Genomic DNA, 144,179 nt, shown 5'->3' with positions numbered 1-144,179 from the left:
TAACTTCAGTGGTTTCACTGAGTATACAACGCAGCAATCCAGCCCAAACATAATAAATGAAAACTGGGGCTTTTCAATGTGCACTCACAAATGACGTTTCAATCGCTTAAGCGAATGTGTCACAACAAAGTCGCGGAATTTCTTTGCAGAGATTGTGGTGATCTATGCATACTATGCCGCTCTGGTTTACCTGGAAGCAGTGAAAGTTGGCGATGCCGACAGAAGGCATCTATGTCAGATCAATGACATCACCAACGTCATTGTCGAAGAAATGCAACAAGCGCTTCATTCAGTTACTCCATGCGAAAGCCACCCTTAACCCTATGCCCACGTTCATGGACAGAGTCCGGGATACATCAAAGCCATACTTCTCGTCAGCCCTCGTAGGCCGCCCTCATAACATCACAAGGCCGCACTAGGTTCAAGGTGATGCCAACCAAAATAGGCTTCGTGAGCATTTTAAACAGGCTAGGGTAACGTCGTTGGCTGGTATACCTAGAGCTCTACGTTTTCTAGTGCTACAGTTTCACCCGATTTATGTGCCTTGAGCAGATTTCTGAAAAATTAGGTTAAACTCGATTTATACCAGAAACTGTGGCTCTTCAGTGCACAAGACCCGCCGTGGTGGTTCAGTGGTTAGAGCGCTCGGCTACTGATCCGGAGTTCCCGGGTTCGAACCCGACCACGGCGGCTGCATTTTTATGGAGGCTAAACGCTAAGGCGCCCGTGTGCTGTGCGATGTCAGTGCAGGTTAAAGATCCCCAGTTAGTCGCAATTATTCCGGAGCCCTTCACTACGGCACCTGATTCTTCCTTTCTTCTTTCAATCCCTCCTTAATTCCTTTTCTTACGGCGCGGTTCCAGTGTCCAACGATATACGGGACAGATACTGCGCCATTTGCTTTCCCTAAAAACCAATTAATTTTATTATTATCATTTTAATATTTATTGCACAAAGCTTAATGAACAATTATGAAAACAGTGCAGTCTTTTGCTTATCTTTGAGTGGTAGTTTCATTTTTTGTCGGTTTAGCAACTTTTTTAGTGATTTTTTTCCGTGATGGGGTGTATTCCGAAGGTAACTTCGAGAAGTATCCTTGAGAAGGGTCCGTCGCGGTGGCTCAGTGGTTATGGCGCTCGGCTGCTGACCCGAAAGACGCGGTTTTGATCCTGGCCGCGGCGGTCGAATTTCGATAGAGGTTAAATTCTAGCGGCCTATGTACTGTGCGATGTCAGTGCACGATTCCTAGGTGGTCACAAAAACACAAAAACACAAAAATAAAAACAACTTCCCATGTACTACATCAGTTTTTCGAACACTCCCCTCGGCAATGACGTCATCCTGCTATATTACTGAATGTTTTTTTTTCTTTTTTGCACGAATATACACATCAAATAAATATCGTGGTTGCCATGCCCCTTGGCAGACAACCGTGTTTAATGGACTTTCATTACAAGTTGGCCAATCAGACTGAATACATCATCTGCGTAGTCCTGCTGCTTCAGGACTTCTAATTTATACATATGTTCAGCAAAAAATCACATGCCGATCGTGCATCCAAGTCACAATGTCTAAAAGCCATTCTACTCCTGCAAATGCGGTGAAGGCCCAACAACATAATCTGGTCCTACTGTGCAACATCACTTTCAGTGGTCGGGTACCGAATTCCGCGCGGTGTCATTCCTGACAGCGCATGTTTATAGTGGCACCTGCTCTGTGATGATGAAATATTTTGAGCAATCTGCGATGTCCTGCACCACGGTTCTGCGCAAGGAAGTACAAACGAGCGCAATGAAACATTTGAATTCAAGCGCAAAATCTCTGATTTGAAAGCGTTCAGTGCGTATTAGGTCTTTTTCTGTGTGTTTTTCGAAACCTAACGAAGATCAGAGCATTTTTGTATTCCACAAAAGCTGGCGCCAGCAATGAAAAATACCTTTTGTGAGAAGCAGCCCCGCACAAACTTGATAACGGAACTTCGTACGGTGGAATAATCCGATTTGTACCCGATACAAAGCTCCTAATTGAAGACCTGATTTTCATCCCCCCCCCCCCCTCAAATTCTGAAAAACATAAAGGACGATACCAAAGGAGCCTACGTATATCTAGAAGATATATGTGATGGAGGCGAACTGCTAGACGTCCGTGCACAGTGCGACGTCGGTGCATGTTAAAGAACCCCAGGTGGTCAGAATTATCCGAGGCCCTCCACTAAAGTACCTCTCTTTGCCTTAGTTGCTTTGGGACAGTAAACACCAAAAAATCATTTCACTCCTGGCATTATGGGTTGTCAGCCGATCTCGGTACTGGTGTTCTCACCCATTGCACTCCTTCTTCCAGGGAGCGGCGACGTTGTTCGAAGAGTGGATAAAGAAGTACGGGAATGTCGTTGGGTATGCAATTATTTCCTTTTGTTAAATAAGTGTAGAAAGCGATCGCCATCGTCCATGCTACACAGAGCGCGAACAGAGCTGAAATGCACAACTGAATTAGGGTCACAACGACAGGAATACCTAGAACTAATGGTAAGCAAAAAATTCAGGGCGACACTTGATAAAGCTCCGCCTTTAAGCCTATGGTGTGATATCATTAACGGGTCACGGCACAGCTCCGTTTGGCTAGCAAGACACGAGAACTTTTTCCATATTATGTAAAAGACTGCGCGACATGCATATAAAGCCCTGCTTGACTTAGCCGTACAAAACTGCCTGCGTCGCGTAGGGGTAGAGAGTCCTACCTGCAACCCAAGAGTCAGGGCTTAGATTTCCGACTAATTACCCCAATTTCATTGCATGTTAAAATTTTCTTACATACCTACGTGTCCTAACGATGTTACCGCCATGCGGCAACACTCCAATCACCAGTTTTATAAAGTCTTAATCAGCTCTCAAATCCGCCGCTTCACGCGGGACGTAGCCGGCTTTCTGACCAATTGAAATTTTTCGCTCACAGCTGCAACGAACTTCGTCAGACATTCTGCAGGACGGGAGACTTAAAATTGGTTTGAAAACGTGCTGAGGACCGAAGTCTGTAAACCACGTTCTCCGTACAAAAAGACTATAGCTCTTTCATTAGCCGCCGGCGGGAGATCGCACTTCTCATCCTGTTCCGGTTCCTTCACCTGTTCCTAATCTTTTCATCATTTGTCCCCCCACTGTACGACTCTATTATTAACGTGATACCTGTAAGGGTGAAGTTAAGCGGATACTTTTGCTTACTCATTGTCCCCGCTGTGTGCGGAAAAGCTGAAGAGCTCTAAGAGTCGTGACGCCGCATGTTGTACTATGGAATCAAAAGTGAATAAACTTTCACCCATTAGGACATTTAAGTATATTAAAAATAGATTGAGCTGAAAAGAAAATTCAGGTAATTAGTCGAAAATTGAATCTCTGACCATCGTATCGCGAGGCCGACACGCTACCTATAGGCAACGGAGGAAGTTTCGTAAGGCTTGCTTAAAGCGGGGCTTCGAATTTCATTTAATTTCATTTTCATACCCAAACAGCCTCAATAAGGGGTGTTATCAAGGAGTTGCAAAGGGTGGCGTAATGGGTGTTAAACGTATGTGGTGCTGTGTCATCTTTTACGTAATATGGGCTCAGTGTGAGTGTCTGCGTGACCAACAGGAGCGGCTGTCGGGACCTATAAAAGCGCTGATCAAACCATCCGTAGTATGAAATGAGACGGCAAGAACAGCAGATTGTGTGTATTCTACATTAGATTAACCAACTGTTTGGGAGGTCACAATCGCAACGAGCTTCGCAGACATCGGTATGAAAATCAGTTTTTTTTCTTCGCTTCCCTGAAGTTTTGCAACGGCAAATATTAGCACCAGCACTGCGAGTAAACATAACCAAAAATGTGTAACTTTGTGTCATTATATTATAGCTTATATATCGTGTAAAGTACACCCACACATCATACACACCTTGTATAGAAAAGATGATCCACGAGAGCCTGGTAGCACACAGTGTGATGAGATTGGTGCAACTTTGTCACAGAAAGGAGTCACGGGTTTGTAATTTCCGCCGCGGTGGCTGAGTGGTTGTGGCGCTGGGCTGCTGGCACGAAAGAAGCGGGTTCGATCCCGGCCGCGGGGGTCGAATTTCGATGGAGGCGAAATTCTAGAGGCCCGTGTACTGTGCGATGTCAGTTCACGTTAAAGAACTCTAGGTGGTCGAAATTTCCAGAGCCCTTCACTACGGCGTGCCTCATAGACTGAGTTGCTTTGGGACGTAAAACCCCCATAGATAGATAGAAAAATATGCACATGGAAACGTTACTTTGCCTTTCATCGTCGCCATACAGTAGCTGCATCTTCGAGTCGACCGTGTTCGTTCCTCTACGCCTCTGCATTTCTGCAACGGCGTTTATTGCAGCATGCCGCACTTGAAAAATTACGACTCGCTCCAAACGGAGCGCAGTGGTCGAAACGAGCAAAGTCAGTGCAGCAATCTCTTTCACCCCTCACTTCCTGAGGCACCGCGAAATATTACCTAGCGGGAAAACTGGTGCTGCCGTCTATGCGAACTTCTTAACAAGCACTTCGTCCACCGTGGGTTGGTCGAGAAGACGAGGTGTCATACTTGGCTTCAGTAGTGTTAGCCCTAAAGCATAACGAGTGCATAAATAGAAATTTTCGCACAATGTAGCTAAGAAATGTTGTTTTACAGTCAAAATGTTCTTTAAGTAAATCTGTTTACTGTAAATTTGAGTAAACGAGCAGAAAAGCAAATAGATGTAAACGAGAACAACCGTCGCGGTGGCTCAGTGGTTAGAGCGTGCCGCTACTGAGCCGGAGTACCCTGGTTCGAACCCGACCCCGGCGGCCCCGATTCGATGGCGGCTGCCGTGTGCTGCGCGATGTCAGTGCGAGTTAATGATCCACAGATGGTCAAAATTAATTTAGAGCCCTCCAGTACGACAGATCTTTCTCTCTTTTTTCACTACCGCCTTCGTTCTTTTCCTTACGGCGCGGTTCGGGTGTCCACCGACATGAAACAATTACAGCGCCATTTCCTTTCTGTCAGAAATCGATTTTAAAATGAGCACGAAATTGCTTATCGTAGGAGAAGGCTTTCTCTTCATGTCGCTAATTTGAGCTAACATTTCTAACGCTAATTATAGCTAACTAGTGCTAACATGTCGCTAATAAGAGCCAATCGCAAATCAACCAGAGCTTGCGCTTAACATCCAGAACAGCTCACAAACCCGCTCTTCACTGAAACGACATGTGGGTACACATATGAGGCGGTAAAGGCCGATTGGCAACGACGTTCTTTGATTTTGCTTTCTATGTACACTTTGCTTCAAGCGAGCGTGTAATTTGCACGCATAAAAGCGGCTAAGGTACCTGTTAACACGAGCATAACTGTTTTAAAATTAACGATCTTATCGTTGTAAGAAAATCAGCTAGTGAAACTATACATGGGGTGCACGGCTTCCGTCGCATTTAGAGTCTTGTGGCGTGCGTTGCTAGGCTTTTAACTTACAAAATTTCTAAAATAAGTAATGTGAGTGTGCAATGATAGACTAGTTTTCAGCACCTCCTTAGGAGTTATTGCTTCATCATGATGCCAAATTTAGCCAAACCCTCTTTCTAGTATTCCTGTGCTTCAACATAACATATCGTACTGCTCCGCGCAAAAGACCGTACACTTTCATTTCCAACGAAAAAAAGCAGAGAAAACTCTGTGGACCAGTCGATGCGTCGTTGTTCAGCTAAAGTAAGTGGACTTCACTTAACCTGTGTCAAGCTGAATTTATTGCATCAATGGTTCAAAAACTTTAGGGATAGTTCAGAAAAACTTCAAGAGACGAAGAAAAGCCTATTTATTTTCGTCGTGCACACTGGGAATGCAGTCCAATACAGTACTGGTGAAGTTATATAGCGAAATTTGACCTTTCAGTACTGTTCACCGATACAAAATCTCTTTACAAATGATGCTTTATACCTTTCTCCGGCATCGATCACGGTAGCGTCGAAATTTCCTGAAAAAAAATGGTACAACCGGCGTCGGAAGATTACTGGCCACACAAATAGCAATAACGTAAATACATTGGCAGCCACTATTATGTTCTCTGAAATGAATTAATACCTGCAGCATACGGTTTCGGGCCTGAACTTCCCAAAGCCTGGTTATTTTCAGGCTATGTACCCAGGCTTCAAGGAAATAGTGTTTTTTTGGCGAAAACGTGAGTCACGAAAACTTTTGACGTTGGCTATGCATATTCAGCCAAGGGACTGTGCCTCACCAGAGCAGAGTATTACCTACGTATCAAAACGATGTTTCCGTGCGCTGAGCTTCGTATTCTATGCAGGTTCTACAATGGAGCCGTGCCTTTTTTGCTGATTAATGACCTGGAGCTCCTGCATAAAGTGCAGATTCAAGAATTCCACAATTTTGCGGAACGAGGGGTGAGAACCTGCAATGCTTCGCTATCTTATGTGCTTTAAATACTCCCCGGAGGGCCAGAAAATCAAACGCAACTGGCTGGCTTTCACTTGCCTTACTGAGTCCTAGCGACTCAGAATGGTCCTAATCTACGAACTCAAGCTCCGCTTTAAGTGTATGACGTGACAGCGTTAAAGGATTAGCGCCCATTCTCTACTTTACAGTCGAAGGTCTCTGAGACTCCTGGCCCCATTCCTGGCGCTGGAGCGCAGCGGTTAAGCGATGCGCTCGCTATTGCCCTGCGATAGTAGGTGCGGCCACCGGTGGGGCTTTTGTGACTCAGGCTGCTTTTCTCCAGCAATCTCTCGCTATGCATGAATATTTTAACTGCCAACTCCACAGGTGGCGGTTTGCTCACAATCCGGTGGCTAGGTCGCGATGTCGCCACAACGCCAATAAAACATGGCCGTCTGCCACGGTTGCTCCTCCTGCGATTTTTCGCTCGGAACGCAGACGATGACGCCACAAGATTTTCTGCAGAACGGGAGACTTTACGCTTTCGCGTTAAAATTGGATGTCGAAGAGAGCTGTGGACGTAATGGCGTAGCCAAGTTAGTGTACTGAGACTATTTCAATGAAACATATTTTTCTATACATCGCGCATCGTCCGAGGGACAAAAAAGCCTGCAGCGCCAAACATAAATTAAATCAGCTGCTGCAAAAGTGGAGGCATAAACATGTACTAGACATTCACAGACAGCTTCTTCTGCACTTGCTTCGTCGAAGCCAAGAAGTGATGGACGGAAAAGGTTTGAGCGTAAAGTACTGGCGAATTTGGTCATTGTCAAATGGCAAGCTCACATAATAGCTGATACTTTCAGGCCGCGCAAAAAGCCATTCTTCAGTAAATTTGCTCTGAGAACAAACTGCCGCTTGATATGATCACTAACTGCTTGCTATTGTGTAAAAACTGGAAACAAACTGTCGCTAAATATGATGATAAACATTGGATCCTACCCTTTAAGACTCACATATTGATGTCCCACCAACCTCGTGCGGAAATTTTAGTGCGGTAGAAAAAGTTAAGCACGTTTTTTTTTCACTACTTCACATGCGTTGCTCAAGAGACATTGTGCCCATATAATGAACTCACATGCGTATATCGTTTGAATGTGAGCAGGGCGTCAGTAACCTCGAGGAGATGTGAATAGGTCTTGTTTACAGCTCACTGTCGCGAGTGCATGCTACTTTTTTTAACGCGACAGCGTTAAAGGCCCCGTTGTCCAGAAAATCCGGCGTCGGCGTTGTGTGCAAAAAATCACGACCATGACTGTCATAGGTGGTGCCCAGAGAGCAACCCAGGAGGCAGGTGGGCCACCTAGTACGCGCGACCTTTCAGCGTCATCACAATCTGGACGCCACATCTTGAGTAAACTGCGCACTTTAGCACGTTGTAGTTAAATTAATGGTTGTTCGCTCGGGAAGACCAACCTGGGCCGCACAAGGCCCACCGCAGAGAGCACATGCCATCACACGGCAGTTGCGCATCGCTTGAAACAGCAGCACCAATGCGCCAGGAGGGGTATGAGGACTCCCAGCGATGTATTACTGTAGAGTAAAGAATGACCTTCTGCATATATACCCAAGCAGCACAGGTCATCGGCCCAATATTGCAACAGGATGGTTCCATCCTGGTCCTTTGTAGGGCCAGCTTTGCCAATACAGTACCAATGGTGGGCCAATTGCTTCTGCTGCTTGGGTAGGAATTACCCCAATACGCCGTTGTGTTTTGCCTTTAAAGTATAGCTTATGTGTCCCCTCCGATGTTTTTAGATTCCAGTAGCAGCTCTGGCGAACACTGCCGGCGCATGTCACTAAAGCCTGACGGCCTAAAGGGCGTGGCGCATGCGGCGTTGGCGAGTGAAGGAAAACAAACATACGATAGCCACGCGATAAAGTGATTTTACCTAATCAAAGTAATGTCTGGTTTCAAAAAAGCTAGCAATGACCCGCTGTACAAGCGATATTCCAAGTCTCTGCGCAATCACAACATCTAGTAGACGACGCTTATACCGATAGATCAAACTTCGGCTCAGTGCCGCGTTGGCACGAACAGTGGCGGGCTGGCAAAACCCATGGAGAAGCCCGAGGCATTTAGATCCTGATGCGCGTCTGTAAATAATTCAATGACCTACTTGATGATGGTAACGGGACGCCGGGTGCCGGAACACCTATTACCTTTTTGTAATATTCTAACAACCTTTGTCCATGAGATCTGGATGCTGCATTTTAAACGCATGATTATCTTGGTAATAAATGGGTCCATTTCAGTCCTTTGAGGAACGAAAGGGATGTTTTCAGATCATGCAAATCTCGCCTTTAATCTGTACAAACTTTCTTTAATGAAATTGCCTGACATAACTATTGAAGGGAAACACCTGGGATGTTCAAATGGTGTTTATGAAGTATTTCACGTAAGTGCTACAGGCATCAAAGCTAATTCCTGGCCAACGGCGAAGCCGCAAAAGATTTATAATCATAGATAATGCGCACAAGCTATGCGTTCGAAATGTGTTTCATTAAAGAGGCGCCGCAGCGATGAAACGCCCTGCCGCTTCGCCGGCATCTTCGCCACCAAGAAATTACCAGTTTGGGTCACTATCCAACTTCTTCCAGAACATCATCGAGGTCCAGGCAATGCCCGACATTCCCAAGAAACTGATTGTCAACGCTCCTGTGAACCGATGGCGCGAAATGCGGGCCGTGCAGAGTCCGGCCTTCACGATCAAGAAATTATCGCAGGTGAGCTGTCATTGTTTCTCACCACCTTCGGCGTTTAGGAACTGTGTCATTTCCTTGTCTAAATTCAGATTTAGCTTGGCCAAGATGCCCTCCAGGTGTTGAATCGAGAACGAAGAGCTTCGCAGTGGTAAATTGGAAATCAACTCATTTCAAATAGAAAGAGAAAATGAAAATTGGTTTTTGGGGAAAGGAAATGTCGCAGTATCTGTCTCATATATAGTTGGACACCTGAACCACGCCGTAAGGAAAGGGGTAAAGGAGGGAATGAAAGAATAAAGGAAGAGAGAGGTGCCGTAGCGGAGGGCTCCGGAATAATTTCGACCACCTGGGGATCTTTAACGTGCACTGATATCGCACAGCACACGGGCGCCTTAGCGTTTCGCGTCCTTCGAAACGCAGCCGCCGCGGTCGGGTTTGAACTCGGGAACTCCGGATCAATAACCGAGCGCCCTAACCACTGTGCCAGCGCGGCGGATCATAGAAAGTGGCCAAAAATAAGTTTTATGAATGGATCATTATACGCTGCCATCATTCCTTTTTAGGGTTGTATATGATACTGGTGCGCCGAGATCTTCTTGGTCCTAAGCACGGCTTAAAATTTATTATGTTCTCGTATACAATGCGAAGATCACCTTAGAATAGCGCTTTTGAAATATATGAAGTTATGGTTTGATTTGGTTTAAAGTGTTTAACGTCCCAAAGCGAGTCAGGCTATTAGGGACGCAGCAGTGGAGGGCTGTGGAAATTTCGACCACCTGGGGTTCTTTAACTTGCACCGACATCGCAGAGTACACGGGCCTCCTACATTTCGCCTCCATCGAAATGCGACTGCCGCTGGCAGGATCGAACCCGCGTCTTTCAGGCCAGCAACCGTAAAACATGAACCCTGAGCAGCCACTTGCAGAAAAGTTAAGGGTCTTTACGTTTAATAGCGGGTTGGAAAGTAACAAATTTTCGCACACCGTTTCTTTAATTGTTCTCTTATGAGGCGATTTGAGATGCTAAATGCGTAAATCAGGCAATGTGCAAATGACCTTGTATTGTTCGTCGTCATAGACAAAACAACAATGCGGAATGGACTTCCTAATTTCTGCGCCCACAAATGTGGACATGAATCCTTAAGCCCGAAATCCCTAAGTGCCGTTTTCTTTTCCTGGTCTGCCTAGTTTGGGATCAAATTCTGCACCAAATGCCATTGCTAAAAGTGGACGTTCAAAATGCTGAATCCGAAATATTAAACTTGAATTATTTGAACATTGAACAGTTGTTAGTTCAGATCGCCAATGAAGATGCCTCTCACGCTGTCTTTTCCAGTGATCAAACGAATGAACATTCCAGCGAATTGCGATATCAGGGCTATCGCTGGCATGATTTATAAATAAATAATCGTCACGAGCATTGATGAAGCTGGTATATATGGAAGCCCTCAAACCATTGTCGAATGCGACCCGCTCACAGGAGTGTCGACCAGCGAGCTTTTGCTCTGCCTTTACACAATTTGCGCATGAACAACAAAATGATCACATCGGGTCACCTCGCCTTTCATTTTATGTTTACAACAATTGGTTAGAATGTCTCTCAAGCACCAAGAGCAATGGGTGAAGAAAGTTCATCAGGTTTGCTTGCCTTTCAGAATGATATTGGTAACGGAGTAGTAGTCCAGAAAAAACACCTCTTAAGAAGTGCAGCTCACCGACCAATTAAAGCCCGCAGAAGTTCCGAAAGCAGCCTCAAAAACTGAGCTGCGGCCACTGCGTTTTTATGGAGGAAAAACGCTAAGGCGCCCGTGGGCTGTGCGATGTCAGCGCACGTTAAAGATCCCCAGGTGGTCGAAATTATTCCCGAGCCCTCCGCTACGGCGCCTATTACTTCCTTTCTTCTTTCACTCCCTCCTTTATCCTTTTCCTTACGGTGCGGTTCAGGTGTCCAACGATGTATGAGACAGATACTGCGCCATTTCCTTTCCCCAAACGAAACCAAACTAACCACAAATCAATGCTCTATGCTGCGTGCTAACAATAGAACCCACATGGCAAGCTGCCAAAAGCACAACGGTAGAGACGCTGCACATCATTAAACTGTGTCTCTTGAAGGAAGCGCGGAGCTCCTGTCTATCCTCCTAAATAACAGTGTTTATCTGTGTCGCAAGTGTCATCCTAAACTACAGATGTGTAAAGCGTACACTGTCATCAATAAAACTTTATCGACGTGTATCGATGCGTTATAAAAGGCGAAACATGTCGCACGTGTTTTTTGTACACACAGATGCTTAGAGAGAATTTGCAACAAAAATACGCGGAAATGGGCAACATTTTCCGCGTTTTTTCTTCTTTTACATTTAGAATCTAATAGTCCTGATCATGATTTATGCAAATAATTTTTCTTCTCTTGACAAGTTCAACTGTGGCTCCAAGGAGCTATTTAAAGCCTGAATGGATTTTGCATATCTTAGTTCTTTTTATAAGACACGGTTATGGTGAAGAGCGCCAAGCATGCGGCCTGAAGCAAGGAATTAGAGGCGCGTTGGTGCGGTTTTTTTTTTCACGTTTTACTCGCGGCGCCATCTATTTCTTCATACCTGCTGAGAATATTGCCGGCTAGATATGTACGTGCCGGTCATCTCGCGATGCTGATCTTCGTTATTATGGACAAGTGCACCGACACGATGGTAAAGGTCCTTGAGCAAAACGCGGAGTCCGGTGAGCCCGTGGAGGTGACGAAAGCCTTTCGACGCGCGACCATGGACACCATGTTCAAGGCGGGGTACGGCGTCGACCTCGATGTACAGAACAGCCCACCAGGTGGGCCCTTGGACCAAATGGGTGACGGTGCAGGAGAGCTGTTGCGAAGAGTACCTCTTCAAGGAATCACTTTTTTGTCCAGTGAGTGTTGAGAGCTTAACACCTTTTCTGCATTCTGGCCGCGTCAGCAATTGCGCAAGATGTGGTTTACAATTACTTTGTCTAGGGTGATATCTTCAGTGACAGTTCAGAAGCAAACTGGACTTACTTTACCATCAAGGTGGCATAGTGAGCATGGTATACAGGGCATTCCATCTGACTTTACCAAGGGTGTAGAAATATGCCGAGATAATCTAAGACGATGCGGACAAATGCATGTCGCTGGCTATTGTACGGAGAGTCACACTATATCTTGAGCTTACTTTACTGTATAATTATTCGAGATAAAATAATCAACTTCTCAAGCAACGAAGTTAGGCGAAAAATACCAATCAGAAAGCTGTACAACTCTCTGCAAAACGTTCTGTTCGGCAGTTTCTAACTTTTCGTCTACAACATATTAGTTTTTTTTCCTTCATTGGAGATACCCGGCGAAATGCAAAATATACCGCATGCCATTCCAGCCTGGGCGTCACGATTGCAGTGCTTTTCGAGGTTCCGCGTATAAACGAACAGACCACTGAGCCGGATGTGCTCTGCTTAAAACGGGACAGGGCAGCGACGCGGGCGCTGTCTGTGCGATTTAAACCAGCGGTACGCTTCTCTCCCTGCGGTTCACGACAGCGACAAGCAGACGCTGCCCTTGTAGCTTCCGCTGGCGTAAATCCACAACCAGCACCTGCGTTGCTGCCCTGTCAACTTTTAAGTGGCAGCGCAGCCCGCTAAATCATGTGTTCGTTGGTACGAGGAACGTTTAACAACACTGCATTCGTGGCGCGTAAGCAGGCGTGTGACGTGATATTTCTTTGTATTTCGCGGGCATCTGCAGTTAGCGGAAACAAAATAATATATAATAAATGGAAGGTAACAAACTGTTCAGTCGGATATTTTGCAGACCGTTGTACAACTGCATGACTGGAATTTTTTGCCTAACTTGGTTGCTTGCGAACTTCGTCAGTTAATCTCTACTAACTGTGCAATTAGGTAGCATACAAAAAATAGTGTCACTTTCTCACTGCAATATCCAGCTACATTCATTTGGTCGCGCCGTCTTAGAGCGCCTCAGCATACTTTAAACTCTGGCTGAATTTATTTGGGACACTCTGTATAGAAACAATACATGAGATTTTTATCTCTTTACGTGCACTCTTCATAGCGTGCTACTGAAGACAATCGCCTCAGGGGACACTTTGCAGCGTTCGAGAATATGATAACTGTGGGAAGGGCTTTTGTTTTATTGTGCTTACACTAATGCACACACCCTAGAAAGACACACGCCATCGCATTTGCGCGCCGACTGCTCAAGTAGAGTGTTAGTAGTCGCACTGAGTGCCTATGTAGTAAGAGTGCTTATTTAGGGGTCGCGTCAATATCTTGTACTCCCGACGAAACAGTTTTTTCTGTCAGTCTTGAGAACTGCTTACGTATTCTGAGAAATCCGAGCATTCGCATTTTTATACAAATCCCATCTCCAACCCGCAGAGTTTCTCTGCTGTTAACATGCTCCCGCGCTGCGTAACGCGGTATGTGCAAAATATAAAAGCCAGCAATTTCTTCCTAGCAAGGCTTTTTCAGCTAGGGTTGCACACACGAGAACAAAATTCTTACACTGATACGAAATCATTTCATTCCAAAAGCGTAGCCTAAATCAAGCGGTGAACAGTCCTGGTGATCCTCCGGAAATACTTCTATTGCCCGCGTGTACGCCACGACCGCAGATAAATCCAAAATTATTCGATATCAGTATGAGAACGCTAGCATATTGGCAATGAAATCGCGTTTTTTTTAACATTTTGTCAATGCGACGGCTACATCCATCGTCATGATGAGAGAAAGAGAGAAATTCTGGTATGAGAAGCAGTGAGTTTAGCCGAAATGTAAAATTCGCTGACATGCCACGCTGTTTTGACAAAAAATTGAGGACAAGAAAGTAAAAAAAATACAAAGGCAGAAAAAATGGCGGACAATTTGGCGTGGTTACGCTGAATGCGACTTAAGTGCGCAAGGACATCATTTTCATTCTGGTTTCGGTTCGGGGCATCGTTTGGAAGTTCAAGGAGGCTTCAGAAAAAGATAGGCGAAATCTGACTTAAGCTCCGCCTTAAGAATACGATGCGATAGAGTTAGTGGGCTAAAGTCCATATATGCGGGATTGGTCATTCTCTACTTGACAGTCATAGATCGCTGGGAGTCATTATAACTCTTCGGGCACAGTGGTTAACGAGCAGTCATTGCCCTGAAATCGCACGAGCTGCCACAGGAAGGGGCTGCCTAGATCCAGGTTGCCCTTCCAGAAAAACCTCAATGTCATGGGCAGGAACTTCATCTACAAAAAATTATTACATAATAGCTTATTTGAGCTATATTTTTAATATCTGGGTGTCTAAGGACCACGAAACCATGTGCTAACATAGTGGTTAGCACATTGGAGACTTTAGCTTTGGCGCACTAAAAAAATGCCAACAAAAACGGGCTGAAGTGCAACAACGAGTTCTGCTAGAAGTACAGTCTCCTGGAGAAGAGTGTCATACAATGCGACTGACAAAGTTTTTTTCATGAACAGTGCATGTTTGTGAGATGCAAGGAGATATTAGAGTTTGCTGAAGTGGCCAAAGTTATCTGAACAGACAAAGAAAAAGCTTATTTGCACGTCTCTGCTGCGCAAGGCACTGTAAGGGGCTTAATACACGGTCCATTGCTAGAGTGCTAGAAACACTTAGGTGAACGACTCCATACGATGCTCATAGTGCGCACGCTCCTCAGCATATACTGCGGATTTCAACATAATTTCCGACACTGATTCGATTGAGCCGCAGCTGTGGTAATGCGTGCTGTTCATTTGTCTTTAACGGCAGCACCAGCCATTTTTAAGCGCGGCACTTAGAAGAAGCCCATGGTTAAGTTTAAAGACGCCGAAGAACACATGGTGCATAGTTCCAATACACTGTGTAGCGCAGCAAAAGACGAGGACACAAGAGACGAGAGACGAACACCACGAGCGCTCTCTCGTCTCTTGTGTCCTCGTCTTTTGCTGCGCTACACAGTGTATTGGAACTATGTACCAACAAGCCCAAAAAGCCACGCTACTGAACACATGGTGGTCGTCTATTTTGATATGTAGGTGAAGTAAGCGAAGAGATGGGTAATTATGTAAGAGTGAGCTCCGCAGAAATTTTTTTTTTATTCATAGGCTTATCTTTTAGCCAGGGGAGACACATCTGACTTCGTAAAGAAAACTTTCGTAGTTCCGATGGTGAAGTCCTCTGCAGGCCAATTCATCTGATTTCTCGTGGGCCACAGTGCTTAAGTGACCTTGTATTCATAGAAATACTATACGATAGCCTGCTGCAGTAACTAAGTGATGCAAGCATCCAATGACAAGAGAAAGTGGCTTGAGACTGGTTTTTTCTAACAGGTTGGTCAGGGTGTGCAGCTGCTTTAGGTTCCGGGAAAATCAACCATCGGCCAGCGGTTTGACGCGCGATGAATAGGACAGCTTCTTTAACGCCGTGTAGGTCTGCTTTCGTGTAGGATGTGTTCCGCTGATGGCGATAAGAAAGCATATAGGCACAATAGGATGTCTCGTGAGAAGTTTAGCGTTCTGTTATGATGTGGGTATTTTGAGAATATTTCTCGACTATGTCAGAGCACCTTGCTCTTCTTATTGACACCTGGTATAAACTTTTATATCAACAGAAACGAAAGTGCCCAAGGAGGAAAGGCCAGAGCGAGTCATTTTTGTGGGGGATTAATACTAGAGAGGTGCAGGAGTTGCACCTCTAGGCGGTAGCCAAAGTTACGGTGGGTTATAGGCACGGTGTAGAAAGTGGTTCCTCCCTTGGAGTGCATGCCTGAAACGCGTACGCATAGTTTCTTTGGAGGCTCACCACCACCAACAGAAGCTTCAACATACGTACTAATCCTTGAACACTATCTACTCCACCGAAGCGCAATTCTCTCCCCGCCTCCCACCACCACACACAGATCCCTCAAGAGAGTGGACGCCATAGCCTGGCGCCGGCTTGGGACACATAGTTTCCCAATCCTCTACTGCAAACGCCTCTTCTTCCCCAGCAAATATCCTGAATGCTCCAGAACATGCAACTGCCTTAAACCCAAATTCTCCCACTCCCTATGAGATTGAGAGACCGCCAATCCTCGACCAAACTTTCTCCTCTTGGGAGGCTGCTCTGTCCATCTGAGACTCGCAAGACCAATACCGCCTGATCGAGTGGGTGCGGAGCGCAGGATTAAGGCAGCCAACGGAGTCCTGCACGAATGACACCAACCGAAGATCAGGGCAATCAACTACCACTGGTTAAATGAAACGCTTTTCTCCCCTCCTCCTCCTAGGAGGCAATTACACCTTGCTACTGTTCCCGCAGCCGAGAAACTTTTTGGGAGGCCAAGACAGATGCGCAGGCTGTTCTTTCGCGCGGCTTCCAGGGTCTTTTTAGTCTTCAGAGTTACTCTGCGAAGGACCGGCAAACATCTCAGAAGCATTTGCAACCCTATCCTGTTTCCACCATGCGCATGAAAATTTGCGCTTCTGTGGCATTTCTACCATAGCAATTGTTAATCTGAGGTGACCAAAAGATATTTCTGTCCTTCGAAGTACTTAGGAATTGCTGGAACCCTACATAAAGTAGTGTCCGTCCACCAAGGAAAAGCGCATAGCTGGGCATGGTTTCCTTGTGAAATTAATGAGAGCGGGAGACTTAGGAAAACAAAGTACAAGGCAATGTTCAAAACCTACCTATGTACACGTTACTGCATAGTATAGTCTGAACGTGACGCGCTCTAGACACCGATATCATCTGCAGGGATTGTGATGCTTTCTACGGGCGGTAGGTTTCTTAGTTGTATTAAGGTTGTATTGAAAAGCACAGGAGCACGTATGGCAGGCTCTGTCAGATCATAAATGGCAGTTTACCAATATCCCTGAGGAGAAAAGTATACAACACATGTATCTTACCGGTACTCACCTATGGGGCTGATACGAAGAGGATAAAGAAAAGGGTTCAACTTAAGAACAACGCAGCAAGCTATTCAAAAGAAAATGATAGCTGTAGCGTTAAGGTACAGGAAGAGGGCAGAGTGGGTCAGAGAAAAAACACGGGTTAATGACAGCCTAGTCGAAATCCAGAAAACAAATGGGCTTAGGCAAGGCATAAAAAGAGAAGGCAAGATAAACGATGGTCATTGAGGATAACAGAGAGAATACCGAGAGAAGGCAAGTGTAGCGGGTAACGGCAGAATGTCACGTGGGCGCAAGAAATTCAAAAGTTCTCGAGGATAAGGTGCCGCCGCTGACAGAGGACACGATTAATTGGAGGGATATGGGAGGTCTTTGTCCTGCTGTCGACGTTGTCAGGCTGATGATTAACAGGGGAGTGCTAAGCACAGCGCCCTGACGGCTTAGAACAACTTTGAAATATTTGAAATACTGTTAAAAATTAGCTGCGCTTCTTTAAATAATCGTCAACAGATTTGTATAGCTTCTCTCCGAGGTCAAGACGACATGGCCAAAAACAGTCAAAAGCGGCATTCATGTCAACGAAAATGGCTGTCGGGATGAGCCCAGCATGGACGTCCTCTTCAGGTTTAGGTTTCGTCCCAAAGCGACTCAGTCTATGAGGGACGCCGCAGTTAAGGGCTCTGGATAATTGCGACCACCTAGGGTTCTTTCACGTGCACTGACATCGCACAGTACACGGGCCTCTACAATTTCGCCTCCGTCGAAATTCGGCCGCCGCGGACGGGATCAAATCCGCGTCTTTCGGGTCAGCATTATAGCGCCATAACCATTGAACCACCGCGGCGGTAAGGACGTCCTCTTCAAGCGATCGGACCAAGTTAATGACATTATAAATTGCAGACCTGTTTGATGCATGGAAATTCGGCGAAAGTGGCAGCAGTTCAAATATTGTGTCAGGTATCGTGTCGTCACCAGGCGCTTCCTGCGTATGAACCGCGCAGACCTTCGATTCTTCACTCGGCACTGTATTTTTAGAGAAGCGATAAAAGTAAAATTCATTTTACTTCCCCGTGCACATTAATATGGCCAATTGTTGCAGGAAGGCGGAACGAAAAAGAGAATAACCATAACCAGGACAACAAAGAAATATATATATATATATATATATATATATATATATATATATATATATATATATATATATATATATATATATTTATGAAGGGAGCCAACAGTCACCGAAACCAAGGTGCATAGGGGAACGCTATTTTTTTTTAATGTGTTATGCTTATCAGTGGGACAATAATACTTAGATTAATAAATCACTTAAAGAAAATTACTTATAAAGCAGCAGAAAAAACAACCATGCCGCCGGTGGGATCCGAACCCACTACCTCCGAATATCGCGTCCGGTGCTCTTACCAACTGAGCTACGGCGACGGCTGTCCAATCTGCTGCTCTCGTGGGTATTTATGTTTACTGGGTGTTAGCGAGCCTTGAGAGTGTTCACCAGCGCCACCCTCGACCATAGCGGCGGACGTAGCACGTCCTGTAATACCGCGAGCGTGACGTAGAACGTCATCTAACGGCGAGGGCGGAAACTGTGCGAGAGCCCTCTTATTCTACCTATGGCATCAAGACTGCCAGAACCGAGACCCTCTCTAAGCTATTAGCAGACAAGTTAAAGGAAATGAGGGGCCCGTTTGACAAATTTATGAAGGGAGCCAACAGTCACCGAAACCAAGGTGCATAGGGGAACGCTATTTTTTTTTAATGTGTTATGCTTATCAGTGGGACAATAATACTTAGATTAATAAATCACTTAAAGAAAATTACTTATAAAGCAGCAGAAAAAACAACCACGCCGCCGGTGGGATCCGAACCCACGACCTCCGAATATCGCGTCCGGTGCTCTTACCAACTGAGCTACGGCGACGGCTGTCCAATCTGCTGCTCTCGTGGGTATTTATGTTTACTGGGTGTTAGCGAGCCTTGAGAGTGTTCACCAGCGCCACCCTCGACCATAGCGGCGGACGTAGCACGTCCTGTAATACCGCGAGCGTGACGTAGAACGTCATCTAACGGCGAGGGCGGAAACTGTGCGAGAGCCCTCTTATTCTACCTATGGCATCAAGACTGCCAGAACCGAGACCCTCTCTAAGCTATTAGCAGACAAGTTAAAGGAAATGAGGGGCCCGTTTGACAAATTTATGAAGGGAGCCAACAGTCACCGAAACCAAGGTGCATAGGGGAACGCTATTTTTTTTTTAATGTGTTATGCTTATCAGTGGGACAATAATACTTAGATTAATAAATCACTTAAAGAAAATTACTTATAAAGCAGCAGAAAAAACAACCATGCCGCCGGTGGGATCCGAACCCACGACCTCCGAATATCGCGTCCGGTGCTCTTACCAACTGAGCTACGGCGACGGCTGTCCAATCTGCTGCTCTCGTGGGTATTTATGTTTACTGGGTGTTAGCGAGCCTTGAGAGTGTTCACCAGCGCCACCCTCGACCATAGCGGCGGACGTAGCACGTCCTGTAATACCGCGAGCGTGACGTAGAACGTCATCTAACGGCGAGGGCGGAAACTGTGCGAGAGCCCTCTTATTCTACCTATGGCATCAAGACTGCCAGAACCGAGACCCTCTCTAAGCTATTAGCAGACAAGTTAAAGGAAATGAGGGGCCCGTTTGACAAATTTATGAAGGGAGCCAACAGTCACCGAAACCAAGGTGCATAGGGGAACGCTATTTTTTTTTTTTAATGTGTTATGCTTATCAGTGGGACAATAATACTTAGATTAATAAATCACCTAAAGAAAATTACTTATAAAGCAGCAGAAAAAACAACCATGCCGCCGGTGGGATCCGAACCCACGACCTCCGAATATCGCGTCCGGTGCTCTTACCAACTGAGCTACGGCGACGGCTGTCCAATCTGCTGCTCTCGTGGGTATTTATGTTTACTGGGTGTTAGCGAGCCTTGAGAGTGTTCACCAGCGCCACCCTCGACCATAGCGGCGGACGTAGCACGTCCTATAATACCGCGAGCGTGACGTAGAACGTCATCTAACGGCGAGGGTGGAAACTGTGCGAGAGCCCTCTTATTCTACCTATGGCATCAAGACTGCCAGAACCGAGACCCTCTCTAAGCTATTAGCAGACAAGTTAAAGGAAATGAGGGGCCCGTTTGACAAATTTATGAAGGGAGCCAACAGTCACCGAAACCAAGGTGCATAGGGAAACGCTATTTTTTTTTTTAATGTGTTATGCTTATCAGTGGGACAATAATACTTAGATTAATAAATCACTTAAAGAAAATTACTTATAAAGCAGCAGAAAAAACAACCATGCCGCCGGTGGGATCCGAACCCACGACCTCCGAATATCGCGTCCGGTGCTCTTACCAACTGAGCTACGGCGACGGCTGTCCAATCTGCTGCTCTCGTGGGTATTTATGTTTACTGGGTGTTAGCGAGCCTTGAGAGTGTTCACCAGCGCCACCCTCGACCATAGCGGCGGACGTAGCACGTCCTGTAATACCGCGAGCGTGACGTAGAACGTCATCTAACGGCGAGGGCGGAAACTGTGCGAGAGCCCTCTTATTCTACCTATGGCATCAAGACTGCCAGAACCGAGACCCTCTCTAAGCTATTAGCAGACAAGTTAAAGGAAATGAGGGGCCCGTTTGACAAATTTATGAAGGGAGCCAACAGTCACCGAAACCAAGGTGCATAGGGGAACGCTATTTTTTTTTTAATGTGTTATGCTTATCAGTGGGACAATAATACTTAGATTAATAAATCACTTAAAGAAAATTACTTATAAAGCAGCAGAAAAAACAACCATGCCGCCGGTGGGATCCGAACCCACGACCTCCGAATATCGCGTCCGGTGCTCTTACCAACTGAGCTACGGCGACGGCTGTCCAATCTGCTGCTCTCGTGGGTATTTATGTTTACTGGGTGTTAGCGAGCCTTGAGAGTGTTCACCAGCGCCACCCTCGACCATAGCGGCGGACGTAGCACGTCCTGTAATACCGCGAGCGTGACGTAGAACGTCATCTAACGGCGAGGGCGGAAACTGTGCGAGAGCCCTCTTATTCTACCTATGGCATCAAGACTGCCAGAACCGAGACCCTCTCTAAGCTATTAGCAGACAAGTTAAAGGAAATGAGGGGCCCGTTTGACAAATTTATGAAGGGAGCCAACAGTCACCGAAACCAAGGTGCATAGGGGAACGCTATTTTTTTTTTAATGTGTTATGCTTATATGTGGGACAATAATACTTAGATTAATAAATCACTTAAAGAAAATTACTTATAAAGCAGCAGAAAAAACAACCATGCCGCCGGTGGGATCCGAACCCACGACCTCCGAATATCGCGTCCGGTGCTCTTACCAACTGAGCTACGGCGACGGCTGTCCAATCTGCTGCTCTCGTGGGTATTTATGTTTACTGGGTGTTAGCGAGCCTTGAGAGTGTTCACCAGCGCCACCCTCGACCATAGCGGCGGACGTAGCACGTCCTGTAATACCGCGAGCGTGACGTAGAACGTCATCTAACGGCGAGGGCGGAAACTGTGCGAGAGCCCTCTTATTCTACCTATGGCATCAAGACTGCCAGAACCGAGACCCTCTCTAAGCTATTAGCAGACAAGTTAAAGGAAATGAGGGGCCCGTTTGACAAATTTATGAAGGGAGCCAACAGTCACCGAAACCAAGGTGCATAGGGGAACGCTATTTTTTTTTTAATTTGTTATGCTTATCAGTGGGACAATAATACTTAGATTAATAAATCACTTAAAGAAAATTACTTATAAAGCAGCAGAAAAAACAACCATGCCGCCGGTGGGATCCGAACCCACGACCTCCGAATATCGCGTCCGGTGCTCTTACCAACTGAGCTACGGCGACGGCTGTCCAATCTGCTGCTCTCGTGGGTATTTATGTTTACTGGGTGTTAGCGAGCCTTGAGAGTGTTCACCTGCGCCACCCTCGACCATAGCGGCGGACGTAGCACGTCCTGTAATACCGCGAGCGTGACGTAGAACGTCATCTAACGGCGAGGGCGGAAACTGTGCGAGAGCCCTCTTATTCTACCTATGGCATCAAGACTGCCAGAACCGAGACCCTCTCTAAGCTATTAGCAGACAAGTTAAAGGAAATGAGGGGCCCGTTTGACAAATTTATGAAGGGAGCCAACAGTCACCGAAACCAAGGTGCATAGGGGAACGCTATTTTTTTTTTAATGTGTTATGCTTATCAGTGGGACAATAATACTTAGATTAATAAATCACTTAAAGAAAATTACTTATAAAGCAGCAGAAAAAACAACCATGCCGCCGGTGGGATCCGAACCCACGACCTCCGAATATCGCGTCCGGTGCTCTTACCAACTGAGCTACGGCGACGGCTGTCCAATCTGCTGCTCTCGTGGGTATTTATGTTTACTGGGTGTTAGCGAGCCTTGAGAGTGTTCACCAGCGCCACCCTCGACCATAGCGGCGGACGTAGCACGTCCTGTAATACCGCGAGCGTGACGTAGAACGTCATCTAACGGCGAGGGCGGAAACTGTGCGAGAGCCCTCTTATTCTACCTATGGCATCAAGACTGCCAGAACCGAGACCCTCTCTAAGAACCTATGCACCTTGGTTTCGGTGACTGTTGGCTCCCTTCATAAATTTGTCAAACGGGCCCCTCATTTCCTTTAACTTGTCTGCTAATAGCTTAGAGAGGGTCTCGGTTCTGGCAGTCTTGATGCCATAGGTAGAATAAGAGGGCTCTCGCACAGTTTCCGCCCTCGCCGTTAGATGACGTTCTACGTCACGCTCGCGGTATTACAGGACGTGCTACGTCCGCCGCTATGGTCGAGGGTGGCGCTGGTGAACACTCTCAAGGCTCGCTAACACCCAGTAAACATAAATACCCACGAGAGCAGCAGATTGGACAGCCGTCGCCGTAGCTCAGTTGGTAAGAGCACCGGACGCGATATTCGGAGGTCGTGGGTTCGGATCCCACCGGCGGCATGGTTGTTTTTTCTGCTGCTTTATAAGTAATTTTCTTTAAGTGATTTATTAATCTAAGTAATATTGTCCCACTGATAAGCATAACACATTAAAAAAAAAATAGCGTTCCCCTATGCACCTTGGTTTCGGTGACTGTTGGCTCCCTTCATAAATTTGTCAAACGGGCCCCTCATTTCCTTTAACTTGTCTGCTAATAGCTTAGAGAGGGTCTCGGTTCTGGCAGTCTTGATGCCATAGGTAGAATAAGAGGGCTCTCGCACAGTTTCCGCCCTCGCCGTTAGATGACGTTCTACGTCACGCTCGCGGTATTACAGGACGTGCTACGTCCGCCGCTATGGTCGAGGGTGGCGCAGGTGAACACTCTCAAGGCTCGCTAACACCCAGTAAACATAAATACCCACGAGAGCAGCAGATTGGACAGCCGTCGCCGTAGCTCAGTTGGTAAGAGCACCGGACGCGATATTCGGAGGTCGTGGGTTCGGATCCCACCGGCGGCATGGTTGTTTTTTCTGCTGCTTTATAAGTAATTTTCTTTAAGTGATTTATTAATCTAAGTATTATTGTCCCACTGATAAGCATAACAAATTAAAAAAAAAATAGCGTTCCCCTATGCACCTTGGTTTCGGTGACTGTTGGCTCCCTTCATAAATTTGTCAAACGGGCCCCTCATTTCCTTTAACTTGTCTGCTAATAGCTTAGAGAGGGTCTCGGTTCTGGCAGTCTTGATGCCATAGGTATAATAAGAGGGCTCTCGCACAGTTTCCGCCCTCGCCGTTAGATGACGTTCTACGTCACGCTCGCGGTATTACAGGACGTGCTACGTCCGCCGCTATGGTCGAGGGTGGCGCTGGTGAACACTCTCAAGGCTCGCTAACACCCAGTAAACATAAATACCCACGAGAGCAGCAGATTGGACAGCCGTCGCCGTAGCTCAGTTGGTAAGAGCACCGGACGCGATATTCGGAGGTCGTGGGTTCGGATCCCACCGGCGGCATGGTTGTTTTTTCTGCTGCTTTATAAGTAATTTTCTTTAAGTGATTTATTAATCTAAGTATTATTGTCCCACTGATAAGCATAACACATTAAAAAAAATAGCGTTCCCCTATGCACCTTGGTTTCGGTGACTGTTGGCTCCCTTCATAAATTTGTCAAACGGGCCCCTCATTTCCTTTAACTTGTCTGCTATATATATATATATATATATATATTGTCAGGACTCGGTAGAACCCCGAGGGGAGCTGAAGGTAAAACGGTTTACTGGTTAACCAGAAAAAGTCCCTGCGCACTTCAGCTTCTTCTTCTTCTTGCCTCGCGCTCGTAAACCAAGTCTTCATCTTTGGCGTCTTCTTGCATGCGGCATTTGCCCCCCTCCTCAGGAAGCATCGTCTCGATGGTAACAAAAGGAAGTAGGAGGTCAAGATCGGTCCCAGTAGTACGGCTTCATATGTACAACATGGACGACGTCGACTTGTTGCTGGCGTCGCTTGGATGTCAATAACCCGTCAGGCACCACCTCATACGCGACGTCGGTTAAACGTCGCAGCACAACATAGGGCCCGAAGTACCGCCGTAATAATTTTTCGGAGAGTCCGCGACGGAGAATAGGTGTCCAGACCCGCACTTTGTCGCCAGGTTCATACATGACGTGTCTGTGGCGAAGATTGTAATAATAGTAATAATAATAATAATAATAATAATAATAATAATAATAATAATAATAATAATAATAATTGGTTTTGGGGAGGAAAGGAAATGGCGCAGTATCTGTCTCATATTCGTTGGACACCTGAACCCCGCCGTAAGAGAAGGGTAAAGGAGGGAGTGAAAGAAGAAAGGAAGAGAGAGGTGCCGTAGTGGAGGGCTCCGGAATAATTTCGACCCCCTGGGGATCTTTAACGTGCACTGACATCGCACAGCACACGGGCGCCTTAGCGTTTTTCCTCCACAAAAACGCAGCCGCCGCGGTCGGGTTCGAACCCGGGAACTTCGGATCATAGACGATTTTAGTGTCGTGCGTCAGCCTTCTGCTGAGTTCTGATGCGCACACGCGCTAGTTGGCGAGCTTCCTCTGCGCGGCGAATTCCTCGGCGTCCTGATCGACAGCGTCGCCGTCGGCATTCGGGAGCAGCATGGCATCTAGCATAGTTGTCACTGGTCGGCCATGAAGAAGGCTGAAAGGCGTCATGCAAGTGGTGTCTTGTTGTGCTGTATTGTAGGCGAACGTGACGTAGAGAAGAATTTCGTCTCAATTCTTGTGATCTACGTCCACGTACATACAGAGCATGCCGGCGATTGTCTTATTGAGGCGTTCCGTCAATCCATAGGTTTGGGGGTGATAGGCCGTCGCTTTACGATGACTGGTACCTCTGAGGCGGAGAACGGTTTCCAAAAGCTCGGCCGTAAAGGCAGTTCTTCGGTCAGTTATAATGAGTGCCGGGGCGCCATGCCTGAGGACAATGTTTTTAACGAAGAACCGAGCTGCTTCGGCGACGGTACCCCTGGGAAGAGCCTTTGTCTCCGCGTAGCGAGTTAGATAATCCGTGGCGACAATTATCCATTTATTCCCGGCAGTAGACGGCGGAAATGGTCCCAGGAGATCCATGCCAATTTGCTTGAAAGGTGTCTTTGGCACTTGAAGAGTGTGGAGTAGACCGGCTGATTTTTCAGAGGGTGATTTACGACGTTGGTAGTCTACGCACGTCCGTACATAGTGCTTCACTGTCGCCGGTAGTTTCGGCCAGTAGTATCCGCCCTGTACTCTGGCGAACGGGCGGGTGTAGCCTAGGTGGCCGGCGGTTGGCTCGTCGTGACACGTTTGCAAGATTTCCGTGCGAAGAGCTGTTGGGACGACGAGTAGATGACTGTTCTCCCCAGGACGGAAGTTCTTCTTGTAAATTACGTCATTGCGAAGCAAGAATGACGAGAGGCTGCGGGCGAAAATCTTAGGCACATCCGTAGTTCGCTTCTCCAAGAAACTAATAAGAGGGAGCAATTCCTGGTCCTCTCTCTGCTGTTGGGCAAGAGTTGCATCATCTATGACTCCTAAAAAAGCAGTGTCTTCATCAGTCATTGTGTAGGGTCCGACTGGTGCTCGCGAAAGGCAGTCAGCATCCGCATGCTTCGTTCCGAATTTGTAAATAACCGTCATGTCGAACTCTTGTAACCGAAGGCTCCAACGTGTGAGTCTCCCTGAAGGGTCCTTTAAGTTCGTCAGCCAACAGAGAGAGTGATGGTCGCTAACGACTTGAAAGGGGCGAGCGTACAAGTAAGGGCGGAATTTCATATCCGCCCAAACAGCTGCAAGGCATTCTTTTTCTGTTGCCGTGTATTTCACTTCAGCTTTAGACAGAGTCCTGCTGGCATAAGCAATCACTTTTTCCACACCATCCTGGCGCTGCACCAATGCAGCACCTAAACCCACATTGCTTGCATCGGTATGAAGCAGGGTAGGGGCGTCGTCATCAAAGTGCGCCAGGACAGGTGGCGTCTGTAGGCGTCTCCGGAGTTCATTAAAAGCTTGGTTCCCTTCTTCACCCCAGCGAAAGACAGCGTTGTCGCGTGTCAGTGAAGTTAATGACCAGGCAACTCGTGCAAAGCCAGCAATAAATCGACGGAAATAGGCGCAAAGCCCCAGGAAGCGCCTAAGCGACTTTTTGTCCGTAGGTGTTGAGAACTTGGCGACTGCAAAGAGCTTTTCGGGGTCAGGCCGGACACCTTCTTGGCTAAAAACGTATCCTAAGAATTGCAGCTCCTCGTAACCTAAGTGGCACTTCTCGGGTTTTGGTGTGAGGCCCGCAGATCGTATGGCCTGAAAAAGAGCTACCAAACGCCGCAGATAGTCCTCGAAGGTTGCCGAAAACACGATCACGTCGTCAAGATACACCAGGCATGTCTTCCACTCGAGTCCTGAGAGCACAGTGTCCATCAGCCTCTGAAATGTTGCTAGTGCCGAGCATAAACCGAATGGAAGAACCTTAAACTCATACAATCCGTCAGGAGTGATGAATGCTGTCTTCTCCCGATCCCTCTCATCTACTTCAAGTTGCCAATATACACTTTTCGAATCCATTGAAGGGAAGTAACATGCATTTCGTAGCCGATCAAGGGAATCATTGATGCGAGGGAGGGGGTACACGTCTTTTTTGGTCACTTGATTGAGCTTGCGGTAGTCAATGCAAAATCGTAAGCTGCCGTCCTTTTTTTAACAAGTACCACGGGGGAAGCCCAGGGACTCTGTGACGGCTGGATAACGTCGTCTCGAAGCATTTCGGCCACCTGACGCTGAATAGCTTCACGCTCTTTCGGAGCCACACGGTAAGGATTTTGTCAAATCGGGCGAATCGCGTCATCGGTGATAATGCGATGTTTGGTCAAAGGTGTTTGGCCGACCCGCGATTCTGAAGCAAAACAGTCTCGAAAGTGATCTATGAGATCCAAAAGACGTTCCCGTCCTGAACACGACAGATTTGGGCTCACATCGACTATGGGTGCGGGCGCCTTGCTCGCTGATCCTTCCAGTTGCAGCACGAAACAGTCTTGGCCACTTGGGACGCTATCGAAGAAGGCTACAGTTGTGCCTTTCGGAATTTGCCGACGCTCGTCGCTGAAGTTTGTCAGCAGCACTTCGGCGTGCCCATTGGCCCAACTGACTAATCCTCGAGCTATATAAACACCTCGGCTGAGTATCAGGGCGACGGCCCGTTCGGCGACGCCATCGCCGGTATGCGCCACGTCGCACTTCACTTCAACAAGAGAGCACGATCGCGGAGGTAATGTCACCCCCTCATTGGCAACTCGTAAGGGCACCAGTGGTACTTGCGCATAACCAAGGTCTCCATGATTTTTGGTGAAGGCAACGACGTTGTTCCGAAAGCTGATCACAGCCCCATGAAGGCGCAGAAAGTCCATGCCCAAGATGAAGTCTTTGCAACAGTCTGAGAGGATAACGAAGCTGCCAACGAACACTGAGTTTCCAATTCCTATGCGGCAGTGTACTTCCCAGTCGGTGCCAGTAGCTGACCCCCAGCACTTCTTATTACTGGCCCAATTCATTCGGTTTTTACGTTGCGCAGCTTGTCAGCCAGTTTTTGACTAATGATTGAAAAATCCGCCCCGGTATCCACCAGAGCGTGTACCTCCAGCCCATCAATGCAAACGGCGAGGTCACCGCTAACAACGTCGTCTGGGTTGCTCGTCTCTCTCGGCATTTCCGGCGGAAGTGCGGTAAGGTCGGCGCTGTTATTTTCGTCGTCGGGGCTGCTTATCTGGTTCGGCATGTTCGGCGCTAATGTAGGCGGCATTTTCGGTGATAGTGCGGCAGCGTCAATGTGAACAGAGGCGTCACAGTCATGAGTTGCGGTTGGCAGTTGCGGTGGTAGTGAGGGCTTTGAAACTTTTCGACTGGTTGCAACCTCCCCTCACGAGGTTGCGGCGGTTAGTTTCCCTGGCGAGGGCTCGGGGTCCGCCGTCCGCTAACGTCAGTATCGCTACGACGCATCGGTGAAGAATAACGCCGTGGTGATGGGGAGCGGCGGCGGAAGCCCGGTGAGTCGGCTTCCCTGCTGAGCGGCGGGTCCTCGAGTTGGGCGCGGCCAGCGTCGAAATGGCGTCGAGCAGAACCAGGCGGAAAGGCCTGCCCCTCTTGGCGGTAGCGGCAGTACCGATACACATGGCCAGGTTGTCCGCAGAAGAAGCAGAGTGGTCGGCTGTCATAAGAGCGCCACAGGTCAGTTCAGCGCTGCTGAGGGCGGCCGGGACGTGCCCACTGAGGCTCCTGGAACAACCGCGTCTGCTGACGGCTCGCTGAGCTCGGTGGGGCGTGGTCTGGCGGCGGACGACGAAGGACTTCCGCATAGCTCGCGCGTTGCGGCTCCGGCTCATAGTAAGGCCCCGTGTTGACGGCCGTGTTGCTGTTGGGTTGGGGCACGTGGTATGGTTCGCAAACGGCTGCCGCGCTGTCAACTGGATGAGACTCGTGGTATGGTGCAGACGGTGACAGAGCATGCCGGAGCTCTTTCCTAACGGCTGCTGCGACGGCCTCTGGTGACTGAAAGCTCGTAGCAGTAGTTCGCTGCAGCTCCTCAAGGACAATTTCTCGAATGAGGTCTCGAAGACTGTTCCCATCGGTTGCAGTGAGTGCCGCCGCAGTTGGTGGAACACAGGTGAAGGGTCGGTCGTACTGGCGGCACCGTTTTGGAGGGCTCGCTCTATAGCTGTAGCGTCCTTGACGAATTCACTGACGGTTTGAGGTTGGTTGCGCATCAAGCCGGCAAACACCTCCTCCTTGACGCCATGCATGAGATGTCGTAGCTTCCTTTGCTCAGCCATATCGGGGTCGGCACGGCGAAAATTCGAGCCGTGTCTTCCGCAAACATAGCTACGCTTTCATTTGGCTTCTGGACGCGCACTTCAAGCAGGCGCAGCGCATTGTCTCGTCGATAAGTAGTGACAAAAGTGTCCACCAGCTGGCGGCGGAAGTCATTCCATGTGGACAAGCTGGCCTCGTGGTTTTCATACCAAGTTCTAGCAGTATCTTGAAGTGCAAAACAAACATTTCAAAGCTTCTGGTCCACGCTACACTAGTTGAACTTGGCCACTTCTTCAAACTGGTCGAGCCAGTCTTCCACATCTTCAAACGCGTTCCCGCGGAAGCACTCCGGCACTTTGATGTTGTGAAGAATCACCGACGTAGGGGTGGGAGGTGCCATGGCCTCGAAGACCCGGCGAACTTTGACGTTTGAGGAGTCGCCCGGTAGATGGTTGTACTCCGAAGAAAGGCCTAGACGTCGGCGGCTAGCGCGATGGACAGGCGTGTCGATGTCTGGGACTCGTTGTGGACTGCCGGAAGGAGTCCTGTGCATACCCCGCACCTCCACCAGTGTCAGGACTCAGTAGAACCCCGAGGAAAGCTGAATGTAAAACGGTTTACTGGTTAACCAGAACAAGTCCCTGCGCACTTCAGCTTGTTCTTCTTGCCTCGCGCTCGCAGGCCAAGTCTTCATCTTTGGCGCCTTCTTGAATGCGACAATATATATATATATATATATATATATATATATATATATATATATATATATATATATATATATATATATATATATATACAAGCAAATTTTTATGTTGCCCTTGCCCGGGTGGGCTTCGCGTTAAAAGAGGTTTTTAGAATATCTTGTCATTTTCATTTCCCTGAGCACTACATTCTTTCTAATCGTAGTGTATACAGCTGTTTCAGATAGACCTGAGCCTTACTGAAAGCTATATGGCCTTTAATTTTTCCAGATTGCTTCCCGGAGCTATGGCTATTCTGGTTACTCCTCACCTGGCTGACGTCGCGTTTAGTGATCCCTTATTTCACACTGACCACTAAGCTCATTCAACCGGTCTTGAATGAAAGGAGATCGAAGGCGCTGGTGAGCGTGTTATATTGGTTATCTTTATCAGCATGTGAAAGAGGCCCATAAGAGCCAACTCCCATACAGCAAGTAAATGGCAAGATGACAACCCACATCCAGGACTTTGTGCCTGCACAGTGCCTCACCAAGTTTTCTTACGACTTGTGTATCAAAGTGACGGCAGTGGCCAACAAGATTGTAACTGCGACTGAAAAGGCATTTTACCCATGCCATTAGCAAACTAGAGTGATTTATGCCCTCAGCGCTTTGGTATATGATTTGAAGCGAATATTTTGGGCGAGCTGGTGATTCGTTGCCAAGAAAGGCTCACAGCGATGAAAGGAAAAACGGCACCATACGTTTCAGTACTAAGGATTCGCGCCAAGTGGCAGTTTTCAACTCATGGAAGAGTCTGCCCTCTCCGAGGCCTCTAGACCCTTGCATTGCATTCATTTTATGCGTTAGGGCCTTCGCTTGACAATTATTATATCGCGTTTTATTAAATATTTTGCAGCACCAGAAAGCTGACGTGCTGCAGCTCCTCTTGAACAAAGAGACCAGAGGTGAACTGTTTATTGAGGGCAAGCATGGTAAGTCAGATTTTGGAATTATTTTATCCCGTGTTCAGTACAGTTGGATATCACCCAAGTCTAGAGTGAAGCTCCGCCCATATTTAGGACCGCCACACATAACTCTTGCGTGGTTGAAATTTATTCCGTTGTAAAAGGTTCTCTTGTTACTTAAGCAAGAAGCTAATCACAAGACGAAAATATAAACTGAGTTAGTTTGATGCCTCACGCTTGTTCCATATAGTCAAGCATTCAAAAGTTCATCTCGTTTTATGGTGCGAGTGATCAGCACAGTAATACGGGACAGCGGGAGCCGCAGCCCGCGGTTGGCAACTGCTGTTTTTTCCTAAGTTGTATCCTACAGTTGGTGCAAGTACAACGAAATACCGATCTTGTGTACCACCTATTACTTCTATTGCCCCTGCGCACAATACACCAAACTCTGTCGTTAGATTTATAATTGTTGTTCCCGCTGTCACTGTTACTATTTGAATCTAAATTATGCGCCCAGATCAAAGACAATAAACAAGGAAAAACACAAGCTGCTAATTGTCACGAAAGTGTGCAAGGCCGGAAGAGGGCAAGGCCGGAACTACCGCACGTTCATACTCACCTCTCCCCCGCTGATGTAGAGCGGGGAATCCTGGCGGGAATTCTTACTGGGTGTGTCAAAGTGACGTGATCCCGTCTTGACCTGTTTTCTTCATTCCTTCTGGCGCATCGGCGTGTATGAGTTGAGAGGGGAGATGTGGAACATCATTGTTAACCCCCGATATGTTGTGAGTGTTTTAAGCTAGCTAAAAAAATTTTGCAGTGCAGTGACGACTGCTGGAATACCGATAGCTGGTGTGCTTTCCCTAGCCTTAATAAACATAGTTTCATGGCCTCTTTACACTCTATATTAATAAGCTTATAATAGTTAAAATCTCTGAGGTACGAGTTTTCCTCGATCATTCGAGGTACACTGCAGAAGGCCCAATGGTTTCAAGGTGCATTCTACTACAAGTCACCTACTAGCCCGCCTCTCTCTATTATAAGAGAACAAATTGGACCAAGCTATTTCTTGGAAATTCTAGCCATCGAGAGAGCAAGTTACTTAAGCTGAGAATTTCTAGACGGCGGAAGTAAACCTGGTGTAAAGTTAGTCGCAGAGGAGTGATCCGAACCATTCGTACGGTAACAGACACCAACGACATTTTTAAACTTCAAAGACTTCAAAGACTATTTCTTCCTTACGAAGAAAAAGGAAGCTGAAGCAAGAAGCCTGTAGCGCCTGACGAGGCCTCAGCTTCCTTGTACAGTTTGCAGTACAGTGCAGAGGTAAAACAAACAATTGAACATCTACAAATCAAACAAACATTCAACGTATTACAGAACAAAGCAAAGAGAAGGAGGCTCCTACATTTCATGAAACGTGATCACGGCGGAACAGCAAACATGACATAAAACCAGGCTTCGCTTGCGCACAGAAAGCAAATAGGTGAAATCCACAAGACTTTTCAATTGTATTAATGCTGTTCAGGCACAAAAAGGGGCTGTATTTATTAAGTAAGCTAAATTGTGTCAGAACGTCGGTGCACAGAAGTTTAATGATTTAACATGTCACTTTGAATTAAGTATCACTTGGTTAGTGCATTAAAATGTTTGAGAGAAACACTAAAATCAAGATCACCAGAAAAATTACTTAGGGTGGTAGGTTCTTGATAGATCATTTCCTGTTTCCTGTAGTTAGTACGATTCTAGGGGCTAGTTTTCTATGTTCTCTGAGGCTATACTGTGATGAGGAATTGTCTGGAATGGTATTATACAGCCGGTTTTTGTAGATGTGTTGGAACAAACGATAAAAATATACCTCATCAGCTTTAAGCAAACTGTTTTAGAGAAAGAGTGGTGCTGTAGCCAAATATTGATGATGACCGTGATACCCTTCGATTGCTCGTAATGCCTTCTTTTGTACAAGTATCAGTTAATTGTAATTGCTTTTAGTCGTAGTGCCCCAGACGAGACAACAATAAGACAATTTGAAATAAAATGTATATTTCGATATATTTCCTGATTTATTTCGACTCGCAGGCAACATATTTGAAAAGGGGAAGCAGTATCCTCACGAAATGACGGTAGTGCTTTTTAATGATGATGATGGGTTTTTATGGCGCAAGGGCGTCTACGGCCAAAGAGCGCCATGGCACAAGGTATTTTTCATTTCGCAAGCATTTCACCCTAAAGAAGCCGAGCTACAGACCAGGGGAAAGCATGTACCCATTGTATCACCGGTGGGTACCCGGCTGCACTGGGTATCGAACCCCGCATCTCCCGCATCCGGGGCGGATGCTCAACCACTAGGCAACCGCTGCGGCGCTTTTTAATGATGTGAGGGGTGCTGGCACCCCTTTTAACATAACGTCTGTACCCATATATACACGGTGTACGTATTTCGGTTGGCAAATATTTTTTTCTTTTACATTCGGATACAGCCATGTCAGTGTAAAGGCCACAATATCGCTGTCAGCATCACCTGAAAAAGAACTTACTTCAGGAAGAAAGCTTCCGATTAAGAAAACCATGGCATCCATGGAAAAGTACCAGATCGCCCACGCAGCGCCTGACTGCTTTTGCTTTTCGCTAACTATATTGTAAACATATCACTATAATTAGCTGCGCTACCGGACACATATGCCTTGTGGTCGATACGTAGTTTGTCAGCTACCTGTCTTACCCTGTTTTTGGCGAGCTCGTATAGTGTTCGCCTTGCTTCCCTGATTGCCAAAGAACATTCCACCTGAATAATATAGTTGGAGCCTCTCAACTTGCATCCATGCAGAAAAAAATCTATATTTCTATTTATAAACGTTATTTTCTCAATGATTCGTCTATACTTTTAAACGATGAGAATCCCGAACCAATGCAAATGTTCGAATGAATTGTTTTGCACTAATGCCTAGCAGTTCAGAGCAGAAGATAATTATTTCCTGCGCCAAAGCAGCCTTTTTTTCTCATCATCCTTGAAGCGAAAAAAGAACTTCATTGACGACGCGACATCATTACATTCCGCTATAACGCCCTCCAGTATAAAAGCGATATCACATGTATCAGATTGGTTACAGCTCGCATCAGCTGACTAAGCGATTCTAGTTTGGACGTCGCACAAATGACTTGTTGCCCTTTCTGCAGCATCTTGTTTGTATTTGACTACCTGAGTTCATTCAAATTTCCTTCCTGGCAAGACTCGAGCCAGCGCCAAATTTCTAGCACAGAGTTATGCCATTCCACTTGTTAATAAGAACAGAAAGTTGGGCTAGTTGGTGTGGATTCATACTTGACAGCGCAAAAAAACGAGGACAAAAGCGAACGAGGAAACACAACACAAGCGCAGACTATCAACTGAACTTTTATTCACTGAAAGGAAGCTTTATAGGCGTGATAAAACACAAAAACAAGAAAAGGAACCGCCACAATCGATGTACAAAGAATCAATGACATTTCATTCCTGCGTGATAAGGAACACCACAGCAACAGGAAAACCAAATTCAATCACATCAGGCCAACTCCCCGTAGTGTCTACTTGCCCCCAAGAAACTTCGCAGAAAAGGAACTTCCTTATCCCGCAGGCTGACCGACGGTGATGCGGCACACGCTTCTCTCTCTTTCTTAATCAAGTAAGCTTCTTTCAGCTCCCGGCATACCCTATCTTTGTGCCTGAACAAGATACTTGTCCTGTCAAGGTGAGGAAAGCAATCTTTGCAATCCCTGCAGTGCAAAGCGAGGTTGGAGGACACAGCACCGTTTAGAGATCTGCGGTGTTCCGCTAGACACTCATTGATACATCGACCAGTCTGGCCGATGTAATTCTTACCACATGAAAGTGGAACGCGATACACAACACATGTGTCGCAATCTGTGAGCCTCTTTCTGTGGGCTATCGTGCAATCATTCACTGCGCGGTTACCACCATGCTCAATCTTTTTGCGCACAGCACTGCACACACCACCGAGTGAAAACAACTTTCGCTGAAAACAACTTTCGCCCCGTACCTCGCCCCCACTTTTCTTAGGCGATGTGAAATGCCGTGCACGTAGGGGATTCCTACCAATTGTTTTTCCGCAACGTTCTCTTTCGCGATAACCGGGGGCCTGCCTGACCTGGCTAAGATCCTTTCATTGACCCTACCCAGAGTATGATCAGGAAAACCTGCTTCCTTTAACCTGCGCGTTTGTCCCAGGAAGCTTGTTCCAACCTTGTGGGAGCAGGATTTTGAGAGAGAAGCTTTTAGGCAAGAAGTAGCAATGCCGGCCTTTACCAATTTTGAATGACCAGAACTGTGATTGAGGAGGGGCTTTTCTGTTCGTGGGTGATACTCCCAGCACACACCACTCGCGTGGCAATCAATCCTCAGGTCTAGGAACTGAATGGAGCCTGACTGTGGCAATTCAAATGTGAACTTCAGACCGTCGCCCCTTTCCTTGAATATCTTGACGACGTCCGGGATAACCCTGGGGGAGATACCCTTTAAGAAAATCAAAAAATCATCCACGTACCGGAAGACTCTCCCTGCAAAATCGGCAAGATCCTCCGCTAGTTTTACGTCCATCCTGCTTAGGAAAATGTCGCTCAAGACAGGTGCGACACGGGATCCAATGCAGACGCCGGACCTCTGGACGTACACTTTTTCGCCCCACCCAACGAAGGTTGAGTCAAGGTAAAACGATATGAGCTCTAGGAAGCTTTCCACCGAAACACCACAATCCGCCACAAACACAGCCTCGTCATTATCCACGGTGATGCAGTCCTTCACATACTTCATGAGCTGATCATAGGGTAAAGAGTAAAATAAATCTTCGACGTCTATGCTGAAGGCAAAATTCCTCTCTCCCTCTACCTGTGACAGAAACTTCACAACACCTGCAGAGTTTTCCACCAAAAATTGGTCGGCCAACGTGAGAGAACCAAGATGACGCTGAAGATACCCAGAAACAGCATGCTGCCAAGTGTTCCGCTCCGAAACAATTGCCCTGAAGGGCACGTCCGGCTTATGTGTCTTGGCTGTGAAAAACAGGTCTAGAACGGTACCTTTGCTATTACTGACCATAGCACCCAGTCGATCGAGGTTCATTCCTTCCAGGAGGACCTTGGCCTGTTTCTTGATGGCAGCAGGCCTCAGAGCCACTTCTTTGAAGTTCTTTTCAATTGCCTCCCCTGCCTTCCTCCTGAAAACTTCTTCCGGCGCTAGGATAAAGAACCCCTCCTTTTCAGAAAGGACGGGCCTTAAGCCCTCAGCCGCCAAATAGGTTACCAGCTCTTTCATTATTCCTGCAGTTCTCGGTTTTCTATTTTAGTCCATTACGATTGCGGAGCACTCGTTGACGCACCTAGATTTATCAGCGTCGGGAACAACCCGAGAGACCGCGCGCGAGAGCGCCAGCAGCTCGAGTGGCGTCATGGCAGGTTCGAAGCAGAATTTAGGACCCAGTTCCAGAGTTCGTCGGTGACGGTCGTCAATCAACCTGTCCCCTAGGACGGTAATCTTCCCCGTAGAAACAGAAGCTTTCTTCCTTGTTGGTAGCCTAGGACGAATAGTGTTCCACAAGAACTCCGTTAGGCTGTCTGCTGTTTTGGACCAATCCTCGTACATCCGGAGCTGCTGCCGCTCATTCACACCAATCCCGCAGTGGACGCGAAGGCAGAGCCTGCAGAAGCGTACTTGTCTCCACCACTCCGACTGTAGAAGACGACAGGAACGTCTTGAGTGGCCATGGGACGGCTGCAGCCACCCGCACACAGCTTGGATGTCAGAGGGGCAGAGCTGTTGCTTTATATGCCAAGATGCTGTCCTTGCTCTACACACGCACACTGCTATGAGAGCCGTCAAAACTAATGGGTTGTGAAGGTTAAAAGATACACAAGAAAAAGAGCCCATTGAACTAGAAATGTAGTTAATAAGAACAGAAAGTTGGGCTAGTTGGTGTGGATTCATAAAGCTTCCTTTCAGTGAATGAAAGTTCAGTTGATAGTCTGCGCTTGTGTTGTGTCTCCTCATTCGCTTTTGTCCTCGTTTTTTTGCGCTGTCAAGTATCATTCCACTTGTGTTGTTTACCCAGGAGCAAGGTCAGCGTTTTACTTGATGCTGCCGACAAGTAGGAGTAAGAAGGACGGGCCATAGGAACATCTTGAGACTGGAAACAAAATCATGAGACATAACACTGCTGGACACGACGCCACAAACAGATAGTAGCCATCTCACTACGGACAAGTCGAGTCATCGAAGTAAATACACAGTCTGGACCAGTAAATGATGCATGCCCAACTCGAAGTCGAGCGCAAATCCACCGGCTGCTTGGTGACTATTACATCTCTATATCCCGGGTGAGCTGATACGTGGATTCTCGTTGTATCACTATGTTGTCAGATGTAATCGTCGGTAGCATACGCACTTGCCGAAACCGTCGGTAAACCAAAAAAAAGGGGGGGGTGCGACAGTGGTGCATTACAGTGAAGCTCACGGAAAGTAGTCCGTCAGCAGGTGACGCCACAGAGGTAAGTACCCACCCTCCAGAAACATGACGGGTAAGTAGTGCATGCCTGACGCGGCACTCGGTGCGTATAATATCATAACAAAAAAGCATAAATCATTTGCACATTTTTTAGCAGGAAATGAAAGAAGGAATGCTCAATTCAAGTTTGCAAGGTGTTTAAAACTAGTTATCGCATTGGTGATGCAGTAAATCATGACAAAGCCTTGTGTTCGGTTATGTGATATAACACTCTATATATAGAAAACACAGTAGAAGACAAGGGTCGAAAGAACTGGACAGGAAAGCGCTTACTGGCCTGCGCAGTTCTGTCGGCCCTTGCCCTCTCTTGCGCTGTCAAAATCCGCAATATATTTGCTGTAATGCATATTGTTACTTCTAAAACGAATGACACCTTAAACGGCCGCAAACATTATTGACACAGAAATGCAGCGGCTACGAAAATACAGGACCTGTCATTTATTAAGTTTTGCGAGTTATCCATGTATACGCAACGTGCCTCACCAAAAAAAAGAGAAAAAAATATGCAATCGAAATTTGCTCCAAGGCAGGGGCTCTACAAGCAACGTTTATATTCTGAAGGTAAAAGCCACTGACACAAGCAGCCGCTCGTATAAAGTACACCTCTCCATTAGAACAGCTTTCTCTGTACCTCACACAAATGTCAATTAATAGCTGGCACAGGGGATTGGTCTCGACGCTTCGTGAAGGTTGAGCATATAATGCAAAAAGAAAGGAGTACAAAAGCAGTAAGCAGTCCTCTAGCGCACTCCTTTCTAAAACCGGAAGTGCGCTCAAGGACAGGTTACTTCTTTACTCCAGTGCAGGCGTAATAGTTATTAGAGCGCAGGAAACAAATAGTCTTCAATACCCGAGGGCGGTAGCGCCGATGCGGGGCTCAGCCCCGCACCAAATGGCGTCGGCGCTGGGGCTTCGGCTCGCGGTGGCCTGCCCCCGCATCCACCAGCGCGCAGCCCTTGCCAGCACGTTGGCGTTGCCCGCTTCATGACTGAGTTCGTTGGCGTACCTGTCCCGCGTGGTATAGCCCCTCAGAGAGAGCGACTGCAGAACCTCCTCCGGAAAGTCAGACTCCACGGTGAGGGGACCGCTACGGTGAACAGACGAAAGACCACGTGAGTGGGTTGCCACACTGCTTAAAGTGTGGTCAGTATGCTAGCAGATGGTACAGCACAGGAGGAACTATTGGCAGGAGGGAGGCCTCATCCTATACTGAACGCTTCTAGAGAGAAATGTTCTTTGCATACGCCCAAGATGAAGACGCGAGGGAATAACAGGTCAGCAATAACACTTGTTCCCTAGTCACCTTCATGTGACCTACCTGAGCTACCTAGGCCTCGTGACATTGTGGCGCCATCACAACCAACTGACCGGATTGTAATAGAGAATAAACATTTATTGCATAACAGAAGACCAGAGTGGTTGTGCCTGGAGTCTCCAGTCCAGGATTCCAGTAGCTTCTGCCGACGCTTTGTCGATGGCGACTAGCGCCCCCTGGTCTTCAGTGCCCAGCGCCCCGTTGGGTGCTTTTAAGTGGTTGGTTTTAGCTGTTCATGTCCATATAATTTATGTCAAAGTAGGATAGTCGCCATACTGGGAACACGCATCTGTTTATAATTATCGGTGAATGCGGTGTAGGTAGTGGAGATTGGGGGAAGAAAGTCTTTGGATGCGTCCTATTTGGTAGGAGTCCGTCGATAAAAATTGCTTATGTGTCGGGAGGTATAAACGCCAATTTAAGAGGAGGGTGTCAGGCGGGTGGAAAAATAGGCCAAGAGCGGGTAGACGGTACAGTCGGAGTGCCCTGCTCGGTAAATGGATTCTCGAGATAGGGCGTCAGCTCTAATGTTGCCATCGATACCTGCATGTCCTGGGACCCAGATATGACGTGATCATGTTGGAGATGTCCGTCCAGAACGCTTAAAGCCGTGCTCAGGACACGTCCACTCATGTACCGCTTCACGCGGCTTTGGGGTCTTTAAATATGTGGGAGCCAGGGCGTTGGGTGTCGCTCATATGATTGCCATGCCTTTAGCCATGGCTTCTGCAGCCGCCGGAATCGATGCTGGTGGATCCGGATATAGAAGCTGTCATGAATTTAGCGATGGCTTCTGCTGCCGCCGGATTCGATACTGGTGGATCTAGATATAATGACGCTCTACTTGAGTGATTGACAGCAGCGCAGGCATATCTATGAGACGCGAATACGTAGCTACATCCACCTACATGGCAACGGTGTCTTGGCCATATCGCCTACGGAGGCTGTGAGGACGGGCCTGACGACGGAAGGCCTGGGACTTGTGGTTCATTTAACGGGGTACACGGTCCATGCAAAGGTGGGACAGGATAGAGGGGAGGGGGAGAGATTACAGGTCAGGGCGGTGGCTTGCAGGCTCACAATTCATGAAATGATGGACCTACGCGCTGATATGGTGAGGAGGCGAGTGGTTGGGAATTTCAAACATAATTCTGGATTCCTGAAAACGTGTCCTGAACCCCGAGAGCTCTGGCCAACATGGGGAGGGCTAGATCTGTCTTAAGGAGTGTGGATAAGGATATCGATCCTACGCTTGGCGGTGCGGTTAAAATTGTGGTAGGAGAGGCTATATTCTATTCGACTCATGTTCAGGGCAGAGTGTCATAAAGTGTGGAAAGCTTGTGGCCGAGAGAGGCCTTGCCTATATTTAGTAGCAGTGGTGATAGGTCGGCACCTTATGGAGTGTTCTTGTCAATTGTTGGAAAGCGAGGCGATATGGTAGATCTGATGTCTATTATGGCTATTTGCGCGATTAGGAATATCGAGATATATAGGAACACGCGAGAGCCGAAACATATCTGATTGCGACATTCTAGAATTGCAGATCATGAAATGTTGTCAAGGACACCCATAATATCTTCTCCGCCGGGGCTGTCCCAGTGAGGATACCATGTTGAAGAAGAAGAAGGGCGTCTTCCGATGAGACACGTGGCCGAAAACAGAGCATAAAAGGGGGAGATTCTGATGTTCAATGTAGTTTTGCAGGTGGGTTTACAAATATACATTGAATATATATATATATATATATATATATATATATATATATATATATATATATATATACAGCATGGCCGCGCTTCGCTGGCGGCGGAACGCAAAGTCGCTCGTGTGCTGTGTGGTGTCAGTGCTAGTTAAAAGTCCCCAGGTGGTCGAAATTATTTTGGAGCCCGGCATCCCTTTCTACTCACTCCCACCTTCCTCCCTTCTCTTACAGTGCGGTTCGGGTGTCCGCAGAGATGTGCGCCAATTACTGCGCCATTTCCTTTCCTCAAAAAACCAAACAGCCAAATCCAGGCCGACGAAACCACCGCACCTCTTGTATAGTGCCTAGAGTAGAATTAATATACAAGAATAGAATGCCTGTCAGTATAATCTAGGCGCTATACTTCTAGCAAGCTAACTTTCATTACATGCCGCTTGGAACTAGTCGGGGATTTGCCGTGTCTCGAGGAAGCTGTATAAAGTACAATCCAGACAATTCATTTAAATGATGTAGATGAACTCTTCTAACCATCTTATCAAGATTCGTGCATGAATACTTGCTCACTCCGGGTGCGTGTGGAAGGCTGATCCCACCAGGAAACGTGGTCTACCCAACGCCTGCTGAGGGTCCAGACCGAGCTCCATCATGTTGAGCAGCACCTGCAAGAAGGAATCCGCACGCCTCGCGTCTCGGGTACACGATGACAGGAAGATTTCGGGCCACCTTCTGCTCCATAATATTAAAACAGCGCTGAGCAACAGGGACCAAGAATGAAGGGAACACAAACAACTGCGCTGATCTTACGACTAAAATTTATTTGAAGTAAGCAGGTCAATTTATACGTACACCGGAACTACGCACATGCGCATGGTCAAACACTTAAATGAGCAGCAGTCTCCTAGCCTAAGTGAGCAAGTACAGGGAAGCTGGACACCCGGACTTGGTTACTGTATCAAGTGCTGATAAAGTATTACAAGCTTTGAAGTCCTCTGAGCGCACCTCAGACGTGCGCTCAGAGGCGCAGCAGCTGTAGAAATGGACCAGACCGGATTGTTTACTACTTATTTTAAGAGCATAACCAGGAGTTCAGAACCGCGCCCAGCAGTGCCGTTACGTTTACTGCTATAGACATAACTTCACCAGCGAAAGTATGACAACAGCAGGAACAGAAGAAGATGATTATAACGATATTTGATTTTTTATGGCGCAAGTGCATCTATGGCCAAAGAGTGCTATGGCACAAAGTATTTTCGACTACTCAAGGTGGGGTCAAAGACCCGTTTTCGATGGATTTCACCCCAGATAAGCCGAGCATCAGTTCAGGGGAAAGCTGGTACCCATTGTATCACCGGTGAGTAGCAATCGGCACTGGGGATCTGACCCCGCACCTCCCGCATGTGAGGCGGATGCTTAACCACTTGGCCACCGCTGAGGTTTAAGGAGAAGAATAACACAATAAACGCTGTACTAAAAGCTGATATTTAATGGAAAGACGGCCAACCCAGGCCATCAAAACACGCAAGCATATCAGACCCGCTGAAAAACAACACATATGTGGCGATTCACGGAAAAAAGGATAAATGCTCAAGTTCCGGCAAACAACAAAAGAGAACTATTTTGGCTATCAACCTTGCACGCGCAGACTTCTGCTTAGGAAATTAAATTCCTTGTTCGTGAGTACCAAAGACGGTTCAGTGACTTACGTATCCATGCCTTGCGGCCGAATATGGTAGGCCTCCAGAATTTCCCTCTCTTCCCTGTTTTTTTTCCTCTTCCAATGACTGAAATGCTGTTAAAAGCAGGAACACACTTTTCACAACTCCTGCAGTGATGTGGAAGATTGTTTTGATCAGACATATTTTTAAGGGAATTGTCTCTGATAAGCATATGTGTTTTGATGACCAAGGTTGGCCGTCGGTCGATTAAACCTCAGTTAGCCCTGCGTTGTCCTGTGTTCTTCTCCTGTTCTCGTACTTTCGCTGGTGAAGTATGTGTGATACACACCAACTAGCCCACATGGTTACATTTTTGTAGTGCTATATTGTATCAATGGGAGGCGGAAGATAGCTTCCATATAACTAAGTGCACAGATACCGACATGTGTTTTCTCACGTGATTTATGTTTTTTGCTCATCTTCTGGGCTATCTGAAGGCAAGGAAGGCCCGGGGTCGAATCGAGAATTTATTCACACGCAGTTCAAAGCTTTAACAGCGGGAGTCTAGGGGAACAACCGAGATTCGAAGGCGTTTGAACGAATGAAATCGTGACCAGTCCGCCGTGGTGGCTCAGTGGTTATATGGTACTCGGCTGCTGACACGAAAGGCGCGGTTTTGATCTCGGCCGCGGCGGTCGAACTTCGATGGAGGCAAAATTCTAGAAGCCCTTGTACTGTGGGATGTCAGTTCACGTTAAAGAACCCCAGTCGGTCGAAATTTCCGGAGTTCTCCACTACTGCGTCCCTCATAGCCTGAGTCGCTTCGGGACGGCAAACCCCCAGAAACCAAACCAAAACTTGACCTGTCAGTAATGAGCTGCTGCGACCACTTTTGGCCAGCGGAAACAAATAGAGGAGGGACTCAGCTTTCTACACGTCGACCTTTTCTTTGTCACAACAGCGGAAAGTTGCCAAAATTCACTTTTTCAGGACCCACCCGTGAAATGGAAAGCAACAGGGTCAAGAACAAACCTTTTAGTGGTTCCGTATTCGCATTTGGGTGGCCGAGTTGGCTAGAAATTCTATTTTCGACACGCCAATACATGTGATCGAAAGGCAGGTGTTGCACCTATTTTTTTCCTCGTGATATCAATGCGATATTTTTTATTGTTACAGCACGCTAGACTTGCTGGCAGCCAAGGAAACTAGAAGTGCTTGTCCCAAATTCCTGGTAATGAACCACAATCGCTCCTCGGCGCGATCGAGGGCCGAGGCTCTTTTGTTACAATGTGATGAGACCCCACTTCCTGTGTCCTGAGCAACGTTGAAACCTCTCATCAGCGCCCTCCTCTAAACACTGGCGCAGAGCCGTAAAGGGACTCAGTGCATTGCCAAGCCTACGTTTGTCATCTCAAGACCCCATTCCATACCAGCCACAACGAAGATGCCACCTGTCGTGATTTCATATCTGCGGGAATATCAGTGTGCCTCCGCCGCCGCCTCTTTCATGGCACTCTAGTGCAGCGAAAACGGAACCATCATTCACAACCAGTACGAAACTGCTGCGCCGTCACTTTGTGACCTCGCTCAGTGTTTTTGTCATTCTTACGGTGCTGGAACACATTATGGGCACATTCGCCTCCCGGTTTTTCTCAAATCTGAATCTGCTCACGAGGGCACAGGGGAGGACGAAAGGGCCCTCGCTTGTGAAACTCTTTCGGGGGCAGTTCTGTTCAGTAGCAGTTTCTTGCAGGCTAGTTTGTTCGTTTCAAGCAATGTTGAGTGAGCAAGAAGTGGGAGTTCGGAGTGTTGCATTCGTTTCTTTGACTCTTGCAGATTAAAATTATTGTAGCGAAAGCTACATTGGCCTTGAACTCACAGTTTCGCCATGCTCGCATTCCCACCGTGGTCGCACCGTACCACGTGACCAACCACGTGACTGGTTTCGTGACCAACCGCGTGACGAACCACGTGACAACAACTAACCAGGAAACCCGACTAGCCTGTACTTGCAATCAAGATTAGCCAAGGCTAATCAAGCTATGCCTTAGCTTTCGCTTCGTATATCCTGGCGTAGCCGAGCTATGCCACTGCCCATTTTTTTTTTTGTTCGACTTAGGATTTTAATACCCCCAAACTTGGCCACAATGGAAATGTAACTTTAGGTCAAAAAAAACAGGATTTCTCTGCCGCTTGTCCATTCATGAGAAAAATTGAAACCTTGCCCCTTAGAGGATAAGTGGTTGTTAGTAACATCAAAAGGCTAGCAGATCGCAGCATATCTCCTTAAATGCGACATCATTATGTCTAGTTGTTTGCCTATTTTGCAGAAGCCTCGCGTACACACAGTGCCACCCAGCTTCCATTGTCAAGCCCGGTAACTAGAGTCTGCAAACTAATCTCAGCATTCAGTTCAAAGAGCATGTGAAAAATTTATTCAGAAGCTGAAAATTACAGAAAGTGCAATGCTCAGTCGGAGCACCATCATTTGTCGCGCCGTATTTTGATTCTATTTTCCACATCGTTAAGGAGCTTGCAGGTAGATATAGCATCCTTGTCGTTTTCTCAGCGCCCATCAAACAGTAAATAGTGTGCTCTCTACTCTCGAAAAGAAAGAGGAATCAAGTATGTCTAAGGAGAATAATGCTACAAAGTTCGCCAAATGTGTCTCGGAAGTTGTATCTAAAATACCGATACTATGCGGACAGGTGTAGGTAAGCTAAATTGGCATTTTCATCAGCTAGCAGGCCTTGGAACACCAATGATTCCTTCGCAACGTTACTATCGTTAATCTGCCCCTGCTCTGTTAAATGTGTGATGGCCGTGACTTATTCCGAGGTACAGAAATACTCCGTTTTTCTCGAAAGTAAAGACAAAGACTGTGAGCGAAGTTATCGAAGTCTAATAAGGCTTCAAAACGGGTGACAACTACATCAACTCGCCCTCATTATCACTTACTTTCAAGAAAAGAGCTTGAATTTTGATGTGGTCATGTTCACACTTCCAACCGTTTAAGGCACACGTGTTCATGTGTCTCTTCGCTGATACCTCATCCATATTAACTCTCCGATGCTGTTTGCTTGTTTCGTTGACGCATTTGAAATTCCCCTGATTTTTACAAAATAAAACTAGTTGGAAGTGCGCGCTATTGTCAGCCTTCATATATGTCATTTGTGCCGGTTTCAGGGCGCTCTTTTACCTCCAGCATTAAAAAAAGTTCTCCTCAGTCACATCAGGGTGCCTGATGCGCAACCACGTCTTCTTCTGTCATGCTCGCGCCTTTTGTGCGCTTGAAACACTGTAACCAAATCGCTCAAGTGATGGGCTACACAGCTGGTTCAAGTAAGGGGGTTTCTGGTTAATGCGACCAGCCTCTGCAACCTTGGATGGGGCCATACATCTCACGGTCCTCAATGTCTGGGGATCACGACGGACACGGAATGCATTCTACGCGTTTGTTACGTTACCTTTACATCGTCTTTTTCCCACACGTTCCTCTTTTGTACTAGAATGTTTGGCTTCCTTCGGGCTCGACAGACAACCGGAAATGAAAAGATGGCTGCGCATGTGGTTCACCTCTTCGAACATTGCACACGCGTAAAGGGCGGAGACACCGTAAGAAGGCAGGAAAATGCTGGATGCCCATTGCAGGACGGAAGGATAGAAGAAGCAGACAGGACTGTCAATGAACGTCAACTAAAGGACCGAGACATTTTAAGGAACCAACACAATCGGTGAACCTCAACTGATGGGAGGATACAAAGAAGAAACAGGAAAATCGCTGGACTTGAACCAAATGACGGTGGCATAAAAGAAGAAACGCGAAATCCCTGCATCTGAACAAAAAGATGGAGTTATAGAAGAATCTGATGACAATCGCTGGATGTCAACTTAAAGGGGTCATGACATTGTCTGCCGAAACATCGCTATATTGTATTGCAGCTACTAGCCACGACGTCTTAGAAAGTGGTAGAGATCTACGCACATTTCACCTATAAATTGTAATTTGAAGTTAACGGCTGTTAGCTCTCTTCACTGGCAGCAACAGCCATATTGAAGCAGCCTGAGTGACTTCGTGCGAAAACGCCGCGCACACTGTCGATGTGGAGAAGAGCGCCCGAGTACTTTAGTCCGTCCCTAGCACATTCTCGTGACGTTCCCGAGACCGGGTAGAAGCTGTACAAAAAAGGGAAGGACACAGGTTTTTGTTGCATTTACCCCTCCAGCTTCCCCCCTTCGCCTCACCGCACTCCAAGCCTGAACAAAAAACAAGTGACTCCCGGCAGTTCAGTTGTTCTGTCGTGGGGAAGCACATGACTGTCAGTCTATGTCGTCAGGAACTACGAGCGCACCACTGTTGCCAGACTTCCACACAGTTCAGGACAACTTTTAAAAATTCAATTACAAATACTTGCTGCACCAAATGAGCTCATATTTTCTCATGTTGTTCCTAGATGGACAGCGAATGACATGCAATAAACAGCTTGAGTCTGAAAAAATGGTGTCAAGACAACTTTAAGGGTGCAGCCATAAAATACGACACTGGACATGCGATTTATGGCAACTGAAGGACGAAACGGGAGAATCCCTGCGCGTTAAATATTGCATGGAGGCACGCTAGAAGAAAAACGGAAAATAGTACAACGTCAAATAACATACGAAGACATAAGATGCAGCTTGGACAATCACTTAACGTCTACCCAAAGACGCAGAGTTAGGGGATGCAGAGAGGCAATTTATCTGGGGTTTTAATAAAGGACTGAGGCGTATAATAGAGAGGCCAACCGCTGGATGTGTGCAAAAGGACAGAGACATGTAAGGAGCCAGCACTACCGCTGTACATAAACTGTAGGGAGGAGAAAAATAAAGGAAAACCACTGGACGTCAACCAAATGACGCTGGGATATAGATGGAAACGTGACCATTCCTGGACATGAAGTAAAGGGCGGAGAAATTAAAGAAGCTGGCAGGACAACCACAGGATAGCAACTAATGAGCAGAGCCATAAAAGAATACACAGGAGAATCGCTGGGCATCAACTCAAGTACCGAGGCATATAAGCGCTGAAGACGCAAGGTACAATCGCTGAACGTCTGCTAAAGGCTAGAGAGATAGAAAATGCAGGCAGGAAAAATTGTCTGGATGTGTAACAAAGTACGGAGGCATGGAAGCAAATAAGATCATCACTGGACGTGATATAAAAGGCAGACATTAAAGAAGCAGACAGCACAATCGCAGTCGCTTTTTAAAGGACGAACACATAGGAGGAGCCAGCACAACTGCTGAACGTCAATTACAGCACGTAAGCGTGCATAGAAGAAGCAAATAGGAAAGTCGCACGATGCCAAGTAAAGAACGGAGCAATAATATGCAGCCAAGAGGATCATTTGACGACTACTAAAGCACAGAAGGAGAGAAGAAGCAGACAGTAATGGGTCTTGATATGATCTGTAGTTGTTCCAGCTATTGTTGTTTGCTGTCTCCGTCCTTTACTCCGGTAAAATGTTCCCCAGCGAAAAACCCGCTCCTTTCAACGGGTACATAGTGCTGGCATCCAATAAATTCTTTTTCTTGTCCTTCTGTTTCTCGTCACGTGGTTAGGTGGGCTTCGCCATGTTGTCCCTGCAAAAGGCACTGTCATGGGTCATGGGAAGGCGATGGAGTTATTGGTCTTATGTTTTTATGGGGATGAAAAGAAGGAGAATAGTCTGTGAGTTCTGTCATAACGCACGACTCGCAACCATGCTCTTGTCCTGTTCTAGTGATCAATGACCACCTTCTAGTGACATCTATCGGTTACCTGGGCGAGTATGGCGGGCTGCGGGAGTCCTGCCATGGTGCCGAGCGTGCAGAGCCAGTCGTGCGAGTGGGCGTCAGTCACCATGACAGGCATCACTGTGTGGTATGGTTTCTTGCGAGGACCGACGCAGTTCGGATGCCCCGCTTCTAAGTTGAAACCGGTTCCCCTCGCCTGAAGGAAAATGGTTTGAATGAAGGGTTGTAGGTAAAACATAAACAGGCTGAAACATCTTATGGCTACCGAATATTGATTCGAATTTTTTTTCCGACAGTCAGTATTCTAACGAAAAACGCTTATGTAAATTGCCTACGGGGAAAACTTCCGAAGTTTTTCGTGCAACACGGGAAGTGGTTCGCAATTTCGAAGCCAAAAAGCTATAGGTTCGAACAGCACGCCTATATTCTGCAAAGCCAGATCTATGACTTTCGCTGCTAATAATGCAGTCAACGAAGAACTTCGAAAGCTGGAAAGTCAAGTCATTTCAAGGAATATAACAAGCAAGTGGGCTACGCCCATCGTACCAGTTGCGAAGTGCGGTGGTGGAATCAGGATTTGCGGAGACTACAAAGTAACAATTAATCAAGTGCTCAAGAGCGATTGTCACCTTCAACCCCGTCCTGAGGATTTATAGGCCATGCCAGCCGGTGGTATGGTATTTTGCGTGCTGGACTTACCCTTCTCGCACCAACAAGTTCCTCTCGCTGTAGAATATAAGCCACTGCTCACGATAAATACACATCAAGGCTTGTACGAATTCCAAAGGCTCCCATTTGAAAGTGCCAGCGTATCAGCCTTATCTCAGTCCATGATGTGCGAAGTTCTGGAAGGAATTCGTAACGTCGGGTGCTACACAGACGACGTCATCACCACAGGCAGCAGCACGGAAGACTACTGCAGCACTGGCGCTGAAGTTCTGAGGCGATTTGGCGATCACAGCAAAACGCTAAAAGCGGAAAAAGTGCAAATCTTCTCGTGATTAAGTTGTCTACCAAGGGCACGAGGTTTCAATACAGGGAATTTATTCCACCGCTGAACAGATAAAGGCAGTACGGGATGCCCCAGTGCCTAATAAGATCACAGAACTGAGGGCCTACTTGGGTCTTGTAAACTTCTATGGCAAGTGTTTGCGGAATTTAGCAACTGTAGTCGCACTTCTTTACGAGCTCCTTAAAAAAAGACAGCAAGTGGAAATGGGCACAACAGTTCATGGACGCATTCAAAGCAACTAAAGAAATTATAATGAACACAGAAGAATTAGCCTTCTATGCTGTCACAAAGCCAAATCGGGCTTAATTGCCATTCTTCCATTTACGGCTTGGGAGCTGTCATTTTCCAGGAAATGCCAGCTGGAACTGAGCAGCCCATCGCTTTCGCGTCACGCACTTTAACAAGTAGCTAGCGAGACTAACCTCAAGGCCAAAGAAGAAGCGCTCGCGCTCAAACCCGGTTTGCGACGGTTTGATCGTTACTTATATGGGCGCAAATTCAAGCTATACACCGACCATCAACCGCTTATTGGTCTTCTTGGACGTGAAAAGCTACTTCCATCGTTAGCAGTTGCGCGGATGCAGAGATGGGCGCTGTCGCCCACAGGGTATGAGTACGATCTCAAGTTTCAGAACGGTAAGGAAATGCAAGTTGCTGATTCACTGTGACGACTCCCGCTGTCGACAGCTTCGAGCAAAAATTAGCCAGAGTGTCTGGTTGTTTTTGGCGCAACCTCGCTAACAGCTAAAAGGTTACTCGGAAAACGAAACGAGACTCCCTGCTTACACACGTTTCAAGCTACGTTCTTTTAGGACGGCCAGAGCATTGCCCTGAAGAACTGCAACCGTTTCTTCTACGCAGCTCTAGATGAACGGTTTGCCGAACAAGGATGCTTGACCTGAAGCAATAGGGTGACCATGTCGGAAACCTTGCAAGCACATGTACTATCATTGCTGCACAAAGCACTCCCAGGGATGACTCGACAAAGATGTTGAAAAAGCTTTTCGAATTGTCAATTTTGTCAAAGTACCCGTCCAGCACAGTCGGCATGCCTCTTCAACCCTGGAAGAATCCAATAAAACTTGGGGAAACGATTTACCCGACTAAGCTGCAAAACATGTTGTAAACCTACTAGTTTTGACAGACGCGCACTCCAACTGCATAGGAGCGTACTCTGCGAGGTCTATGACAACCACCAAAACTGGAAAACTTGGGCACACTGCTCGCAGCCTATGGCTTCCCTAAGAAATTGTTACCTACAATGGCCCACAATTACCTTCTGGTGACTTTGGTGGGCTCATGAGGCGCAGGGCTTTCAAACACACAAAGATACCTCCGTATAATGCTGCTTCGGCTGAATCTGCAGAGACTTGTAAGGACGACCAAGAAAATTCTCGTAAAACAAGCTCTGAGCGATGAAAATGCAGGAGTGATGAGTACAAGTGCGCCTTAACAAATTTATTTTCTGCAGTAGAAACACCCCGCACTCGATGAGCTCGCGGACACCTGCTGAAACTATGCTCAAACGTCTGCCCCAAATTACACTGACCCTTCTGAAACAAAGTTTTGGAGGGACAATGGCGGAACGTCTGAGACGAGGCACGGAACAACTTAATGACAAAAGAGGCGCCGCAGATTCTTTCTTTGTAGGTGACAGTCTGCGTGAAGACCACACTAGGTGATCCTTTGTCATGGCAAGAGGGTACTGTCGAACAAGTTGTCAACACAGTCATATACGTGATTAGGATTCAAGGTCGACTGCAGTTCACTCATGTCGATCACCTGCGCCCAAGACAAACTACTGTGTGGACAGAAGTCATCCGTACTGCGACATCGCTAACCTGTCACAGTAATGAAGGGATCGGACTGAAATGATCAGAAGTTCGAAAAGGTCTCTTTCAAGAACGATGTTCTCAAGAAATCTTTTTCAGATTCCCGAAGCGGGGAAGCGAGGTGCAAAGCCAACCTACTCAAAGAACCGATCCAACTCGGGTAACTTCAACAGAGCCACAGGCGTTCGACGACGAGCAGACAACAAAACTCTATCACCAAGAGCGCCACAAGGCTCACCAACAGTTGCAGGCAGAGAGAATCCTAAGCTTAACAGGGCCGGTTACAGACTCACAGCCGATTACGCGCCTAACCCTACAGGCAGCTAGTCATCAGTACCATTACTGCGACGAAGCACCTATGCGCGAAACCCTCCCGAGATAGACACCGCAGAAAACTACAGGCAGAAGCAAAGTAAAAGATAGAGTTACTTTTTTCTGACTGATAAGAAAAGAATGTGATTTCTGATATCTGTTCAAGCGCATGATCAAGACGTAGGGCAGTCTTCATAAGTGCTATATAAGCAGAGGCGTCCGTGAATAATATTCCTGTCACACGGGCACTTTCGATCCTCATTGAGTCAATGCTCATCGAACTCAATGCAGATCGACGGTTGTCACACGGCCACTTTCAAGCGCAATCGAGCTCGATCCTGCTTGACTCGATGCCGATTCCTCAAGAGTGCTTGAGGTTCCAAGCACAATCGAGAACACTCTCGCTCTCATGAACCTATAAAAATAAACACTAGTTAACAAAACCAAACCACAATTGTTGTTGTTGTAATTGATTAAAATGTAATACAGAACAGTTTGCAGGTACTATGCCTGCTTATATGCAAATATTTGAAAATAATCTTCACACCACGCTCCAAGCTTCGCCGTCAGTGTAAACAAAGATGGAGTCCTCCTGCTCGTCGGCGCGGAAACTGTGGAGGGAGCGCGAGACAGCCGCTCTCATCGACTGCTGGCAGGACCGCCTAAATAATTTGCGGTGCCATAAGAGAAACGCCGCAGTCTATGCAGAAATCGCGGAGACGTTGCGGGCCCTTGGGTTGCATCGCACATCAGCAGAGGTGCGCCACAAAAACCTGTCGCAGATACGCAATGTACTGATTTGGCTACGGATTTGGCTGCCGCTGCCCCCTACTGCACAGTGTTGCCGGATATCGCATGTTATGGCTGTCGGCGGAACATTTGGCGCCACCTAACACACATGAGGGAAACTTCTCAATGAGCATTGAAAATGCCCGTGTAGCACCGGCTGTTTCGAGCGTGCTCGAAAATCTCGATGCAGATCGAGCTCAATGAGGATCCAAAGTGCCCGTGTGACAGGGGTATAAGGACCACTTTCGTTTCTTGCCTGGCTGCCTCCGTTCGTGTCTTTCCTCGGCCACGACAGAACAAATAGCATATATTCCGAGTATCAGTCAGGTATTAGAGAAATGCGCAGAACGTAGCTAGCCTCTGGATACAGCCTTCACAAATTACCAGAAAGTATTTGGCACAGTCAAAACCTAAGCACTCATGCAGGTATTAGTGAATCAGGGTGTAGATGTCCCCTATGTAAAATACTGGAAGATATCTATGACATCTGCACCACCACCACAGTCTTGCATAATCGCAGGAATTAAATTTCATTAATTAAGGGTGCCAGGCCGCAAGACATGACTGCTCAAATGCTATTTACCGCTCGTTTACACGAGGTATTCACAGATCTGTATTGGGAATAGCTGGGGATATGAGTGAATGGAGAATACCTTAGTAACCTACGATTTCCTGATGAGCGTCCATTACACTATTGCAAAGCGTGAACAGCGACCTAGTGAGGCAAAGCAGATAAATGGGAGTAAACATTAGCATGCGGAAAACTAAAACATTCTTCAACAGTTTCAGAAGCCATCGGCAATTTACTATAGGTAGTGAAGTGCTGGAAGGGGTAGGTAAATACGTCTACTAGGGCAAGCAGTGACCGCTCATCCAGATCATGAGAGAAAAATAACTAGAAGAAAAAGAATGAGATGGAGCGCATGCGGCAGGTTCTCTCAGATCATGAATGACAGTTTACCAACGTTCCTCAAGAAAATGTGTGTAACAGCTGTATCTTACCGGTTCAACCTGTGGGCAACAAAGCGAAGGCCAAAAAAATGGGCTCATTTTAAATTGAGGACAACACAGCAATCTATGAAAAAAAGATGATCGGTGTAACGTCAAGAGTCCGGAACCGGGTAGAGTCGGTGAAGGAACAAAAGCGGGTTAATGACATCCCAACCCTAATCGAGAAAGAAGTGGGCTTGGGCAGGGCATGTATTGCGAATGCAAGGTAACGACTGCCGTTGAGGATAAAGGGCTGGATTCTAAGCGAATGCAAGCGTAGCATGGGGCGCCCGAAAGTTACGTTGGCGGATGAGATGAGGAATATTGTGGGTTTAAATATTGCAGCTGGCACAGGCGGGGTTAATTGGGCCGACGGTGACGAAGCCTTTGTCCATCAATTGGCGTTGTGAGGCTGATGACGGTGAAATTTAGCCCGTATTTGTTTCCTAACGATTCTGCTATCCCCTTGTCTCGTAACGTTAAGCTTCTAACTTTTTTCACCGCTCGCTGTGATGTCCTCAGTTTACGTTCGAGACTTTTCGTTAACCTCCACATTTTTGCCAGCAGGTTAGTTAGCGTATGATACAAATGTTATATATATTTCCCTTGAGGGATGCTGGGAAGTGCTATTCATGATCGTAGAGTGTCTGCACAATGTAATTCACCCCATCCCTATTTCTCTAGATATTTCACACTAGTGTTACAAACCTACAATCACTACCTGCCCTATGTAGATGTATCCCCCCTGCGCTTCGGTGCCAATCCTCTCAATACATGTCTCGGAATATCGCCTGTAAACATGCGCTGAGTGGTACTTCAGAAATTGTGCCTTCTTGCTCGTTACCCTTCCTTATTAGGTTTTTATTAATTGCTTTATGCTGGACTACGCTGTCCATGCAACCGCTATAGATATCATCCATTACTGTAATTTCCTGATTTCCACTCTTCTGCAGTATTTTTACATTTGGCACTTCTACATCAAAGTTTCATAATACCTACCTCCGAGGTTACGAATTGGTCAAACGTTTCACATAGTCTATGAACTCTATAATTAAGAGTTGTTTATAGTTTGCGCATTTGTCCATCACCTGAATGATAGTAAGTATATGGTATGTTGTCGAGAAACCTTTACGAAAGCAAGCCTGGTATTTTGGTGGACTAAAGTTTAAGGTTGCCGTGATTCTGTTTGCTCTTAGCCTAGCAAATACACTCCAGCCAATGGACAGTAAGCTGATCGGTCCGTAATTTATTAATTGTCTGACGATGCCTTTGTGTGTTTCCTCATTCAGTCAATCATTGACTTCTGCATCGCACATATTATTGCAAGCAAATTTAGTTGATGTTGTTGTTGCTACTGTTCTATTTCACGCATTACACAGTTCTAACTGCACATAGCTTTCTCATGAAGAAAAACAAATTAGGTGAAACGCATTTTTGGAATCTTTCGAGCCCGGACAAGGCATGGGTTCTATATCGTGCCGCTTAGAAGTACCGCGCCTTGCTGACTCATCTCCCTCCTCCTTGATCTCACCTGCACAGCGAATCCATGTTCCTCAACCACGGCACACCCGAAGTAGAGCGAAAGGCTTCCCATTATGGCGCACACGTTACCGCCATCGTCAACTGCAGCCGAAAAAGTGGTGCCCGACAGTCCGTAAGGTAGAGCCATTTCCGGGTAGACCCTTTCCACTCTCCTACAAGTAAAAGGAGGAGATTACAAAAAGCATTTATATAAAAAGCACACACACACACACATATATATGTATATATATATATATATATATATATATATATATATATATATATATATATATATATATATATATATATATATGTATAAATATATACACACACACATATATATATATAGCAAATGCACCGCTACCATAGTCCTGAGTCACTCAGGAGGTGAACTGCAAATCATGGTGAGTTAGACAGGCAGAGCAGAACGGTTGGTCTAAAAATTAACATGCAGAATGCCAAACTAATGTATACAGTGTAGCAAGGAAACAGCAGTTTGCTATTGGAAGCGAGCTGCTGGATGTGGTAAAGGAATGCGTCTACTTAGGGCAGGTAGTTACAGCTGATCTCGATCATGAGAGGAAAAGAACTAGAAGGATAAGAATAGGGTGGAGCCCATATGGCAGATTCTCTCAGATCATGAATGGCAGTTTACCAATATCCCTCAATAGAACAGCTGAAACTTACCGGTAATCACCTATGGGGCAGAAACTTGAAGGCTGACGAAAAGAGGCTTAAGATAACGACAACGCAGCGATCCATTGAAAGAAAAATGATAGGTGTGACGTTAAGAGACCAGAAGCGAGCAGAGTGGGTGAGGCAACAAATGCGGGTTAATGAAATCCTAGTCGAAATCAAGAGGAAGAAATGGGCTTGGACAGGGCATGAACTGCGAAGGCAAGATAACCTCTGCTTCTTAATAGTAACGGAGTGAATTCCAAGAGAATCAAGCATAACGGGGGGGCGGCGGAAGGTTTGGTGGGCGTATGAGATTAAAAAGCGGGCAGGCATAGGGCGGGTGCAGCTGGCGAGGAACAGTGTTAATTGGGTAGTGATGGGAGAGGCCTTTGCATTGCAGTGGGTGTAGTTAGGCTGATGATGATGTATAACGCGATTGTTCGAGCGTTAGCTATGGTATGACAGCAAACAATTTTTCACACGCATTTTCTCTACTTTTTTCTCGCCAAGACAGCGAACCAGAGGTGAATCCGGACTTGCCCAAAACTGCACTGATACTCCCAAGTGAACCTTCGTTTCGGTCCGTAGGATATAAAAGCGTATCAACGCCTCAAATGCGTCGTGACGGATGAAAGAAGGGTGGATGTGACAGAAGAAAGGAAAAAAGAAGAGCCGTAGTGGAGGTCTCGGGAATATTTTCGACTACCTAGGGATGTTTAACTTGCACTGACATCGCAGAGCGCACGGGCGCCTTTTAGGTTTCGCCTCCATCGAAACGCGGCCGCCGCGGTCAGGCTATTGTCCACTTTATAGGCACAATTTCAGGAGAAATATAGGCTAAAGGGAGACTCTGATTTCAGTACCTATAGCAGGGTGTAGTCATTGTGTGGAATTTTGGATTGGGCCAGCGGCGTCTTCATCCAGGCCTACCTGTCCAGTTTCACCAGCTCCCTCAGCTTGCCAGCGCGCTCCTTCGAAAGGAGTTCTTCTACCGAGCCTCCACAGGCGGTGTCAGCCACGTGCCGTAGTCCGTCGGCGACGGCATGGCGGAGTGCCTCGATCAACACGTGCTCGAAGTCACCGGGAACCTGCCGAAGGCCTGAGAAGTACTCGGACTGATTGCTCAGCCGCTTCAACGTCAGTGGCCAGTAGTTAATGCAAATTCGTATGGTCATAGACTTTCTGAAAATTACCTAGGATAAAGAGGCACCACCGCCCATGCGAGTTTCATGAAGAGCGCTTCGTCCCTTCCTGGGACGCCGGGAAGTGAACACTTCATGCTTCACATGGCTAGTAGTGGGCTGAAAACATGGATTCCTTAGCACAGTCATTGCATGCGCCAAGCTGTTGCCCGCTCTGTTCACTTGTTGAATAGAGCGTTCTTCAGTCCTTTAATTCGTTTAACGGAAGTGATTGTTTGGTATTAGGTACGTATGAGAATTAGCAAAGCATTTTTTAGGTCTTCCTCATCGAAAAATCCTAGTACTACGACTGGAGCCACGTTTTTTGCGAAGCACTGTCAAAGCCAAATACAATGTGCCCACTTCCCCGGCGTTCCCTGAGCGATTGAAGTGGTGCGCCACCAGTTTTCTCTCCTTGTAAGCGTATGAAAAACTTATGCACCTGGTACATGGCATTGTTTACGCGTACCAATTGTATGCGTCAAAGCTTAGGACCCGTGAGGAAACTGCGCTTAAGAGGAAGAAAAGGGCACGAATAAATGCGCGGTAACCCGTACACTCGTTGTTAAAGGCTTCAAGCCTAGTGATCGGTTCTAACAATGTTTGAACAAAAAACGCATCGTTTGAGTGAAAGAGACACCGAACGCTAATCAGCACTATGTTCTTTGTTCAACATTATATTTTAGCAACTGGTTCCTCAGTATACTATTGTTAATTTGGTTCTAAACCCTGCTGCATGCGTGAGCGTTAGAGCTCCACTGGTACCCCAAGTCGGTGGCGTCACACGCCAAATGTCAAGGTTGGTTCACAGAAGAGCCAGCTGCTACCTGTAATTGTCGCCACCTGCCCCCTGGGTTTGAGAGGCATTTATTGTAGAACTTGCAGTCGAAAATGAAGGATGTTTCCCCCTCCACTAGTTTCAGACTTCTGACGTCAGTGACGAAAAAGACTCCGCGGTTAGCGGATGAGAAGTGAATAGCAGTGATGCGGACACTAAAATATTCTCACAACAAAAAATGCGTTAGCATAACCGGATTTTCTGAAAACTGGTAGTGGCTGCGATGCCTGTATAGGTCGCCTTCAGAGGTTTTATAGCTGCATAAAAGCTCTGTTTTAAGTGTGGTACTCCTATTTTTTTAATATAATGAGACAGTCAATTGAGATACCCCCACTTCGATATGTGTTCAGCGTCCCCATTCTGTCAGGGAAGAGTGCAAGGGAGAAAAAGAGGACAGTGAATTAAGAAGGAAAAACTTAGGAGTCTTTTTTACCCGGATTCTTAAATAAGAAAATTCCATATCATTTAGGTTGTCTTATATGGTGTCTACAATGAGCGTCGATTGTTCTTGTGAACAATGTCGTGCAAGAATAGTGGAAAAATATTCGAGAAAAGGACCATTCTTACTGGCTAAAGCCTCCGAACTGAGAGTTCGTGTTGCTGAAGCACGACGAATGCAAGCTGTGTGTTCAAACACGCACGCAATGCAGCAAAATTACGACTTTCAAGTTTTGGCTGCGTGAAAGTATATGTAAACGTGGTTTTGCAGGTTCATTTCCGCACCTGTTATATAGGCGCAAGACTTTTGGTCGGCCGGCGTGTGAAAAATTTTAACTGCCTTGGGTCAGCAATGCCTACCATCTGGGTCGCCGCTGCTGTGCGCCTTTTACAGATGTATGTAGTTGATGCACGGGCTTTGGCGACTAGGAGCAACACTTTCACAAGTAGACGCTATCGATAACGTGAAGAATGTGCCGGTAGCTTTCGCTGCACATGAAAGCGTTTATTATTTATTACGGAGCAAGAAATTGTATTTGGATATCAATAACGAACTTGGTGGCAAAACTGGACAGAGGTTCCAAAAAAAAAGTACCCTCCCACAAGCATCTGTAATGCTTTTGTTGAAGTGATAGTTTCATAACCGTATACAGCGTGCGCCTGTATTCTTTCGCATTGTAAGTTTTCGCAAGGAAGCATTTCCCCTTTATCTAGAACACTGTTTGGGCGTCATTAGAGCCAGAAAATTGTTTCAATGCAAGTAGCAACCACGCGCTCAATAATTATTCGCATTAACCACTGCGACTGCAGAAAGCGAAGTGGGAGTTTCAAAAATCCGAAACGTACGTTGTCTCAGCAAAAGTTGCAATAGCAAACCAAAAAGTGATAATAGGCCTGCGAGAAGGCACGGGTAACTAAGAGATGCCTCATTAGCCTCAGCTGCGGCAAGTGGTCTTGCACCCCACCTTGGGTTTCTCTCGTATACGTGGATTGTCTAATTTTTTGCCCACATCGATCATCTGTAGTATTATCATACACCCACTAGGCCCAACAGAAGTGTTATTGGAGCTAACAAACTATGCCATTTTTAAAGGCGCAGGTCACAGTGGGCGCAGAAATTTTTATTATCTGGACATATTCTTTTGCCCATGCGAGCAGTAAGCTTCACCACCAAAATAGTTACCTGAGCAGAAAAGGGCTCAGGAAATGAAATAACATAACGCTGAGGGCATCATCAAGAGTAACAAGAGAATACTAATAATTTCAACATGCTCTGCAGAGAAACGTAATCGGTAGAAAACACTCACTGGGAAGATTGCGACAAAAAGAAAGATATACATATGGACAGCAGAACATTTATATACTATTATATTTATATACAAATATTTATCCAAATGGCACTTGAAAAGATACGTTAAGGTTAGGCTTCTGCGCCTTTTGTGAAGGCGCTCTGCAACTGCCCCAGTGTTCTTGATAAATTCGTCTTCCTACTGTGTCTAGTGCTGAGACAAATCTCGCGTGTGTGGGGGGGAGGGGGAAGTGTCTGGGTACATCTCTTGAATATGCCTTGAACGCACTTAACTGCTACTGTCAGCCGTGACTCGCATCCTGTGGTCTCCGATATGCCAATCCATCGTTCGAGCTACCGCCTATGTCACCTACCACCCCACCTTCACCCATCAGCAGCATCCGCGGCGAAGACCAATACCAGCACCAAAGAACGCGTAAGTTCACCAACATATGCCATTTTGCAGAATCGGTGGGTCCCGAAGTAATTCCATGGAAACATTTTTGAAGGTGCGTAGAGGACTGGTTGGAACATTATAAACGATTTCTAGCTTAAAACCTCGGGGCCGACGCTGCCAAACTGCGTGATTTCAACTTCAGTCTGGAGAACAGCGCAAGCATCTGATTGCGCGAGTTCCAGCGTCCCCTCCTGCACACATACTCTGATCGTCGCAAGCAGCGCGAACGCCCTCTCCAGTCGCGAGTTCAGCTGCCCGACAAAAACTATGTGATGTATGTAGAAGACAGGACCGCTCACCGACACCTTCTTACAGGATCACTGTCACTGACGCACCTTGGAGGTCAAATCCCTCGAGTATGTTGAGTGCCTCGAGCAGCACGGCTCCCTGGGTGGGCAGTGGGGTGGTGTGAACTCTGACATCGCCACGGTACGTGCTGGACACGGTCTCGACTTCGAGGGGCTCTGTCGAAGCAAGGTGTGCGGCCAGGTCTTTGGTGGAAAGAACACCGCCAGCCTGACGCACGGCGTCCACTATGCTCTGCGCTACAGGACCTTCGTACATAACCCGAGGTCCCTCCTGGGCTAGAGCCTGCGAATCAAGGCCATGTATGCATGAAAGGCAAAGCTCTCAAGAAAGTCCCCCCCTTCCTTCTGTACTGGTAATACCAGGATTACTGGCATTCAAATTACCCTAATGTAACGTAAGCACTGCTACTGCCTATATAATTAAAGATACTGGGAATACCACATTTTGGTTCTGTTTTTTTTCATCCATATAATACACAACAGATCAGTAAGCATTGGTCGCCTCGTAGAAATCACTTTATTCTCGTGAATAATTTTGAATTCAGTCGAATTCTGTCATGTTGCTTCGGTTTCGTCCTCAACAACTGAACGGTGCATATATGAGGTCACTAAATTTCAAGAATTAATTTGCGGTTTCAATAATATATAACAAAATTTACAGTACTATTGGTGTAATTTTTCATGCTTACGTGTTCGTGCTGCGCTCCTATTTTGCGCGGCAAAAAATTTACTTCCACATATTGTTTAGTATTAGCGATTGACCTCTTGTCATATTTTTATTTTTTGTTTGGTTAGGCATGGGTTCGAGACTACTAAGTTACGCATCGGTGCCAACATCACTCACCCTGAGAAGATCAGCCAGAGGTCGGTTTGTGATGATCTGTCCGAGGCTTGGGATCTGGCCGCCCTTGTCCAGGAGGCTTAGGCCACCAGGATTCTTCTGGAGGTATTTATGCTGGAAGGTCCAAACTGCTTGCTTGGAATGATCCATGGGGAAGCCGTGCTCGGCGCAGTGGATGGCAGGGTCAAAAATCTCGCTCAGGCTCAGCTGCGTTGGACCGACAAGAAAATTCACAGCACGGTTACATAGTTTAACGAGAGATACAGCGACAGCTTTCTAGCTTTTTATATTTTAAGGTATGTTGAGGTAGTGAATATGAGAGCGGCTTCATATCTGTATAATTTTAGGGCGGCATTTTAGGGTTACCACATATATTCGTTTTTCGACTAGCCCTGATCTACAGTCCGCCGCTATAGGAGGGCGCCGCCGAGATGACCCCCTTCTCCAACGGCTCGTTTTGCATCAGGTGCAGCAGACGAATCATGCTAGATTCTTCCGCTTCCGCCGTATTCTCTCTCCTCTTAGGCGGGTAAAAACGTTCCGTATGTCTCGCCTGGTAACCACCCTCCGGTTACGCATAAGAAAAAACGTTCCGTATGGCTCGCCTGGTAACCACCCTCCGGTTACAGATCCCTACACTCATCATGTCCTCCTCATTCCACTACAGTCCTCCTCATCGTTCCAGGGCTACTCTCCTGCTTGGCTTGTTCCCTTTGCAAACACCCTCAGTTCGCGCCACACTCTCTCTCCACATCTTCCAAATTTAACGGTAACCACCCTTCGATCAAGTTTTTTCTACGTTCTCGCCACACCCTCTCCTTCCATAGTAACAACCCTCCGAACAGTTCTCATGGCAACCGCTATTCTTATACCGCTTCCTATGCTCTCGCCATACCCTCTTCCATCCACATTAAACCTTATCCTTCCTTCTCCAGCCTTCAGGCGATTCCTGGGGCAACCAACCACCGGGTGATCCTTATGCCTTCGCCATACCTTGTTCTTTCTAGGGTAGCAATTCTCCGGTTACGAACTTCTCCGCTCTTGCCATACCGGCCTCCGTTCACGGTAATTGCCCTTCGTGCGGCTCCCATGGTACCACACAGGCAGGTTACGCCGACAGCTACGACATAAAGTTACAACTACTGCGACACAAAACACACCAACGGGCGCTTGACAGCTGTCGCTGTAAGCACAGTCTGCAAACGTTTGCAGTCGCACCGGTCTCCGCCGATAAAAGTCTATCAATACTGAAAAGACCGCGTCCTGTTTCCGCTGGCGTTCTTTGCTGCGTTCTGTCTCACTGTTTAATGTAGCTTTAACCTAAACTCAATGCACGGCGTGGTTTCTTTCGATAGACACAAAGACGGTACTCTATTGGAGTATTATAATCGGCGATCCGGAGAAAGTTTCCATGCTCTACTAGCCGGAACTCGTGTTTCTTTGGAAGTCTACATATAGGATCTATGGTTGCTTTCGTGGAGTGGGGAGCAGGTCACTTCTTGGCGGATTTCCCAACCTTGAACCACGAATCCACACACTCGACTCTTGTTAAAATCGTCGACTCGCACTGCTTCACACTGTGACGGATTATGAACTGCTTTGTGGATTCAAAGCAATGCTCCGAACCATCTACTGGAATCTTAACAGCTCCAGCTCTGTGAAGGCTGTTCTCCGGGGCAAGGTTCTTTGACAATCCCACATACTGCAGAGGTCCACACTGGACGGAGAGGCAAAGAGATACCGTTTGACTAAGAACAAAACAAATATATGACAAATAAGTCATGAGCCGTATTGTGCATGTGGACTGGCGAGTGGGCGCTCTTGAGAAGGCGATGTTTGCGGTCTTCGAGTTCACCAATCTGTGCCTAGAATGGGCGATTACAATATCTATCTATGCGTCGCTAAGATGCAGTATTTGTCGGGACAATAAGTGCACCAGAGGCCAACAACAACTTCAACCTCTGAACCTTGGTCAGGCAATCTGGTTGCGCTTGGCTGTGCGTATACTTAATGAGCATCCAGACGCTAACAAAAATCTCAACCTCTCAACCTTGGTAACGCAATCTGGTTGCGCTTGGTCATGCTTATAGTTTATGAGCATGTGGTCCGGTGCAATCAGAAAAATTTGACGTTTCACGAAAGGCATGCATCGTTCACTTTTTCACTCCCTCCTTACACCTGTGCACTGTGTCGGAATATACTGAGCTGTAAATTGTCCATTTCACTCCTGCTCTGAGGAACAGTAGAACAGTCTGCGTACTCGCTCACGAACAAAATGGGTAGAAGGGTAGCACCACTTCCTCTATATGTGTACTGTACCAAAGTTGCGGTTTTCAGTCGACAGCACCTCTTGAAAAACTCTACCCTCACTGATCCCGTTGCATAAAAGTAAGAAGACTTCTTTCTGAGCACCAGCAACAAATATGCCTCCGAAAATGCAATATGTAAAAGGTATTCATCATTATCAGCTAAGTGGCGTGTACTTCCAGATAAAGGCCTCCCCTAATTACCTGCTTATAAGGCCTGTGCTCTCAATATGTAACATTTACAGATTTTAATTATAGCTGGACGTATTTTCTGAAACAACCTAACGATGCCTGATGAAGAAAACGGCGGCCATCTGACGGACGCGTCAGCTCTGCGAGGCAGCTATGGCCGTTCTGCATGGCAGCACTCGCCAATTCTTCAAACACGTGGCACGTGTAGCGCGACAGTGCCCTCCTTGAGCTCATTCGTCGATAAAAATACAACTAAAAAGATTAAACAAATCGGGGGCAAATGGGAGGGGTGAGGGCACTATGTACTAAGTATTGACACATATATACAGTAAGAGTCGAGGCCGTAATCCGATATCATATCACGGGAAATCGACGGCCTCTCCACCTTTATTTCGATTAGATTACTTTCTCACAGGCAATCAAAAATGCAGTTCAGGAGATCGCGTTTGAGTGAAACGTAGAGGTCGGCCAGTGAGTACCGCTGTGCAGGAAAGCGGTAAGGCTGAAGTTGTGAAGGCGGGAGCACAGTCGGCAACGCATATTTAGGGAAAATGAAAGGCACAGCGGAGCTTGCAGTAGCGTCTGTTGGCTCAATTCTTTTAGGTCAGCAAACTCGGCATGCACAGACCCTTACAGCTTTGACAGTTTGTCGGACAAAGGCCGGTAATACCACCGCAGATCGGGCTTTCCGGCCGCATGCACTCTGCGTCGGTGATAGCGACGCCGCTGTGGCTGAAAGACTGGGAGCTTCAGAGCAGAATGGGCCCTTCAGAAAGAGAAACGTGCACTAGATGCGCGTGGCCCCGAGTGATAGTGCCCTTTGTGCGTTGTGGTCGGGAATGGCGAAGGCTGCTGTCGGGCACCGTACCAAAAGCCGTGGCGAAACAGTCGGTGGACGTAGGCTTCGGCGTCGCTTGCTGCGGGATGCACTGATGGAACGCCTTAGTCGGACATTTGGCGTTTCTTTCCGCATTTGGCAGTTCAGCGTTGTAATGGCCCGGGCAGGCGCAGTGAGGTCCCTTCCTTGTCGTAAGGATTCGGCAGCGCAGCTTTGTTAAAGGAAGCAGGCGCTGGGAAACCAGAATCCGTAGACGCCTCACCGTCGTGCAGGAGAGCCTCAGCAGATAATCACATAGCAGTGGCGCGAGGTTGGGAGACTGATCTGAATCCAGCAACGCCAAGTAAAGAGGCGCATGGCAACGAGTCCGCGACGGTAGTACGAATGGAAAGCATCCTGGCGTAGGAATGCTCACGCGACAGCAGTGGCTTCGCTTGATCCTTCTTGGAATGCTCAAAATGAAGCTACCGTGCGAACGGGACAAGATAATGTCCGATTACCGCCGCCTTGAGGTCGCCATATAGGGTGACCCAAGAGGTGGCAAGGTGAAACGCTGAAAAATATCAACGGAAGATGGTTCCTGGCGAGGGTACAACCGGATGGCTTCGCGGGTGATGCTGTTGATGTAAAAATTGTTAAAGCGCACTTTTCGGTGCAGCTCAGAGAAACCAGTCTTACTGAACGGCATTAGAAGAGGCTTCTCGTGGCTGGATGGGGCCCCGGTGTAACAAGGCCGCGGCCGAGGTAGCAATTAAATGGCTGCGGAGGTGAAGTCGCCATGGTTTCTTACACCGAATGTCCAGGAATTCGGCGGCCACCAGTTGCGGAGAGCTGTCCACATTTTTTTTAAAGAGCCCCACTATGCCTGCTGAAGAAATCGGCAGCCAGCTGACGGACGCGTCAGCTCTGCGAGGCAGCCATGGACGTTGTCGTCGTTGCTTCTTAAGAGACATGGCTCGTACCACGAAAGAGGATTGGTGAGTGTTCTGTGAGGAGGACCATGAAAAGAGGATAAACTTGTGGCAAGCTAATGAATGTGCTTACTATAATAAATCAAATATTGATTCAAGAGAGAGAAAAGTGTAATCTATTGCAGTTTTGCAAATTTTGAAGGCAATTAGCCATGAAATCTGCCGGTAGCTCCTATACATGTAACCATGGAGGTAATCGCAAATATTATGCAACATAAAACTTCTGGCACTGGCACCGAAGGAGAGAAGCGGGACTGATAAAATAAGTCCCAACTTTGCAATTAGAACTCCTAGATGCGTTTTTTTCCGAAGCGCCTACCTCCGACAGGATAGTAAGAAATGCTCCATTGTGTCTACCTCTCCACAAGCCTCGCAAAGGTTTGTGCGACTGAACTTGCATCTACATAAGTAAAAATTCAGGTGGTGAATCCTGCACGGCATAAGAGTCATTGCTAAATCATGCTGCAGTGATTTACATGCACGAACCTTCTATGGGTGCATGAGATGTTGGTAGGCAGCAGTAAAAAGCACGGGATTGTAGCATGCGACTGATATATATTGATAGCGCTGAAAGCAACGCATCACGAAAAGGATCAGATTAGGGATACTACAAGGGTCAAGTGCACTGGAAGCTGATTTCGATAAGAAGTCTGCTGCATAATTTGCAAGAACGTTGCAGTGACCGGGAACCGAAATGAATCACACCTCTTCCAACCATCGAGGAATCAATGACTTAGTGACCGGATCAGAACAGAATTCCGTGCAGACTCCAAAGCCATCGAAACGGAGAGACGGTATGAGAAAGAGGAGGTGTAAGACTTTGGAGGCAATTTTTGAAAAGAGCAAGCCCCAAAGCAATAAAGCAAATACCGGTGTGTAATCCAGGACACGAAACGAAAAGTTCCAAGAGGGAGCCTATGAATAAACTTCAACCGCTTCATTCTGGACAGTTCCAGACGCATCAACCGCGATCACAGAGTGGCGCAACGAATTGTCAGCGTGATCACAAAGGAGGCTCGTTAGTAGCCTGGAAGACAGCTGGGTGCTCAGCATTGGGTGGAAATATAACCAAAATTATGATCCATAATAAACGCTGCGTAACCAATTCGATGTAAAGAACTGAGATCCACACCAATGTTCTAAAAAACGTTTTGTGTAAAAACAACCTGAAGGATAAGGAATTTTGGCCAATGATGAGTGGGAAAGAGAACTGGGTGGGAAACACAAATAGGTGTAGCCATACCAGGAGCACACGGAAATGACTGCATGAAAGTTCTGACAGTTATAAGACGAAAACCGGAGTTAAGCTGAGCATAACAGCCACCAGGTACAGAACTGTGGTGGAAACTTATTGAAGGAGACAGGTAGAAGCACAGAGCGCGCGTTTCGAATAGCAGCAACGAAGGAAGCTTATATTTAGAGCAACCAGAAAAGAGAATACAGCCGAAGTCTAGACCTGGTTAGATATAGACCTTGTAAAGAAGTATAAACGTAACTCGGCGCTTTCCAAATTTCCTATACCTTATTTCTGGTAGCCTACCAAGTGCGCGCTCACCTTTCCAAACTTTGGTCTTGATTTCCGGCCGCCAACCCATGCAAGCGTTGTAAGTAACGCCCAGATACATCAGAGTTTACACTTGTGGCATTTTGTCTAAGCGATAGTGTAACGACAAATGTAAGGGCGCGTTGGATTGAAAAACTTGAGCACTCCTTGTGCACATTTCAAACCAAAGTAATGTTATGCAGCCAAAACTGGAATGCATTGAGGTGATCCTGGAGTAATTGATAGACGGATGAATATCTCTTGCCGAGGAGAAGAATGCTGCGTGATTTGCTTATACATAAGCAGCAACATCAGGCTGACCAGGAATATCACTCACCAATATACTGAAAAGGAGTGGCAATAGCACAGAACCCTGCGGCACACCACTGGTTTGAGCATAGATATCCGAGGTAAAAGAGCCGTCTGTGCAAAAGGATTGCCGATCTTTTAAATACTCATCAATTCCCGCTTTAATGAATGAATGTATGAATGAATGAATGAATGAATGAATGAATGAATGAATGAATGAATGAGCTTTAATTTCAGCTTTTGTTGCGAAAAAAGCTGTTGATGACGACCGCTTCATGAGCTTCGTCACGCATAAAATTAAACAGTCAGTAGTTGAACTTGATGCGTTATACAAAGGAGAACACTAAGTACTGTAGCGAGGAACATAATACATTGTGAAATAAGGCAAGCGAGGAATGGAAAATGTTGAAGTACATTTCCACTGAATCACATGTACAACGTAATCAAGGAATATTTCCCGAAGTGCAGAAAGAGATATTTTGTTTAGGTTCATGTAGACAGCAGTGTTAAAACATTCAGGCACAATATATCTCATCTACATCTAGGCAGTCCAGATTTTGCATTGTCTCTGGTTGTGTACAGTGTTTTTTTGTGGTAGAACAACGGTCGGCGTATTAGTGCGAATTTGTTGAGTACAATCGAATGTTGAACGGACTCGTAAGCCTTTCCAATATCGAGCTTCACTAACTGTGACAGGTCGTGGATCCGAATAGGAAGGCGGATCATTTTTTATAAATTTATATGAGCAGACAATTTTGATCATCTGGGGTGAAAGCCAAAGTGGGCAGAGATCAAAGCACTGATCTCTGAAATACACTTTTATAGGCAGCTACGCACAATTCTTTCTAGTAGGTTTTTCAACATTGGAGTTTCAAGCTATCGGCTGTATGTTATCAATATGGAAACCTTGAAGTTTTCATGAGCAATATTACTTTCGTCGCCTTTCAGGCGTGTGAGAGCTACGTAGCTGTTATGATTCGCTGACCAGATCGAGGAGGTCTTTAATGAACTATTGTGGCAAATTCTATGATTGCATTGAAGAAAGTATAGCTGGAGCTCTGACTTTTCAACCTCAAAATAGTCTCAGCAGGAATAGCGGCAGATAACTATAACTTTGCGCTGTTACTGAAAACATAATGCAGGCCCTTCTGTAGTTCATTCTAAATCAACTTTTGCCTCCTGTGGAGACAGCACCACCGAACCTATTAAATGCAAAGATGAGTAGTTCCTATTTCGCTTCATAAAATGATATAGAGTCTATTGCAGCCAAGAAGCCGTAGCAACAAAGACGGTGCAAGAACGGCAAAAAAAATTCGGTGCAATTAAAACTATCTTTTTCAAAGGCCCATAGAACTAGGATGAATAGTAAGAATAGGAAAACCATCCAAATCATATTAATAAACAACCAAAAATGTCGACACCTAGAGAAACGCTTTTCGAACGGTGTTCAGCTACGTCTGCTGTGTTTGGTGGAGTGGCGAATCCAGAAAATTATCGATCTTTGTTGCCGTCTGATACGGGAGCCACAGAAACAGAAACCAAATTGTAGCAGCCATATAATCCTAAACATCTACTAGTGGATAATTTGCAAAGGCGTAGAGAGCAGCACAACCGGCAGCGAAAAAGGAGGCTTATGCGAAAAGCAGAAATAATCAGCGATCAGCGATTTCGGGAGAAACTTGTTCAAACGGTTCAAACATTTTTTTAATTATGCAGTTGCTCAGCATTGTAAAACCAATTTTCAAAAAGCAGACTTGCATTTTGGCAGTCATCAGGGCTTGTCTGTTTCCCGAAGTCACAGTGATGTCATGTCTTGTCTCACAACTATTGGCGCAGAATACAGCGCTAGGCCAATGAGCCTGCATTCTATAAGCACTTTTCTGATCACGCGTACACGTCGCGAGGGTAAGGTGGCCGCAGCTGGCACAGGACAACTTTAATACGAGGAATACAGGAGATGCCTTTGTCCTAAGTGGAAGCAGATCGGCTGATGAAGATAATCACTCTTCAAACGACGCGATATTTATTCAGTCCAGGCAGGCTTGTGTGCATTGTGTTTAAATATTGTATTACGTTTTGCTGCAAAAAATAGAATAAAACAGCAGACTTCCGAAATTAATGTGCCAAATAAAGTTTGTTTAACGCGGGGATAGTTTTGGGCGTCAGTGTAAGGTCTACAAGCACATACACTAACCACCGGCTATGCTTAGAGTTGCCGCGGACTGCAGTGTTTATGTAGCATGAGGATGACAAGAAACAATGAAAAAATAACCGACCGAAGCATTCCGTAGCAAACTGTACCACAACTGTTTTCCAATATTATTGCATGCCACTTTACAAAGTACGCATAAAAATGCAGTTAGTTTTAAAGTAACATAGTTGGTCCTCTGGTCCTGGTGTCTGTATGTGTGCTGTTCTTTACTGCCATGTTCTAACGGTGTTTAATAGCGCCTAAAGTTTTCCGCACCCACCTTTCCCGACCCGAAGCGTCTTGCGATGTAAAACCAAGCTTTCGGAGCACCTGGCACCGTCGCGTAGAGGCCCACTGCGCGCTTCAGGAGGGGGCCCTCGACGCGGCTATGGCACTGCACCTGCTCCAGGGTCAGGTCAGCTGGGCTCCTGCCACTGGCATGGACAAATCAAGAAAACATGGTCAATTTACACAGCACTTCAAAAGTGTAATGCTGGCGATAGCCTTAAAAGACCTCCCGGGGCAGCATTTTCTAAAATTTCGCTTAGTTTTCGTTTAATTAATTCATCTGCCATTGGCTCCGGCTACCGGTGACGTAGACGGGGCGAAATGGCGTCACGCATGTTGTGGCAGGAACAAAATGTAAATTACGTTCTGGACCTTGCCCTGAAAACACACCACTTCGGGGCGTATTTGTACAAGGTTTCATTCGTTTTCGTTTCTTTTAGTCATCTGCCTTTGTTCCTGGCTACCGATGGTTTAGGCCACGGGAATGACGTCACGCTTTTCATGGCAGGAAAATTATGGAAATTAAGTTTTGGACTTCGCCGTGACAACATACTGCAGTGGGTCCTGGCTACTGGTGACGTAGAGCCTGGAATAGGGAACACTGAGTATAATTTATGGAATTTCAAGTAATAATATGGCTGTCAAATATCGATAGAGGCGACATGCAGAGCACACCCATGTTTCCTGCGAGGTCAGAGTATGTTAAAAATTTCAGGTAGTCGAAGTTAATGCGGAGTCCTCCACGACAACGTCTCTCGTAGCTAACGTGAGACGTCGGGACAATAAACCCTGCACACCTGTAAGAGCTATGACAAGAACAAAGCTCCAAACGCCGCTCAGTGAAAGTCGCTATGCATTCGGCAGGAAGTGACGACAACGTCACTTCAGTGATGTGTTTCACTCAGTGGCCGCTCGGTATGTGTGCCGTCGCCTCGGCTGCTGGCGACCATCAGCTTGCAGAGTGTATTTAGCGACATTTCGCACTAATACCCAGAAACATGCTCGCTACGCAGTTTTTTAATTAACAACCTCACCATTTGTATACTTTTCTGCGCAGCGATTAGAAGTAAAATACATTGCAAAACAGTCGCAACACACTCCAAGAAGGCTCATGGATGGTAAATACGCTCTATCTGAGATAGTTTCTTCAAAGCGCGAAGATAAACGAACATGAGAAACACCCAGGGAAGACACCACATAACGCTGACAAACAACCTTTTTTCCACTAATTTAATCATTACTGCATCCTTCATCACACCTTCGAGCATTGATGCCCTGATCGATGCCCCCACTGATGGCCTAATTGATGCCCTGAAAACTGATTTGGTTTAACTTATGGGGTTTCACGTCCGAAAGCGACTGAGGCTACGAGGGACGCCGTACTGGAGGGCTCCGAATAATTTCGCCCACCTGAGCTTTTTCAACGTGCAATGACATCGCACAGTAGAAGAGTCGCTAGTATTTCGCCACCATCGAAAGGCGACCAACGAGGCCCGGATCGAATCCGCGTCGCTCGGGTGAACAGCCTCTGTCCATAAGCACTGAGCCACCGCGGCGGCATTGACTAACAGATGACCTTTATTACCGCTTAAAGACTGATATATACGCAAAAACGCTTTGTGGGGGTGAACGTGAAGAGAAGGAAACGCGGAATGCTGCTAATTCGCCAGATATTTAGTACGCTAATCCAACGACCCCGACTCATCGATTTCGTCACTGCGTTTCTGGAAACGCGGATTTCTCGGCAGGAGGAACGTCGCAACAGTCATTTTCATTTCAGAAGTGTTCTGGGGCATGGGGTGTGAATTAAGGAAAGAGTTTCTAAGCGCACGAACCAGAGCAAAACTTAGTTAAGGTTGTATTTCGCAGCGGAACCAGCTTTCGTGACTCCTCTTATATATCCTGTTGTTACCGACCCATATCACGAGATGCCTAATTAACGTCGACAAAACGGCAAAAATGCACCATGTTTTTGAAATGCCAGAAAAATTACCGGAATAGGAGAGGTCTCTTTTTTGTTCGTGTATTTAATGCCTCACTGTGTCGCACGATAAGCAGACGATGGCCATTAAAATTATAGTGGTGCCGCGTGCTTATTTTTTGTTCTCCGCTGCTACGAATCCTAGAACAGCGCGCCAGCTCCACAACTGCACATGTGTGAGCAATTTAAAAGGATCTCAATTTTTTTAGGTGCATCAGCTTCTCTACTTCTTTTTTGCGCTGCATATCAGAGGCATTCTTTTTTTAGGTGGTTTATCGAAATATCATCTCTGCTTCCTGTTTTCATGATTCACATGGGAAAGTTGTTGCAACTCTCGAACAGTCTGGATGGCGGCTAGCGAAATTCTGCACCTATCAGGGCTCCCTGTGGGATTCTTCTTTCCAAACTGCTGGTTGATAATTAAAAATCGTTTCTATTTAATTACCATTGCTAAAGCTCTCGAATCTTTTCTTGTCTTTGCCAGTAGCGACTGGGGGGGGGGGGGGGGGGGGGCTTATGACTCCCACTTCGCTCATCTCGAACTCTTTCCGTGCACCGGGTTCCACGGTTGGCAATTTGAGTCTTCACGCAGACGAACCAGGTCTGGTGACGTCGCACCCGTCTACGCTCCGGTACGCCGTCCATTACTTCCCATCGTTTAAAACACACTCCTTGTCGGCCTTGACATCGTGAGTTTGAAGTCTGGCGGGAAAATATTTTTCTTATTAAGACACAAGTTTCTGGGGCATAAGTAAGTCTCTTAATTTCTGTGACACAAACATCGCTAAAATATATGTAGCCATAGAGAACCAAACAAGTGGTTTTTATTAGGAAGGAAAAATAGATGAAGTACTCCTGAGTGTCTCCTCAAAGTCGCAGCGGTCAGGTGCGAGCCTCAGTGCGACGCAGCCGGCCCTCTTAGCTGCAACTGCGAGATGACACTTAACGAAACGCGTCTTGACAAACATTTCGATCCGCTTTGTTCTTCAGTTGGTTGTAACCATTCAGCTATTTCCAGCATTTTGCCTCACGCTGTACATGTTCCGGTATTAATAAAAATTTCTTGGCCAGCTTTTCTGCCACAAGCCGAAGTCTTCTCGATTAAAGAGCTGAGAGCATTCATTTCCCTTTGCTCGCTTGAAACCAACGCTACGCCGCTGGTGACACACGGTTCACATATGCTGTTAAGAAGGACTCATACCTTTCGACCTCTTTCGCGTAACCACCGTCATGAATGTGTCGGTTAAGAAGCATTCGCTTACGGTCTTAATGCACGCGGTGTGATGTCGCTGTACCTGCAGCTGCGTCTCTTTTAAGTTCTATTTCCCGAGCACCGCGTTTATTGGCTGTCAAAGACTTCATACACGTTCATCTCTCTTTTTTTGGTTATGAACGACCTGCGCGCACCAAACCCAGAATTCAGCCACCGAAATGACGTGTTTCTAATGCGGCACCACTCAGGTCGCTTTATATCCTCTCTGAACACGTAGTGAAGACTGATGATCTCCTGCCTCCGGCCAGAGAGAACGTTATCGCTCGTGAGCTGCTGGGTACGGTCACTTCGTGTGGATGTTCAGTCCGCAGCTGACACAGTTAGCGAAGCCCACATTTCTTCGGCATCGCTTTCAATTGTCAGGCCACTGTAGAAAATTGTGAGCTACTGTTATGAACATACTGATGGGAATGGTCTAACCTTCATATGCGTAGGAAAAGCCCGCTTTAAAAGTTCGTCTTGCGCTCGCAGCCAGTAGGTAAGACTGCTATAGAAAAGCAATCGGGTGTGTTTTTGACAAGTATGGTGAGTAAGCTGTATAATTTTAAGATAGTCTTATTGACATATTCATACCAGTGGTCTAACATTATGATACGTAGCGAGAGCATTGCTTTGAAAGCCTGTCCTGCTCTGGCACGTAGTAATTAAGACTAGCATAAAAATCAATGGGGAGCGTCTTTCACAAGAAATGCAGAAAGCTAGAGGCGTCCTAAGGAGAAATTTGCGGGCATCTTTTTCGTTGTAGTGCAATTTTACGATTTGCGAAGGACAAAGTGTTCACAAACAACTTCGCGCTGAAAACAATTCGTTCAGAATTTCTGAGTACGATTCTGCTGTCACCTCGCTAGGATCCGTACGATAAGGCGAACTGAGTTCACCAAGAGCACACGTTCACGCGGAAGCACAAAATCTTAAACTGGGAACGGGTTGCGCTTACAGAAGGCAAATTATTTCCGTGAGCGTAACATTTAGAAGCAAATGAGACCTTGTCTTGTTCCGTAAATACACAAGAAGTTTTTTCTGGTTGCAAAGCACAACACGGGATATTATCGTTCTCTATCAAAGTAAGGTTCTATTTTCCTTTTCGATCTCGGTTTTTTAGCCAACAAAACATTTGCGGCGACTGCCGTTAATAGGAGCCCGGCCTGAGCCGTCGAGTAACTCAAACCGGCTTGTAGTTGCCACGGAAATCGGCAAGCCAGTGTGCAAGCCAAGGGAGAAAAGAGGCTTATGAAAAGGAAGATGGGGCAACAAAAAATAAAAAAGAAGAGGAGAGGGAGACGGGGCGGAAAATGAATGGGTAAAACAGCTCTCGCGAATGGTTCAAGTCGCAGCCTGTAATTTTTTCTCTCTTTTGTCATTGCGGCTGCCTTCGTTCAGGAGAGGTCGTGATTTTCTGCAAACTCAAAATGTACGTAATGAGTTCGCTGTTCATCTTTGATTCGTAAAGGGCTTCAAATGTTTTACAAAAGGAGGTGCTTCTGCATGTAAAGTAGTAACTAAGTAGTAACTGATAACAATTTTACCAGAGCGGTAACGGCGGGGTATGAACGGGGTCTTGTTTCCGCGTACACCATTGTACGTTCTTTGTGATCAGGAAATTAGTGCTAAACCCAGAAGAGCCATCGGCGCCAAATTAAACACGAAGTAGACTACTGTAGTGCCAACAAGAAAATAAAAAAATGATATCCCGTGGAGAGCCCTTCAACGACATTATTAAATGGTGTCCGCACATCTGAAGTGAAGGTGAGTGAGCTCAGATTGAACCATCCCAATTTAAAATCACCCTGATTTTTCATTCGAGTATGAGTTGCCTTCTTTACGTTTCATTTAAAGCTAACAAAGCTTCTCGCGCCTTTTCTTCGCAGTCGATTTACAAAGCGATGACAAAGACGAGCGGCTCTTATCACCCTTTAACCGCCACAGTACTGTTCAGCACTAACCTCCCGTCCACACAGTGCACTTTCTTTGTCCGGCTGTCGTAGTACAGAGCGAAGCAGTCCCCTCCAACTCCTGTGGTGTAGGGCTCCAGCACCTGCATGCAGACCGACATGGCGAGCGCCGCGTCTGCCGCGTTGCCTCCACGACGAAGCACATCTGTGGATTCAAAATTGGGAACAGTCAGGCGAGAAATAGCACCTTATCCTCTCGTTGCTGCCCCGCGTTTGGAATGCACGCATGCCTAATAATCCAGTTGGCATGAACAAACAATACATTGCAAAAGGCGCCAACAGCTTCGTGGGGCAACAAACGGGTCCTTTGAAGCGACTGCTTAAGGCATGAAACTTCCTGCACGTTATTTAGTGGTGCAGCCACCGTGGTAGGACGTCGTTAGGTAAAGATACCGCGTTCAGCTGCTACCGACAGTCAATGCTGCCTAAGTGGTTCTGAACTGCCAAAACATGTAGACCAGGACACGGAGACTTCATAGCGTAGTTCTGGGCATGTGGAAGCGTACATGTAGACCAGGACATGAAGAATTAGAGATGTAGACCTGTGCTTATAGACTCGACAAGTTGGCATTGAGACGTAGACTTGTAAGTGTAGGCGTAGGTACATGTCCGTCTAGACACGTAAACCTTGAGGCATTGACTTGGTCAAATAAAATTGCACTATCCGTGCCACCAGGTCAAATGGGCTACGTAGACCTGCAGATTAAGAAATTAGCCTGTTGTTGACATTAACGGATTCAGCTGATAATTTACACGGCCGTCCTATGTTAGCTTCAACACAGCTCCATGCCGCCGGCGCTCCGGGTAGGTCTCTCGCGGGCAGCTTTGAGTACTATTGTGTAGCGGTGAGTGAGAGCCGAAGCGGGATTTTCCAGCACGTCGTCTACTGCAGCGCGCTGGCACCACCAAATTGCTCTTGATTTGCGATGCAGTGAACATGCCTTCTGCTAAGCTCACGCAAAGCAACCTGAAAGGCGTGTTCACACTTATCTAAGAATCCGGCAAGCGAAGCGGATTCGGTCACTTTTGACGCCGACCAGGGTGGAAACCAGCGCGGCGAGGCCGATAGGTCCGGGACCGACTTTCGCCGCCGGAAAATTTCCGTCGCAACATACATTGCGGCGCCCTTCGAAGCAGGACCCCTCGCCTCGGAACGAATTCGTCGTTGTTGCTGCCTTTTTCAGCTCGTTCACTGGCCGTAAATGGGACAGCTTTCATTCGCTTCGTCTCACCTCACCTATAAGTAAACGTATATGTGATAGATTTGCTTTATTTTTTATTTATTTAGAATGACACTTCTGCCGCTACAAGGCTTAAGAGGAGAGTCGGTTTTGTTGACAGTACTGGTTCCCATCCTGACGAACAGATGGCTCCACTAGACTGGGTTTTCGTTGTTAGTCTGTTTGCATGCGCTTAACTAAAATGGGAATGTGCCTGCGTTTAACGCACGTAAGCGTGCATACGGTTATGGTACACCGACAGCATCGATTTATGCTCTTTTATAACCATATCTGTGTGCGCCGCGAGCGGTGACGTGGTGGCCGGGTAGTGTGTGGAAAAGCGAGAAACAGCAGCGGCGCGGCGGTTCCGCCTCGCCCGGGCGTCAGCTTATGAAAACGCGTCCTAGCTTTTTCCGGCGATCGAAGCAGATTCACTCACAAGATTTTTGGACAAGTATCAACGCGCCTTAAGGCAGGCGTTTCCGGCTGTAATAACATAACACGTGATGAGAAGCCCAATATGGCGTCTCGCTCACAGCTGATAGTTGTGAGTGGTGTACTTGTCATCACCGGAACTGCTCGGTGCAAATGTTATTTGCAACAAGAATAATGAACTACCCTTTCGTCGTCCGACCGTGTTGACATTGCTCTTTTTGCATGGAGCCGAGAAGGAAATGAAATGCCACTGAATATGCTCACGCCTGTTGTCGCGAAACGGCACAGATAGATTCAAGTTTTATTTCCGACAAACGAGGTCCGAGGTGAAGGGAAAAAAGGCAAATGGCTTTTGCAGACGATGCTCCACTACCCCTACATTAAAGGGGTAGCTTCAATTCGAGCCCACATGCCGTTTACACGGCATTTTCTTTATTGCCATGCGAAAGTTCAGACAGTTTGGAGCGAGAGAAAGACTATGGAACAAAATTTTACTCGGCTAGAGACACGCAGCTTGACGGAATATCTGATCGCGTCAATTTCGGAGTCAACTCTTCAGTGAAAATGTGACAACGTGCGACGCTGCATTTATGAAAAAAGATTCCAGCCTCTCAACACTTTACGAAGCTCTGAAGATGTGGTGAGGTTTAAATTGAAGTTTCGATTAAAATATCCAAAGTGCCATTTGCATGCGCAGTTAAAAAAAAATATCGGCCCCTGGAATCAACGAGCACACTAAGGCTGCAGTGTTGGTAAGCATAAGGCTTCTGCCTGTAATAACGGCGAATCTGAATGCCCGCCTTCTTGATGTTTTCCAAAGCTGAATTGAAGAATTTAAAAAAATTGCCAAGATGATTACTATTCTCCTTAACGCGAAACTTGAGTGCAGTTTTGTCAGGCTCTCAGTCATTGTATGCTCACTGTTCTGCTTTTCCGCGTCGTCGACACGCCTGGCGACAGTATTTTTTCGATAGCAACATTAACTCAAGAAGACGGTGCGCAATGCACAGCGCGAGTGTGTGTTGTAGTTTAAAGCTAAGCGTGACTGGCTGCCGCGTTATCCTAGTGCTCTCAGTCTCTGCAGGCTCACTGTTTTGCTTTGCTGGGTCGTCGGCACGTCTAGCGACATTAGTTCGATACCAATATTAGTTGATGTAGACGAAGATGTGCAATACACAGCGCGCGACAATGTGTATTTTCATCCGAGAGCATTATTGGGTGAAGAAGATCAAGATGTGCAATGCACAGAGCGGTAGCGTGCTGCAGTTTAACACGAGGCGTGCACGGCTGCCGCGACATCTAAGTGCCCTCGTGCGGTGGCTAGCGAAGCTGGTGTGTTCGCGGCGCCGCGGGATTGAATACCAGTCGCGGTGAAGTTCATTTTTGTAGCGAGAGCTACACTGGGCTACCAGTCGAGCATTTCGCAGTACACGGGAGAGACCAGTTGTTCGCATGCGCCCTTACCATGGCAACCGAAGAAAAGCAAAGTGCGGCGTGCACTTCGCCGTCGCCGCGGCCGCGCGCCCGTTCCGCCGTAAAAGCCTAGCGTGACGTCACGCGGATGAGCAATTATGGGCATGCGCCGATACCATGGTAACCAGAGAGACCCCACAGCTGCGACGCGTTCTTCGTCGCAGCCTCGCCACACGCTGCTCTATCACCTGAACCCTGCATCGCATGCGCAGGATTCCGTATAAAAGGCGGAGATGTAGTGGGCCTCTGTATCACGTTTGACATGCATGCAGAGAAGTAGAATCAGCTGCTGCTAAACGGCGATATAGAGAAGAGAAGATTAACTGTTCCGATTCTGAGGTTGTCGCCTGGCAGTTGGGTTGAACCAAATAAGAACGCTGGAGTCTGTGTGTACGTGAAACGAGGTATCACCGTCGTCAGACACCTCCCTTCGATCGCGGTGATTAATGGTGAAGCCTGCTGTATTCGGCTTCCGCATAGGGGCGTTATTATCCGAGGAGTCTACGTGGCACCGGAAACATCTGTCAAGCAGGCGATTGATGTGGTTGCCAAGTGTATACCAGCCTACGGCACGGTTTCACAGTTGTGTGTGACTTTGGGTGATTTCGACAGGAAACAGGACTCTTTTATTCAGTGCATGAAAGAAAAGTTTGACTTTAATTTAGCTTCGGAACCTCATGTCCAGACTACACAATGGGGAGCTATTTTAGAGCTTGTACACTAAAAAGGCTCTACCAAATCGAAATAATGTACCGACAAAACTGAGACCGCTTCATGCTACTTCGCAGATCATCGGGCAGTCTTCGTCTCTGTCAAGCATAATGAATAAAAGATGTGTGCACAAAATGTCTCACATTGCTAAGCATATAGTGTCCACAACAAGCTCAGCCAGGGAAACGTACCTCTCGCTATGTATACCTTGGCATAGCCGACATAAGTAACTTCATTTTTTTTATTTATCTAAGGTTTGGCTCGATTACATACACCGACCACAGCGACGGGCCTCAAGTTAACCCACGAACGAGCGCCTGAGACCCGGGCTCTAAAAACACTTCGCGGCGTTGAACTTTGAGCGAACAAAGATGTTCCCCATAACTGACACCCCGTAAAGTGCTCGAATCTATAAAATATCGAAGCTAAGTGGCATCATAAGAGTACACAGCCTCGGCACGCTCCAAAACGAAGTTGTTATCGCAGCTGTCTTTCCCTATGAGGTCGATTTAGGCACTATAAGCCGAAGCCGATACAACCGTGGCAGCAGCATTCGAGCAGATGCACACACTTTCCTGGTACCGCCAACGCTTTCCGTCTGCAACGTAAAAGCGGAGTTCGCTTCATCTCGAGGTGTGCCAGCGACTTGCTGCAGCAGACGCTTCCCGGATCTGCCTACCTTACTTCTCTATACTATCTGGGAGCAAAACAGGCAGTACTAGTGCACTTAATACACCAAGGAGAGGCGCAGGAATGCAGACAAGATTACGTTTCGTATTTGGGCTTGCCTAAGGTTGGGCATAAAACGTGTTTTCGGTCGTAACAATACGACTCTTCGCATAAAACATGGATTCGGTCGTAACAATACGACTCTTCCCATAAAACGAGGATTCGGTCGTAACAATCCGACACTTCGCATAAAACGTGGATTCGGTCGTAACAATCCGACACTTCGCATAAAACGTGGATTCGGTCGTAACAATACCGCTCTTCGCATAAAACGTGTATTCGGTCGTAACAATACGACTCGTCGCATAAAACGTGCCTTCGGTCGTAACAATACGACTCTTCGCATTTAACGTGGATTCAGTCGTAACAATACGACTCTTCCCATAAAACATGGATTCTGTCGTAACAATACGACTCTTCCCATAAAACGTGGATTCGGTTGTAACAATACGACATTTCGCATAAAACGTGGATTCGGTCGTAACAATACGACTCTTCGCATAAATCATGGATTAGGTCGTAACAATACCACTCTTCCCATAAAACGTGGATTCGGTCGTAACAATACGACTCTTCGCATAAAACATGGATTCCGTCGTAAAGATACGGCTATTCTTATAAAGCGTGGATTCGGTCGTAATGATACGACTCTTCGCATAAAACGTGGATTCGGTCGTAACAATTCGACTCTTCTCGCTACAAGCCTCGAAGCATTGCTGTGAAATTGTCCATAACCAGCCTAACGCAATTACATTAAATGTATTGAAGTGAAAAACGCACTACTGAAATAACTTACCCTGCGCAGACAGGAGATCATCGCTGTGCAGCTGCTGATTCCGAGGCAGAAGCCACGGTTTTGGCCCAACACACGCAAAGCCAAGTACGAAACCTCATCTTCCCGGTATTCATGCGGTGGATAAAGTGCTTTTTAAGAAAATCGGATAGACTGTGGGGCCAGCTTTTCCTCTAGGTAGTATTTAGAAACGCTATGCCGCCTAACGCTTTCATCGCGCACGCGCAATACGTCCCCAGGTGCGCACGAAAGGCGCTCCGTGGAGCGCCGGCAATACGGCACCGCGTCCAGGCTGGAATTGAACTATTAAGTACATCCGGAGATGTAGACCTGGAGATGTGGAACTGAACGTGTAGTCCTGCAGATATATGCCCCATACAACGCCTATGACGGCGCCACTGAAAGCCACCTAGCAATAGCTTCCGAAAGTACGCTCGGGGCGGCTGCAGCCACCGTCCTTTCATCGCTGCGGGGATGGCTGACATTTCGGCCGCGATTACTCGTTTTTTCCTGGCTCCCACCGATTGCACACGCTGTATGTACCATGCAGTATGCCACGAGCGCCCTTGTGTAGAAGTAGGCGCTATCATGACGTGGCAGCCACCTGGGATAACGGGATGCATGCATGCGCCAGCTGCTTCCAGGTCGCGCGAACGAGCGTTAGATCGTTTCAACAGGCTATTTGAGTGTTCTTTCATGTATATTTCTATATAATCTTGCCTCCGCACTGAGAGCGCCTTTGACATTCGCATGACGTCGTTTTCCGAACGTATGCGAACTGTTTTACCATGTGCTACGACATCGCGCTACGACCAATCTATTGCATACCCCTACATTAGCATAATTCGCTACGTTATGCTTTTTAAACGCCTAGTTCTTGACAAAAAATCACTATGGCCGCAGTCTTTGGACATACGTGCCCTTGTGCCGATGACAATTAGCGCCGCGTCAAGACTCATTCATTAAGGCTGTGAAGTTCGTTCGGCGAGTTGGCTGTCCATAAATGTAAAAACAGCGCAGAACCTGAACGTTACGAGCCACGTATTTTATTCGTTTACCGTTAGCTATTGCACGCACACAAAAACACACACACACTCGGCTAGAGATAACTGTAGTCTAGACCAAGAAGAAGTGCCTTGAAAAGCTCCACAAAATTATTTGCAGGACTGTTACCACTGGTTAACACGAGATCAAGTGTCAGCCAAGAAGAAGTACCTTGAAAAGCTCCGCAAAAAATTTATAGGACTGTTACCACTGATTAACGCGAGATCAAGTGAAAGCTGTTCAAGTACCTGTATTTTATGATAGTTTGTGCTAGAGAATATGAGAGTGACCTCATATCTGGATAGCTGTAGGGCGAAAATTGAAAACTGGCTTTTGAAGAAAAGGAATGGTGCAGTATCTGTCGCACAACTCGGTGGACACCTGAACCACGCCCCAAGGAAAGGAATAAAGAAGGAAGTGAGCAAAGAAAGGAACGAAGAGGTGCTGTAGTAGAGGTCTCTGGAATAATTTCGACCGCCTGGCGTTCTTTAACGTGCTGTGACATCGCAGAGCACACGGGCGCCTTTTGCGTCTAGGGCGCTCTTTATAGTTTTCCGCGCATAGCTGTTTTTCGTCTAGTTCTGCTCTCCAAACCGCCGCTCTAGGAGCTCAGCGTCGCCGACAGTCCTCTGCTGGAGCAGCGCGCTGCAAAGCAATATCACACCAGATTGTGCTACATTCATCTGCTCTCGTCATACTGTTCCACCTCCTACTACGGTAATAAAGTCCAGGATGGCTACCGTTGTAAGCCTTCCTACACTCTCACCGTAACCTCCTCTTCTCGGCGTACCCTCCTTGCACGCAATCCCTCCTTCTCCTTCTAGGGCAACTACCCTCCGGTTGGTTGTCCCATTTACCCCGTCTCAAGCTCTAGCCATAGCCTCTTCCTTCCATAGTAATCATACTCTGGTTGGGTACATTTCTGCTCTCGTCACACCCTCCACCTTCCACGGTAAGCACCTTCCGGGCGGTTACCGTTGTAACCAGCCTCTGGTTGCCCATAAAGCTCCTTTCATGGTGACCCACCTCGTCCTTTCAGGGTAAATACCCTGGTGGTGGTTTTCGTGGCAACCGACGACCGGTTGCACCTGATTACGCTTTTGTCATACCTTCCTCCTTCCACGGTAACGACATCCGGTTGAAGATTCCTCCGTTCTACCGATGCCTTCTTCCTTCCACGGGAATCACTTTCCGGATCGTATCTGTGCTAACTACCCACCGATTACGCATTTCTACGCTCACGTGATACCTTTTTCCTTACACGGCAACCGACAGACGAGTGGATCCCATGGCAACGCATCCACCTCTTGCGCTGGCGGTTACGACAGACAACGACAGGCTAATACGACGCGAAACCCAGGAATGGGCTATTAACGCTTAAAAGCTGTGGCTGCAAAAATATACCGCGCTCTGCTATACAAACGAAGTCTTAAGCGCGATACGCAGTTATCAACCAATTTCGTTACCGACTGAACTGAGAATGCCAGCGAATGCCTGATGAATGATTATAAAGCGACGATTGCTTCAAATCATTTTCGATACAATAAAAATAGGATGTGAATAACAAGCGAGCTACTGAAGTTAAATGTATGAAAACTGCTACACCAATCGTGTAAGCCGCCGAGCTGACTACAAAATTGAGTTTATGATGCGTTTTGTGGGTCTTGCACTTTCAGTGAGAAATAAATTGCTGCTGGACATGTCTCGAAGCTCGTGGAACAGTGCGCTGAAAGCGGTGGTTTCTTATTTGCTAACCCATTGTCGAGAAACACGTGACGCCGGTGACGCCGGCCCCTTACACGAGTATACTTAGCACTCTCGCCACGGCGCCTGTAACACTGAAGATGTAGACCCGCGCATATAAAATTGATCATATTGACCTGGCGATGAATATCTAGAGACATATACCTGGCGACGTAGATGTAGGCACAAAACGTTGGATGTGTGTATAGTCCTGAACACGTAGATCTCAAAATGTGCTATCGGGTATATAAGTGCCTAGCACGCAAGAGCGCTTGCAAAAAACGCGTCGCGTCCATTTCAGCTACAAGGGGCAGTCTTCCGAGAATTTCCGCGGATTGGTGTCCGAAACCTTCGGTTTGATCTGCGAAGCAATGCTGGTAAAATCCAAAAATAAATGTAGCTTTCCGGCGCCGTACCAGAGTAGCGCCATACGCCGGGAAGCGCGAAAGCATGTCACCTCATCGTTTCGGCTAAATGTCGCAGCAGGGCCAGTGGAGGCAGACGGTTCCAGACAAGCGCCCCTGGGCGCAAGAAATGAGCATGCTATTTTTGGGTTAGTAGCTGACTGTGGTGATGCTGGGATGCATTTTTACCAGTGGCTGCGCGTCCGGGCTCTATCCCCGATGACACGTAGATTTGGACATAGAGACCTGGGGAGGGAGACCTCAAATAGGAGTGAGCATGCAGCTATTATGCAGATGTACACACAGAGACGTATACCTGTAAATTTGGAACTGATTATGTACCCTGCAGACGCAGACCTGGACGTGTTGAAATGAACATGTAGACCTGCAGATAAACAGAGGTAGACCGCCGTTGGCGCAACCGAACGTGGAGCGCAGCGGAAGATCAAAGGCGGCGATAGCGAAGAGAGCGTGAGGAGGGAAGCGAGAGTGCAGGAGGAGGGCAGTACAAGGGTAGAGTGAAGGCAGGTAACGGAGCAGCGACCCGCGGCACCAGAGTAGCGTGCGAAGTAAACGCACTGTCCACTAGCCTGAGGCGAAGCTCATCGGTGGAGGAATGCTATGCGCGCTGCCGAAGTCACAACCAAGAACTGCCTCCGTTAGGCACTTCCCATGAGGTCGCCTACGGTTTCAGCATCGCAGCAGTTTCGCTCAACACCTGCATTGCCGAGAAGCGCATTCATCGGCTAAATTTCTGGTCATGCTCTTCAAAAAGACCTGGGAGGCGGTCACTATTGGGGCCTGAGGGTGAGTAGCGGTAAAACTATCACTGTCACGTCTTTGCCTTAGGTGGAGGATGGGGAAGCACAAAAATGATTTTTTATTAGCCAAGGGTACGCCTCTCAGCTTGCCGAGACTAAGTACGTTTAGTCTTTCACATTTAGTGGCAAATTTATTGCATGTCCTCTGAGCTGTTCTCGAAGTGCGCCATATATCTTTCTCCAAAGTTACTATCGAACATGATACCAGCGCAAGAAACAAGGACGAAGGAAGAAGAAAGACAACACGAACGTCCGACGTCCATGTTTTCTTTCTTCTCCCTTCGTCCTTGTTTCTTGCGCTGGTATCATGTTCCATAATAATGCGAACCAACTAGCCCAGCTGTCTACCCTTAGGTGCAAAGTTACGGAAACTTTTCACAACTCCTATTCTACATACAGCTGTAAATTAAGGCCTCTGAGGCTTAAAAATTTCGCTCTAATCGAAGACTTCAAAATTTGGTCGTTGCTTATTTTGCCCATAAAAATAATAATTTCGTTTTACATCGCGAAACAACCAGGGGTTTACAAATATGTTCCGGTTTGCTGATAAAATGCATTTGCTACTGCTAAAGTAGAAATGCTTACAGGACCGGCGTGTGTGGTTTTCAGTATATATCCTCACGCGCTCGCCTTTCTTGAGAGAAAGTCGTGGGGAGCGTCAGTGCGGTTGATGATGCAGCTGTACAACTTTATATTCATGGGATTTCTTCGCTACATACTCCCTGCACTAGAAAACATTCAAAAGATGGATGACGGCCTAGGTCTATTAGGCCAGGATATACGCAGCGAAAGCGCGGCGACATCTAATTCGGAAGAGTTAATATATGAAAGGCGCGCATTCACTACATGCGCCTTTATTCATGATTAAACCTTGAGCTGTCGTGGCGGAGTAGTTGGTAACGTGGTCGCTCACGTGATGCGGAGCAGCTGCCAGCGGCGCAGTGCTGTGACCAGTCACGTGGTTCGTCACGTGGTGAGGTGCGACCACGGTGGGACTGCGAGCATGGTGAAACTGCGAGCTTGTGGCCAATATAGCTTTCGCTACAAAATCCAACATATGAAGTATACAAAGCATTCAAGCACTCCGGACCTGCCTGGTATTGCCGCGATATGCTTCTACGGCTGCTGTTGTACTCATCGCCCAGAAGCATCCAATCTCTACCTACCGAACCGGTGACGCACTGAGAGGACCTTTTCGACATATCTCCCGTGTTCCCTATCACCATCCTGCCAGTCTTCCTATTACCAGGCCACGCATATCGTTTACAAAGACCATTGGTGCACATCGGTCCATTCTACGGCTGCAGTTTACACCTACCTTTAAACCGTCCTCGCCACTTTGGAGCCTGTACAATCCCCGTGTGTTTCTCCCAATAGTTCGCATCAAAAAGAAGACCGATTTATCGCCGATAGAACTAAAGTCACTCTTGAATATTTCCATGACTACCACACATGCCGGGTGCACGTCCACACCGACGGCTTAGAGGACCCTACCAGTCATTCTCGCAGGGACTACAGAAATTAGAGTTAGGATAGCTCACCAGACTTCTTGACGGGTGCAGAACTCACTGCTCTTCGTGTCGCCTTTGAGCCCAATAATCGGCAGCGCCCTCAGCAGTAGTCTATTTTCGCCGATTCCAAAGCGGCCCTCCAAAGCTTACAAGCTGCTCCTTGCCGTAAAGCCCATGAACAACTGCTCGCGGAAATCCGACAGCTACATCACTATGCCGTATATAAAGGGCACGACATTATCTACCAACGACTACCAGGACCCAGCGGCATAGCATGCAATCACCGAGCGGACGAGGTCACGCGAACTGCTGTCCCCGACGGCGATTTTGTGTCGAGATCATATCGAGATGCAGCGGGCAGGCTTCGCGCACTTACGCAGCACATCACGCTTGCTGCGTGGAATTCAGGCCAATTTACTAATTCACATTTAAAATCCTTGGACCCAGATCTGAAGCTCCGGCTTCATTCCGGCCTATCACGACGTGAAGCAACTTTGCTGTGCCTCTTGTGGCTTCGTGTAGCAGTCACCAAGCACTATTCTCTCTTAATAGGTATGGCTGACAGCCCTGCCTGTGCCATCTGTTGGTGTGACGAGTCTGTAGCCCGCATCCTTTGTGAATTCCCTGCCTACAGCGCCGAAAGGCCATGCGCTAAAGCGTATAGATACATGTCCGCTGTTGGAATTGATTCTCGGCCACTGGCCGCGGTGATCGTCGTCGGTGAAGGCCTCTAAGACTGCCCCGCTTTTTGAGAGCTTCTGGTCGGCACAATACGCTGTGCATTTACCGATCCATTGCTGACTATTTCCGAGTGGCTACAAATTCCTGCTACTGTCTTTTATCCTTCATTTATTTATAGCCTCACCCGTCCCCCCCCCCCCCCTTGAAGGGTAGCGAAGCGGTTATTCTTCCGCTTAACCTCCCTGCCTTTCCTCTTCCTCCACCTCTTCTTTACGTTTGGCCATCCTCTTTTTGGCGTCAACCTGCCATCTCATTGGGTCTGAGGGCTTCAGAACCTGAGGAATTTATATATAACTCTCGAGTTTCGCAATTCATTCTCCCACTGTACAATGCTTTAAGCAATCACTTGAGTTATTAAGGCTGATATCTAACAAGCAATGACACTGGACGGCTTCTTTAACGCTGCCGGGCCTCCCAAAAGGGTATAAGGAAGCTGAGGAATAATCCGAACAAGGAACTGTCACAAAATTCAGCTCCACGTCGTAGAAATGATATGCCTTTGACTCTTTTAGTTCTTTGCTGCGAACGGCCATCACCGGTTGAAGTGTCGTGGCGAAGAAGTCCAGGCAATCCCATTATAGCGTCCCCATTCTCAACCCTCCTCAATGTGCCATTAGCAAAATTTTAGGGGAGCTCCCAGCAATTACCGCTAAGCTTAGCGGCCAATCATGTTATGATCACTCGGCCATTAACTTTCCTTTGTACGTTACGGATCATATAAACACGCCAACGCTGAATCTTCAGTCATGTGGCACGTGGTTGCTGGCATGGGAACTAAAAGTACTTGTCCCGTATTCGTTGTAATAAGTTGCCGTTTTGCTTATCAAGGCACTATCAGCACAGATTTTTCTCGAGTGCACCTGCTCAGCAGTACAGAATTGGTTGCCTTGAGAATGTGCTCAGTAAAGAGTAGGCGTTCAGTGGTGAGTAGTCGCTAAATATGCCACTCGTATTGTCTGTTGAGTAGGCGCTCCTTATATCACTCATGGCTCAGGACCAAAGGGGCAATGCTCTATTCGGCAGTACTCAATTCCGGCATGCCGCGTCTATGTCCATGGCTATGACAATTGTATGGGAGAAAATGCAGTTATTGACGTAAAAAGACAAAACCACTTTTGTAAATTCGACGGCATTGCAGTTGTCATCAGACCAAAATCAAAGCTGATGTCCAGTGCTGCAAAATTCGCTCAGTGGTAGATAGAGGTCACGTTTCCTTGTGACGTCATGAAAACCTGCCCGCCGTGGCAGTTGGCGGCCTGGACACCTGATTGTGAGCCACCTACCCACTGGGGCACGCGGCAATCAAATTAATGATTGCTGGACAGAGGTCACATGAGGTGGTTACGCCATCACAACCTGCTTACCGGGCTGTGTGTAAGATACTTTCTAGACAGCTACCTAGGTAGAGAATCGCAAGCAAAAAAATCGGAAACGATGTGATGCATGAAAATGTCGGCACTGTGGCGGCATAGCGTAAACTTGCGACTTAAGCTAGCAGGTCGAATATGGAACCTAATGCTGTCGCATTCTTTCTTTAAGATGACATAAGCGTCCCTATGGTGTTTCGTGCGCATCACTCTTCAGCGCGGATCATCACCTTTTAGATAACCCAAGGACGCGGAGTTACTCATTTCGTGGAACTCACCGAGGCCTGCTTGGCTGGCGAGCAATTCGTCGCTGACCACTGCCGCACTGGCTGCGATGACGGGAAAGCGAGAGGAAAAGTGCCTCACGAAGTGGCCGTGGCGAAGGCAGGCCATCGCGCCCGTACGCCAGGGAGAATCTAACTACTGGCAGCACGACCGCGTTATGCACGAATAAAAGACCTACGCGCAGTCGCGATCCAGTGCCGATCGGGGCGTGGGACACATGTTTTCTGAGAGAGAGAGAGAGAGAGAGAGAGAGACAACTTTATTTCCAGACCCCGGCGCAGCTGTTTGAACACTTCTTTGTTCGAGCCACGTGTCAGCGCTTGCTTCGGCATAAGGCAATCTCTGCTACCAGTCCCACAAAACAGTCTATAGACACTCATGGCCATGCACTTTTAGTAGCTTTTTATCTATACACAACCTATAGACTATGAATAGAGAAAAAGAACTATCTTTTGGAGAGAGTCTATAAGCCATTTTTATAATGTATGAACTCTGAAACGAATTTAGTGAACACGAACTGAACGCGTTATCCATCAACACTTTATTCTAGTTCAATGTTGAAAAACTGACATTAAGCATCGTAGCCACTGTTTTGTTCCCAATCCCGCCAGCAACATGACATGACTGGCAGCGCACAGGTTGCCCGCATCTTGCTTTAATACCTTGCTTGCTATTCCCATCTACATATTTTTTGTCTTCATAAATATTTGAACCAATCGTCCAGTCACAACTCTTCAAGCGTTCGCTACCGCTTGCGTTTCGGTTGCTAAGAAAATCGGCTGAATACTGCGTATCGCTGTTAAAACTTCGCTTGCGGACTAGGGTGTTTTATATCTTTGCGGACTTTTTAACGAACTTTTCTAAGGTTTGGATTCCAAATTTTTCTTTGGCAGCCCGGGCGTGTGTTACAGATACAGGTAAAGGAAACAAAACGAAATTATTTGTGGGAAATTCAAGACACGGAGAAGGCGAATTAATAAAGTTGTGCGTTTCTATATGGCCGAGCCAATACTTTCATCAACATTTTTGCACTCGCTGGCTTCGCATTTCAAGAGTGAAATAATTACTGATGCAAAATGACGACAATGCTTTTTAATGGTATGAAGGGTGCACAGTTTTGTAACACCGGCGAAAGCAATTCCACTCTAGTTGTTTACTCAGGGGCAGGACCAGGGCTTGACCGGATGCTGCCATCAAGTAAGAGGGACAGGCCAGAGGAACAATATCGCGATACTAGAAAGAGAGGGCGCTTCAAAGTGCCACATAACATTGTTGGCCATCACACGTGAGTCAAACAGCGCCATTGAAGTAAATGAGTAAATTACCTGCACAATAAAGACCAGTAAGTAATGTATGCCCAACGCGGCGTCGTGACCAAATCCACCGGCTGCTCGATGACTGTTGTATCCCGTGTCAGCTGTTACGTGGATTCTCGTCGAAGAACTACATCAAGATTTAGAGAAGCCGCTGGTAAACCAAAAACAGGGCCGCAACGCTATGCATCAGAGTGAATCTGACAGTTTGGAGCCGATGAGCATTGTGACATCACGGAGGAAAGCGCCTTTCAGAATCATGGCAGATGAGTGATGCATTCTTGACGCGGCGTCGCTTTGCCGCTAATATCATATCATAATAGTATAAATAATGTGTAAATTTTTATTGATGAAGAGGTTAATACAGCAATGTTCGATTGAAATTTGTAAAGAAGTTACATCTCGATATCGCATTGCGGACGCAACAAAGCATAAAAAAGTTCAGTGGTCGGTTGTTACAGACATTGGAACCGTGATAGAAGACAATGTCCTGCAGAACTGGACAAGGCAAGGTTTTACTGTACTTTCGAGTTCTGTCAGCCCTTACATTCTCCTGCGCTCTCAATATCCGTCATATATCTGTTCTAAAGCGTATTTCTACTTCTAAGACGACTGACACCTTAATCCACCCCAAACTTTACTCACACAGAAATGCTGCAGCTGTAAAACTAGAGGCCCTTTCATTTGTTCTTCCGTTTTACCAGTCATTCCTGCATACGCATCGTGCTTCACCAAGAGACTAAACTTCGCTTCCTGAAAGGGGAGGGGGGGGGGGAGGGGTTGCGCGACGGCAGGGGCACTACAAGCGACGCTTATTCGGAGTGGATGAAAGGCATAGACTGAACCTGTAGCTTTAATAAAGCTCCACCTCTCCGACACAGCAAGTTTCTCCGTGCCTCGTACGCATGTCAATTAATAGCGGGCTCAGTGGATTGGCCTCGACGCCTCATCAATGTTGAGCATACATTCTAAAGAGAAAGCAGTAAAACTCGATCAAGCTGTCCTCTAGCGCGATCCTTTCTAAAACCGGAAGTGCGCTAAAGGACAGGTTACTTCCTCTTTGCTCCAGTACAGGCGTAATAGTTTTTAGAATGTAGGAAACACCGAGTCTTCAATATCCCAGAGCGGTAGCGGCGCAGCGGGGCTCGGTGCCGCACCATATGGCGTCGGTGCTGTGACTTCGGCTCGCCGTGGTGTCCTCCCGCATCCACCAGCGTTCAGCCCTTGTCAGCACGTTGGCGTTTTTCGCTTCATGACTGAGTTCGTTGGCGTGCCTGTCCCGTGTGGCGTGGCCCCTCCGAGTGAGTGACCGCAGAACTTCCCCAGGAAAGTCAGACTCCACAGTTAGACGACCGCTGCGAAGAACACATGGAGTGCGTGAGTGGGTTACCATGCTTCTGAGCGTGCGATCAGGTTGTTCGCAGATGATACTAAAGCACTGCGCGGGCCGTAATTATTGGCCCGCTCCGTGCCCGGGCCCGATGCCCTCTATCGTTGCCCGCCCGAAACAACACAAAAGTTTTAAGCGCGCTATAGAATCGCAAATATTGTTGTTACTAAGAGACAGTCCTGCCTGTGAAAGCTGGGGTCGTGAGGAGACCATCGCTCATCTTCTCTGTGAGTGCCCTGCATTTGCGAGTGCACGACATACACTGTGCTGTGCCCTGGACCACCTCGATCCTCGCACATTAACAGAGCAAAAGATCCTCGGTCCATGGCCACAGCAGTCGAATGCCCTCAAGGCATACAAGTCACTCTTTGCATACTTGAGAGCGACTGGATTGAGTGACAAATTGTGACAGCGTTGTGCGTGTGTGTGTGTGTTATGCCTTTTGCCCTTCTCTCTTCCTCCTTGTAGTCCCCTAATTCCTCTTCCCCAGTGCAGGGTAGCCAACCGGAACCCCTTTCTGGTTAACATCCCTGCCTTTCCCTCCTCCTCTTTATCTATTAATTGTAAAAGAGTGCGTCGTTGTTATCGTATAGGTCTCAAGTTCTCTAGTTTCTGCTTCTACCTGAGTTGGTAGTTTATTTTTTTATTTCATTTTCTCAAACAAATGTCAAACAGCAAGTAACATTGCAGTCGCTTGGCCACCAACACGCAAGAAGTCACGCGAGATCACAAGACAGCGAGGTGTTCAGTTGCGTCCGTTCTAACGGCTGCTTCTCCCACTGTCGCTTCACTCTGTCCATCCAGCAAAAACAAAGCGCAGGAACATACACTGGGGCTCTGATATGTTACGCGACGGAAATGTCTACTTCTGCAGGACCCACACTTCGCTGAAACTGAGTGCTAATGCTATATCACACTGTATTTGAAAGCATTTATAGAATTAAAGGGCACAAAAAATGAAAAAAGGCACGGTTTGAAAGTAAAAATATATAAGCCTGAAAAATATTGTGCTATACATTATGAAAAGTGCATAGCACGAACCCACAGACCGAACGAAGAGAGACTTTATCACACGGGTGCTATGAGATAAGCATTTATTTCCCAGCACGCGCAGCATCCCCTATGCTCCGGGAAACCGGGGAGAGCACCACGAAACAGAAGAAATAATATTACGGTTACCAGGAAATATGACACCTGTTAATATCGAGCGTAGAACATTACAGAGCCAAGGCGCGTTCTAGGGAGAAGGTAAGTGAGATTCACTGAAAGCTCAAAATCTGGCACCAAAACAGCAAAGACAGCCTCGCAGTTCCTATTAGTTTTACTCTATATGTGAATGATTAAAACAAAATGTTCCCCATTTCGTGCGCGAACGCCGTACTTTTGCTTTATGCATAACAATTTCTGAAGCTAAGAAGCTGTCAAGCACAAGTATTGTGTCGATTAAACTTTCAGTCCTTTAGAACCTGAGAGCTTAGCGAAGAGCCGAAATGAGCCTAAAGAATGCGGAATGGTATATAGGCTGCTTTGCCTGAATTATTTTGTGTTTTATGCATTGTTTTCATCTGTTTTTACGGTCAATGTATCGTGTGACATATTCTTGATTAATAAGCTGGAACTCTTGAAATAGTTGCAAAATAAGTCAAACTGCTTTGACCTGGCGTTTGTTAGCCCCGTGAGAACATAAGAAGCGGGCGTTCAGTGAAAGTATCCATTCACTGCCCAAGCCTGAGCTCGGCCCGGGCCCGGAACCTAAAGCCCGGCGAAGCCGGCAAAGAATTGCTGTATCCGGCCCGGGCTTTCGGGTAAGCCCCAGCTCGTGCAGTGCTCTAGACGGTACAGCGCAGGATGAACATTTGATGGAAGGGAGACCTCAATGCGACAGGCAATGTTTCTAGACAGGATTTTTTTTACATAGGCCGGAAGCACATGCAAAAAGAGGAAGTTAAGTACGTGTGTCTTCACGTCCCGCTGATAAGTTCAGCCAATTACAACACGCATGCTATAGAAGGTAGTCCGCATTTTGCAAAAGCCGTAGCGGATTGACAATTACGCCATGATTTCACCGTAATGTGAGCTCTGCTACGAACCAATAAATTCCTCTTCCTTTCTGTCCACTCCAGTCAGCCTACCGACCGACAGACAAACCCTCTGACCCAGTATTGACATAGTCAATACAGACAGGTGAGCCAGTCAGTGGCCCGAATTGGAATGAAAACTGAAATGTTGATTATGAGGAAATGAAAGGCGTAATAACTTGGTCACTTCCCGGTGGAGACCTCAACCGCGCCGTGCTGTTAGCCAGTCAAGGAATTGAGAAAGAGCTGCCGTAGTGGACAGCTCTGGAATAATTTAGACTAACAGCGGATCTTCACCGTGACAGATATGGCACGTCACACACAAGGGTGCGTATTTGTGTTTCACCCCATCGAAATGCGAGCGTTGCGGAAATTAGAATGCAAATTTTATCCCCGGAAGCAAACAGGACGCAGGAAAGGAGAGTTAGTTGAAGTCCGTGACTTGTTTTATCCCTTTTTTCCTGCATTCCAGACCGACGAAACCACAACACCTGTTGCAAGCTAACTGCCATTATATGCCTCTTGTATCGCTTCAAAGCCATTCAAAGTAGAATCCGGACAATTCATTGAAATGAAGTACTTGAACTCTTCTATGTTATCAAGATTCGTGCATTATTACTAGCTCACTCCGGGTGCGCGTTGTAGGCTGATCCCACCATGAAACGTGGTCTGCCCAATGCCTGCTGGGGGTCCAGACCGAGTTCCATCATGTTGAGCAGCACCTGCAAGAAACAACCCGCACGCCTCTTGAGTCGGATACACGATGCAATGAAGAGGTCCCGCAAACTTCTACGCATATCTGATGAGAACCTTCTCGCAAGGGTTCGGGGCAGGGCGAAGTTTCTGAGCATTCGCACAGTGCTGCCTCTTCGTGGGTCAGAAACTCTAAACGTTCTCCAGTTTTCTAGTTTTTGTAAGCTCCCCGACTACTCATTCTTGCACGCTCGCGAGTGACGGGAATTTGCACGGGCTGCCCTTACAAGAATTTCTTTAGAGAGTCTGTACACTGTCCACAGACTTCTGTCTATAAAGTCTGTTGACTGTCAGTAGACAAACCCTAGAGGACAGTCTATAGGCAATAGACAGTCCTATAGACAGTCTACAGACAATCTATAGATTTATGGCCATACACTCTTAGCAGGCTTTTGTCTATCGACAGTGTATAGACTATTAATATACAAAAATAAATAGGTTTAGGTTTATGGGGTTTAACGTCCCAAAGCGACTCAGGCTATGGGGGACGCCATAGTGAAGGGCTCCGGAAATTTCGACCACCTGGGGTTCTTTTACGTGCACTGACATCGCACAGCACGCGGGCCTCTAGAATTTCGCCTTCACCGAAATTCGACAAAAATAAATATATATAGGAAGATGAAAGTTTATAAGAAGTCTATAGACTATCTGTAGATCATTTTTACAAGGGAAAGCAATTTCTTGCTTCTGCAAAAATCCAAAACTTGCCCAAGAAAATTTTTCTCAGCTTTCTTCCTCATGGTTTTACCTTCATTACCCAGAGAACTTGTATTAGGTTATTATTCATTGGCCCGCCACGCTGGTTCAGTAACTGCGGCGTCGAGCCGGAGTTCTCAGGTCCGAACCCGGCCGCGGAGGCCGCGTTTCGATGGAGGAAAACCGCGAAAGGCAAACCGCGATCTCAGAACACTTTAAAGATCCCCAGGTGGTTGAAATTATTCCGGAGACCTCAACTACGGCACCTCATTCTTCTTTCAGTCCCACCTTCCTCCCTTCCCTTACGGCGTGGTTCCGGTGCCCATCGGGACGTGAGAGAATTGCTGCGCCATTTCCCTTCCTTAGAAACCAATTTTCAACCAATTTATTATTCATTTTCATGTATTCATAATTATATCCTTCTGCCACTCATTGTTATCCTATGAGAAAAAATTTGAGAAGTCGTGGAGAAATCTCACTCCCTTGCTCAACATTCCTCTTCCACAAATCTGAATCGCCCGTCTGAGTTATTCTGCTGTCTGACAATACCTGTCAGCATTTATCTTTGTCCCAGGAGCACTCTTATATTTGTCCCGAAGCACAGTTTCCATGACTCAGCTGGCACACTGCATGCGTACGCTCGAATTTTCGCGGACTAGGTAAAGAGGAATGTCGCCTCTCACGTGAATGTTGTTTTGCTTCAGGTGAGAAGTGAAATGCCCAGATTTCGTCACCATTGCGAATGGAATCTAAAAAGTTTTCATCTTCTTCAGAATTGCGCCGAAGATATTCGAGGGAAGAGTCAACGCGTTGCCGTTGGTGGTCTGGTGCGAGCATTCGCGGGGCTGGTCGGGCGCACACCTTCCGATATTCCAGTTTTTATAGTCAAAAAGCTGCGGATGGTACATCGGGACACCTCACGAGCAAGAACGCATTGGTCATCGCGAATGATTATCCGATCATGTCGCACCATTTGGTGGACGTCATCTGGTGGACGTCAACCGGGGAGCGAGGACGTGAAAGCCCCTGTACGTGAAATAAACTAAAGAGGGACAGATGAAGCTTATAGGACACTCGCTGGACGTAAACTTAAAGAGGTCATGACACGGTCAACGAACAAATCGTCCTCTTATGTTACAGTTACTATCCCCTACGTCACAATACACACTTAAAAAAGGTAGGGCTTTACGCGCATTTCAGCTAGAAATTGCAATTTGAAGCTAAAGTCTCTAAGCCCCTCCTCCTGGCAGCGACGGCCATATTAAATCCGTCTGAGTGACGTCATAATCCTACAGCGCCCCCCCCCCCCCCCTGCCCCATTAGAAAAATGCCACGCGCGTGGTGGGTGCGGCGAAGAGCGCGCGCCTGCTTGCGTCTGGCCATGGTACGTTGTGGTCAAGTCGCCTGGACCGGGTAGAAGCTAGAGAGAAAACGGAAGAGCGCACGACTTTGTGGCCTTTGCCCCTCTGGCATAGGGTGTGGGCTCCTCCGTACTAAGCGATGCCGCAACGTATCTCCAATGTTCCCCTTCACCTCTCCGCACCCCTAGCCTGGACAACGAACAACCCACTCTCCTATGCTGACAGGACAATCGCTGGACGTCAGCTTAAGGGCGGAGCCATAGAAGAAAACGCAGTGCAATCGTTGGGCGTAAACTGAAGGACCGACGCATTGAGGCTCACAAGGAGCAAGCATGATCATAACTCAAAGATTACTAATGGAATATGTAGAAATATGTCTCGACGTGTAATAGAGGACGGAGGCATAGAAACAAACAAGACCATCGCTGAGCGTGATATAAAGGATGAAGATATTAAGAAGCAGATAAGACAATTGTGGCCGCTTTTAAAGGACAGACTCTTAGAAGCAGCCAGCACAATCACTGGAAGGACACTAAAGAACAGCGGCATTAAAGAAGCAAAGAATAATCGCTGTATGTCAATTAAAACACGCAGGCGTTGAAGAAACAAACAGGACAATTGCTCGACGCCAAGTAAAGGATGGAGACATAGGTGTAATGAGAGAGAAGAAAAGAGATCGTTTGCTTTCTCCATTCTTTACGCTGGTATAATTTTTTCTAGCAGAAAAACTACTAATTTCAACGGGAACTTCATGATGGCATTCAAGAAAGTTTTGTCTTGTACTCCCTGTCTTTCGTCACGTGATTCAGCGGGCCAGGAAGAAGCACTGGCATATGTCGGGGGAAGGCGGTCAAGCTACTGCATTGGCGTTTTTGGGAGATCTGTCATAATGCACGGAACTAGATCACGTTCTCCTGACCAGTGATTTGTGTCCGCATTGTAGTGACATCTATCGGTTACCTGGGCGAGAATGGCGGGCTGCGGAAGTCCTGCCATGGTGCCGAGAGTGCAGAGCCAGTCGTGCGAGCGGGTGTCGGTCACCATGACGGGCATAACTGTATGGAATGGCTTCTTGCGAGGACCGACGCAGTTCGGGTGACCGGACTCCAGGTTGAAACCAGTTCCCCTCGCCTGAAGGAAAATGGTTTGCATGAACTATTGTAGTCAAAGCATAAAAAGGGCCAAACATCTTGCGTCCAGCAGTTTCAGAATGAAAGAAATAGTTTCTTCGCAGCGTTTAAAAGCGGGAGCATATCAACTGTCGAGGAATTTTCACCTGTGAGGCGATAGCCTTGAAAGGAACTCAAAGGCTTCGTGAGATCGTTGCCACAATCTCCAGTTTTCGCACCCTGCCTTCACACGCTAGATGCAAATATAAGTAGCAATATTTGCGACAAAGGCGGCGATAACTTGCACGAGGCAGCCCAAAGGAGCAATTCTCGGTCGAGCAGGAGTTCTGCTAACGATTAAAATGGCAGCACTAGCGCACCTGCTGTCAATACTTTCGTACGGGGCAATCAAATGGGATCATCTGATGCAAAGACTTTTTGGGGCTTCATAAAAATTAACGAGTGGAAAAGGTAACTTCTGCCATCTATTTCTGTTTACAGCCATAAGAAGTGTTTTAAAGAAACCAGACCACATAATTTCAATTGCATACTCTATTGATGCAGGTTTATTATTCCTAACAAAGACTTTTTTTGAGAGGGTATAGAGCTCGGACATGTATTTATTCCGTAAAAATTTTAAGATATGCCACTGCGACCGAGGCGACAGACATGGTATGGGAGCTCTGATAGCTATGTGGCAAAAAATGGCATTATTCCAAGTGAATCTTACGTATGATTTACGACTGGTGTGGTTGTGTCTCTTCTCCAACCACGAGCATTTTACTAGGGCTATTTTGCTGCCTTCAAAATATTTGTTGAATGTAGGCTAAACAGAAAAGGCAACCGGGTCCTATGCAGTGTCAGTGTGCATTAAAGTTCTCCAGGAGGTCGAAATCATTCCGAAGCCCTACACTATACGGCACCTTTTTCTTTCTTTCTTCTTTCTCTACTCCCTTCGTCCCTTCCCTCAAGGCGCGGTTGAGCTGTCCACCAAAACTGTGCCTGTCAGTTCCTGATAACCAGTAAGGAATGTTTTTCCGTTTTCCGAGGGAATAAAAAACGGTCTGCTGAGAATCTCCGCACTGTTCAATCAACTCTATATTTAGCCGAAACTTGCTACATCTAGAAAACAATGAATATACATTGTATTTCAAGAATTGAATTAATTTAGCTTCAGTATTTTTCATCTGTGACGGTCACGCGTTTTCTCATCTAGTGAATTCTTAACACTCCTGCAGCACACATACTATTTACGCAATTAGAGTTATTGTTGTTAGTATTGTTCTTGCTCGCGCTTTACTCAGTTCCAATGGAAAATAGTCTTGCAATGAAGCTAAAAAAAATTAGGTGAAAGGCATTTTTGGGAGCTTTCGAGTCCGGACAAGGCATGGTTTCCATTTCGTGCCGCTTAGAAGTACCGCTCCTTGCTGACTCATCTCCTTCCTCTTTTTCCCTTACGTGCACAGCGAATCCATGTTCCTCGACCACGGCACACCCAAAGCTGATCGAAAGGCTTCCCATCATGGCACACACGTTACCGCTGTCGTCCGCTGCACCAACAAAGGTGGTTCCCGACAGTCCGTAAGGTAGAGTCACTTCCGGGTAGACCCTTTCCATTCTCCTGCGAGAAAGAGCACATAAAAATCGCAGGTTACAGGTAACGGGAATGCTCGAGGTTTAGCTGTGGCGTGATAGCAAAAAAATGTTCACCGACATGTCCTATTTTAAGAGCGCGAGCTCTAATCCTTGGGTTACCATTCCGATTTCGTGTGGATGAGACATTCATGTTCAATTCCTCGCAAAGTCAAACCGAACTTAACTGCGTGGTTGTATGGAACAAGATATGGTAGTATGACCACGTGATCATATGACTATGACCATTGGGTACCTGACCTGGACCTTGACTCTTTACCTTGACATTTGATTTCAGACAGTGTAGACCATGCTTAACAGAGCTTTCACTCGTTAGCAAAGGAACACTGCGGACAACTGTATGAATTTTATTTTCTTAACAAATTCTTATACTTCGGCAGTTAGCAGCTTTATTTGGCAGCAGTGGCAGCGCAGCGGACTGCACGCTCTGAGCCTTCATTCCGTCTGTTTTGCAGTTATCAGAAGCAAGAAAGAAAGCCGTCATCGGGATCGTCGTCTCTACCGGCAGGTGGTGCGAAAAACGACCGAAGCTTCTGCGCAGTTGGGACTTTGATGCCACCAGGATCATCAGAGCGCATAAAAGGAACCGCCCGGCATAGCCACTCCTCATTTGGCAGCAGTGGCAGCGCAGCGGACTGCACGCTCTGAGCCTTCATTCCGTCTGTTTTGCAGGTTGGTTTGTCAGCCCTCTTTATTTTAGCACGCTGCGCGTGCGTTCGCTGTCACTGCTGCCCTTGAGTGTTTCAATATACATTGTGCGAAGTTACTTTGCTGTGCATTTCGTTCAAAATGAGCAAACAAATCAACGATCAGAGGGAAGAACTGCGGCAGGAGATAAAGGCAGCCCGTGAAACAGTTGAACGGGATTTGCGTGCCGACATGAGGGAACTGCGTGCGGAAGCGCGTGAAAATGAAAAAAGTATGACTCACATGAATGAAGTTTTTGAAGAGCTTAAGAAAGATTGCAGTGACGTCTAGGCAGAGAATGCTGCACTAAGAAAACAATGCACTGCGTGCTGAGCTTGATGCCCTTAAGAAACGCCTAGCTGGCACGGAATTCCGTCAGACACAGACAGAGCAATACTCGAGAAACAAAAACGTTGAAATTAAAGGCTTAGATGAAAAACCCGACGCGGACGTCACCAGCATTGTTTGTGATCTTGGTGCGCTCGCTGGTGTGGCCATTGCCCCTGAGGACATTGAGGCTTGTCATCGCGTCCCGTCCAAGAATAAGCCCAGCTGCATTGTCGTTCAGTTCAGTCAGCGCCAAAAGAGGGATTCCTTACTCGAAAAAGCTACAAAGCTGCGCCTTAAGAATTCCGACCTTGGCAACACTTCAGAATCTCCTGTGTTTGTTAATGAACACCTGTGCCCTGCTCTCAAGCTTCTTTTGGGAATGGCTGCTGCCAAAAAGCGTTCTTCTGGCTGGAAGTATGTCTGGTGCCGCAACGGAAAAATTTTCGCTAGAAAGTCAGATGGCTCTGACGCATTGGTCATCAAGCAGGAAAGCGATCTTGAAAAGATGCAGTGAAAGTGTCCCTGTATCAGCTGGGACTTTCAAAAAGGGGGAAAAAAGCAAACAAATAATGGAGCAGAACATGAAAACTAACGTTCGTTGGAGCGGCGCTGTTAGGTCTAAAAACGTTTCCTGTCAGGACGTTGAACGCGTGATGGTACCACTAATTCACAAAAAATAGAACGGTATACGGTGGAAGTTTTCAGACTTCCACACAACAGATTGCAACGAAGCTAACGTAGCACCAACGATTACGCTTCGAGCGGAAACCAGAAACCCGCCTTCATCGCCCTTTTGTAACATGTACACTAGGTTTGCAGTTGATTACGATAGTGCACGTCTCTTTCTTTTGTGCCCGTGGGCGCTTGAAGTCCCCCTTTTTTTTACGCAGACCTTTAAAAGTTAAACCACTGCCGATATTGCTTGCACAAAGCATTCTCAATGAGTCGTCATATGTTGGCGCAGGTTTCTGCGTACATTTGATATCGAACAATCTGAATGCCAGCCTAATGCACCGCCTCCAGTACGAATGGTGCGCAACAGCGCGAAATTGTCTTTCCGCATATTTCAAGCGCTGGTCGATTGATAGCGTGTTGTCGAGATATAAATCTGTCCTACTTCTCTCACGATGGCTTCGTGTATGAGCGGCTTAGTTGACGCGACGGAGCTGGACGGCTGTGCATTGGGTGATTCTCGACAGTGTTCGAACTGCATTCATTTTAATCTGCGATCTGGCAGGAATAAGGATGGCGCTCTTGAGGTTTTCTTTAGCCAAGCCAATATTATATTTAATGTAGTGATGTTTTCAGAAACCTGGTTTGACTGTGAGGAGGACGTGATTAAGCTATCTGGCTACAAATCTTACTTTGTTAATCGTGTAGGTAAACGTGGTGGCGGTGTATCGATGCTCATTTCTAACGAAATTGAGTGCGAAGTTCTTGATGAGTTTTGTTGTGCTTCTACTGACTTCGAAGTGCTTGCACTAAAATCGCGCAAATACTTATTGTGTAGCTGTTATCGTCCACCATGCGGTGACGTCTCTTCATTTTTCACTTTCATGGATTCTTTGCTACAGTTTGTCAATGCTCAAAACCTCTACATTATATTGGGTGGAGACTTCAATATTAATTTTCTGGCTGAGAATAGCCCAAAGATGAAATTTGAATCCCTTTTGAATATTCACTCATGCCAAAATGTGATAACGTCACCTACACGGCTAGCAGCTGGCTCCCAAACACTTCTTGATCTTTTTATAGTTAACTTCGAAACTTGTCGTATTACATCTGGTATCATTAATTACTCTTTGAGTGATCACCTTCCGATATTTCTCTCAGTGTATCACGGTTTTAAAATCAATGCGAAATCTGAGCTGCCTTTGCTCCGCTGGCAAATCAATCCGCGCACGTTATCTAGCTTTCGTGAATGCATTGCAGAAGTAAACTGGAATGACGTCCTCTCTGAATATAATCCTGACGTAGCTTATGACAAGTTCTTAAAAAAGTTTTTGTCTTTGTATAATTCCTGCTTTCCGAAAAAAGTTTTCATAGGTCAAAGAAAATCCGGAAACCGTGGGTAACGTCAGAACTGCTAAACCGCATTAAAAAGCGTGACCGGCTTTTCCGGAAATTTATCAAAAGCAAGCGCCCGGACGCGCTCGAAGCCTTTAAGAGGTATAGAAATCGTCACCAAAGAACTTCGTACTGCTAGGAATCGTTACCACTATAATCTTTTAACTTCCTCGAATCAGCAATCAGGTCAGGTTTGGCGTAGATTGCACAAAATTTTCGGAAAATCTCCGGAGACGATCACAAAGCTAGATAATAATGGCGTAGAAATATCAGGGAGAGATTAGCAAATACTTTCAATGACCACTTCCTTTCTCTGGCCTCAGTGTCGTCCGGCGGAGACTACTCAACTTTCATGAAACCTTCTTGCCCACAAGCTGTGTTTTTGGAGCCGGTCTCGGAAACTGAAATAATAACTACGTTTGCGAGCCTAAAAAACAGCACCTCCACTGACATAATGGGCCTTCAAGTGAAGCCTGTAAAACATGTAATAGACTTAATTGCCCATACATTGGTGCATATATTCAACATCTGCCTTTCATCAGGGGTGTTCCACCGGAGTATGCAGTGTGCCAAGGTAACCGTAATATATAAAAAAGGCGACCGCAACAACCTTTCTAATTACCGTCCGATTTCAATACTTCCAGTTTTTTCGAAAGGACTTGAGAAAGTTATTCTCAAACGACTAACTTTTTTCACCGATCACTGTAACATCTTAGCTCCCGCGCAATATGGCTTCAGAAAAAATAGGTCCACTGAATTAGCGCTACTTACGCAAAAAGAAATTATCCTGGAAAGTTTTGAAAACAAAAACATGGTCCTTGGTGTCTTCCTTGACTTTACAAAAGCATTTGACTATATTAGTCGCCGTATACTGATTGAAAAGTTGGAGTGTTATGGTATTCGCTGTGTAGCCCTTCAGTTAATTTCATCCTACCTTGAACCCCGACCACAGTGTGTTGTGATAACAGGGCATTCTTCCACCGTAAAACCGGTTAAACTAGGCGTTCCGCAAGGAAGCATTCTAGGTCCTTTTCTATTTGTTTTATATATAAATGACATAGTAAACACTGACCCAACGGCCAATTACATAATTTATGCAGACGATACAAGTTTACTCTTTTCCGGATCTTCCAGTGCAGATTTGTCCCGTCGTGCTAATCGTGCACTTCGTATAGTTAGCACCTGGGCAGCAAAAAATGGGTTGAAGTTAAATATTGGAAAAACCAGGGCTGTTATGTTTCATCCAAAAAATAAACTTTATGTACTACCACCAATTCTAATTGAGGGTATAGAGATAGAGGTTGTGCAGAGTTTCAAGTCGCTCGGTGTTATTTTTTCTGCAAATTTGTCCTGGGATCAGCACATAAATGACCTCATCAAAAAACTTTCGAAAACTGTTGGTCTCATGCGGCGTCATTGTTTTACTTTTCCAAGAGCAGTTAATATTCTGCTTTACAACTCTTTATTCTCATCCACGCTCAACTACGGCGCACTTGTATGGGGAACCACAAGCAAAAATAATATTAATGATCTTCACTTGCTACAGAAACGTGCCATCCGCATAATTTGTAAAGCACCCTATTTAAGCCATACGAAGGACATGTACAGGCAGCTGAACATTGTTAGTGTAGAATCTATGTACACCTATAGACTGTCTAAACAATATAAATTAGAAGAATCTAAAAATATAAATGCATTAAAATTGCTGGCCGGACTGGAAAAGCACACTCCTACCTACCCAACGCGCAAGCCGGAACAATGGAATGTGAGTAAATGCCGTACGGGTTATGGAAATCAAATGTTGAAATTCTAACTGCCGACAATGCTAAATGATTTCTTGAAGGACAAGAACACAGATATACAATCTATTTCATTGAAAAACCTACGAAAGAAATTTGTATGGAATTAGAATGTGAACATGTTTTTCTTATTCTTTGGAACCATTTGTTTTTTTTGCATTTACTTCTGTATCTCTACTTTTTACCAGATATATTTCAACTATCTTATACGGGAGTCTAGGTTTGTGCACGCTTCTATATGTTATGTAATAATTTCATTACCTGTATGTCTTATTGATGTATGCACAACTTGGACTGGCGTATGTTTCACTGTCACTTATTAGTCTGCTTTATGCACTTATATATATATTTTTTATTACTGCAGCAGTAGCTGCAGATTGCGTTCCCAAAATCCAAATGCTGTGTTTTCTTTTCTCTTTCTCTTTTTTTTCCTCGTTATATTTTTACCATGCGCTGCCTCTGTTTGGCATGTATTGGGGTGCGGGCCTAGTCAAGCCTATGTCAGGCTTTTTGTCTGTACTCCAAACATCCTTGAGATGTTGAATAAAGATTGTATTGTATTGTATTGTATTGTCGCTTGTCTGACGGTGAAAGATGCATTAATTGCTAAGAGATTCGGATTTTCCATAAAGAAACTTTTTTCTGCCGCTCTGGTTCAAATTCGGGGCTCTGTGATGCAGAAATAGCTGAAAACTGACGTAAGGATGAACTCTGAGATTGCTGGATGCGGGCGGTGCAGCCTAGCAACGGCCTAGATGAACACTACCGTTGACCGGACGTTAAAGACCTCTATTAACCGTCGCTAGAGTCGCCAGCGTCGCTTCGTTAACGTATGCACCAGTCTTGCGATGGATCCCGTTCCCGGCCTGACTTCAGCCCGCACTTTAGCGACCTCGACCCCACACAGCCTTCTTTGCTTTTGAGGGCTGAGACAGTGGGTCTGGAAAGATCGTCCGACCACCAAAAAGTCTGCAGCGTCGGTAGCAAGCCAAGCTACTGGTGCGGCAGCTGTAACAATATTCCTCTTAGCGCTGGTTATGCAGCCCAGTGTCTTGGTGCGTTGATGAAACGAGCATGCCGAGTGGTGGGTCTGCTAACATGGAGTCTCTTGCTACATTAGCCGGCCACAGGCAATTTCCTCGCAGAAGGAGCGTTCCGCGGCATGAACTTCGTCCGAGGAGCACTTAGAGGAGTTCTCTTGCTGTTCCGCGCTTGTAAATCGAGGCTCATCAGTAACACAACCACGCAGGCACGCAAAGCGTACGGCCGCGACGCATCGAAGCATACCGAAACTCAGCGGAGCGCCTGTTGCGACACCATTTGTAGTTTTCTTTGGCTTCCAACACTGATGTTGTATTTTTCTTTCTTTATCATACGATAGAAGTGCACTAGCGGTTTGAAAACTAAACTAAACTTATACACTCCAATGTCTGAGCGCGTAACCTCGACGCACGTTTTTCACCATCAGAGATCCGGGCTCTTTTTCGCCCATTTCATCATAGCGCTAGTACTTGCGAGTTTCGCATATGGCCGCTATACCTGTACTCCAGTTCTTGCTCTTTTCTACATTACAAGGCCTTTTTTTAGTGGCAATGGTCTTTTCGGGGTTACGAAGTAGTATTTTATGAATTCAAACCAACTTCCATTTCTCCTTAGCGTCTCTTTAGCCTATGTCTGTTTAGACAGGCTGGTTAGAACATACGAACTTGAGCTTGACCTCCCAGTGAAGACGGGAGCACAAGCCACCTTTGCACGCTGATTTTTACGAAAATAGGTTTGCTCCTGAGAGGGCGCAGCGGGATTTCATCGAAGTTCATCGAAGGCTGAGAATACGCAGTGCTCTCACTGGGCGGAATAAAACGGACTATGGAGACTACGCGGCCGCACACTGTAGTCACATTCGTCACCCTTTCGCAGCTGCCTATATTCTAGCTTCAACCTAGTTGGCCCTTGTGTTCGGTCAGGCACAGCGATTAGGCCTAATGTTGCCATCATTGTGCCAGTAGTTTCTCAAGTTTCTTGCCGAAAACCAGAACCAGGTTACTTGTGAATACGCACGGAGAACTCTTTCAGCGAACATAACCGTCGCTTTCACGCAGACACAGTATTGACTGGAAGAAATCATTAATTACAGAGAGCGTAAGCGCGAGGAACAACGCCATGCAAACTCGCCTTCCTGCATTAGCGCCGCTGATAACAGGTATAAAATCCAACGGACTTTCAGGCCACTGGCCCCCAGATGTCCCATGCCCGCTAATCATGTTCGTGGCATTGAAAGAAGAAAAAAAAAGCCTTACTGCGTTCCCCTCCTGCTCCTGTTGCCCGCAAAGACCTAATTCTCTCTGGAGCACTTCATGAAGTAACTGGAACCGGGGTACAAATAACCGTGCCCAGAAAGAAATGCCGAGGCAGCTTTTCTAGTAATATCGACGCATTCCAGAGGAATTCTGCAGGCCAAAAGTATACGCGGTAAACGATTGCGTTCCTCATGAAAAGAAGCTAAAACGAGCCTAGTTCTAGATAAAATATGCGGAAGAGACGTTTTAGCTGGAACTTGCGTAGAACCTAAAATGCCTGTGGGGAACCTAGATTAAGGGTGTATTAGCCTAGTTTCCCCGGTTTCGCGTCGCCTCATCCACATGCTCCAATTCGCAACCATAAGTTAGACAACAGCAGGAAAAATTCGTTCACTTGAAGCGCTAAAACACGGGATAGTTTTGGAAACAAGCGGAGCATCAGTTAATAAAATCGCGAAAGTTTCTGCGCCCAGGTCACTGAAAGAAGATCCAGTAATAACCACTGCTGCCAACAAAAGCTTCATTCCACAAGGCGAGCTCTCCTAATAAAGGCGAAAGATTTCACAGAAAAAAAAGGTCTTTTTTACAAAAAAAAACAAAAATTTATTCTTTTTTCACTATCAGGAGCGCATGTGCGACCCCAAAAGACACATTGATACCTCAGTCATTTGAATCAAAATATTTTATTTCACATTCATGAACGCATACAGCGAGGGTGCTTATGCACTCACGAGACTTCGTTTTTGTTAATATGAAACGCTTCACTGATTTTACTTGTTAACTTACCTTTATATTGGCACACAAATATTGGCCTGATGTTCAATTCTGCTCCATCATTACGCAGCGAGCCACATGGCAATATGAAATGTCAATTTTTTTACACAAAAGCTTTGGTACACTAGCGATTCTTGATCTCTCTCTTTTGTTTAATTCTCTGGCTATTCTTGACTATTTGAAGTGTCATAACCCGGGCGTGTGCGGCATGTTCCGTACAGATGTTCAGGATTTATGTTTCTCACTTCCGCACAATAGCCTTCTGCGATGTGTTACTAAATGTATAAAAGATGACAGCGATGAAGAGAAATTCATTTCAAAATGCGAAATCTGTGTTGGATCATTTTCAGGCTTTTGTCGTTTTATCTTATGTCCACTTTTGTTGAATGGTAACGAGAATTGTACACTAAAAAAGGGTGGTTGTGCACTGGTTCAAAAGTGGTTCCGGTACTAAGTAAGATCTTTCTTAGTTATGCAAATAAAGCTATTGAAAGTAATTTGGGGGCCCGTACAAAACGCACTTTGAGATATGTGGATGATTATGTGGTTTTCATTGAGGACGATGACCTCAACAGGCCGGTCGATGGCATTTCGCAGCACTTAGACATTATTGGACACGGTTTTTATTTCACCTGTGAGACCCATCGCAAGAATTAGCTACAGTTCTTACATATGTTATTGGTAGAAAAGCCGAACCTTATGTGCTGGTCCGTTCTAGAGAGATCTGAAAAGTACTTGCGCAGCTTCCATTCAGCGCATTCGAAGATAGTCAAGCAGATAGTATTGCAGTTTCTTGCCTAGGTGCTGTCATTTCCAAGTCGTGCGTGCATGCTTTCAGTGCAAATTTTAATCAACAGGTTCAGCGACTAAGGACAGCAGGTTTTTCGGATGATGTCACAGTACTTGCATGCGGTAACATGTTAAAAAAGATAAAATCATGTGGTAGACAGGAGCCACCCGTGCCTTCTATAAAAGATAAAAATGAGAAAAACTCGGCGTCTTGCAGTGCATTCACCAAATGTCCCACTGTTTGAAGCAATTAGGCAGAAGATATGTCGTAGATGCACTCTTTTCTGCTCCTAATAATGTGGGCGAAATTTGCGCCAAAGTTTATGTTGGAGGCAAGGAAGTGAAGCGGAAAAGACGAAAAACAAAAAGGGGCCAGATAAAGCATGGCTTGTGGTTTGCATTTTGTGCTGAAGGAGTTGTGTATGAAGTGCGATTCACGCCTAAGGAGACATGTACAGGTCAAAACAATGCTTGAATACCCGCCTACGAGACCACAACATTTCTTTGAAAGGGGCTCCATCCTAAAATCTCGCTTTCCAGTACAGGGCGCTGTCCGCGTAATAACCTACCTAATCATTCTGAAGAATCGTGCACTCGCTTTTTTGAATAAACCAGAGTCCTGTACAAACGCAAAGATAAGTGAACAAAGGAACTCAGTGAAGGGTTTCATATTCCAAAGCCCATGACTCGTGCGCGGCACCCCCTCTGTATGCGTTCATGATTGTGAACTAAAATACCTCGATTCAAATGACCGAAGTATTAGTATGCCTTTTGATGTTCCACACGCAATCCATGGCTGTGAAAAAAAAACATTATTTTTTGTGTTCCTTTCTAATACAGCACAGCTGCTTGCGCCGATCCTGTCTGCTTACTCTGTCCCTTGTCTCTGCGCTGTTATTCAGTCACCTGTCGGCAGCGGCCTTTGCATTTAGTTTTCTCCAGTAAAAATTTCTAGATGTTTGTGTTCCGCTCGAAAAACGTCTCAAAACTAACAGCAGCAAATGCATAGCATCGATGGAAGGTGAAGGCGTGGCGGGAAAAACTTGCGACTTTACCGATATTTGGAGACACACGATTTCATGTTGACAAGGCTTTACTTACTCACTCTCAATCTGCTTCCACATAAGTTTCACTTAGTAGTTGGAACTTCAGTGAAACTTCACAGTTCCACATATATAACTGAGAAACATGTTCCAGACAAGTTAACAACTACGTGGAACAGTATGTGGAACAGCAGATATGTGGAACAGCGTCCCAGTTAACTGTAAAGGCTGTAAGTGGAACACAAGTTCGGTATATATATTTAAATAGAGCCGACGTTCCAGGCAGACAAATAAATAAATGTGTGGAACAAAGTCGCAGTTAAACCGGAAAGGTTTTAAGTGGGGCACAAAGCTCCACATGCATGTAAACGAAGCACATGCAAGTCTTTACCTAAACTGCTGGGCGTCGCTGTACGGAAGGAACGCCCCAATTCGCTCGTTGTTTAGCGTCCTCACAATGTGTGTGTTGAAAAATGTGGAGACTGATGCGAGATCATATTGAGGCAGCATTTAACTACATCGGTATCCTTTGCACGCAGCGCACATTTAGGTGAATGGCATCGCTGGCCCAAGATATTCTGAGCAATTTGAATTGCCAATGCTTATGCTATTTTATAACAAGCAGCTGCACTTGAGTTTACATGACCATCATCTGCTCACCACTGAATAGTGTTATCTGCGACTAAGCGCAACTCAGTCCAAAGGACTACTCCTTTGTGAGCCGCAAGCAGGCTTCAGTGATGTTACGGCGTTTCAGTCGAATCGGGCCAGCGGCGTCTTCGCCCTGTTCTTTTCCGCGCTTCGCCGCGAACCTCGTTTAACAAGCAACCGGTGCTGGTCTACCTGTCCAGTTTCACCAGATCCCTCAGCTTGCCAGCGCACTCCTTGGAGAGCAGTTCTTCCACCGAGCCTCCGGAGGCGGCGTCAGCCACGTGCCGTAGTCCGTCGGCGATGGCATGGCGGAGCGCCTCGATCAGCAGGTGCTCGAAGTCGCCAGGAACACGCTGCAGGCCTGCAAAACGGTCCGACGGGATCGCTCAGCAACTTCAATTTCGGTGACAATAATCAATGCAAAACAGTCCGGTCATACAGTTCCTCAAAATTACCTAAAGTACAAAAAGGCGCCGTAGTCCATGTGATTTTCTGGAATAGCACTTCATTTTTTCTTGAGGTTTTCTTAAGATTTTGAAAACGCTGGCAAAATCGACGTAAATTTTATTGATTTCAACAAAGCATTTGATAGGGTCTCTCAATCATGATTACTGTTCATTTTGATATGTAAATTCGCTCTGCGAAGCCGGGTAGAGAATATTTCATACTTCGCTTGGCTAGTTACAGGCTGGAAACGTGGTTTCGGCCGCGCAGTCATTGCTTAGTCATGCTGTTGCCTATTCTTTCATATGTACGTAGAGGAAATGAAAGCTCAACGGACCCCTTTTTACAAGACCACTGCTACGGTAACTGACTCACCTTGGAGATCGAATCTCTCGAGAATGTTGAGTGCCTCGAGCAACACAGCACCCTGGGTGGGCAGCGGGGTTGTATGAACTCTGACGTCACCACGGTAGGTAGTGGAAACGGGCTCCACCTCCAGGGGCTCGGTTGAAGCAAGGTGTGCGGCCAGGTCTTCGGTGGAAAGAACTCCGCCAGCCTGCCGCACGGCATCCACCATGCTCCGTGCCACGGGACCTTCGTATATGAGCCATGGTCCCTCCTTGGCTAACCTCTGCGAATGCGGAATAGAGAACGCCACCGTAAGCCCATCTTCACAATGTCGATGTGGCGCAGCTGGCATACCAGGCGTTTCTGGAAAGCTGCAGATAATTTAAAGTATAGGCTTTTATGTAAAAGGATGAATTGATGGGCACAGGAAAATCAGAGTTGGCGGACGTTAGAAGAAATATGAATCAAGTTAATAACGTGGTAAACTAAGTTCTTAAACTTGACTTTTTAATCATAACAAATCGGTAACTGAGTGCAATTATAGATTTTTAGCTGGTTTATTCGTTTAAAGCGCACCTGGGAGTGCTGCAATAGGGGCAGTGAAAAACACAGTCGCCTGGTTTTTTTGTTCATGTTTGGCGGGCCTTGTTATGCTAAAAACAGCACTACACAGAATGTATGTTCTTACAAAAAACAGGATCGACTGTTTCTTAACCTCTCTCAGATTTAACGAAACGCGCTTTTGCCTGAAATTAGTACTAAATTTTTTTATTAACGATGTGCGGTAATTTTGTTGGCGCAATTCTAAGAATAGGCTTAGCTGCACCACACAGAGGCAAACGTCTTGCCACTGGTTAATCGCATCTATGGCGCAGTGTTTCTTTAAGCTTTTTCTCAAGTTCTGTGAAGCACAGCCAACGTGGTCACCTTTTCCTCAGACGTCATGCTCAACGACATTTTCATTAACGCAATCCTCTGCTCCGGGTTGGGGTGGTGTTACGGTTTGTATGTTGAAAATTTTAGCGCAAGTCTTCACTCAGGTCCTCCTCGATCTGGTCAAAGCATCATTGGACACTGCATGGTTGCCGAACTCCTGGAAGGTGACGAAAATAATATTGCTCTTAAAATATACAAAGAAAGGCTTCCATATTGATCACATTCGGCCGATAGCTCTAACACTCAATTTGGTAAAGCTCATCGAAAGAATTGAGCACAGGCGCCTATGAGCGCATGTTTCAGAAGTCAACGCATTAAGCTCTGCCCAGATTGGCTTTCGCCGCGGATGCTCTATTTCTTCTGCCGATGCCGATTTAGAGAGCAGTGTCCGCCTTGCTATGCGCAAGAATGAAGTATGAGCATTATTGACGCTTAAAATTGCCGAAGCGTACGACAGTGTTGAATATTCGATTCTTCTCTCTAAATTGGAATTATTGCACCCGCCGTACTACATTTATGCATGTATCCGCGAATTTTTAACAGGACGGCAGTTCGTTTGCTCTGACGGTTCCTTCACCTCAGACACCTATGCCCAGACCAGAGGCGTGCCACAAGGTTTTGTACTTTCGCCACTTCTATTCAATCTGCTGATGTGCGACATTCCCGTACACCCTGACGTTACAGTATATGTTTATACAGATGACGTAGCCTTCATTGCTTCTGCAACAAACATTCATGCCGTATATCGTTCTCTCCAGGATTACCTCAATGCGCTCGAGGTTTGGCTGGATACATTAAATTTGCTACTAAATTGCACAAAAGCATTGGGCGAGTTTTTAAAAACAGCATGCCTTTATATATCTCGCTACACTATGTCTAGCTCAGCATACCTCAGGCGAAATCTTTGAGGTATCTAGGTGTTATTTATGATGCCAGTTTGGATTGGCGGCCTCACATCAAGGCTAACGTTGAGAAAGGCCAGCGTGCACTAGGCAGGCTACTACGAATAAGTAGTAGAATATTTCGCAAGCACTGGGACACGCTTGCACTTCTCTACAAAGCCTATGTCAGACCCATTTCGGAATTTGGCTCCATACTTTTTTCGTGCTCCCCTAAATATAAGATTCATCCTTTGCTGCGGTTAGAAGGGCGCGCACTGCGCCTCTGCCTAGGTCTCCCTCAATCCGTTTCTACCGCAGTTCTGTACCTGGAGGCTCTTATTCCCGACCTTGACTGCCGTCTTAACTTTTTAACAGTCAGGACTTTTTTTCGGGCATTTGAGCCGGCTCCTGGTGTGGCTACACCCACCCTCTTTCTCACTCTTCTATGTCCAAGGTTCCACATCGCTCAAGCTGTTTTTACTAAGAACCTTTTACCCAACATTGGTGTGTATCTCAATTTTGTATGCAGAGTTGGTTGGGCAGCGTCCCCGGTGGATATTGCTTTTGATTATATTTTCCCACCTAATGCGAAGCATCTGCCTGCAAGGACATTAACTGGGCTCCTCTTTGATCACCTTGCCCATTTCCCGCAACATACTGTGATTGCTACAGATGCGTCTGGGGGGGGGGGGGTGGTATTTTTTCAGTCTCTCTCTTGTGGAGCTTTTCGGTTAGAGTCCCGGATTACACAACCATATTTTTCGCAGAGCTTATGGCTCTTGGGCTGGCCGCTTTGAAAATTCTTACAACTGTTTCTCAGGTGATATTCCTCTCAGATTGTCTCCCTGTTTTGTTGGCGCCGGAGTCCCCACGAAACACTTTTTTGAGACGCTCACTAAAGTTTTTATATTCCTGAATGGGTGAAAGAGGTGCGCTTCGTTTGAATACCAGACCACTCTGGTATTTTAAAAAGTGAAGCAGCATACTTTTTGGCGAAATCAGCTCTAAATGCACCTGTTTCCTGCAGCGTCCCTAATCTTGTTCTTTTCGGTGTGACTCGATTTCAGCGTTTTCAGTTTATACCCGCCACGGGCAACAATACCTTACTCTCTACTGTTGACTACCAACATCTCATGCACCCATGAAAGGCTTGTGCACGTAAAACCCGGCAGTGTGCGGTAGCCATGACACTAATGCGGTAAAGGATTTCCCGTTTAAATCTTTACTTATATAGCTGCGGGTTCAGTCCCACAGACCTTTGTGCGGCTTGCGGTGAAGTCAAGACATTGGAGCATTTCCTACTCTCTTGCCGGTGGTTTGCACATCAGAGGAGAGCACAGCTAGAAATTCCCATTGTCGGTTCCCCTCCTCCTCTCTTTCGGCGTGAGCGCCAGGGGTTTTGCATTGCGTCAAGTTTGCGAATACCTCCATTATTATATAACAGCTACCGGCAGATTCCGTTGCTAATTGTTTCCAAAATTTACGCATTTAAAAGAGCGTTTGCGTATTTTCATACATTTAATTATTTAATTCTCAATTATTATCTCACGATATTTTGTTTCTTCCTTTTCTTTTAACTTAATCTACAATTTCACCCAAGGCACAATAATTAGCTTGACACCAGTTTACCCAATTCTATGAGGTCTCCCCAATGAACCATGGCCAATCCACTGTCGTGGGTATGTGCCATGTTACCAAGGCAACAACAACATCAGTTCGGACCTCAACGCTGTCGCAGCTGGTTCTTCCTCGCTTTAGCTCCGTCAGATTTGGCTACGCAGCTTCGAGCAAGCAACCCCATCCTTCTACATGGATTCTGCTGGCTCTTCCGCCCTTCCTACCGGCGGCGACCCGTCCCAGAACGCTCAGCCTTTCGGTGCTTCTGTGGCCGCGTTCCAGCCAGTCAGCCTGCTGCCATTTTGGCCCAATAGTCCCCGCGCCTGGCTCCTGAACATTTCCAGCGGCGAAGTATCAATAGCCAGAAGATCAAGTTCCTCCACCTCGTGTCGTCCCTGCCTCGTGACGTCGCTCAGGAATTAGTGGACGTAATCAGCCTGCCGGACTCGGCTCGACCCTTCGACACATTGAAGGCGGCTATCATCGACCGCAAGTCAGCGTCCGAGAGCAGCAAATTCTAGCAGCTCCTCAGCGCTACAGAGCTTGTTGACAGCCGCCCTTCGCTGCTCCTCCGTCGCATGCGCCAGTTTCTAGGAGACTCCGCTATTCAGCACGACCCACTTCTGCGTGAGTTGTTCTCTCAGCGTCTTCCCCAACACATGTTCCTCATCCTTGTAGCTGCGGGTGATGTTGCATTAGATAAACTCGCTGAACTCCCTGACCGTGTATCGGACTACTCACGGCTCCCCAACGTCAGCTCTGTGACCAGTCCGCCTCCAACTACTGCCGCAGACTTTCAGCTTGCCAGCATCGAATGTCGACTTGATGGTCTTGCCAGGCGGCTCGATGTCGTACCCTTACCACGCCGTTCGTCGCCGAATTTCCGCCCACGTCACTGCTCCCCACCACCTTCGCGTTCTTCACAGCCCCAACCCTCTGACGCGCGACCCGACACTTTGCCCTCGGCTGTATGCTGGTACCACCGTACCTTCGGCAGCTCTGCTCGCAAGTGCACCTAACCGTGCTCCTGGTCGGGAATCGCTGTGACCGGTCACTGTCGGCGGCAAGTGGTGCTGGTGGACGGGCATGCTGCCGCAAATAACAAAAAAAACGCAGTATCCGCGAAGGTGTTGCGATTTCGTAACTCTTCTGAGAGTCGATCTCGAGCCATAGTGTCCATGGGTTTGCCCGCACAAAATGTCAGAAAAATGGGTTGGAGGTTGCCTGTATTAACAGTTTTGCCAGCCTTCGGGATAAAGGTGACTTAGCGCAGTTTTCCACTCTATTGTTAGAGGACTTTCTCCTTTCCAGATGGCATTTATGCATTCTAAAAGTGCTTGTTACGCCAGATCTGCTAGGTTGGCCAAAATTTTGACCGTTACTTTGCCCCGGCCCGACGCCGTGTCCAGTTTCATTTTGGCAAGAGCAGCCCTGCGTGAAGTTAAAAGCGCAGAACGTAGACGACACAAACCAAGAGCGCTCGTTGTGTGTGCTTATCTTCTTGTGTGTCGTCTACGTTCTGCGCTCTTGACTTCGGGATGGAAAACGAACAAGCCCAAGCTGCTGTTCTGGATAAGAGCCACCCGTACGTCGTGGAGTTGAAATCGCCGATCAAGATTGTTATTCTCGCTGCCTGCATAGAGTTGTTCTGACCCACGGGAGTCTTGTGTCTGGCACAGATATTGACCCCGTAATATCTGTGGCAGCTGGCCTATATTGCCCTTGACGTTGTTAATTTCTCTTTGAAGCTGCTTTGGATGTTTCAGTGCGTGTTTGGGTAGGATCTACCTGGCTATGGAAGATTCGCTATGTATGCCGACAAGAGATTTGCCTTACTGCCAAATTGCAGCGATCCACCCAGTTGGAGTCGGCGAGCTGGGCAGCGCAGTCCTCCGCCTGCTGGGTGATATCGAGAATTCGAGGTTTGAGCTTCCTACTGTGTTTCTGGCGACACCATATCTTTATGAGAGCGCGGCGCGTCCCAGAAACAAAGGAGACGGTAATGCACATCCGTCACCTTATCTGTAAGCCAAATTTGCTTCTCGTGTTTGCAAAACCTTTGTATAAGGATGCGGGCCCAGAAAGAGCAGTTGTTTTGTAGCAGACTTTACGGGGGCAAGGAATGCCGGAAAGCCGTCCAGTCTAAGAGTAGGGCCTGATTTAGGGGTTGGTTTAGGTGACGGGTACAGAGAGTGTTGTTGATGAGGCAGTGGTCGCTGCCGAGGGTGTCCTCAGTGTTGATCCAGTCTGCGTGTGTAATGCTCCGAGTGAGGCTAAGATCGGGGCACGTGTCCCGATTGACGGAGTTACCCACACTGGTTGGCATAGCAGGGTCGGTTTGGAGGCTGATACCCAGCATAGAGATAATCTCCGTCGGTCTTCCGCCATGCATTTCCTCCTTGCTATAGCCCCCCCATCCGAGAAGCAGAAGGAGGTCGCGCGTTGCTACCTTCAATGCCTTGCTGAAGATGTCAGAAAGAATTATATCCTTAACCTTAGGGGGCAGTAAATATTAAGAATGTGTACGGGGGGGTTAGTTCCTCTCAGGGGGAAGACAAAGACCGTTATGTACGAGAAGGGAAGATCTAATTCCAGGTCGACGTCTTGTACTCTGTAGCTTTTGTGGACAAGCACACAGGTAAAGGGGTCGCGCTTTTACGTGTTAAATCCCGACAGCTTAATCGCCGCTCCATATCCCTGGAGGGCGACGACCACCTTTGGTTCCTGAAACATCTCGAGATACAGGCGAAGATGAGCGCGTTTTCTGCGCTCTTTAAGACCTCGGCGATTCCATTTAATGACGAAAGAGCCTGTTGTTTTGGGTGGTGGTGGTTTGAATTAGTGCCCTGTGCCATGATAAATTGGGGGGTGAATTAGGACAACCTCCATCACAGCCTATCCGGCTCCCTGAGCCAACAAGGTTCGATGGTGTCATCGCTAATTTCGCTGAGATCAATTTAAGGAGATAGCCTTTAATGGCTCATTCTTGCGGCCCTGACCTTGTCCGGTCTCAAGTCATGTCACACCGATGACTTAATAAGAAAGGAAGTCCTTGTGCACGGCGGGATTCGAGCCACCATGCTTCTGTTCCGCAGCAGAGCGTGCTAACGACTGTGCTACTGCCTGCGAACGAATATGTAGTTCTCCTTGAGTGGCACGGGCAGGGACACATTATTTTGCTTTTTTATAGTCCGACTAAAATTTTTGTCTATTGTAAGGATTGTGGCACAGGCAGGGCCACATTATTTTTTGTTCTTTTATAGCGCCAAAATATTTTTTGTCTAGCGTAAGGACGCTGGAGAGTGCTTGTGGAAAGCCGCCGAATGAGACGGATGCCTCCCAAACGCCCTCCAGTGTCTCCAGCATTTAAGATTCACAAACTATTGTGTACTTAATCAACATCTTAACCACACATCAGTTATACAAGCAGGAACACTGCGCTAAAGGCTTTCGCCTCACCGCAGTTTAGGTCAACAAAGTGCCCCCCTTAATTTTTGCTGTTGTATTTTGGTGGACGCTGAGGGTCCGTAATGAAAATGGGGCGACGCCGCAGGCGTTTAGAATCGTCGAATCAGATTTTAGTGTTACTTGTAATCGCGTGGGTCACCTTCTGTGTGGTTTAGGCAATAGTTTTGTTGATAACTTCGGAAATTAACTGGCCGAGACCGCTAATCTGAACGTAAATATCAGCTACACTGTTTTCTAGAGCGTCGAGACGGCTCGCATTGGATTGACGGAGAGACCCTTCGCTCATAGACTCCGGGTTGTCGGAGGCTGGCGCTGCTTCACATTCCAATGACCACGGTGCAGGTTTGCCCGAGCGGAGAATTTTGTTTTCAGCTCCGACCTGTTTACATGCACCCAGGCGCGTATGCTCTGGGATTGAGCGGGAACCCCCCACCCCAAGCTTACTGCTAGCTCCCTCCGAGGAGGGATGGAACCAACACCCAAGAAGGCCAGACAAGACCATCCAGCTGGCACGCCTTTCATGGGCTCAGGAGGTCGCCCCCACCGGGGGGCCACATTGGGCCCACCTGCACTAAATCCCGCCATTCTATCACAATAAAGTTCTTTCTCTCTCCCTCTCTCTCTCTGTCTCTGGCAGAGCGCCGTCATTTCACACCGCATCTTGATTAGTTCGGGGACGAGAGGGAGGAAGGATGAGGCAGGGGAGGGGACATAGAGGCAGCCCCATGGAGGCCAACCATCAACCTTGCTTTGGTAATTTCTTGGGGGCCTTCTTCTGGGTAGCTCCTTCGAGATCCAGGAAGTCTTCAGCTGTAAGGCCGTGAGTACCCTGGTTTGACGTCTTCGGGATCTGCAGCGGCGGTGTCTTCGGTAGCCTCTGTGGCGTCTTCGGGGTGGCATGGGGGCCGGACGCCACCGCCTCCGCGTGGCAAGCCCGCAGCCGCACCGCCGGAAGCACCTCCTGGAACGGTGCCCGGTTACGACTGCTGGCGGGACACCGAGGTTTTCTTATGCGGGTGGGCCACGGAGGGATCGCTGAACCGCTTGGAGACGCCGGAACTCGTCCTTGCATTCCTGGGAGTCCGTAAAGTAGGCTTCCCCGCACACGAAGCACAATGGTTTGCACTCATGGGGTTGTCATACCCTCGGCCGTTGACCTCATATTCTGTCCACAATGGCCGCACCTTTCTTCCAGCGGCCTGGGTCACATATCCGCGCGATGGCCAATGGTGCCACACCGGTAGCAGGCGAGAATAGTGTGCTTGTATTCCGACACCGGTGTGACACCCGTATTGTAGCAGACGAAGCGCGGCAGTCTTCCACCCACGAATTTGATGAGGGCTAGCGAAGAGTTGCCTAATTTTCCGACGAAGGCAATGTCGCCGTCCCGCCACATAATATTGCTTTTGAGCTTTGCCGAAGTCTCCCGCTCGTTGACCGTAACGATCCCACGTCATACTTCACCGTTCAATTTTGCGTGTCCTTCCACGAGAACTTTCTTTACCTTTGTTTGATAAAAGGGTAAATTCCCTGGCCAACTTGTTTGCAATGGTGGTGTCTTGGGTAGCGCAAATGAAGAGGTTTTGGTCCCGGAGGGGCCAGCTCACGAACGAAGCCTGAGTCGCCACGAGGCCAGCATAGGCGGCCAGGGAGTTGCCAAGTTCGCCCGATGGGAACGCTGACCGTAGGCCGATGGATATGCCTTGCTTGACCATGACAATGACATCTCCTTTGCTAAATTTTGGTGTTCTACTGGGTCGCCTGGATGGTTTCTCAGGAGGCGATGACCGGGCGCCGGTCTGCAGCCGTTTACTTGGTGCCACGTCAGCGTTGACGGCGGCGTCTCCGCTTGTGAACCGTGAGCCGCCGCGGTGGCTCAGTGGTTAGGGCGCTTGACTACTGATCCGGAGCTCCCGGGTTCGAACCCGACCGCGGCGGCTGCGTTTTTATGGAGGCAAAACGCTAAGGCGCCCGTGTGCTGTGCGATGTCAGTGCACGTTAAAGATCCCCAGGTGGTCGAAATTATGCCGAAGCCCTCCACTACGGCACCTATTGTTCCTTTCTTCTTTCACTCCCTCCTTTATCCCTTCCCTTACGGCGCGGTTCAGGTGTCCAACGATATATGAGACAGATACTGCGCCATTTCCTTTCCCTCAAAAAAACAATTATTATTATTATTAGCCAGGCCGCAAGATGCTCATCATTGATTTCTTCTGCAGGCGCATCGTTTTCTAAGGGTTCCGTACGGATGATTTCCATCCGCAACACCGTTTACAGATCATATCCCCGAAGAGCGTAAGTCGCGTAGTTGGGCGGCGGCTCGGGGGTTCTGGTGCAGGCGGTGACATGTTAGCCTTAGTGCGGCAGCTGCGCTGGGAGATCTATAATCGGGCATATTTACAATGCCGAACCATGGTCCCAATTGAGAAAACTTGGGTTCTACGTGGTTCTGATTACTTGTGGAACACGATTCAGCTGTATAGTCCAGGGCTAGGTCAATAATTTTAGTGTCCGGGCGGGACCCGATGTGAGGCGCGTCCACTCGTGTCGCCAAACCTCAGCTACCTCTCCTGACTGCCGGACTGTCATCACCACTACGTGAGAATATAATGCAAACGCGAAGTTGTGCGGATGTCAAAGGCACATGCAATGAGGAGGCAACGTTATATATATAAAGAAGAAAGAATAGCGAATTAGACTGCTGATGGGATATAACGCTCGTCGGTGCGACGGGGAAACAGCTGTTTCGTGTATGCATTGAGTTCTGCGAAATGGCTGCAACGTGATGAGTGTACTTACTTTTACAAAAGTGCGCACCTGTTCAACAGCTCGCTGCAGCGTGTGGCATCGGCGGGAGACGGAAAAAAAGCGATTAATCGCAGCAGGAAACATCGGCCATGCTCGCAACGACGAATGAACGCTGGTAACAGCTGCCCCAAGTCTAGTTCCGGAAGTGACCGCATGGTGGCTTTTGGTCTACATTCTGTTTTTTGAGGTCCATACGTAACTCGGCGTAAGAGACTGTATTTCGGTTCCTTGCTAGCGGCAACATTTGCAGTGTTTTGCGGGGATCAGACGCATTTTTGACGCTGAACACTTAATTTTGGCGTGCTCTATAATCACTGTAGGCAATCACATCGAAGTTTTAGCAGTTTTGGAAGCGTCATACCCCGCACGAGATCGCCGTCTGATGGACGAAAGTACTTACCTATTCTGCAGCAGAGGAACCAAGGTTCTCCTGCGATAAATGTCTCCCAAGGGATCGAAACACATTAGCACCCTGTTCAAGCATTACCGCAGCTAAGGAGCTCGGCGATTTTGCCGTCAGTCAGTATGAAAACAGAGGCGGCGCGCTAGTCGGAGGTGCCTCCGGTCGTCGCGCTGTCTTGCCTCCTGCGTTTGTTCTAGCGAAGTGTTTGGTCGCTATCAGCAGTGTTATAAGTTTTCGAGTCGATGGCTTGTTATGTTCAGAGTACAGAATGTAAACTATTTTGGCGAGAAACGGCGGCGAAATTAACCAAATATATGAGTGTGTGCATCGCGCTTACAGAAAAAAAAAATGGTTTCGAGAATATTTGGTTTTAATTTACAATGAATTTTTGTCGATGTGTGCTGCCAAATAATTTACGCGATGGAGTTCCTGTTCAGTTCACAAGGTTTAACTTCCCAAAGCCGCTGGAATATGAGGAACGCCGTTATGGAGGGTTCCGGTTAAGTAGACCGCCTGGGGTCTTAACACGGACTTATATTGAACAGCACATGGCCTCTAGCATTCCATAATGCGACCGCTGCGGCCATGATCGAGTCCATGTGCAGAGCCACTTTTGCTTGAGCGATCGTGTCGGTTGCACCTCTCAGTGGCGCGGGTTTGCGCGTGCTAAGAAACATGTTTTTTGATTAAAGAAAATGGCGCAGTGCCCAATAGTGCCCAATGAAAGGGAACTGCTGCAAAATGATGCCTGTCTTGTAGGTCTCAAGTCCTTGGCTTTATCTCGTTCCGTTTCTATAGGAAACAGGCAACTTTTTCTTTTGTGGTTCTAGCAATAATGACCCAGATGCAAATAGGCTTGCTTCTTGGGATTTGAGAAGGAATAGATATATCTATGAAGTGAATTTTGAAAGAAAAGTACTTGCACAGACTGCCGATGTATGTGCAATATTTGAAGTGAGAGGGCCCTTTCGATATCTGAGCCACTCTAGAGAATGAAGCAATTGAGAGATTCGATGTTTGCCCTGCCACTCATGGAGGGCTGGCTATATCTTTCACACACAGGCATCAGGACGGCTTCTTGTGGTCTTCTGTACGAGCTCTTTACCTTGGTGCCTTGAAAGCACCATCGAAATAGGTGGGCACGTTTGGCAGTCGTTTTCCGCTGCATTGTTAAAAAAAGACAATCAGAACATGGAAAAATGCTAGCTGTAATTTGAAGAGCAGCAGAGTTCAAGGTCAAGTACAAAAGGTTTGAAAATTGGAAATTTGTAATATACTTTCACGGTGACATTGAAAGTAATGGTCCATTCTTCTCGTATGTATCAAAATATTTCTTTTAAAGTGTTTCCATCGGTCGCATCAAACAGTTCAGACTCCCATAGAAAACAGAAAATGAACGCAGAACTCTTTGGAGAACAGCAGAAATGGTAATAGAAAAGAAATTTAAAGACTGCCGTCTGGTGATGAAAAAATATGTTCATTTTTCTACTGAAATCTGACATTATATGAAAGCTTGCGTTGTCAAATGATTTCCAGTTCAAAAATGCTTTTGTCCAGAATTGCAGGGTATGAAAAAAATTATTGTCAGTGAAGAACACCTCAGAAAATAATCAAGGTTTCTAACCTCTCTGCTTTCATGGTCAATAAAAATTAAATGCGGATACGAATCTATTAGCTGAGCAAAGGGGTAGGAAATGAAGTGGGTACCAAAAATTAATCAGCACCAAGAATAAGTACGTTTCAGAAATGTAAAATAACACTATATGCCCTCGCAGGCACACGATGAAGAAAATCGATGTCTGCTTCTCCAAGCTTCTCGTTAAGTGCTTCGTATGTTGTCGAAATGTAAAGAAGGGCCAGACGGGCCGAGTGCTATGTGAACACCTCTTTAGTGGCGGGCTTATTACCGTAAAATGCCTGCGTAAGCAAGACTGCGTGAAGGCTTAGCTCGATAACCTGTGTACTGTGTCCGATAGCTTTGGTGCACACGCAGACGAAAAACAGGCTACGCAGCACAAAGGCTTTTCGGGACTATCCGGGCACGAACCCACTTACAAGACGCAGACTCTTTCAGTTCCGCCATCTCAGCTTTCTCAGCTTCCCTCTGAAGTTTGGCCCTTTAGCTCAAGCACGCGCAAAATCACAACACCGAGAGGCGCAGCCGACGCGATCGACCCTACGACCGCAGCGGTGGCCAAGTGGTTGAGCACCCGCCTCGTGTACGGGAGGTGCGGGATTGGATCCCCAGTGCCGCTGGGTACTCACAGGGGATACAATGGGTACAAGCTTTCCCGGTCCTGGTGCTCGGCTTATTTAGAGTGAAGTGCTTAGGAAATGGGTCTTTGATCCCACCTAGAGAAGTCAGAAATGCATTGTGCCAAGGCGCTCTTTGCTCATAGATGCTCTTGTGCCATAAAAATTCATAATCATCATCAAACGATCTCACAAAAATCTTGGCATAACTTGCTGGTTCTTCGCGGCGAAAATAGTTCGTATTGTCTACTGAGAGCATAATTAACAAGCGATTGACTCGAACACTGATTGTACTTCTTATTGCTACACATGAGTTGGCAGGCCGAAACGTAGGAGACAAGAATGCGTGACGACCGCAGGAGCCTCTGGTGACCGGGACAGCTTTCTTTTCACAATAATTAATAAAAAAATGCCGACGTGGTTATTAGGGTTCACGAAGCAACATGGTGCTGTCGTGCTTCTATACGGTGCCTCCTGCGACCGGGACAGCTTTCTTTTCACAATGATTAATGAAAAATTGCCGAGGTGTTTGCTATTGTTAATGAAGGAACATGGTGCTGACGTGCTTCTATACGGTGCCTCCGGTGACCGGGACAGCTTTCCATTCACAATGAGCAATGGAAAATTGCCGAGGTGGTTGCTAGTGTTAATGAAGGAACATGATGCTGACGTGCTTCTATACGGTGCCTCCGGTGACCGGGACAGCTTTCCATTCACAATGAGCAATGGAAAATTGCCGAGGTGGTTGCTAGTGTTAATGAAGGAACATGGTGCTGACGTGCTTCTATACGGTGCCTCCGGTGACCGGGACAGCTTTCCATTCACAATGAGCAATGGAAAATTGCCGAGGTGGTTGCTAGTGTTAATGAAGGAACATGATGCTGACGTGCTTCTATACGGTGCCTCCGGCTGCCGGGACAGCTTTCTTTTCACAGTAATTAATGAAAAATTGCCGAGGTGGTTGCTATTGTTAATGAAGGAACATGGTGCTGATGTGCTTCTATACGGTGCCTCCGGTGACCGGGACATCTTTCTATTCACAATGAGTAATGGAATATTGCCGAGGTGGTTGCTATTGTTAATGAAGGAACATGGTGCTGACGTGCTTCTATACGGTGCTTCCGGTGACCGGGAGAGCTTTCTATTCACAATGAGTAATGGAAAATTGCCGAGGTGGTTGCTAGTGTAAATGAAGGAACATGGTGCTGACGTGCTTCGATACCTCGGAGATTTAGGCGGCACCGGAGCACCTCGATTCCTCTATCGCAGACTCCATAAAACTCTTCGTCAGTCATACCGCGATCTCGTGAAGATCTGACACTCGGAAAAGACCACAACTACGGTCTGATTACCTACCATGCCCAACAATTCTGGAAAAAAGCCCTTTTGAGCGGGGAACCGTTGATGAAAGCAAGTTTTTATATAATGGAAAATTTTCCTATAAAAATCAACATGTCGGCAGATCACTCAGCGGCCGTGTTTCTTTGCTATTCACGTTTTTGCTATCGTCGAAACCGTTTCCCATTGTTTTTTTTTTTCTGGTAGTCCTAAATGTTCGATGCGATCGATGGAAACGTTTTAAAATAAAGGTTTCGCTACATATCACAATAATGAACCATCGCCTCCAATATTTCCATAAGAGCAACTTACAATTTTATGACTTTCAAAATTTTTCCCGAGAATGTTGGACATGGGTAATTCTAGAGCACGTCAAGGTTAAGTGCTCACCATAAAAGCGTGAGCGCTCTCCACAAAACAACTCGAATTTCGCCTATAGCCAGCAACAGCATTGCTTTCGGTATGTTATGCATGTACCCCCATCATGGGGGAAGGAAAGCTTTAGAGAAGCCGCAGTTATCCTAACTGCATGACAAAAAAAGTGGTAGTGTTTTAACGTAGTTAAACTGAAAAGACATCCGAAAATATGCGCTTACCCATGCTGGCTAACGGTTTTGCTTTGCTGGATCAAGGGAACGTCAGGCGACGATATTAAATCGCTATTAGTGAAGGGTGGTTTGTTGGGGCGTGGGAAGCGCCGGTGACGAAGTCTCTTGCACAAGTAATCGATGAAGCAGGGTAGCGAGAGGAGGGGGGGGTGGGGGTCACTAGGAAGAGTTCTCCAGCGTGAGCGTCAGGAAGGAAGGAAGGAAGGCCTCAGACGTTGCTGGCACATACCCACTACGGGGGAGTGGCCAAGACACAGGCGGTTAATTACTGGATACAGAAAATTCTTGACGGGAAAAGCAGTGGAAATAGTATGTAGTCTGATAGATTGGAAGAGGGAAGGAAAGGGGTCCAGTTAACTTGGAGATCGAAGACGGGACAATTGCTTAATGTGCATAATAGTACACAATGCCTGTAATGTTGCAATGTCTTACTGACAGAGATCAGGAAAAAGAAATTAGAATGGGAGTCGCTGCGTTTCTTGAAGAACATTTTGCACAGCAGAGCGCACACTCCTGTCGCTTCGTCCAAGCAAAGAAGCGCCAATGGAAAGAACAACCGCGGAAGACACAGGCAAGCCCAGTTGATGAAATGGAATTTGCAAAAGACGCTTCCTCAAATGAGAAAAGCGGCGGCAGAACAGCAGGAAGTGATCTATTGTCTCAGGTTCGGCACAAAAAGGGCACAGTGGGGAAGCTGCCAGGCCAGATCTGTGAAGGTAGAAATTTAGAAGGGGAACCCGGCAACGCAAGCACGTGAAAGAGACCTCTAGTCTGCGTGAGCGCCAGTCTTTGCTACTCCAAGGATGCAGAAGATGCTGATATTCGGGAGACGATGTAAGAGCCGAGGCAGCAAATTCCTGAAATATTGTGTAGCTGCGAAACCTCACCGCAGCTGTATATGCACACGATGGTAGGACAGCAACAATTGGGCCGCTGAGAGAGGCTCTTGCTAAGGAATCTGCAACCTCATTTAAGTGAAAGCCCATGTGACCTGGTACCCAAAGCAACCTTACCGAATTTAGATGCAGCGGAATCAGGAACTTAGAGGCGTAATGGCCAAGAGTCAGTGGGCGAGGATAAGGAAGAGCAAATGGACAGAGAGTCTGTCATAACCACGACCTGGGAAACGGTAGATTCTAATTTTCGTAAGGCTAAGAATACTGCTAATAATTCAGCCAGAAAAATTGGAGTGAAGTCAGGAAGACGGAGAGAAAAAGACCAATCCAGTGAAGGTGAAAAAATTCCCACACCTGCCTTTTCGCGATCCTGCGAGGCATCGGTAGCAATAAGAACATGAGAGGGAAAGGACCTTAGGTGGTCCTGCAATAGACCCTGAAGAAGCGGGAAGGGCTGCAGCTTTGCATTCGATGGGAAAATGTCATCGAATTCGATCTGGACAGATGAGGAGTTGTTATATATTTGGCGGACATCAGTGAAATGAATATTTATGCGATCAAGGAGGGACTGCACGTAACATATCTGCGGGGTATGAAATCGAGACCAGGCAGCACTAAAAAAGGCGGAAGGTTGACTAAGAAATATTATACTGGAAGCGTGAAGAGGGGAGTCGCACATTTTTAAAAATGTTTGAACTGTTAAAAGGCGAAACCTAGCTGATAACGAAGGCATTCGCGCCTCAAGGTGCAGAACAGCATTGGCGACATATTTTGGAAGCCCCAGACAAAGGCGCAACGCCTCACACTCCAAAAGCACAAGAGGGCGAAGTTTATAGGCAGGAGCTCCTGAGAATAAAACACACCCGAACTCCAAAATTGGGCGGACGTACATTTTATAAATCATCAGAAGCGTATGCCTTCTCATGCCTGACCTAGCACTACAAAGCCTGCGCAGGATGCCAATGGCCCGAACTCCTTTTGCAGAAACTTGCTCAATGTGTGGCCGCCAGGAGAGAGTAGAGTCGTATATTACACCGAGATACTTCACCGTCTGAACTTGAGGTATGATGTTATTTCTATAGACCAGGCAGATGTTTACAGGAACAGAAACTGGAAATACTAACAATGCGCATTTCTTCACATTAAGGGACAGATGAATTCTTCCTAGCCAGTTGTCAAGAACATTGAGGTAATTTTGCAGGGTTCGATAAAGAGTGTGCATGTCACCTGCTGATGCAAAAAATTCAATATCGTCGGCGTACACATAAGTTTTCACATTTTGAATGCATGGAATTGAGCTTAGAAAAATGTTAAAAAGAACAGGGGAGAGAACTGATCCTTGCGGAACACCTCTTGTCTGTGGAAATCTCCTTGAGGAAATACCATTTTGGCAGCAGTAAAATTCTCTATTTTCTAAAAAAACAGAAATCCAGTCTACAAAATAGCTTGGGAAGTTGAGTTCCTGTAATCTTAGTATTAGAGTCGAGTGCTCCACGCTGTCGTATGCTTTACTGATATCCAAGGTGACAAGCGCAGCAAACTGTTTTCTATTGCGAGCTAATTTAATACGACTCACAAGATCAGTGTGAGCACACCAAATTGAACAACCCGGCCTGAAACCAATTTGACATGGATTCAATACAGCATTTTCTGAAATGAATGACATGACACGGCCGAGAAGGACCCTTTCCAGCAATTTCTCTAGGTTCGATGTTAACGAAATAGGGCGTATATTGTCTAAAGTTAAGCCCTCCCCTTGCTTTTTAAGCAATGGAACTATTTCAGCAAGACGCCACTCATGCGGTATCCAAGGACCTTTAATAGAATGGTTAATTAGAGCCAACAGGTCTGCAGGAGATTCATTGAACAAAATTTTGATCATAGATGAAGTGACCTTATCGGGGCCAGGAGCCGCTGGGGATAAGCGCAGAACAATTTGCGACAGCTCAGGCATAGAGACCTCAGTGAAATCACTTGAGGTGCATGTGAATATAGTAGGAGAAGGTAAAGCAGATGTAAAGCGAAGCTCTAGGCCACACGCAATATCTTCTAAGGCCTTTGCGATGTCAGCAGGGGACTGAACGAGGGATTCAATGTTGGCAGTCGGAGGAATCACCTTGTTGCGCCTCATGAAACTAAACAAGGCTCGTTTACTTCCCGATTGGGAAAGGAAATCATAATGATTTGTATTATACTCCTCCTTTGCACGGGCGACAGTGCGCTTAAATGTTGCTGCAACATACTTATAATCCAGCCAATTTTTTGGGCATTGATTGATGAGAAGTTTCTTCCAAGCTGCTTTCCGTCGTCTATATGCACGCGTGCACTCAGAATTCCACCAATTGTTCGCGATTGCACCCTTTGTTCTCTTAACCAAAAATTCAGACTTTTGCCTTGCATGGTCCAGTACTGAACATAGATGTGCAGCCTTGCTTTCGGCACTTATCTGAGCGCGAGTGTCTGAAGTGATTTGGAGGGCTGATTTTATAGTGTCTTTAAAGCAATTGTAATTTATTAACGTGCGCTGATGTCGCTCAGGAAGAGTTAATTTACAGGCAAACTTGAAACTAATCGGTAGATGATCACTGTTTGTTGCACAGTCAACAGGCGCCCAAGACATGACGGAGACTCCTGGGGAGGAAAAAGTTAAATCCAGGGCAGAGCGGCATTGACTGCGAACAAACGTAGGCAATCCGGAATTGTTGCAGATCAAGTTGTTGCCAGAAGCCCAATCAAATAGCCTAGAACCAAAGCTGTCTGTTTTAAACCCCCAAGTCACATGGTGCGAATTGAAGTCGCCAAGTAATAGAACCTGAGATCGGCTACTAGACATGAGTGAGTCAAGGGGCCGAGTGTCACGCACACCAGACGGGAAATATGCATTAGCTACCGTAAAGGGCTGTTGACCTGGGACACTGAGGTCAACCGCAAGGATTTCACATTCATTGTCCGCATATTGAAAAGAAATGCATGCCCTGTGGCAAAACTTTTTAGATATGAGCAATAACAACCCTCCCCCTCGTGATGACCGGTCAAGCCGGAACGGATGGTAATCCTTGAGATGATAATTGAAGTTTGGAGTTAGCCATGTTTCCTGTAAAGCAACTAAATCAGGTAGAAGCTGATTGCATAGGCAGTTTAAATCTATTGAAGCTGAGAATATTGATCGACAATTCCACTGGAGTACACTTAAGAACCCTATCTTGGCGGAAGTGCCGCAGCCGCGACTGCCTTTTCTAGAATACTGGTCTTAGCGTTTTGACTTGCGTTACTTTTCTTTGTCTTTGACTGGGGGCAAGATGGACCTGCAATATTCAGAGGAGACCCACTTCGTTTCTGGGCGCGGAGATCAGACTCCCTATCGATACAATCCATAGAGGATGCGTCCATAACGCTATTCGATGGAGAGGGTTGAGAGGTCTTTTGTTGCTCACATTGTTTTTGGCCCTGTGGAGCGGAATCGATTACTACAGAAGGAGGGGTAGCTTCCGAAGCCAAAGAAGACAAGAGCGGAGTGGTGGACGCCTGCAGAAGATTGGTCATCTGAGCAGCTATGACCTGCGAAATGCACGTGGACACGGTTTCCATAATGCGATCCATTGCATTTGCCACAGCTTTCTCAACTGCCGCTGTAATAGCCTGGGACAAACTAGAATCCATTATGGGTGGGCATTTGGCGGCCACACTAGAGTAGGCTGAGGTTCTCTCCTTGACTGCGGCAAAAGCCTCTCTCCGCGTGCATCTGCGCTTGTCTATAAGCTCGAGCACCTGAACTTCTTGTGCTCGTGCAGGACAGTCAGGCGAATCAGCAGGATGAGCACCGCTACACAAACAACACTTCTCTTGCTGTTCAGGACATTCCTCTCTGCAATGACGTTCCCCACAGGCACAGCAGCGTAAGGCCGATTTGCAGGCTTTGCCGCTGCGGCCAAATCGCCAGCAGTTTTGACACTGAAGGGGCCGAGAGTTAAAGGCATCTACTCTAAAAACCAATGGCCACACCTTAATCTCTGAAGGGCAAAATAATCCTGCAAATGTGGCAATGACGGACTCCGTAGGAATTTTTACTCCGTCAACCAGCCTGCTGCATCGATGGACAGCAATAACTCCCGCAGGCGAGAGGTTCTCAAGCGTTTCCGCAGGGCTCAATCGAGAGTCGACCCCTCGGACCAAGCCCTTGGAACATGCTAGATGAGGCGGAATGAATGCGCTCACCGGGTGGCTGGCGAAGGTCGTGCACTTTAGAAGATCTTCAATACAGTCTTTATCCGACGACCGGCACAAAACACCACCCCTGCCGAACTGCCGGACATCGGTAATGTGCATAAAGTGCTTCGATGTGGACTGAAGGGCCGCCTGCACTGCCTCCGGGTTGTTCAGTCGGATAGCGCCTCCATCGGAAGGCACTAATGCGACTGGAATGCTTGAAACACCGCTGCGGAAAAAGAGATCAAGTGGGAGCTGGTCTTTAGGAAGAGATGCCGACCAAGGGGAAAACCCCTGGCCAGGAGAAAAAGTCGACATTAAGCTCTCGTCCCGCACCCAATCACCCCAGAACAGGAGCAAACAGGCACAGACAAAAAGAAGGAGAAATTTAGCAAGCTAACGCAACACCGCCAGGTACTTAGCCACTGCCCCGCAGCCTGGGTAGCTGAGCCACGTCAACAGAACAGCAGTCCGGTTCAGATTCAGCGCAGCTCGCGGCAGCCGGCTGCCTCAGAAGCTTCGTCGTCGTAGGCGTCAGCAGACGATCTTCACTCCAGTAGTATTAGTTTACAAAGACGACGACGTGCAATGCACAGCGCCAGATTGTGTATATTACTAGTATTATTTGATGAAGACGATGGTGTGCAGTGCACAGCGCGAGAATGTGTTGTAGTTTATCTCGAGGCGTGGTAAACTATGTGGCGATATCAGTGCTTTTGTGCAGCGGCCGGCGAAGCAGATCGGTTCGCGCTGCCGCAGGTTCAAATCCCGGCGGGGCAATATTTGTCTTATTTATGGTTTGGCCAAGGTCACCCTCAAGGTCAAGCTTCGGACAAACTTGGTGAGCCGGTTTAACTTTGCAAATTTGTGTATTCGCACTAAAATGTCAAGAAGTAGGAGGAGAGGCTTCAGTGAATACAGGAGAGGTCTGCCTGTTTGTTAGATTGCATGGTCCTCCATCTGAGGATGAGAGAGTAGAAGTTAAGAGAAGAAGAGGCTCAAAAGTCAGTAGAATGAAAAAAATAAAAGGTGAAATGTTAAATCAAGCATACTCGACAATCACGCACTCAAAAACACACAAGAGTGTCAAAGAGTCTCCATGAAACCCGTGTTCATAAAGAAAACTAATAATGGCTTCGTTGCTCGCGCAGCCGAATCCGCATAACTCTAGGGTCCAAGGACATGCTCTACGTGCACGAGGCCGCCCTGACGAAGTCCGAAAGCACTTAACTGTGCCTTGCGATGGTTAATAAAGAGTTTCCGCGACAGATCAAGTGTAAAGATCCCCGCGCGCACCACATGTCGGCCACAGAGGGGTACTTTATGACCAATTTTATAGATGGGACTTAGTGAAGTCAACGTCCAAGCGAAGTCGGTGCAGGCCATTACGATCACGTCTATCTAAACTTCGTGACAAGCGGAAGTCATAAGTGAGGTCGATGCGAAGAAGGGGTCTATATTGAAGCTGCGGATCGCACCACAAAGAGCGTTGTGTGTGCCAGGATTTAGTAGCCAGAAATCTCGCGCCATCACTGCGAGACAATGGTACAGGTAGGAGCAAGGTGGTGTCGCCATGCGCCGACCTCGCTGACCGCCAGTGTGATCGTTGCCTGTAAGGCCGCAGTGAGCGGATAACCACTGCAGCACAACACGGTGACGTAGATCACAGGTTTCGGTGTGTAATCTGTTTAAGTCGTCGACGATTTGCTCCTGAAGGCTTCCTGATGACTCTATCGACTGTAGTGCAACACGAGAATCATTGAAGATAACCCAGGCTGTTGGGTTATGTCATGGGTTTTTACGTGGACAACAGGGAGCCTTTGGCCGATGGCGCAGTTAACCTATACTGCGACACCGCGGTAAGGCAGAAACGGCGCTGACTAACTGAATGTGTTATTTAGAATGAACACTATAGCCTGCAGAAAAGCGAGAACAATCAGTGAACACCTCCGGAAGTTTAAAACTGATAGTAAAAGATGTCAGCAGATACCAGCGTGACAACTTTGGACGTGGCCCAGACCTTTAAACAAAAACACAAGCTCAAGATGGCAAAATACACCGTCGTAGTCTGTCATTCATTGCAAGCACAGATTGCAGGAACGTAATCTCTTTATTATGCAGGTTCACTGAAACCTTTGCTACATAGGCTTAGCAGTCTTCAAGGATAGGAAACACTTCTACTACCTCACGTCAAAATTGGTTCCCATTTCTGAATAATATCCACGTGCCTTTCAAATCTCTTTGAGAACCTCTGCAGTCTCGGCAGTGCAGAAAAAGACTAGAGCTAGGTGGTTTTCCTAGCGAATCCAGGTGCTCTTTTAGTTGTGTATTCACACACCGCCCTGTTTGCCTAATGCTGCCTTACCACAGGAAAGAGGAATTTTGTACCCCATTCCCTGCAGGGCAAAAAAGGCACCTCATGTCGAACACTTCACCTGCTCCTGGGGTCGTTATCCATGTTGCTCAACTGCTTGCTGACCGCTGGGCATGTCCTTTTCAGCTTATCTTCAGCTTTGAAAACTACCCTCACCCCATAGAAATCACCATTCTTCTCCAAACAGTGAGACATCCCGTAAACGCATGCGATAGCCGCAGTCCTTTTCTGCAAATTATCACAATTCTGTGAAGTGGCCTCTATTTTCATTCTATTAGCCATCATTCTTTCCCAGATTTGCCCCATGATCACTTCAGAAAACCAGCGTTCTTCAAATGTTGCAACTACGTGAAAGACAAACACAAAGGATGAGGCAATACAAACACTGCACTGAATATCAACTTAGTGCTTTATTCAGAATGAACAGTACTTAGAAGCTGCAGAAAAACTAAAACAGTGAATGAACACCCCCGGAAGTAAAAAAATAAAAATTAAAGGTTGCAATCGATGCCAGCGTGAAAACTTGGAAAATTCTCCAGGCCTTCAATACAAAAACAAGGTTAAGACCGCAACTTGGGAGATTTCTCGGGCGCCACGCTCGGCCATACCAACATCGGGAGTATCACGTGGAACGTGACTTAAACGATACGGCAGAAGCTGTGCGAGAACCCTGTATTGCTGCCTATTACACCAGGACAGCTAGAACCGAGGCCATCGTTAAGCGATTGAGCAGAAGGGCATAGGGAAATGAGGGTCTCGCTCGTGACCTACATATGAAGAGGAGTCGACCGACTCCAAACCGAAGGACAGCACAGAGCCTATTTTCTTTTGTTGTTTTTAACTGCGTGTCACTCAACAATGGCCACTAAATGTGTAGTTGCTTTATGGTTGAAAGATAATTGATTAGAAAACAGAAGAGAAAAAAACCTCGAATGTTTGCAAGTCATTGTATATGCTTTATATGTGAGGTCTTGGACATCTTTACTCTTATTTCACTTCCCTCTTTGTCTTTCTGTCTCTCTCTAAATGGGGTACGCACCCCCATACCAAAAACAATTTCGCTCCTTAAATAAACGAAGATGTCTAGAAACTGGCCGCCTTTCGTCGAGATTCGAGCAGCGCACGGACAGCCCAGCTCCTCGGAGCACTGATACCAAACCACCGCGCCGGCACTACTGTCTGTGGTTCTATATCTGCTTGCATGAACGGTTTATAAGTTTCCACTCGACAACAGTAGCCGACAAATAACAGCCACATCGCAAAGGACAAATTGGTTCTCGTCGGCAATTCTACATGGTATTTCGGCCTGGTTTCCGCACAAGACTTAGTCTTTTTGCAGAAAATCAACAGTTTTAGCGTCGCCATGAAGAAAAAAACTTGAATGTCTACTCGTTTCGCAATCTTTATTTTTCTGATTACTACTTTTCTTTTATTGCATATTCCGAATTCGTAAGCGAATGTAACGCAACAACGCGTATGCTTTGCCTTGGGTAAATCATGCGCTTTAAAAAAGCCTGCATACTTTAGAAGAGGACTGAAATTACATATCAGTCAAAATGTTCTCAACAAACGACCCACATCTTTAAAGAGATGCAGGCTACGCCCCGAACTCCATATTAAATTCATTCAACTCTAGCTGTAACGCACCCCCATGCGGCCAAAGATAACTTTGCAGTCCAGAGCATGTAAAAGTACCTTCAAATGTCCCACAAAACATGCAGCACTATACTAAACAAATAAAGCCTGAACAGAAGTAAGCAATCGTCAACCGACTTCCTTACTGACCAAAAACGCGAGTTTCAGTGAACGTCTGACGAATAGCTATGACCCAGTGATTACTACAAATAATTTTACACTTAAGAAACCAATATGGGAATAACGAGTGAGGTAGTCAAGCCAAATGTGGTCACACTGTTCGCTCTTAGGCTTGTTGGCGTCTCGTCTAGGAACAATATAGACTTTGCGATGCGTTTTACAAGTATTTGTACATTCAACTTAAAACAAGGCATTAACGAGCATGCCTTTCGATTTCTGGCGCACTACGGTGGCAGCGGATATTGCTCAGATCATAGCGCAAATGCTAATAAACAGCAGATACAGTGTTGTACTCCAGCAGCTGCACCGGAGACAGGAAATACGTGTTCCATATCGCCCTCGGCGCTGCACCGCGGGAGAGCGCAGCTCTTCGATTCGCGCATTACGCCGTAGCACTGCCGGCAGATAGGCACTTCCCAGCGTATGCGCGCGATGGTCTGTACTCGCATCAGCCCCTATGCGACGCGTTTTGCATCTCGGTTGCCCGTGATCGCAGCCCGGGCGGCGGTGGTCAGCGACGAAGTGCTCGCCAGCCAAGCAGGCCTCGGTAAGTTCCACAGACGGAGCATCCTTGCTTCCTTAATTGTATAACCTAAGAGGCGCTAATTCGCGGTGAGTGGAGATTAGAGAGAGATAGAGAAACCCTTTCATTAAGAGCAGAGGTTTTAGCAGGCATAAAAAATTTCGTGATGGGCAACTCTGCTTGGGGACGGTAATTAGAGATAGAGAGAAGGAGGGAGAGAGGCGCACAAAGTATAAATACGTAAAAGAAAGAAAAAGAATGAAAATAATATAATAATAAATGAGCATCGAATTTTGGCTCAAGTGCATCCACGAGCAACGCTGCAAGATCTCAAACTGAAGAAGCGCAATGTCCTATAAAGGGGCTGAGAAAGTTCATTGCATGAGGAGTCCATAATGGTCGGATGCACGAAGTTATTACAATTTGCTGAGTAGACCAATGTCGACTGGAAATGCATATAAATTATAGAATGCATGTTTCTGCTGCGCAAAAGCAGCCCACGGGACCTAACATGCAATCGATTATTAGAACCACTTCAGTGAGAGACCATATACAATGTTTTAATGTTCTGGACATTCACACAGAATATGTTGCACTTTTCTATTGAAATGAAGTTGTAGTATTGTGAACTGTTCACTTGTGCTAAGCTTTACCGCAATTTGTTTGCAAACGGGGCGTTCAGGCGGAGACGACAACAGTTTCCAGATGCCGTTGAAGACTAGGTGGTAGTCTAGAATTGAGACGTGGGTCGATTGAGAGAAGGAATGAGTAACGATGTGACGATGAGCTCCAGAGTCGATTCTTATCTTCATAAGCTTATTTTGCCAGTTTGGACGCATCTGATTTTGTCAAGGTAGTCATATGATAGTTGTGATGCTGTAGACCTTTGCGGTGTACCTAACTTGCGGTGTACCTAAGAGCTAACTATACAACATTATTGATCTGTTTACTGATGTGCTACAACGCAGGTATTATGTGCCGCAGTAGCCACCTTCATGTCTCAAAAAGACTGTTTTTTTAATATTGGTTCATCTTCGCTGAAACACCTGGTATAATAGGAGTTCTGAAAAGTTTCCGTGACTGCGGTTACAGATATAGGGCCCGCATCTGTGAACGGCAGTGAACGTGTAAGACTAAAAGTTTTAATTTCCATGTATGCCCAAAGGCTTACGCTTGACTAGCTAAAAATCTTTTTTTTTTCACTTCCCACTCCTCCACCGGGGTGGAACGCGTGGCCGGGAACGCTTTGCGCTGCTCACCCTTAGTGTCCACCCCCTCCCAGATCCTTGTGCACCCCATGGCCAAAACTTAGGTGATGACTACAGTTCTCGGTAACACGATGTTTGAGCGCTGCTGCTGAGGCACTCGAAACGTAGGCGACCGCATTTGAAACACGACGTGCCGAGCGGATGCAGTTTTGGGTTTCGACTTCGGCATCACGCACAACGTCCTTCCACTGATAAGCCTCGTATTGTCGAACAGCCAGCCCATTCGCAGAGCGCGCTACCCTGGAGCCATCTCTGCCTAGCGACGCACCCCTACCGATGACGTCATCTGTGAGCAGATGAAAGCGCGCTACTCTGGTGCAGCTGTTCGCTGCCGTGTGACCCACGTTCACTGTACCTCTGTACTCTCCTCCTCGTTCTCCTCGCACTCTCTTCTCTGTCAACGTCTTTCTTCGTCCGCTGCGCTCGGCGTTCGGTTATTAGTCAGTTTTAGCTGAGCGTTTTTACGGCCAGCGGAGAGGAGTGGATGAGCGCAAACGACACTGCGCATGCGCACGTCGCTGGGCCGGCCAGCGTTTTTACGGAGCGAAGCTTACGCCCGCTGGGAAGCCCTCTCCAGCGGAGCGATAGACAGCGCGCGAGCGTGCGAAAGAGCGCGCGGGCGTGTATGGGTATTCAAGATGGCAGCCATGAACACAAGCACCGGCGCTACGTTGTCGACTAATTAACTAAAACACAGAATCCACCTTTACTAAAAAGTTTCAGCGCATTATTAGCGAGCTTAATTGATATTCTTTTAACTTTAACTCGAATTGTGACCGATAGGTGGAGCAGTAGAGCAAGCGACTCTACTCCGCTCGAGAAGACGGGCGGTCCGCCCGGCTAAAAATCTTTTCTCGCGCTCCTCTCCGCTAGTGTATCCCCTCGGCCGCTCCGGCCCGCTGGCCGCAAGAACGCTCACCTAAAATTAGCTATTAGTGACGGCGGGGACAGGCAGCTCAGATCGGGAGTGCAAGCCTAAGCGGTGTGCACTAAAATTCCTTTATGTTTATAGAGATCTACGGCTCCAGGCCTGCATGTTCCATGTCTGCGTCTACACAGTCTGTGCGAAATGTAGACTTCTACGTCTCCAGGCCTACATCTCTAGATCTACATGTTTCCTTCTATTCGTAGAGGTCTGCATCTACCGGACTTCGTTTTTACTTCCTCATGTGGAGATTTACTATCGTGGAGAGCAGTTCCCAGGACGCCCCACAGTTAGCTGTATAATGCATCGCTGCGCCACTACAGCCCCCTATTGTTTCTAAAATAGCGTGTGCACGTTTTGTGCGCCAAGGGGTGCTCGTCTGGAAGCGTCTGCCCTGCCTCCCTGGGCTCTGGTAAGAGAAGCAGACTGCACGATGAGCTGACAAATTGGGACGCTTCCCAGCGTATGCTGCAACACTGGTTTCTGTTCAAACCGCATTTCTTTTACAAATTTTACCAGCAAGTCGGTGTGGCATGCTGCTAGAGCATTGCTTCGCACATAAAATGGAAGGATTGGGACACCGTTCTGTGGGATTTCTCAGACACCGCCCCTTCTAGCTGGAATCGAGGTGGAAATGAAAAAATACATATCCCCCAGGGACGCGTTTTTTGCGCGCTCGCGTGCAATTGAGTATTTTTTGTCCCCGATATCACACTTCAAGGTCTGGAGGCATGCATCCGGGTGCACAAAGCCAACTCTAAGTACCCAGGTCTACTTCACAGGGTACGCGTCTGCAGGCCTTCATCTTGAGGTCGTATGATAAATTTAGTCTTCCCAAGTCTACACCTGCAAGCGTGCAGGTGCCGTGCAGATGGAGGCGGAACTGCAAAGTACATGAGGGGAGGGGGTCGGGCGCACCGGCCGCTAGCCGTATACGTACCAACGTTGTGTCAATGAGAATTTGTTTCACTCGGCGTTCGGGTCAGCAGATAAGAAGCATGCAATTCCATCTCACTGTTACACGAACTAACAGGCACGCCCAGAAACAGTTTATTCCTGATCGGATGTGAAATACTCACAAAAAGCGTCATAGACTATTTTTTTAGCTCCACTGGCACGATCGGGATCGCAGTCTGCATTTCACTTTAGTACCTCGGTTGTTATTCCCATCTTTCCGCCAAAAACCAAACCATCCATATTTGCTCTATTGAAATCATTTGAAGCAATCGTCAGGATATATTTAATCTTTAGACAATCGCTGGCGTCGTCGTTTCAGTCAGTAAGCCAATAGGCTCACTACTGTGTATCTCTGTTAGGATTTCGTTTCTGTAGCAGAGCGCTGCATATTTTTGAGTTCTTTTTAAGGCACTTTTCCTTGGTTTGGATTGCAGTTAATTTTGGATGGGCGTTTATTACAGCCAACAGAAAACAGATGAGACACGAGGTTCGACGCGGCCATGGTTCTGCGTGTTTTATAAGTCACGAGCAACCAACTCGCCAAACAAGCTTAGAGTTAATGAGTCTTCAAGCTGCGCCAACTGTCATCGGCATAAGTGCACGTATGAAAAAAAGGATCAGGCTAGAAACACTTTCGGAGAGAACTACGCCTTTCCAAAGCTAAACGTAGCGCACTATGCTAAAGTAGTGGCATCCAAGAGATCGGTCCCAGCGCGATGTTGATATCAGATGGCAAAACAGTTCGCTTCGGGTTTAACCACGACGTCAGGTGGATTTTAAAAGAGCTAGCAATCCTCAGGAAAAGTTATCTAAAAAAATAATGAAAAAACAGCCAATTAGCCTGCTGACACGATCTAATGCTCCTCTGCTCAACGGGAAGCAGCTGGCCCGAGTAGGAATTTTGTTTTCCAAGATGCCTCCAACGCCATGAGTGGGTTTATTTTTACACAAGGACGCACATTGTCCTGCTGCATGGTACAACGTGTGCAATCGGTGGGAGCCAGGTAAAAATGAGTAATCGCTGCTCAAACGGCAGCCATCCTCGCTGCGATGAACGGATGGCAGCTACAGCTGCCCTGAGCGAAGTTCTGGAAGCTACCGCTAGGTGGTTTTCAGTGGCGCCCTTATCCCTTATAGGCGGTATATGAGGCATATGTCTGCAGATCTACATGTTCAGTTCCACATCTCCCACTAAATGTTCATGATTGTCCAATTCCAGCCTGAACGCGGTACCGTACCACCGGCGTCCCGCGCAGCGCCTTGGCAGGTATTGCGCGTGCACGGCGAAAGCCGGTGGCGGCATAGAGTTTCTAACTATTATCCAAGCGGAAAGCTTGCACGAGGCGAGCTTCTTAAAAAACACTTCATCCAGCGCATGAATGCCGGGAAGATGAGGTTTCGTATTTGGCTCGGCTAGCGTTGGGCCAAAATTGTGGCTTCTGCCGCGGAATCGTTAGCTGCACCAAGATGCTCTCCTCTGTTCGCCGAATAAGTAATTTCAGTAAAGTGCTTCTCACTTCAACGCATGTAATACAATCGTGTTGGGCTACTATGGAAACTTTCGCAGAATTTCATCGAGTTTTGAGCGAGAAGAGTCGTATTGTTAAGCCGGAATCTACGTTTTATGTCCAGCGTTATGCAGGGCCGAACATGAAACATCATCGTTCGTGCATTCTTGCCCCTCTCTGCAGTGCATAAAGTGCAGCGCGGCAACGCGGCGCTCTTACTTCGGGATGAAGCGAAATTCGCTTTTACGTTGCGGCGCGAAGCACCGGTGGTAGCTGAAAAGTATGTGCGGCACGTCCGATGCTGCCGCAACGGTAGCAATGGCTTCTCCTCATGGTCTCTAAATCCACGACAAAGTGAAAGCCGCCTACGGGAAAACCTTACTTTTTCGCGAGTCGAAGTTGCGTGCTCTGACGGTGCCGTTCAGCTGTGATACTTTATGGATGCGAACGCTCTGCTGCGAGCAGTCAGAATTGAGGAGCCTCAGTGAGTACCCTGTAGCAGACCACGTGGCACAGAATCCGTCTGCGGCCCTCATTGCACCTGCGCTATGGTGCTCCAAACTGCCCGTGAGGTGCGCTCCACGGAGCACGGGCGGTACGGAGCCGTATTCAATCTGGAGTTGGATGAACGTGTATACATGGTAAGTTCCACACGTACAGATCTACATGCTTAGCAGAACATGTTCAGGTCTTTGCATTACGCTTAGCCTCGTGGCACGAAGAGAGAAATTTATTTTTCAATCGTTTATGCTCGTCCCGGCATATTGTTTGGACAGCCAGGCTACGTCTTCCGGCTTACATTCCAAGCGTACATTTATATGCGTGTACATGCAGCCGTCAACGTCTCCAGGTCTGTGCGTCGAAGCCTACACGCTTATTTTCACAGGGCCAGGTCTACGTCTTCATGTTTACATTACCAGACATACATGGACATTTCCACACGGCCAGTCCTACCTTATCAACTCTACGTGTCCTGCTCGACACGTTTTTAGCTGTTCAGAACCACTTGGTCAACACTGGCTGTCAGCAGCAGATGAACATGGCATGTTTGCCTAAGGACGTCCTACAACGGTGACTGCACTACTAATTAACTTTTAGGAAGTTCTATGCCTTCAGCAGTCGCTGCAAAGGACCTCTTTGTTACCTGGCGAAGCTGTTTGTGTATTTTGCTATGTGTTGTTTATTGGTGCGAATAGGAATATTAGGCATGTGTACATACAAAACCTTGGGCTCCAACGTGAGCCCAAACTTCTCTTGCTGTCCTGACTGTTTTGAATTTTGATCCCGTAGATGTGCTGCGTCGTGGAGGCAACGCAGCAGATGCTGCGCTCGCCATGTCGGCGTGCATGCAAGTGCTGCAGCCCTACAGCACAGGAGTTGGAGGGGACTGCTTCGCTTTGTACTACGACGCCCTAACAAAGAAGGTGCACTGTGTGGACGGAAGGTGAGTGGTCAACAGTACTGGGGCGGTTAAAGGGTGACAAGAGCCACCCGTCCTGGCCATCGATTTGCCAATCGACCGCGAAGGAAAGATGCGAGAAACGCTGCTATAGTTCAAATGAAATGTGAACAAGACAGTTGCTATTCGAACAACAAATCAGGATTATTTCCATAAAGGGAGACTGAATCCCATCCCAATTGATCTTCACCTCGGAGGTGTAAATAATATTATATGATGATGATAATGAGCGGCTCTCCAAGGGCTGAAATTTTTAATTTCGTATCGCCCTGTTACAGCGGCCCTCTTTACATTTCGTTTGGCTCTGATCCGCCCTCGGTGTTTTGCCCGAATATATTGATCACAAAGGTTCCACAGTGCTATGCACGAAATATAAGACACCGTTTGGAGGCGTAGAGACCGCAGTGATAAAACTGCTATCAGTTGCTACTTAGCAGTGCAGAAGAAACCTTTCTCTTTCTCCACGTTTCGAGCCGACTGTGAATCAAAGAAGCACGAGCAAGCGTATTACGATAATTTCGAAGTTAAGCAAAGTTACACCCACTCTTGAACGCAAGCAGTCTGCGATGACTAAACAGAAATAAAATTACTACCAACTTCTCAGTTAAAACACGCCACGGCAGAAGTCACGCCGATACATTTCTCCCATCTCCTTCTCTGCTTCCTTTTTCTCTCGTCTCCTCTTTCTGTCTTACCTTGTATCACTCCCTTGCCTTGCTTTGGCTGCTGGCTTGGCTTACCTTTACTTACGGATTCCTATGACAATTACAACAGGTTTCGGGTACGCGACGACTCAGAGCGAACTCCCATTAACAGCTGGCGCTGAAAAAAATTGCCGATGGCCTAGATCTGTTAGGTAAGGTGTGACTAAATTCGGCGCATTTTCGAAAAAAAACCGGTGGGGGTGAACCTCCGGAGAGCGCGTAAACCGTGCGTGGGCTTTTCACTCAGCTAGCCGGCGGGGCACCAAAGTAAACAGATATGCGCGGCGTCGATTTTTCTGGAATGTCGAAGTTTTTGCTCGCTGTCAACAGAAAGGGGGTAACCTTGACCGCGCTAAAGTGATACCCTCTCCCCTTCGCTCCTGCACCGATGACTCAGCGTGCCGCGAATGACCTAGATTGTTCTAGAAGGTGGTTTCCGCGCTCGACCAATGGGATCGCGCGCCCGGCGCGAGAAGGAGGAGTTTGTGCAGTTGAAGCTGCGTGTACGTGCGCGCCTGCCTTGGCGCGAAGAACAAACTGATGCCGTCTGCGCCTATAAATGAGGGGCTGCGACCACTGTCGGTTAGCCCGAGCCGCCGTTTAAGCTTCCGAGAAGCGCGCCCGCTCGACTCCCGGGAGAACACCACTCGACCAGCCAAGGACCAGCGAGGCAACGTGCACCAGTCTGCGGATCGGCCCCTTCTTGCTCCTCAGGTCGTCGGACTGTCGCAGTGCCCGGTGAACAAATTGTGTTTTGTTTGTCTCTTTCTGTGTTGGAGCACTTTAGGTGCAAAGGTTTTGTTAAATTGTAATCTCTCTAGATTGTTACTTTGCATGAGTTGCATTGTATATGTGAATTTCTCTGTATGTGCTCGTACGAGTGATTGTGAAATCTCTGTATCGTCTCTTAGCTGTATAAACAGTTTTGTTTTGTGAACCTTTCACTCCGACCCATTCTCTGGCTTGCGACCGGCGAAAGCTGGGCTCCAAACGACAAACCCCATTGTCACTTGGTAGCTGATCTACGGCTGAGCTTGCCCCGCTGAGTCGAGGGCATCTCCTTTGTGACCGAGACCGCTACCCCCCCCCCCCCCCCACGCTCTAAGGGTGTCTGGGAGCGCACGCTAAAGTGCGCGAAGTGGCGACACCAAGATATACGTATCGAAAGCGCGGAGACTTCTGCATCGCAAGAGTGCATTCACTAGATGCGCCTTTATTCATGGTTAAAGCTTGAGCCGTCGTAGCTGAGTGGTAGAGTCTCCGCCTCGAACGCCAAAGGCCCTGATTCGATTCCGAGCCGCGGCACAGGTTTTTTTATTCTGTGAGAGTGCGGGGGGGGGGGGGGGGGGGGGGCTCAGTGGCTGCCATAGATGCTGCCACCGAATACGTTGGTTAGCGGTTAAGCACAGCCTCTGTTAAGGCGCGTTTATACTACGGCGTAACGAGCGCGCTGCATGGCGACGTCACGTCGGCCAAAGTGAGACCCTCTACACTGCAAATGCGCTTGACCGCCAACGCTTTCGGCGGCTTCGGCGCACTCTGACCGCACTGGCGGAGACTTGGAGCACGTCTGTATTTCGCGCCCAGTGCGCAAGCCACCGCCGGCCCGGCCAGACCTGTTCGGCTCCGCGGCGAGGCACGCGTTGTGACGTCATGTGCCGCCTCGGAGCACCGCCACGGCGAAATCGCAAAGTTCTCGGCCAGTACAGCTTTCGCTTTAATATACGTGGCGAGGCGCGCGTTGTGACGTCATGTGCCTCCTCGGAGCACCACCATGGCGAAATCGCAAGCTCGCGGCCAGTAAAGCTTTCGCTTCAAAATGTGTTGCTTGCTAAGAGCGTTAGGTTGAACTTGAAACCAATAGTTTGCTCCGCCACAAAAACATAATAAGCGCCTACGCTTTCCTGCAAACAGATATAACTGGTTATCCCTTCCAGAATAAGAGAAGGTATCATTTGGTTCTCAACGGTACGCTCGCGAAACAATTCTACCCTTTGTTTGCAGGACCCAATTTCAGTTGAGCTTCTTAAGCTTCCGCGTGAACGTGTGCGCTCCGTGAATTCGGCCTATCTTATCACGTTGATCCCAGCGCGGTGACAGCAGAATCGTAACCAGAAATTCTGTGCAAGCGCATTTTTGAACAGGAAGTTGTTTATAAACGCAATTTTTTTTTCAATTATAAGATTGCACCATAACAATCCGTACAGCAACTGATCCCTTTGTGGGGCGCTTTTAGTTTCGTGCTATTTATTGTCCAAAGCGAACCCCCTTTTTTTGGTTTTCTATGGCAATCTTAACCAGTCGGTGCAAACGGAGGACGAAGCTTAAAAGCAAGATCTTTCTACGCATTACAACGTTATACCAATCCCGTGACTATGTTAAAAATGGTATCTCACAATCTTCGACAGATGACTCACAATTATTGCAAAAAAAAATCGTTCCATTTGCTTCCCACGGCAGTCTTTACTCGCTTCGAGCGCAAGACACTTTAAAAGCAAGTTCTATGCATCGGAATGTTACACCTTTCCCATCCATATGCTCACAATAATATTTTACAATATTCCACAGTTGCCTCACAATTACTAGTGTAGCACAAGGAAAGTTGGCTTGAAAACACTTCATTGCTAAGTGTGTCAGCTACAGGCTGAACACTTACTGCAAGGCGCCTTATATGGCTTGACACGAGCTTTCAGTTCTCTCCAGGCGAAGAGAGGAAATTATCTTCCTTTACTGCGTTTTCTCAGAAGAAATCTGCCGTAGAAGAGGTACGCTATTTTAACGACTCAATTCTAGTTTCTGGTGCGCACATAATGTTCCGCGCCAAAAAGTAGAATAATGTGAAGGAAGTTTTCGACAGCCAATAGGAGCGCACAGCAAAATAGAACTTCGAAGATACGCAGCTTCATGTACACCAACTTCACGCCGCGTGCATCAAGGCGGTGAGTGCACATCTTATCCCGCAACGGGGCACGGAGATTCATGACGTAGATTACACGATAGGCGTCCATAGATATGAATCATGCTAAAGAAGACAGAGGACTTTTTGGAATGTGTTTTTGATCTAGAATGATACGTGCGGCATTAGCAAACATAGACCATATCATGTGGAAATCCACAGCGCTGTACTTCTGTACTTTCAGCTTCGGTATGAATTTATAAGCGCCGGTTGCGACGCCACAAATTTGTATTCGAACACGTGGGGCATACAAAAACTTTAATTCAAACACCTTAAACTGTTTAGAAACTTTAAAACAAACGCTTTAATTCGTTCAATCTATTATGGTAACCTTATCCACAAATACGAATGGCAGCAAGTGAACAAAGGTACACTGGGAAAAACTATATATATCTTATATCTTTAGGAATAATCGATTGCATGGCTTTCTCTGGCTATGTTCTAGTTTGAACATTTATGGTTGAAAAAAGTGCCACACAATTTTTTCCCGCCAGTCTGGGCAGCATAGCCTCCGGTATTCGCGGCTAAATTGACCGATACAAGCCCTGTTTTCGACTGAAGTAGTGTCCTTGTCTCGACAATGCCATCCACCGCCTGTTTACAGGAAGTATTCCGAGGCTTGAATTGGGAACAATTGGGGGAAAGAGTTAATTGAGAATAATTAAACAATCTGCGATTCGCTGATGACATTGCCTTGCTGAGCCGCTCAGGGGCTGAACTGCAAATCATGATCACTGAGTTACACAGGCAGTGCTGAACGGTTGGTCTAAAAATTAACATGCAGAAAACCTGAGTAATGTTCGGCAGTCTGTCAAGAGAACAGCAGTACACAATTGAAAGCGAGTTGCTGAAAGGGGTAAGGGAATACGTCTGCTTAGGGCAGGTAGTGACAGCTGATCCGGATCATGGGAGGGAAATAACTAGAAGGATAAGAATGGGGTGGAGCGCATATAGCAGTTCCTCTGAGATCACGAATGGCAGTTTACCAATTCCGTCAAGAGAAAAGTGTACAACAGTTGCATCT

At 47.0% G+C, this 144,179-nt stretch overlaps 3 protein-coding genes and 1 pseudogene across 3 annotated transcripts in view; 1 reads left to right on the top strand and 3 right to left on the bottom strand.

Moving 5' to 3' along the window:
• Positions 1 to 37,538: 37,538 nt before the first annotated feature.
• Positions 37,539 to 54,593, bottom strand: LOC144102399 (glutathione hydrolase-like YwrD proenzyme). The gene is made up of 4 exons (XM_077635680.1): positions 54,531 to 54,593; positions 48,090 to 48,260; positions 41,199 to 41,293; positions 37,539 to 38,704 (listed from the first exon to the last, which is right to left on the bottom strand). Exons 1-4 carry the CDS (start codon positions 54,591 to 54,593, stop codon positions 38,461 to 38,463), a joined length of 573 nt encoding a protein of 190 aa, XP_077491806.1. The 3' UTR covers positions 37,539 to 38,460.
• LOC144102398 (glutathione hydrolase-like YwrD proenzyme) lies at positions 48,129 to 87,778 on the bottom strand. Its single transcript, XM_077635679.1, has 6 exons — positions 87,664 to 87,778; positions 74,385 to 74,538; positions 69,180 to 69,333; positions 60,553 to 60,756; positions 54,531 to 54,693; positions 48,129 to 48,260 (listed from the first exon to the last, which is right to left on the bottom strand). The coding sequence occupies exons 1-5, from the start codon at positions 87,776 to 87,778 to the stop codon at positions 54,619 to 54,621; spliced, it is 702 nt and encodes a 233-aa protein (XP_077491805.1). The 3' UTR covers positions 48,129 to 48,260; positions 54,531 to 54,618.
• Positions 87,779 to 93,074: 5,296 nt separating this feature from the next.
• LOC144102397 (glutathione hydrolase-like YwrD proenzyme) lies at positions 93,075 to 116,739 on the bottom strand (annotated as a pseudogene).
• Positions 116,740 to 133,270: 16,531 nt separating this feature from the next.
• LOC144100343 (glutathione hydrolase-like YwrD proenzyme) overlaps positions 133,271 to 144,179 on the top strand; it is a 61,638-nt gene continuing 50,729 nt past the window's right edge. The window contains exons 1-2 of the mRNA XM_077633317.1: positions 133,271 to 133,402; positions 139,327 to 139,480. Of these exons, the coding sequence (XP_077489443.1) occupies positions 133,279 to 133,402; positions 139,327 to 139,480 (278 nt within the window). The 5' untranslated portion in view covers positions 133,271 to 133,278. The remainder of the gene's footprint in view (positions 133,403 to 139,326; positions 139,481 to 144,179) is intronic.

The sequence above is a fragment of the Amblyomma americanum genome, chromosome 8 (assembly GCF_052857255.1).
Source record: "Amblyomma americanum isolate KBUSLIRL-KWMA chromosome 8, ASM5285725v1, whole genome shotgun sequence".
Classification (NCBI taxonomy): Eukaryota; Metazoa; Arthropoda; class Arachnida; order Ixodida; family Ixodidae; genus Amblyomma; species Amblyomma americanum.
This window is presented reverse-complemented; position numbering and strand designations above follow the sequence as displayed.

What these genes read in the sequence shown, in the direction of transcription:
- LOC144102399 (XM_077635680.1), bottom strand. Translation starts at nt 54,593, where the DNA reads ATGGGAAGCCTTTCGCTCTACTTCGGGTGTGCCGTGGTTGAGGAACAT. An exon ending in AACATGGATTCGCTGTGCAG is followed by an intron (nt 48,261 to 54,530) that starts GTGAGATCAAGG and finishes ATTTTCCTTCAG; the next exon opens with GCGAGGGGAACCGGTTTCAA. An exon ending in GCCTTCCACACGCACCCGGA is followed by an intron (nt 38,705 to 41,198) that starts GTGAGCAAGTAT and finishes TGTTCACCGTAG; the next exon opens with CGGTCCCCTCACCGTGGAGT.
- LOC144102398 (XM_077635679.1), bottom strand. Translation starts at nt 87,778, where the DNA reads ATGGCCTGCCTTCGCCACGGCCACTTCGTGAGGCACTTTTCCTCTCGC. An exon ending in CGCCAGCCAAGCAGGCCTCG is followed by an intron (nt 74,539 to 87,663) that starts GTGAGTTCCACG and finishes TTGAATCCACAG; the next exon opens with ATGTGCTTCGTCGTGGAGGC. An exon ending in GACGCTTCGGGTCGGGAAAG is followed by an intron (nt 60,757 to 69,179) that starts GTGGGTGCGGAA and finishes GGTCCAACGCAG; the next exon opens with CTGAGCCTGAGCGAGATTTT.